This window comes from Arachis hypogaea, chromosome 15 (assembly GCF_003086295.3).
Source record: "Arachis hypogaea cultivar Tifrunner chromosome 15, arahy.Tifrunner.gnm2.J5K5, whole genome shotgun sequence".
Classification (NCBI taxonomy): Eukaryota; Viridiplantae; Streptophyta; class Magnoliopsida; order Fabales; family Fabaceae; genus Arachis; species Arachis hypogaea.
Genome location: NC_092050.1, coordinates 154835209 through 154979387, shown reverse-complemented (window position 1 = coordinate 154979387; position 144179 = coordinate 154835209). Strand labels below are relative to the sequence as shown.

Here is a 144179-nt window from a genome sequence, read left to right as displayed (position 1 = left end):
TCGGATGAAGACCAATTTTGGACTATTTTCTCCTTCTTCCATACTTGTAAAGACTTTTACAATGAAAAGCTCAATTTTGCCCCTTTTTTACGTCAAAATTGTGGTCCTGCGTGGCTTGAACGCTTACTGTTTCCAAATGATGCTGAAGAAAATGAACTTGCAAATTGAAGTTGGGCAAATTTGCTGGCTGTTCAAGTAATTCCCACAGGGCTACCCCAGCACAAAAAAGAAAGGTTTAAAGTGACTCTGTACGCTCCTCATTTCACAGCCAGACAATTGGGCTTTTCACAAGCCATCCCAATTTTAATCCCTCGAAACAATAAGCCATTTTGCCATATGACTCAGACTTCACAACAGAGAGAGTTTTTTAACTACCTCGTTTATGACCGAAGTTCATATATCACCAAATCTTGCTTCGAATGGTGGACTGTTTACTACTCTAGGTACAATCGTGCCTTAGAAGAAATCAAGCATTTTGTTGTTCGAACAGCCCCTGTTGCTGAGGGTTCTCCTAAAAGAACTCAAAAAAAGAAAATCTGACACCACAGCCTCTGCTCGACAACCGCAACGAAAGAGTCGAAGGACTCCCACAAGAACTTCCAGAAGGGTAAATCACATTTACTGCATAACTCCTAATTTCAATCTTTCATCAGTTACAGTTGCAACCATCGAGTGAGAGCTCTGATGAAAATGAGCAATCTATTCGGAACATCCTTGCTGCTTCCTCATAATCAGAGGATACAGCTGATTCAGATCCGGGTCCTCAATTAATTCGAAGGACAAGATCCATTCCGGTAACATTATATCATTTCTACAAATATTTCAGTTAAGTTAGAATAAATCTTAACTTATAACTGTGTACCTTGCATGTCAGCCTACTACTGCTGCTCAATCAATCACCTCACCATTGACACTTGATCAGCCACCTCAACAACAACAACAAGACACAAGACAATCCACATCTCGCTCATCAATCAAGGTTACAGGATCTGTTCATCCTCTCCAAATCGCGTTTCCACATTCCACTGGGACACAAGTGGTTGATTTAACGACAGAGCATACCTAATACTCACCAACGCGAACTTTGAGTGCTGAATATACCTCTCCAATCATTCATTCTGCACCTTCATTCGAATTTCAAGCGGCCCTCAATTTTGACTCCCTATCTCGAGTTGCTGAGACTACTGGGCCTGATTCGGATTCTCCATCGAGATTCCAAGAAACATTTCCTTCTCCTCAAAGAGCCTCCAGTCCTTCCCCAACAAGCTGAATTTTAAACTCTCCCTAGTCAAGGATATGGAAATCTGTGTGTTTCTACCGAACCTACAAGCACCACCTTGGCCAACCTGGTTTCCCTCCTAAACCAAGCTATCGAAGAAGACAAAGTGCTTGTTCCTGCCCTTATACTCCTTGATCCTTCTACATCTGGTCCTACATTCGAGCTGAATGTCAACGCTCGAGAACAACATCTATCACTCCTCAAACTCTTGGACCATTCACCTACTGACTGGATTAATGATGCAGCCCTCAACAGGCTTTCGTCCGATCTTTTAAACTCTGCTTTTGAACTTCCAGCTCCTACTCCACATTCCACCATAGTCCATCAATTCAAACAAATTGCCAACAACAGCGTAGCTACCTAGAACAAGCTTCAAGAAATTGAAAACGAAGAAGCTTAGATCAAAACTGCGATAGAAGGCCATACTGCAACCCTTCAACCAATCAAAGCTTCCTGTGAAGAATTCGATTTGAGAATCTCTTAGGCTATTTCTGTTCAAGCTCATTATGATAGGGAAGAGATAAAACTTGAAGCAGAATTGGCCCAGATAATGAAAATCTTGCCAAATTTCGCAAGAGAAGAGCTGATATAGCCACACCTTTGGCCACTGCCCAGCGAGAACAACAACAACTCATCCAAGAAATTGTTTCTATTGAGACCAAACAAGAATAATGTGGGAGACAACTTGAAAAGGCCCAATACGAAAAATTTAGGCATGCTGAGGCGCTTTCAGTTCTGAACAATGAAAGGGTAAAGCTACGCTCGGACTTGGCAAAACTCATGGAGCCTCATATTTCTTCTCCTTAGACTTTGGTATTTGTAATGGTTTCCCTTTCTTTCGGACTTATGCATTTTGATTTTAATTCAACAAACAATGATATTGCTTTAAGTACTTACCATTAATCGAGTTGATTATATTTCCTAATAAAATATCCTTGATTTGATATGCATTCCGCGAATACAATCCTATCACTTGGAAAGGGCCTTCCCAAGTTTGGGATCATTTACCAAGAATTCTCGATTTCTTTTCCATTGGCAAAATAACTTTCAAAACCAGCTCACCTATACTGAAACACTTCTCCTTTATTCGACAATTGTAATTTCGAGCAACACTTTCTTTTTGTCGAATCATATTCTCAAGTGCCAATCTTCATTCTGAATCTAATTCATTCAACTCATCAAACATTGTATTCCAGTAATCATCGACTGGAAAATTGTTCTGCTTTGACACTCTCAAAGTATTCAGATTAATTTCTAATGGAAGCACAGCATCATGACCACACACCAATTTATAAGGCGACGTACCTGTTGACCCTCTTGGTAAATTCCGATAAGCCCATAGTAATTGACTTAACGTTTCATGCCAAGTTCGAGGTCTATTTTCGATTTTTTTTTAATCAAATCTATCAGAATTTTATTTGCTGCCTCAACTTGCCCATTAGCCTATGCATAATAAGGGGTTGAGGTAACCATATTGATATTCCTCGATGCTGTAAACTTTTTAATTTGCTGACCAGTAAACATAGTCCCTTGATCAGTGCTCAATGTTTGAGGGATCCCAAATCGATGGATTATATGTTCCTCAATAAAGTCTATAATTTCATCTTGACCAACTTTTATTAGAGGAACTGCTTTAACCCACTTTGTGAAATAATCTATTGCAACCAAGATAAATTTATGATGTTTCGATGAAGGAGGGTGAATCAAACCAATTAGATCCAAAGCCCAACCTCTAAATGGCCATGGCTTTATGATCGAATGCAACTTAGATGCTGGGATCTGTTGTATCTAGGGGTGTGCATGGTTCAGTTTTTCCATAAACTGAACTGAAATTGCACTAAACCATTTTAAATGGTTTAGAAACTGAACCACACTGCTTTGTCACATAAGAAACTGGTTTTAAACCAATTTACAATACAGTGCATCAGTTTAAACCAGCTTATAAAAATAAAATCATTTTTAATTAAAAAAACCAATTTAAACTGGTTCATAAGCTAAAACTAGTATTAATATATAAAACAATAGTTTTTACATTCTCTCCCCTCCCCCTCCCCCTCTCCCTCTCTCCTATCTCCTCATCCTCTTTCTCTTTCTCTCCTCTCTCTCTCTCGCTCTCTCCCTTCTCTCTCTCTCTCTCTCGCTCTCTCCTCTCTCTCTCTCTCTCTCTCTCTCTCTCTCTCTCTCTCCCCTTTTTCCCTCCCCGCTTCTCTCTTCTTCCCCTATTCCTCTCCCTCTCTCTCTCCCTCCTCTCTCTCTCTCTCCACCCTCCTCTCTCTCACTCTCCTTTCCCTCTTTCTCCCTCTCCCCTCTCTTTGTCTTCCCCCTCTCTTTCCTCCTCTCTCCCTTTTCTCCCTCTCCCCTTCCCTTCTTTCTCCCCCTCCCCTTTATTTCTCTCTCCCTTCTCTCTCTATCCTTCTCTCCACATGCTCTCTCTCCCTTCTCCCTATCTCTCCTTCCCCTCTTCCCTCCCCTCTCTCTCTCTCTTGCCCCTCCCTCTCTTTCTCTCTTCCTCTCTCTCCTTTCTCTCTCTATCCTTCTCTCTCTCTTTTCCCATGCTCTCTCTCCTTCTTTCCCTATTCCCTTTCCACTTCTCTCTCCTTTCCCTATTCCTCTATCACTTCTCTCATTCTCTCTCCCTCCTTTCTCTCTCTCACTCTCCTTTTCCTCTTTCTCCCCCTCCCCTCTCTTCGTCTTCTTCTCTCTCCCCCTCTCTCCCCTTCCCCTTTATTTCTCTCTCCCTTCTCTCTCTATCCTTCTCTCCCTCTCTCTCCCCATGCTCTCTCTCTATTCTCTCTCTCTCCTTCCCCTCTTTCTCTCTCTCTCTCTTTATCTCTCTCTCTCCTTCTCTATATCTGTCTTTTTCTCCTTCTCTCCCTCTCTCTCCCCCTCCTCTCTCTTCCTCTCTCTCTCTTCCTCTCTCTCTTTACCTTCTTTCTTCTTCTCCCTTCTCTTTTTTCCTCTCTCTCCTCATCTCTTTCTTTCTCTCTCTTCCTCCCTCTTCTTTATTTCCTCATCTCTCCCCTTCCTCTCTCCCTCCTCTTCTCCCAAAGTCTTTGCTTCTACTTTAAATCCCTTTATTCCCAAAACTTTTGTCATATATACCATCGCCACACTCTATCACAAACACAACTACACTCTCCCACCTTTCTCTCCTCCTCCCCTTCTCTCTCTCCTTCCCCTCTCTCTCCTCCTCTATCTCTTCCTCTCTCTCTCTTTCCTCTCTCTCCTCTCCTTTTCTCTTGCTTTAGAGTGAAGAGGGGGAAAGAGAGAAAGAGAGGAGGAGATAGAGGAGAAGGAGAGAGATGAAAAGAAAGGAGAGAGAAAAAAAAGAGGAGAGATGAGGAGAGAGGGGAAAAGAGAAGATGGAGAGAGGGGAGGGAAGAGAGAAAGAACTAAAGGGGAGAGAGAGGAGGAAAGAGAGAAAGAAGGAAAGGGGAGAGAGAAGAGCAGGAGAGAGAAAGAGAAAAAAGAAAAAAATGAGAGAGAGAGGAGGGAGAGGGAGAGAGACAGAGAGAGAGAAGGGAAAAGAGAGAGATATATGGGGGAGAGAGGGAAAAGAGGGAGAGAGAGAGAGAGAGAGAGAGGAGGGAGAAAAAGAGGGGTAGCAGAGAGAAAGAGAGAGAGAGAAAGGATGGAAGGGAGGGAGAGAGAGAGAGAGAAAGGATGAGGGAGAGAGAGTGGGAGAGAGAGAAAGGGAAAGGAGAGAGAGAAGGGGTAGAGGAGATAGAGAGGAAAAAGAGTGAGAGAGAAGAGAGAGAGAGAGAGAGAAAAAAGAGAGACAGAGAGAGAGAGAGAAAAGAAGAGAAAATGGAAGGAAGGGAGAGAGAAAGAGAGGGAGATAGGAGAGAGAGGGGGAAAGGAAAGAAAGAATGAGGAGAGAGATAAGGAAATGGGAGAGAAAGAGGGGGGAAAGGAGAGAGAAGGAAGGAGAGAAAACGGAGAGAGAGAAGGGGAGAGGAAAGGGAGAGAGGGAGAGGAGGGGGAGAAAGAGGGGAAGGAGAGAGAAATGAGGGAGACAAAATGGGGGGAGAAAGAGGAAAATGAGAGAAAGGGGGGAAAGAGAGAGAGAGAGAGAAGGGGGAGAAAGAGGAAAAGGAGGGAGAGAGAGAGAGAAGGGGGAGAAAGAGAGATAGAAGGGAAAGAGAGAGAGGAGGAGAGAAAGAAGGGAGAGATGAGGGGGAAAAAGAGGAGAGAGAGAGAGAGAGAGAAAGGAAGGGGGAGAGAGAGAGAGAGAAAGAGTATGAAAAAATTAATTTTTGAGTTTGAATAAAACCAGTTTTAATTTAGTTTAAAACTAAACTGAACCATAAAAACTGATTTTTTAATAAACTGGTTTTTATAAAAACTATAGTTTCAGTTCAATTTTTTATTTGAAAAAAAATGGTTTATTTAAAATAGTTTCAGTTCAGTTTCAATTCAGTTCAGTGAAACCAGTTTTTTTGCACACCCCTAGTTGTATCGAACCATGCTTTTGACACTCCTGACACGCCTTTGCATATTTGATACAATGTTTGATCATAGTCGGCCAATACACATGATTACGATATAACTCCCATTTCATCTTCTTCCCAACTTGATGGGCACCACATATCTCTTTATGGACTTCACCCAAAGCAATATTTTTATCGTCTCAGCCTAAACTTCCATCAATTCCTCTCTTATACAACTCGTCAGCCATTAAGACAAAATTTATTGCTCGCAATTTTACATTTCTATCGACTAGAATACTAGGATTCTTTAAATACTCAGCAATAGGCTTTCTCCAATCATCATCTTCCCATTCATCTATACACAAAGCCTCCCTTTCATCTGCGGCGACCAAAATTTGATGGATAGTAGCTAATTTTCTCAAAGTTTTTGGGCCGACTTTATATCTCAAAGTAATTTGGGCTAACTCATTAGCAATCTCATTATGAATCCTTGGAATGTGAACCAAAGACACTTTTCAAAAGGAAGTTAACAATTCCCAAGCCGTTGTTAAATATTTTTGCATCTTCTCATTATTGCATTTAAACTCCTTCGATAACTGCTTTAAAACTAACTGAGAATCGCCTAGGATTTGGACTTACAAATCCTCTTTTTTGATCAATATTTCAAGACCCAAAATTAAAGCTTCTTACTCTGCCATATTATTTGAGCAAGGATACTTCAGCTCGAACAGAAACTCTGATGGAACCCCTTCTGGTGAGATAATAAGAATTCTAACCCCTGCACCATCCTTGTGCTTTTATCCATTAACATATAACTTCCAATAATCGACTTCAATGTCGATTACATTTGCCCCCTAGTCATTCAGATGATTCGAATTATCGACGAGAAAATCTGTAATGACCTTACCTTTTACAGCTTTGGCCGGGACATACTGTAAATCGAATTCTGTCAAAACTAGCATCCATTTCCCTAAACGACCTCGTAACATTGGGAAACTTAACATATATTTGATGAGATCGATTTGTGCTACAAATTTTACTGATTTGGCAACCATATAACACTTTAACTTCATACAAGCATAGCACAAGGATAAACACAACTTCTCTATTGGAGAATACCTCGTTTCAATATCAGTCAGCACTCGACTAAGGTAATAAACTGCTCGTTCATTTCCTTTCTCATCATCTTGGGCTAGCATACACCCAATGGTGTTTACAGATGCTGCAATATACAATTTTAAAGGCTCATGTGGACGAATATTTGCCATAATCAGAGCTTTGGACAAATAAGCTTTTATGGAATCAAATGCCTGTTGATGCTCATTTGTCCATTCGAACTGTGAATCATTCTTTAGTTTTACTAAAGGTGCAAACACTCGAGTTCGATCAGAAAGATTCAAGATGAACCTTCGGAGATAATTTACCTTTCCCAGAAAGGTTGCACTTCTTTTTTCGATTTAAGCGCAGACAATGCTAATATTGCATCGGCCTTGCTCTTGTTGATTGCAATTCCTTTTTTATGAACAACGAAACCTAGGAAATTCCTAGCCGATACACCAAAGGCACATTTTAAAGGGTTCATCTTTAATCCTTTTTTCATCATGGTGACAAATGCTTTTCTTAAGTGATCAATGTGCTGATTCACCAAAATCGATTTGACCATAACGTCATAGATATATACCTCCATAAATCTCCCAATATACTCATGAAATATAGCATTCATTGCTCGCTAGTAAGTTGCACCTGCATTTTTCAAACCAAAAGGCATAACCACCCATTCATACGTGCCTAATGCCCCTGGACAACGGAAGGCAGTTTTGGACACATCATCTTCTGCAATGAAGATTTGGTTATATCCCGAATAACCGTCCATAAAACTCAGAATTTCATTCCCTGCCACAGAATCAATTAACATGTCTGCAATTGGCATAAAATACTCATCCTTTAGAGTAGCAATGTTCAAATCTCGAAAATTGATGCATACCCTTAGTTTTCCATTTTTCTTCATTATAGGCACAATATTCAAAACCCATTCAACATAACGTGTGATTCGAATAAACTTTGCTTTAATCAAACGTTCTATTTCTTCCTTAATCTTTTGATTGATTTCTGGAACAAAACGACGTGGAGTTTACTTCACAGGTCGAGCATTTGGTTTTAATACTAATCGATATTCTACAACAAAACGATCGAGACCAGGTATCTCATGATAATCCCAAGCAAAACAATCTTTAAATTCATGTAAAAGATGGAAAAGTTCAGTTCGAAAAGGATCTACTAATTTTTTACAAATATAAGTAATTCGAACATCATCAAGAGTCCCTAAATTAATCTCTTCCAAGGGATCTTGAGATTCAAACCCTTTGAAATATTCCTCATCTTTTACTGAATGTTTTTCAAAACCCAAAGGTTCTAAATTATAGATGCAATCAAAAGAAAGATCAATAGATTCATTATAAACAGAACAAATTCTATCTTTTGCTAGATTAACAACAGCTTTATTTTCAACACAATGGAGTTCTGCTATCAAATCAGCATTTAGCCCAATAACATCATTTGTATTAAATGAAGAAAAACCTAAACCATGACTAAACTCGACCGAAGACATCGAGTTGTTACAACAAATAGAAAAGCTTGCATCCCTAAATGATTCCACTTCATCAGAGGAACCACCTTTATTTTCTACAAAAGAAAAATTATTTAAATAATTACTTAAAGTTACCAGGTAATCTGACACCTCTTGAGTACGCTCCATCACACAATGCCTCAGATTCCTTATGACGAGCAATCCCAGCCAATTGGGGTCATATTCAACTGAGGATGTCGCAGCTTCACTGTTAAACCTTCTGAAGACAAGTAACAGCCTTCGTAATTATAAGAATTTAATGCCCTGTCAACATTCAAGGGCTTCAGTTTCGGGCTATATACTCTGAAATCAACATGTAGCTGTTCGACATAAAGATTCGAATCTGTCTTAACAATTTCAGGCTTGCCATCCTCAGTCCAAAGAAGGACACTTTGATGCACAGTAGATGGTACAGCTCCAACCCCGTGAATCCAATCTGGCCCCAACAAAGCATTGTAACTCGCCTTCGATGGCACCACCACGAACACAGTGTTCCATTCAGAAGATCCCACCTTCACCCCCAAAGTAACAAGACCTTTTGTTGGGGTCGAAGAGCCACTAAAATTTGTCACAACAATATTAGTGGGAATCAGGTCATCAGGATGCTTTCCTACCTTTATCAGCATCCTCTCTGGCAAGAGACTTATTATTGCTCCACCATCAATCAATACCTTGTTTACTTTAATCCCACTTAAATTAGTGGTGATATGGAATGGCCAAAGATGAGACTTTTGCTTCTGAGTAGGCCTCAGGAAATATCCAAGTTCGTCTTCATACCGGATGAAGGAAAAAGCCTCTTCAACATCCATATCAAAGTCCTCTTCTAGATCACCTTCATACTCTCCCAAGTATTCAGTTGGAATGATCGAAATAGTTCTGATCATCTCATCATCTCCTTCCTTGAAGAACTCTTCATATAAATCAACCTCCTTACCTTTATCAACTCCAGGAGAATGGGCTATTGCCTTACCTTTCTCCACCTTTGTAGGAGATGGAATCCCCTTCGGGCACGTCTCTCCATCAAAAGGAAAGACAATTCGGGAATGCACCGAAGGCGTTATCCCCTTGCTTCTGTCTGTTTGAAGCTTCTTGTTTTGATTAAGATTCCTTCTACCTCTACCCCTTGGGTACCCTCTGTCTCGACCACGGAGATAGGGATATTGGTTTCGTGGAGGTCCTCGATGTCCCCACTGTGGGTTCCGTCGATACAGAGCATCTCGATTCTGGAATTCCTGACAATTCCGAATCCATTGGACACCTATAGCCTGAGACCGGCTCAAAGGTGTAACCACATTTTGTTGAGGGGCTTTAGAACTTTGTACCTCCATACGCCAAATTGGCTGCCTCTGACGAGCTTGCTCCTCTCTATGAGCTAACTCCTTCTTTATCCTCTCTTTCTCAAAAATTACTGCAGCTTCAGCATCGAATACAGCATTACACCGTGGACATAAAGACACGTCCTGATCTTTAATCTTTTGATGTACCAAAAAATCTAGCAGGCCATCTCCTGCTCGAGGATACACTGATCGAACTTGTGACTCGAAATCATCCAGAGCCACATCAAAGTCATAAGACATACCAACCATATTCACTCCAAAATATAGTTCAGTAAAACTAGCTTTGGCATCAAAAGGATCAGTATCCACTTTCATTTCTTTCTTCCCATCGTCGAACTTCAATCGTCCTTCCATTATAGCCCCCTAAATTAAGTCCCTGAAACGAACACAGCTATTAGTTGAATGACTGGTTGCTTGGTAAAATTTACAATAAGGTTTCCCTTTTAAATCTTTCACCGAAAGTAAAGTCCTACCCTCAGGCAGAATTAATTGTTTATCTTTAAGCAACACATCAAAAATCTGATCATATTTCGAAATATCAAAACTATATTTTTCCCACTCTTTAGTTTTGAATCATTTGACTTCTCATTACTAGGGAGTTTTTTTAGTAAGGAACAAACATATGGAGGAACCTTCTTAAGTTCAGCCAAATCGACCTCTGGCTCAAGGTCGAACTCCTCCTCTGATGAATCCATGGTCACATAAGCAACCTTCTCCTTTTGAGTAAAAGATCTACTCTTTAACTTTTGTTCATTCCTATATTTCTCCTTTTCTTTCTTTATTAATTTGACCTGACGAACCCTTTCAGCCAAATGGACCAAGTCAGGGATATGGACATTTAGCAATTTTCGACGCATATAAAATCCTAGCCCCATAACTGCTATTTTCACCATTTCACTCTCAGGCAACGACATATAGCACCCACTTCTAGCATTCTTGAAATGTATCATTTAATCATCAATGGTTTCACCATCCTCACGTTTCAAAGCAACTAGATCGGTAACTGCTACATTCAATTACCCTCGATAAAACTAAGCGTGAAAAGCAGTTTCCAACTGATTCCATGTCGTTATCAAATTCAGTCTGAGATTCGAAAACCAAGTAAACGCATTCTTCGTTAATGAAGAAGGAAAAACTTCATTTTCAAATTCTCATCATTAGCTAAATTTCCAATCTCGAATAAATATCGAGCAACATGTTTAGTAGTTGATTCTCCAACCTCCCCTGCAAATTTTATGATTATCTTTGGATTTTTCACCCCTCTTAGCACTTCATCCATTTGAACAACTTGAGGAAAAGCAGACACAAAATGGGATCCATTCATAAAACCAACATTCAGACCAACTCAATTGAGCACTTCCTCCACAATTCTTGTGACTTGATAACGTTCACCACCATGATTAACACGTAAATCTGGCTAGAACCTCATCTGCATCTTGACCACGGAGAATTATCCGAGGATTTTTTCTATTTAAAATATTGTTTTCATTTTGAAACACATTTTCAAATCCCTCGTTATTCTCCCTGGCATCATGCCTTTCACCTTCCTCATAATCAATGATTCGAACAATTCGTTCGACTTGTCTAGCAAGGCGTTCGAATTTCGATTCGTGATCAGTCATTATAGGGTCTAGAATTGTGGTCATTTGTTGAGTCAACAAATTGACTAAGTCATGATAACTTTCCTCTACTTGTTATCGATATACTGCCATAGAATTAGCAGCATTCGAAGTAGAGTCCACATTATAGTCACGAGAGTACTCGAAATGTTGTTGTGGGTTTTGAGCATTATTCCCTCTATTTACACTCCCAAATTGAACAGGAGGAATAAAACTACTCATCGGTGGAGTATAACCGGGAGGAAGGCCATAAGGGGGCCAACCAGTAATTATTGGAGGCTAGATTGGTGGTAAAGCACCACGCGGAGGAATACTACGTCCCATAGCTCCAGTTTGTACGGTAGTAACCGCTATACTTTCACTTCCAATTACACCTTCCGAACGTGAAGTCATGTCCGCAGATTGCACCATTACTGGTATGCTGTCATTGGTGGACGAACCACCATTCACATTTGACAATTCATCAGTCATGTGAATGATCTTTCCACTTCTCAATCGCATACACCAAATGATACCAAAAACTATTTGACACGCTTCAATTTAAAACTGTTCCACTGGGTGTGCCAATTTGTTTTGTCGATTTTTAGCAAATCGATGGTGGTTCGATATCTAATAGTCTGGGAGCGAAACTTACTCCTCTTTTGCAGGTACCAGTTTTTTATACATGCATCAAAGTGTCTTAAATTAGACGAGTATCAAAATAAAAAGTAAATTAAAATTTGTAAAAGAATGAAGGAAGTGAACAACAAAGCATTCGAAAAGTAAATTGACTGAAATCGAAAAAAGGTTGCATTAAAATTAAAAAAAAAAAGTAGTAAAATACCTTCGATTGGATCAAAGGACTTTTGACATGAAAATTAAAGGTGCTGGAATGTAAATATGGCAAGGAAATTAAATGGTGCTTGAAAGATAAATTGGATGGAAAAAGTAAAGTTTTACAGAAATTATAAATGGAAAAATAAAGACAAGTGGAAGGAACCCTACAGAAATTTGACTCGAAGCAAACTCAGAAAGTCGCTTGGATGTGAGTGTGCGTGAGTAATTTCTGAAGTAAAATTCCAACTCTTATTTCTTAAAACTTCCTAATATTTATAACCCACATCTCTAACCGGCCCCTAATCACACAATACTGCCTTGTGTGCAGATTCTTAGGTAACCGTTCCCGCTCTTCTGCCTATAGACGTTGCCCATAAATTTCTCATTCGGAGAAAGCTTTCAACTTTTCAACTTAGCATAACCGCTCGATTCTCTATTCGAGCAACTATTTGATTTCTTACTCAAATGCTTGCTTGACTATGCTAGGTCAATTTAATAAGGAATTCGAATCGCGAGTTCGTGTCGAGTAACTCTCGATTAGTGCCTGCACGTGCGCCCTTTTTGACCTTTGTTCTCACTCTAACATCTCTTCAATATCTCGAATTAGCTTATCCTAGTGGAAGACATTTTCCGACTAATACTACCTTTTTATATCACTAATTCTTCTCAAAATATCTATATAAACAATAATCTCTCTCTCACCCAAGCATACATATAAATATGAGCGGAGAAGCTCCATTTACACCTCTGTTTTAATAAAAAAGAAATCATTTTTTCTATTGATTATATTTGTATATATTTTAGATTCTTTAGTTGTTGTTGGTTGTATATGTCAATCATTTTTTGTAATTTTTTGTACTTGTATATATGTGTTAACAAGAAAATTTGATTAATTTTTGTGAAGGATGATTTTTTACTATGTTGTTGTTGTGTTGCATATTCTTTTGCCAGAATTCAACGGGTCAATAATAAATAGGGAAGAATAATTTCTTTGGATGGGTAATAAATTTAGAAGGAGTCAAGTGTAGTGCAGGAGGATATTTTTGGAGAAGACGAGGGATTAAGAAAGATGACAGTATTTTTGTCCCAAAATTTTTTGAACGCAAAAAAAATTTTAAGAATAATTTTAATTTTTGGATAAAATTTTAGAGACTAAAATTATACTTCATTTGTTAACTTGTCATGTTTATGGACTTGATAACTTATCTTATTCATCAGTTCAATATGTTGTAAGTTACAAACTTTAATTTGTATGAGTTGTAAGTAAAGTTAAAATACTTGACTATGAATCATCATCTTTGACCGTGTAATAAGTTTTTCAAAATTTTCATCTTTCAATTTAAATTGATTTTAAGGATAAAAGTCAAATTAGTCCCTAAAAAATAAGGCATTTTTTAAATTGTTCTTAAAATATTTTTTTTAATTAAATTAGTCTTTTAAAGATTAAAAATTAATCATATCTGTCGTTCAGTTACTCCATTCACAATTTTTTTTAATGGTTGATGATATAAAATGTTAACTGATAAAATATATGACACATAACATGTTCAATTAAACATTGAATAAATATGTTTATGAAAATCTATCAATTTAGTCACTAAATCATATTAGAAATATAATTTTTGTAATTGAAAAAAATAATTAAATTAATAAATTTTCATAAACATATTTGGTCAATATCAATTAGACAGTATTATATATGTTATCAATTAACGTTTTACAACATCAATTTTTGAAGAAAATTGTTAATGGAATGACTGAAAGACAAATATGATTAATTCGTAATATTTGAAGAATTAATTTAATTAAAAAAATTTTTTTAAAATAAATTTAAAAAATATCTTATCTTTTAAGGACTAATTTAACTACTAACCCTTGATTTTAAATTAATCACAATATATATAATTGTGATTCTTTCTTGAAGCATCCTGTTTTCTCCTAAACCAAATTACTTAATCATCAAAATTTATTTTACTTTCTCACATTTTCGTTAAAAACGAAAACAAATCTTAGAAAGGCATATTGTATCCAAATCAAGTGCATCTAAACAACAACAACAACAACAACAACAACAACAACAACAATAATAATAATAATAATAATAATAATAATAATAATAACCTTAATTAAGAGACGAACATAACTTACATTTTCCCCTTACACTTCCTATTATTATTGACTACTTAATTTCCTCTGTTTTCTTTCTTCTTTGAAGATGGAAACATTGAAAGTTGCCAAAAAAATTTTGAGTACTTGGAATCCTGTTTAGTTTTTGTCTTTTATGAATTCAATATCTTAGTTGGGAGTGAGGATATACATCTTACAAACATGTGAATCTAATTCAGCAGAAATTTCTCCTGAAACTGATGATGTTGTTGAATGCTGCCAAAAAAACAAAAAAATACAAATATATAATCAAAACAATTATGTATCAAAATGTTCTACATTATTGTTGTATGGCCATTTGTTAGTTCAGAGACTGGTACTAAAATTTCTGTCTCTGTCTCTAAAATTTCAGTATTTCAGTACCTCCAAAAAATAGGGACACAAGTGACTGAAATTTTTAGAGATGGAGACTGAAACTTTAATAACATTTTATACCTAAAATACTTTCATTTCAATTAATTAATTCCAATTTTACCCTTTGTGTAAATTAAATTAGAGTTTTATTCTTGTTTCAATTCCTGTCTCTCATTTTGCACCAAACAGAATACTGAGATTTATTTCAATCCCTGTCTCTTAGTCTCTGTCTCTCAGTTTCAGTCTTTTCATCTTTGTCTCTCCACCAAACACTACCTAGGGATTAATTTTTTTTAAATTTATTTTATCAGCAACTAATTTCTCTAATATTATAAAAAGAAATCTAACCTCCCATAAATCTCTTGCATGAACTGAAGTTGCAGATTTTAGGCCTAAATCAGACCATGAAGCTGTTACTTTTGCTTTTGATGAGCTTCGATTCCATAAGATCACTGCCACCTTGTTTCCACTAAGAGGACCTGCCCAAACCTACAACAATTTTCTCTTCTAATAAGGTACTATCATAATTTTGCAATTTCACCTAGAATAATTTTGATGCAATTAATTTAGTATACAGAAATATTGTACAAATAAAATATTTTTGTTATTGACGTCATTACAAAAACAATATAGCAAGTACAAGAAAAAAAAAAGAAAAAAAATTAATAATACTAGAGAGATAATAAAATAATTTAAATTTATTTTATTTAATATTTATTTATTATAAAATACATTAAATAAAGGCTAATTTTTTTTATATGGAAAAAATATTAGTATGTTTGTTAAAAATGAGGTTATTTTGTGTAATTACAGGTGAGTGAATTTTGCAGATAAAAAGTCAACACGCAAGGTGCGTATTGAACACATGTCATCATCTTGTCAACACGCAAGATGCATGTTGAACACTTTTTTTATACATCTACAATCCCAAAAGCTTAAACTGATAAAAAAAATAATACTAATGGTTATATCTCTAATACTGAATTGAACATCTCTAAATCCTCATTATACACATTATACAAATATTCCATTAGCTCTCTATACTACCTCTACTGTAATACACTTCAAATATCCATCTTCAACCCTCTTCATCTCTATATTAAAATAATTTCTATTAAATAAAATACAAAATAATAAATTTTAATAATTTTTTGCTAATATTTTTTTGTTATTAAACATTTTTAAAAAAAATTTACCTCCAAACCATTATTACTTTTCACCTTCTTTCCTTGAACTCCTAGTTTGTCTGCAATATATATGAAAGTAAATAGCTTAAAAGGCATTCATTGTTTAATAAATTTTAATAATAATAATAATTATTATTATTAGATTTGAGCTTTTTCTCTTGCCTTGGTTTACAGCAATAACTTCTGAATTGCTTAGCAGTTCCTTTGTGGTCTTATCAAGGGCTCGAATATCACAACCAATCAACAGAGGAGCCTATAAATTAAAGAAAGAAAAAAAAAAAAAAAAGCAAAATAGTTATAATATATATAACATACATTTTGTCCATAAAATTTTGTGACATATATAGAAATGAAAATACCTTAGCTAATGCCCATATGCTAAAATGGGCACGGTATTCTTCTGTTGTCATGCCTCCATTTCCAATTTCAAGCATGTCAGGATCTGTTCATAGAAATTTATAATATATAGTTATTTTAATTTATTAAATACAAAATTAATGCATTATAAACGTTGAATATAATTTACTCTTCAAAAAAATCACTTTATTTTAAGATCCTTGACAAATGTTCTCCGATAAGTTTCAATCTTAATTTATCTTTTTAGTTAATTTTTTAATATTTAAATAAGTAAAAATTTAAAAATATATATTAATTTTTAGAAACATCAAAAAATTAAGAAAAAAAAATCAAAGTCCTTTTTATTAAAAATTGAAAGAATAAATTAAGACTTTTATTATTTTTAATAACAAATATACTGTAGTAACTAGGGCTAGAAGTGAGTCAAGCCAACTCATGAGCTAGCTCGAGCTCGACTCGTTAATAGTTCGATAAGCTAAACTCATGAGCTAGTGAGCCAAACTTGAGCTTGGAATTAAGCTCATAAATTAAATGAGTCAAGCTTGAGTTTGGATAAGCTTAGTTCATTAGCTCATGAGCTGACTCGATTATATATATATATATAATTATAATTATTAATACACATATCCTATATGCATTTAATCTATACTTTAAATATTATATATATTAATGATCTTAATTATTTAAAATTTTATATTTATTTTTTACATATAATTTTAATGTAGGACATAAATAAAAATTTATAATTTATTGATAGATAACAATATATAAAATTGATCTTTTAAAATATATAAGTTATAATTTATTGATATAGAATTATAGATTATGTATTTATGTTTCTATTATTTGAGCCAGCTCGTGAGTTCGAGCCAACTCGTGAGCTTTCAATGAGTCGAACTTGAGATTTAAGAAATATGCTCGATTATTAATGAGGCGAGCTGTGAGCTAAGCTCAATTTTTGTGAGCCGAGCTTGGGCTTGGTCTAGCTCAACTCAGTTCAGCTCACTTCCGGCCCTAATAACAACGAATAATAATAAAGATAGATAATTACCATTCCATCCTCCAGGTCCAGCATGAGAAGCCCATTTGTCATTTTGATCTGCAAGAGATGTCATGCTGCACAATGTTGAAAAACAAATTCCAACAAGGGAATTAAATTTCTCATAAACCACATTATTATTATTATTATTATTATTATTATTATTATTATTATTATTATTATTATTATTATTGATAGTCACCTGTCCCAGTTATCTTTAATGTCTCCAGTTGTTCTCCAACTATTTCCAACACCTGGGGCCCAAATTGCTGGATCTTCCAATCCCCTGTGTTTGAAAAGAAAATTGCAACGAAGAATGTTAGGGCCAGCAATTTTTGTGATTTGTAGTCATTAAATAATTATTAATGATGATTTTAATGGTGTGAGATTTCATCTAATGACTCACTTTTTTTTGCTGGTTACATGCTGACCAGAATTTAACAAAGTTACTCGCCCCTAAATTTTTTCAATTGGAATTTCTAAACATATAAGTAATCAATGTTCCTAAGAAATAAACATGTTTATGATATTCAACTACTCTATCTCACCATTCACACATAGAGAAGAAGATTGATCTTCCAGAGTTTAATAAAGCTTTACTCATTCTTGGGTACCTGATTCATAAATAAAATCTATAAATTCATTGATTATATATATATATTATTAAATCCCATTAATTAATACCTCTCTTTGGGGCTTATATTATTGTTGTTACAATTATCATACTTCAAGTAGTCAACTCCCTAAAATAACATTGAAAACATAAGTTAATTATACATACATGAATCGAAATAAAAAAATTTTATATAAGTATAAAATGACTTTTAAATGAATATATTACCCAAGAAGCAAATGTTTTTGCATCTTGTACTTCATGTCCCAGTGATCCAGGCATAGTTTTGCTGCATGTCTGATTTCTACAAAGATTTTAATCATTTTATTGTAATTAAAAAATTAAAAATAATAAATTTTTAATATTAATATTGTGTTTAATCTGAGATACATACCCAGCATCGGAATAAATTCCTAACTTTAAACCTTTGCTATGAACATAATCGGCTAGAGCCTTAATTCCTGAAGGGAATGTTGAAGCTTTTGCAACCAAATTGCCCTATCACAAAAAAATAAAAACATTTTTATCATGTGAATTTTCTCGTGATCACTTGATATAATTAATTAACTGTAATTTTTTAGTATTAATTTTTCGATTATTCAGTAACTAATCTCTCTCAATTAATGTTAGCATCAGCATTCTGTATTTTATTTTTATCCTTTTGCTTTTTTTTTTTTTATCATTAACTACATATATAGCTTACTTGCAACTTGCAAGCATAACATTTTTTTTTTAATTTTAATAATAGTAATAAATAATAAATAATATTATTCATTACCTGTGAGTCTCGGTTCAATTCTCCCCAACAATCATCTAAAAAAAGAAAATATTAAGATTTTTCCAATATATAGTAGATGAATTGAATGATAGTTATTGGTAATGATAATAATGTTTACTCCTATATAATAATAATAATAATAATAATTATTATTATTATTATTATAAATTTTTGTCGTACCTATGTTGATATAATGGTATCCCAAAGCAGAAAGACCCGTTGACACCATTGCATCAGCTGCATATTGAAAGATATATAAATAACATATGTTATTAGTTTTTAATTCTATCTATAAAATATTAATATACGTCCAATTGTGTTAGAAATAAAATATTTTGCATTGATTTAATTTAATTTAAAATCATTTGAAATGAAAATAAAACATTATATTTGGAATTAATTATATAAAATAAAAATATTTAATTTAAAAATTGATATAATAACTTAATTTATAATTTTATTATTATTTATTTACTGTACAATCTTCATTCAACCATCAGAAAATCACTTTTTATATTATTATTATTATTATTATTATTATTATTATTATTATTATTATTATTATTATTATTATTATTATTATTTATTTCAAATCATCTTCTTATACATTAATAGTTTAATACTGTTTAAATGGTAAAAATGACTTTTTATACTTTTAGTACTCCAAATAATTTCAATTCTAATTAAATTATATATATGTATAAAAGATTTGAGGCAAGTGTATGTTAAAGCAAATTCGTATGATTTATAAAATCAATTTAATTCTTGGTTTTCAAAACAAAACAAAAAATATTTTAAAATATATTATTGTGTATAAAAATAATTTTTATTAATTGTATTCCAAATACACCCTAAATGATTCTTAAATATATTATCGTATTAAAAATCAAACGTCTGTGATTATAGTTTCATCAAGTTATAACGGCGTTTACCTGTTTGTCGAATCAAGTCTTCGTTAATTTGGCAGTCAAAGTGATTCCAGCTATTCCATCTGATTTATCAATAATTGCTCATTTAATATATGCAAGATATTATATTCGCAATTGATTTTTTTATGGAAAACTGAAAGTAATATAGAACCACTTTTTAATACTAAGGAAATGGATCCTTTCCAGTTTTTTCAACACTTGACAAAATACAGTGCAATCTCTCACTTTTGATTTTAATAGTGGGACCAGAAATAAATAAGAGAGAGAATATGGTGAATGGTTAGATTAAACACTGCACACCATCCAGTTTTTTATTCACTGGAGAGGATCCACTCCCTTAATACTAATACTCCTTATTCTATTAAAAAAACATAAACTATACCAACTAACTAGGATGATTATTGGTCTTCTTAATAGATATAATTACAAATCTAACATCTCTTATATATAAAATTTTTACACAATTTATAAGTGTATATGAGATATCATTTTTTTCATGAACTAATTTTTAAAATTGAGTTCAATTTATCCAATCTCAATCTTAACATAGTATGACTAGAAATGTCAAATAAATCAGGTTAGACGGATTCATTTAAGCTTAATTTGCCTAAATCCGTTTCATAGACTTTAATTTTCAAGCCTAGATCATTAATGACCAGTCTATGTCGAATTAAACCGGCTGCCCTATTAATTTTTAAAAAATTTAATTTTCGGATTAAAAATAATATTTTAACAAAAAATGTTACTTTTAGACAAAAAAAAAATCTTAAACAAACAAAGTTTTTTTAGTGGTTAGAGTCGGATATTTGAGTCGATAAAAAATTATATTTAAAAAAGTATTTTTTTTTTCTTTTATAAAACACAAAAGTTTAAACAGTTACTTTAATCTGTTATTTTTTAGATTAATCGTCGGACTCAATTCATTTAATCTAAAATTTAAATGAATCTGATTTTATTGGCAAAAGTCTACTTGTTTAAACAGATAAACAAGTTGATCCAACGAATTTAATTAACCCATTTTAATGACCATAGTAAGCATCACGGTTTATATATCAATGTTATTGGGCGTAATCTCTCGTCTCATAAACTAATTTTTTAGGTTGAGTTAAACTTACTCAATTTTAATTCTAATAAATATCTTAATCTTTAAACAGAATATTTAGACTTGTCAAGAATTTAATTTAAAAAAAAAAAAAAAACAAATTTCTCACTGAAAAGACTACTTAGTTCTTCATGGAATTTTTGTCATGTGAGCTGGATAACAACGTTAATACTATTTGTAGTAATAAAATCTAAATTATAAAGCTCCGATCCCTAATACTTAAGTTGTCAAATGAAAATGATAAAGCTTGGCTGAAAATGTGAAGATAAATAATCGAAATAATGTTGGTTGTTATTATATATCATTATTGATTGTCCAACCCCAATATATCAATAATGGATACTTACTTATTAGCTTTATATGCATATATAAATTAAAGCTGGTAGGGTAAACACAACAACAAATAATAGCAACTAACTCGAGATAAGATTGGATTATTGTTCCCTATAAATAGTGGCTTAGGTAAATCAATATATAATATATATCTATAAACAAATGCAAGGACACGTAATTAATGGCTCTAGCTTGCACCTAATGTTTTGATGTTGAGGTGTGTTATAAAGTCCACAAATTAAATCATGGTTTATATATATTTAGCACTAACTAATGCGACGATATGCATCATCTTGTGACCAAGCACTATTATGGGTATCCATGTGAGACTTATCCATATGGTTTTGTGCGTATACAAAAATAAAAATCAACTCAGGATTTGACACATTATTGATGGTTATGTTACATATTCTACACCTACCCTATTAAATCAATTGGTTATAACCACTTATTTCTGGATTTTTTTTTTTTTTTTGCCTTATCAATTAAGGAGTTTTTATGATATTAGAAGGAAAAAAGTTACAATAATGAAACCTAATTATTGGTGTAGAAGAGTCTTTGAACGAGAATATATAAGCCTTTTTCAACTAAATTAAGTCTTGTTATAACATACATTAAGAATAATCACACTACAATAAACTTTTGGAATAACGATCCATTTGATTTTTGCGATCGATCAGGTTTTATAATAACCAAAAAATAATTGGTCTTTATCTAGCATCAGTTTAGCCACCAATATCAAAACCGTATTCAATTTGATCGCTGAAAGGATTGTTAATTTAAAATTTAGCTACAAACACTAAAATCATTCTAATTGGTCACTAAAGCTAAATTAGTAACCATTTAGTGACTAAAACAAAAAATTAGGTTTTTGAATCTTTTAAAAACTCTTGGTTGTTAAATTGGTCATTAATTTTTAATTTAGTGGCCAATCAACTATACATACCACAAAAAATTATTAGAATAGTGATTGATTTTAACCATTAACAAAAAAAATATAAAAAAAAAGTATGGTTATATACTTAAATAATGTAAGAAAAATGTTAGAAAATTGACGCTTTTTTTTTCTACATTTGAATTAATATTAACTATTTTTTTTTTCTTGTTGACACTGAAAGTGTTAGCTTCTTAGCATTGTCTATAATAAGATATAAATGATAATAAATGAAAAATAAGATTAAAGAATTAATTAAAGGAGGTAGGCATACCCCATGGGTGGTGTAAGGCCGAGTAAGGACGATCCATTATTATTGTCCAACAATAAACGATGAGATGCTGATGATGATGAAGATGAAGATGTTGAAGTAATAAACAGCAGAAGAAGGAGCCACAACCACAACGCAACCCCTTTCTTCCATGCCATATTCATGGAATCACCACCTGATATATGTATATATTATTTTGTTCTGGTGGGAAATATCGAAAGACTGAAGAATAAGAATAAATAAAAGAAGAGATCGGAATTCAAGAGAAGGAAGAGACAATAATGATAATAATAATAATAATAATAATAATGTTCAACTTGCTTGGAAGACACTGCAATTCAGTGTTCAAGCAATAATGATGGAAAGCACAGAGCTAAAGGCCTAAAGCCCATATATCTATATATATACATACATGGGTAAAGTTTACCATGCTTATGGCTACAATGATAATGGTGGGTAAACAGTTTTAGCTACATTCAAAAAATATTAAAATTATACTATTTAACGTTTTCGCAATATTTTTATTCTTTCAATTAAAAAACATTGTTAAATAATAAAAAATATTATTTTAATTTTAATTAATAAATACACTTTTAAGTAAAAGTGTGGTTAAAAGTATATAGTTATCGTAATCAATGTAACAAAATTAGATCAGATCGGATATGACTAAATTTTTTATCCGATTCGTACTAAAATCATTAGATTAGATCGGATCTAATAATATTAGTATTTTTTTAGAAATCGGATCTACAATTTGCGGATCGGGTCAGCTATCAAATATCGGATATACTCATCGAAAAAAAAAACAAATAATAGAAAAACATTTCTAATAATTAGGGGGTGAATGCGGATCGGATATGACTAAAATATTGATCCGATTTGCACTAAAATCATCGAATCGGATTCAATATCTACCGTTTTTACTTTTTAAACTTGAATCCGATCCACACATTTGTGGATTGGATCAAATCGGATATCTGATATATTCGCAAAGTATAAAAATATTTTAAGAAGCTTATTTTTATTAAAAAAATCAATAAAATTCTTTTTTTTTCATTCTTTTAAACATGTTTACTCTGATCTTAAAATATTATTAAACCTACTTTTTTTAAATAATAAAAATAAAATAATACAACATATATATATATATATATATGATAATTATTAGTTGAAATAAAAAAAATTACTTATTTATTTATTTATTTTTGCGAATCTACGGATATACGAATATCTACCTAAAATCCACAATCCGATTCTATTAGTGTATGAATCGGATCAATTTTCGCAATTTTTTGATCGGATTCGGATAAACACCGCGGATATGCAGATCGAATTCGATCCACGGACACCCCTACTATATAATAATCCAAAAAATAAAATATTCAAAAAATTTATTTTCCCTTTCTTTTACACTCACTTACTTCAAAAATACTATTAAAATATTTTTTAAAAGTAAAGTATCATTTTTTTCTCAAATATTTGGGATGAATAAGTCTCAAAATTGTCCATAATATATTTAAATCGTCCTTCTAACGTTTCAAAATCATCTCAATGTTGTCCTGTCATTAGTGATCTGTTAACATAATTGATGGTAGGACAATATTGAGACGATTTTGAAACATTAGGAATTTAAATAGGACGAAAATGTTGGGGACAAAAACGATGCATTAATTTAATTTTTTACTAAACATGATTATTCAATTATCTTTTAATCACATCTAAGTAAATTACTTTTATTCACATTACTTTTGTTCTAAGTGAATTTATTTTTACTTGATTAGATAATTTTTCTAAGAGTCATATATTATTTTTGTTCCAAATGTTTTCATCCTACCAAAGTCCCCAGCATTTCATAATCGTCTCAATATTGTCCAATCGTCAACTTTGTTAATAGATCATTAACGAAAGAATAATATTGAGACAATTTTAAAATGTCAGGAACTTAAATAAGACAATTTAAACGTTAGAAATAACTTCAAAACTTACCCCAAACGTTAATAAAAATAATATTTTACTCTTAAATAATAAAAATAATACAACTAAATTATATATAAATAATAATAAAAATATCAACTGGCCAATCAAATTTAATTATCCGACATTCTCACCACAACAATAAATAAATAATAATACAAATTTTAATATTCTAATATTCTAAAAGTGCAACATAAATTAAAAACTAAACCAAATAAAAAATTCTTAAACATAACATATATAATTTTTTAATTTATTTTGTAGATCTACAAATCCGTAGATACATAGATATAAAATTTACAGCCCAATTCTATTTAACTGCGAATCGAATCAAATATTACAAATTAGATTATATCCATAAATTATAAATCAAATGTAAATAAATAGATCGAATCTAATCCATAAACATCCCTATTCAATTTTGTCTCTACATATACACCATATGTATTGTACTATGTATGAAATCAAAGCTAAGTCAAAAGGACCTATATAAGTATTAGTAAAGACATCATCTAAGTTTAAATAATTATAAATATAATTATGATGATTTGAAAATATAGACAGGTTATATTAATTATTATATATTAGTCTTGCTAGCTCATGCATTATTGTCCAAAAGGATGCTGCAAAATAATTGTTAAATAATTTTAACTTTGTAGTTTGCACTACCAAAGAGTCAAAGACCAAGTTGCCTCGATTAAATCGGTCTTCGTATTTTAATAAGTGTAATTAGAGCTTTATATTAAATAAAAGTTTTCACTTTTCAGTTAGTTAAATTCACACTAGCCATTGGTTTTAAGAAAACAAATTATTCTTAAAGTATTTGCTTTTATGTTTAGGTTATTTAGGATAGAATAAATAATTTAAAATATTTTGATTTTTTTTTTCGAATGACAACGGTTAGTAGAGTATTTAAAAGAATTTGTTTAAGACAGAAATTTAATCATAAAATTTTAAATGATAAAAAATTTAGTTAAAAATTTAGTGAAATTGTTGAAATCTAAGTTGTTGTGAAACAAAAAGCAAACATTTTTAATACAATTGACGATGATGTATAAGTTTTGACAATATGACTTTTCTTGCAACGTTTCGATGATTTTTTTTTTTTTGAGTAGTACTAGGGAGCTAATGGCCTAAGCATACAATGTGTATAATGGGCTAAATTTTTTGTTTATGAATAAAATGAAATGAATAAAATGAACATCACCTATACTATCCAGAATAACCATCTCCGGATACCAGGGATAATAAACATCTCATGTTATAAAAAGCTAATTTTGGGTTCACCAAGGTTCAAACTTTTGACCTTCCGGATCTGGAACTCTAATACCATATCCTGAAACCACTCATCCCAAAAACATAACTTGACAGGATAATGTAACACTAATAATCATATCTCTAATACTTTCTAAACCTTCATTGTGCACATTGTACGCTTAGGTCATTGACTCCCTATACTTTCTCTTTTTTTTTTTTACTTTTCGATGATATATATATAGGGGACGAGTGGAGGCTTCGGTTCCCAACTTTTTAAAAGAAAGATTATAGTAATACGTTATTAAGTACGATCTAATTTTTTAAAAAATTTATTTAATATTTAGTTTAATATAAATAAAAATCTAATCTAATAACTTAAATATTAATGATTTCTAATATCTAAAAAATAAGTAACAATATTAAAAAAATCTGAAAATATATTATTACTAATATTTTTAAATTAAATAAAATTTTTTAAATCTCATAAAGTGAATTTTTTTTCTTCTTGTGAGCGTCCTTCTTGATTCATTTGGTATTAATTCTCTATGTTTCAGCTACTACAACTGAGAGATCTTTTTCAACTATGAATGTTGTGAAGAATAACTCAGAAACAAAATGAAAGATGAATTTCTTGCTAATTGTCTTTTAATTATATTAAAAAGAAAATTATTAAAAAATTTAACACAGATTCTATTATTGATAAATTTTATGATACAAAAAATCGACCACTTCGTTAATAAAAAATACATACATATTTTTTGTATTTTAAAATATATTATCTATCAATATATTTTTGTAATACATTTTACATTATATAATTTTTTGTATAATTTTTTAATATTATATATGTTATTAGCTAATATTTCTGAATCTGTCCCCGTATAAATATATATAGGATAAGTATATATAAGTATAGATTAGGGTAAAAAACCTAAACAAGCCAAAGGGAGATCAATTTGACACAAATAAGCCAAAGCAAATTCTGTTTCAGCAATCCACCAAGTGGCATTTCTATATAGTTCGAACCAAATAGGTTCGAACTCACCTTCCACATAATTCGAACCAAATAGGTTCGAATTACAGCTATACACCAAGCCTAAATAAATCGAACCAAATTGGTTCGAACCATAACTTAATAATTCGAACCTAATAGGTTCGAATTACAATGAGCATAACTTTACCAAGTAATTTGAAATAGGATGGTTCGAATTACTATGAATTCGTCACAGGAAGGAACTTAAGTTACAAACATAGTTTCCGCATCATCTCTTAATAAGAGTCCTACATTTTTTTTGCCGGTGTGCCTTAGAGAAACATTTCGTTTAAAACTGCGGTGGCAGAACATATTCATTAAGTAAAAATCCATTTGAGGTACATCGCAGTGACGTTAACAAATTTTATGCATCACCAACCACAAGTAAGAAAACCGATAATTGCGGAATCTAAAAGCTAAATTGAAATAACAAAAGAACCAAAGCCGCAAATACAGTTAATCATGTCCCCGTGTGTGCTCTGCGCCTCCGAGCTGTGGGCAACTCCGACGTGTGTGGCCGGGCTGCCGACAAAGCCCACATCTCTTTGGCCAGTTCGGATCAGCCTCGTCCATATTGGTCCGTATCCGAGTGGACCTGGGACGACCCTCTCTCGCACGCCTCTTATTGGGGTCAGGGATGACAGTCGGCCTGTCATATGGTGGCCAGAAACCCTCCGGAATGGGATGTGTAAAACCCATCTGATAGACACTGAAGACCGAACTAAGACGATACACCTGGTGGACATAAGGCTCCCATGTAAGCCGTGAGTAGGCACAGCATGCCAGTGCGTGGAGACACGGGAAATGAAGTGCCTGGAAGTATTCGCAGTCACATGTACGAGATGCAAGCGAGACTCTGTAGGTACCCAGTGAGAAAGAACCAGTCGGAGTTGTCTCTGCAACGGTGAACTCGGAGTTATCCCTGTCGTACACGGTAATCGTGAAGCACCTAGCCGTCTTCAAGTTGGCCTCTATACACTTCACCAAGTGCTGACTAAATTGTTGTCCGGTTCCCATCTGCGCCTCAGCCTCCCTCCCTTTGCGAACAAATAACTCGGCCAACCTTCCGTATGTTGCCTTCACTAGGGAGCACACAGGAAGGTTTCTGACGCCCTTGAGAATCGAGTTCACACACTCAGATATATTCGTCGTCATGTGTCCGAATCTACGCCCCTCATCACAATGCTGGGTCCACAAGGAATACTCAATCCGGTTAGCCCAGTCACACATCGCCGGGTCTTCGGACTTAAGAATATCAAACTAGTACTGGAACTCAACCTCGGTCTTAGCGTATGCCGCATTCACGAGTAGCCTCCTTGCGTCTTTGCCCTTGAAGGTGAGGGCAAAATTTGCCGCAACATGTCGAATACAAAATGCCCGGTATGCAGATGGAGGTAACCAGCCTCCTTCAGGAGCCTCAAGGGCGGCCTTGATGCCGTTATGCCTGTCCGAGATAACCAGCAGACCCGGCTGTGGTGTCACATGCTCACGCAGGTGGGAGAGAAAGAAAGACCACGACTCAGCATTCTCACCCTCGACTAACGCAAACGCGACGGGGAGTATGTTGGAGTTCCCGTCCTGTGCAATCGCGACAAGCAACGTTCCCCCATACTTGCCATACAGATGGGTTTCGTCAATACTAACTAGGGGCTTGCAATGACAGAATGCCTCGATGCATGGGGGAAAGGTCCAGAATAGTCTGTGAAAATAAGCTCGAGACTCGTCCACCTGTCCACTGACACGAACAGGGCTCGTCCTCAGCACAGCAACAGTACCAGGCATCGTCAACCGGACTCCTAACACCCACCTTGGGAGCTCGTTGTACGACTCATCCCAGTCACCATAGATGAGGGAAACAGCCTTCTGCTTCGCCAACCAGACCCTCCTGTAAGTCGGCATAAACCCAAAGTGTGCGGCGGTGGCATTTAGGAGCACCTTGATGCTGACGGATGCATCAGCCCTAACTATTGGCATAACGAATGCCGATATCACATGGTAATCCAAACTCCTGTGGTCGCTGGAGATCGAGGTGGCGAGACAAGTATGCGGTCCGTTGTAACGTTTGACCTCCCAAATCCCCTTGCGCTGTCGGAGACTGAGCCGAATCAACCATGTGCACCCATTGCCGAACTCAGAACACTTGCCCACATACCGGCGATAGTCGGACTCCACCACCTTGTACTGTACCCCTCGCCGTATGCTGTAAGTCTTGACACTTAACAGGGCCTGTTCTTTATCCGGAAATTGCTGACCAACCTGAAACTCTATTAGACCTGCATACCCTTCAGCATCTCTAGCGCCAAATCCAGCCGGCTGCCCAGCAACCCCCTCCTGCCTCATGGCATCCAAGTCCAAAGAGGAAAAATGCGGAGGGTACTGCTGCGTGCCGGAGCTAGAACCACCGACCACCCCAGCAGGTTCACTTGCTCCAACATCATCCCCACTGTCATCAGCAATCATATCCGGCTTGACGTCATCGTCCTCTGGATCATCCAAGAATCCATCTCCAACCCCAGCCGGTGCAGCACACTGTAAAGATGTCGGCAGATACCCACCTTCACCGACCTCGTCGCCTACACTGCCGATGAGGTCAACAGCGAACGAAGGGGAGGCGACAGGTTGGACGGGTGGCTCGTACGCAGGGACGGAGGAAGATGCAACGCCAGGCCTGGAGCTAGAACCGGCTACCGTGGCTAAAGTGGTGGTATTCTGGTTCGAACCCCCCGACCTGGACACCGCGTCAACCAACTTTGCCAACAGTTCTGGTGTCCTAACCTCTGGAAACTGCCGGCGACAATGAAACATGACCTGCAAGTCCTCATCATTCCCGATCGTGAAACAATCGTACGTTACGGTGTTCTGGAGCACCGTGATTGGAAATCGATAAAAAAACTTCTTAACCCATTTCACATCTTCCAGCCCGAGTTTCTGCAGTACAGAGCTAACAAGGTCCTCATACCTTGTCGTAGGCGTTACGATAATGCAGAGAGGATCCTTATCAGTGAACTTCACACCAGAACAAGTTTTCTTCTTAATGGTTCCTCTGTGGTGAACCAACACTGCAAAACTCTCCTCACTAGCCATCTAAACCACCTCTAATGATAGTAACTCACGCTCAGACCATATATATAGAGTTCTCATCCTCACTGATTCGAACCGCTATGGTTCGAAATATGCTCATTGTAATTCGAACCTATTAGGTTCGAATTATTAAGTTATGGTTCGAACCAATTTGGTTCGATTTATTTAGGCTTGACGTATAGCTGTAATTCGAACCTATTTGGTTCGAATTATGTGGAAGGTGAGTTCGAACCTATTTGGTTCGAACTACATAGAAATGCCATTTGGTTGATTGCTGAAACAGAATTTGTTTTGGCTTATTTGTGTCAAATTGAAATCCCTTTAACTTGTTTAGGTTTTTTACCCTATAGATTAAGTAGCTTTAAAATCACATAATAATATACTCATAATAAACAGGAAAGTCACGCTCGGAGAGGATTCATATGCTAAACATATATTATAATAAATAATTAGGATTACATGATATTACACGTCGTTTTTTTAGGGTTAAGTACTGAAATTGTCCCTAAGGTCTGGGGTGAAAATTAAAATCGTCCCCGACCTTTTTTTGTTATTAAAATCATCATCAACGTTACAAAACATTATAAAATTGTCATTTTCTTTTTTTTGACCAAATTACCCTTAACTATTAATAAAAATAATATTAAAAAAAATAAAACTCCACCCCACCCACACCCAGCATCTCTTCGTCTCTCACTCGCCTCCTAGCATTCCTTTTCAAACCACTAAGGCAGCCACGCGTGATTGCAGAAATTGTGGGTGGAATATTGCTTGGTCCATCAGTTCTAGAACGCAGCTCTGCCTTTCTGAATGCTGTGTTCCCATCCAAGAGCCTAACGGTCTTGGACACTTTGGCCAACATTGGTTTACTTTTCTTCATGTTCTTGATAGGACTGGAACTCGACCCCAAGTCTCTCCTTAGCAAAACAGGAAAGAAAGCTCTTGCCATTGCCCTTGCCGGGATCACATTCCCCTTTGTCTTGGGAATCGGGACATCTTTTGCACTTCGAACAACAATCTCGCAGGGAGTCGATAAAGTACCTTTCTTTGTGTTCATGGGAGTCGCTCTCTCCATCACCGCCTTCCCCGTCCTGGCACGCATCTTGGCTGAGTTGAGGCTGCTTACCACTGAGGTTGGACGGATGGCCATGTCAGCAGCGGCTGTTAATGACGTGGCAGCGTGGGTTCTTCTCGCCCTTGTGATTGCGCTCTCTGGCTTTGACTCTTCTCCACTTGTCTCCGTTTGGGTCTTCTTGTCCGGATGCGACTTTGTAATCTGTTGCGCACTTGTTCTTCCTCCCATTTTCAGATGGATGTCTCGGCGCTGCTCTGAAGGCGAAGCCATCAACGAGTCCTACGTCTGTGCCACGTTGGCAACGGTCTTGGCAGCTGGTTTTGTCACCGACACCATTGGAATCCATGCTCTGTTTGGGGCATTTGTTGTTGGAGTGGTTCTTCCCAAGGAAGGCCCTTTTGCGGCTGCTCTTGTTGAGAAGGTTGAGGATCTTGTCTCTGGGGGTGGGTTTGGGGTGGAAGGAGAGACGAAGAGATGCTGGGTGTGGGTGGGGTGGGGTGGGGTTTTATTTTTTTAATATTATTTTTATTAATAGTTAAGGGTAATTTGGTCCAAAAAATAGAAAAGGACGATTTTATAACGTTTTGTAACGTTGAGGATGATTTTAATAACAAAAAAAAGTTGGAGACGATTTTGATTTTCACCCCAGACCTTAGGGACGATTTCAGTACTTAACCCTTTTTTATTTTAAATTTGTGTAAATATACATTATTATTGCATGTGAGGCTTTTTTATTTAATTTTTTTGAATGATGACCTGCTATATATACAAATTTTTTTGGCATACAAGTTTATACAAGTTAATCTTAACTCAACAAAATTTATTTACATAACGCGCACGTAAAATCACGTCGTTCTTCCTCCAATATTTATATCCCGTGTTCCTCCTCCTCCTCCTCCTCCTCCTCCTCCTCTTTCTTCTCCTTTTTCTTTGTGTTTCTCCTCCTTTTTCATACTTTGTGTTCTTTTTTTTTTCTTAATCTATTTCATCATCTTTGTCGTTCTTTTTATTGCCGCTGTTGTTATTGCATTTTTTCTCATCCTCTTTTTATTGATTCTATAACATTATGTATTTTTTTAGAAGGTAAAATAAGAAGAAAAAAATGAATAAGAAAAAAAAGAAGAATATGATGATTATGATGTAAAAGAAGAACAAGAAGCAGTAGAGATGAGAAGGAAAAAGAAGAAGAGTTTTGAATTATGCAGAACTTATTCGTACAAATACACCAAAATTTTTTAATAATACACAAAAATATCTTAGTTTTACACCAAAATTTGCTACAAATACATGAAATATTTTCTTTAATACTGCATTTTTTCTTCTTCTTTTTTTCTTATTTCTTTCTTTCTTTTAGCTGAATAAATGTAGGTTCATCCTCTTTCAAGTAATTTTGCATAATTTTGCAGCATTATGTATTTTTTCTTCTTTGTTTAATTTTTTTTTTATTTTTATTCTTATTAAGAGAGTAAAACAAGAAGGAACTTGAAAAAATTTTTTAACAAAAATTTTGGATCAGACAACGTAATCAATATGGCAAAATTTTTACAATAACAATAACAATAACAATAATAACGATAATGACGATACATATAATAAGAAGACGATGATGACCATATATAGATGAGGAGGTAGAGGAGGATAACAAAAAAGAAAAATAACAAAAAAAAAAGACAAAAACAAAGTTTTAAAATGATAAAAAAAGAAAAAAAATACAAAAATATATGAATATAAATGACTTATTAAATTTATTTGTATAAATAATTTATAGGTGAAAAATATTTATTAAATTTATATAACTCGTAAGTTTTAATACAGACTATTAGATCGAACACCCTTCTAGATAAATATTGCATTGCGTACTTTTACATATAGACCAAGTGCTCAAATATTTATCACAAACAGAAGATTTTAAAATATTTTATACTCTTAAAAATTGTAAAGCAAATTAAATCAATTTAAATAATTTTTTTAATTCCTAAACAATGAACCAAATCAACTGTAATTAAAAATAATATCACATGATGATATTTTTTAACGAAAAAAAAATCACACGTTTTTTTTAATTTGTTCTCTTGAAATATAAATTAGATAGATCAGTAATACTAGAAAAATTAAAAAAAAAAAGTCAGAATTTGTTTTATTTGACATTTATTAATTATCACAATAATTAATAAATGTTAAATAAAATAAATTTTAATTATTTTTTGTTAATATTTTTTTATTATTGTAAGATTTGGTTAATTAGTGAATAATTAACTCGTAAATTAAAATATATTATAGAAAATTTAAAATGAGATTTTTATGGTTTAATATGGTAGAGAAAATTAAAACGAGAATTTCGACACTAATTTTAAAGAATTTAGCCTAAAATTGAGCCAACGGACCAAACTGGTCAAAATGGATCCAAATCGGACCCGGAAGCCAACCCAACTCAGCCCAAATAAATAAAACAACACTCTTCTTCCTCCTTTGCACTCAAAACACGCTGAAATGAAGTGAGGAAGGGGAAGAACACTCTTCCAAAGTTCTAACCCTAAGTTGATTTTCAAATCACCGTAACTTTTGATCCGGAGCTCCGATTGTTGTACTGTTTGCAGCCACGCATTCACCGCGTCGACCTATACAAAGCTCATAACTTTGTTCTTGAAGTAAGCCACGATTTCCTCTCTGAAATTCCAGCCTTAATTTCAAAATTTTGGGTGAGAAATATTGAGATTTGTGAGCTCTTGATGTTATAGGGCCCAACTAGTTTGAAGGAGAGGCTCAATCTTGTCGTCTTGATCTTTGGGTGTGGTAAGATTCTTAACTCTAGTGAAATTTATTGGTTTATGATGTTTGGGTATTAAGTGGGTATGTTTGAATGTGGTATTGTGGTTTAGGAAGTGTATATATGTGTGTTGGAGCTTGATTGAAGTTCTGGAAAGTTTGGAAAAGGACTTTTGTGTGCTAAAAATCTGTTCTTGGAGGTGTTGAAGCCTTGGGAGCTTGTTAAAAAGTGATTTGGAGGTGTTCCGGGTTGAGCGGGGAAGCGGCCAAGGTATGGTTAATGTGGTGTGAAAACTTAGGCTAGAGACCCTAAGATAGGATTTGGACTATTGATGTTGTTGATTGGTTGAGATGAATTGTGTTGTTATGTATGTGATTAGTGGACGTTGGATGTTTTGATGGTATGATGTATGAGAGACATGCATGTTTTGATATATGCTTAATAATTGGTTGAGATTGAATTGTGGGTGAAATCATATTGATGGTGAGGATGATATTGATTGTATGAATTAATGGTTGATGGAATTGGTATGGTTGAAAATTGGGATGAAGAAAGATATATGATATGATATCTTGTTTGAAATTGAGTTATTTGATTGAGATTGGTTAAAATGGTGGATTGGTGGATTGTGAATTTAATGAAAATGCTAACATATGAGTTGAGGAGGCTTGAGGTTGATTTTTGGTAAGTTTTGTTTGGTTTTGAAAAGGGTTGAAATTGGTTTGTTTTGAAAATGGAATTTTGTGGGTTTGTATAAAAATGTGGTTTTTGGGTCTATTTTAATGGAGCATATCTTGGTCTCCAGATCTCCAATTTGTATCAAACTTATTTAGAAATAAAATTGAATCCGAGATGTTTATGCCGTTCAAAGAACGGATGAAAAATGATTTGAAACGAAAAAGTTATGCCCGTCGGAAGTTTGGGGTTTGAAACTGGAATTCTGCAGCTTTTTAACTTAGTAAAATTTTTAGCAAGTCGTGCTTCTACGCGCACGCGTCACTCTCAATTTTTACTCCCCCACGTGTGCACCTGGCCGACGTGTACATTTCGCTGTGTTGACGCAAGTGTCCAGTAGTGAATCCAGAGAGTTGTGCTAGTACTGTGCTGGTTTTGTGCGAGGAGCACAAAACGCACCCACGCGTACGCGTGGCTGACGCGCACGCGTCACTCCACCTCTCTGCTTCCCATGCGTGCGCATGGGCGATGTGCACGCGTCACTCTAACTTTTCCGCCTTCCATGCGTGCGCATGGGTGACACGTACGCGTGACCCCATTTTCATCAAGAACTGATTTTTGAGTTTTCAAAACCGAATTTCAGACTTCTAAGCCTCCATTCTCACCCTTTATGTCCTAAATCCTTATAGTATGCCTAGCGATGGAAAAAAGTTAGAAAATGTGGTAACTTGTGAGTGAAGTAAGGGGAGAATTAATGATGAATTATGATTAAAGGTAATCGTATGGGGTGTTGATGATGATGGTGGAAGTGCTTTATATGCCAAGAGCCAAAGGGTTGTAATTGTTAATAAATTGTGACTGGTTATTGATTGTATTATGAGTCGAATGGCTGAGTTATTGCTGAATTATGGCTGAGTTATTATTGAATTATGGCTGAGTTATTATTGAATTATGGCTGAGTATGATTGCATATCTGCTTATTGAATGAAATGTGAATGTTGCACTTCCACTATTTGAGATACGAGTTTTCCTAGGTGAAAGCAATGGCTAGCCACCACGTGCTCCAGGTGGAGACTCGATACTCTGCTGACCCTATGTCGTAAGTGTGGCCGGACACTGTGAAAGTTCCGGATGAACTCGCCCTCGTGGATAAACACCAGTATGGGTGTTGTGAATATGTATTGATGACTATGATTGAGAATAACTCGAGTTGGGAATGCACGACAGAGGGACAGTCCAATGGTTAGCTACCAGGACTAGTCGAGTTGGTTTTATAACCAACAGATGAGACTCATCAGCTACTAGGACAGGCATACATCATATGCATTATATGTGAATTGCTTGGAATGCCTAATTGACTGCATATTACTTTGTCTAAATGCCGTATCTGCCTCCTATTTGTGCATTTTCTTATTTGATATAATTGTGTTTGCGATATCAAATTACTGATGGCGGTTGGGAGGTCCAAAAGATTTGGAAAGGGGAGTGTTAGTTAGACTAAAGATCTTTAACTAGTTGCCTATTTCATTTATGGTTTAGTCTGTTTATAAGCTTTGATTATCTGTTGGAAGTTCTAGGATTGCCTTCGTCTTTTCCAGGACATTACATGTTAGATATGTGGGCGCTGTTACCATACTGAGAACCTCTGATTTTCACCCATGCGAATTTTGTGGTTTTCAGATGCATGATGTGAGGCTCCTCGCTGAGGCATGCTGGAGACTTTTGAATTAGCGAAGATTCTTATCTCTCGGGACTTTATTTTGGTTTTATGCACTTACTTAGATACTTCAAAATAACCTCTAAGAGGAGTTAATACAGTGTATATATATATATACACTGTATTAACTCCTCTTAGAGGTTATTTTGGAGAAACAGGTTCTGTAACTTCTCTTTTGGATTTTCCTTACTTTATATATATGTATATATACTTCTATGCTCGGATCAGTTATCTTTGCAAATCGAGTCTTGAGTTTTGATATTGGTATCTTTGGCACTCTCTTGTTTATATACTCGCGTTACCTTATCCTTTATCTGCTTTGCTATGTTATCGATCGGAGTGTTGGGTTTTTCCATTTAACGGTTTTGATTTATCCCTTTTTTCTTCAAAGGCTCCTAGTTACAAATATTTTTCGTACTACTATATATACTAAATTTTATTTTTAGAGGTTATAATATCTCGCTACCTCTATCTTATGACTTAAATATATGACTATGTGTGGTAGGGTGTTACAATTACCAAATATTTGAAAGATAGATATAGTCATATAAGTAAGCATCATTTCATGAAGGAGGAGAGAAGGAGGAAAATATAAGTTACTTAAGATGTAAGTAGTCTAATAATAATGACAATATGTAGCAAAAGAGGGGGTGGAATGTAACACTCCAATTTTTTTATTACTACCCTACCCTCAAATTTTATCAAAATCCCTAAACTATCCTTATCCCTCTTTTTCCAACCTTAACCCAAATCCAAAATCCCCAATCTTACCCTAATTTCATTACAACACATACACCCACAAACAGGAGAAAGAAAGAGAGAAAGGGAAGAGAACAGAAACCAAAGAGGGAAACCCTAACCCTTATTTCATCCGCCACTCTCACTCACGGACAACACTCAGACGCAAAAGTGGGGAAGAAGGGAAAGAAAGTGCCACTGTCACGCTCGTTGACGCCAAGCTACTGCCCCATCGCCGTTCCGTCAACAATGCACCCCACCGCGTATGTCACTGCCATTTCCAAGCGTCGCTGTCGTGCCTTGCTTTTGTCACCGCCGTCCATGGACCTTTGAGTAGCGCCGCTGCCGTTGATCGAGACCGTCGCCGTCCCAGCTGAGGTCATCGTTGTCGCCAAACAAGGCAGAAAAGGAGGGCACGAACGGGAGAGAAAAAGGGGAGCTCTGTTGGAGCTCGTAGCCGAAATGCTGCTGCCTTCCACCACCGCGACACAGAGCCATCTGTCTGTTCTTTCACTGTCATTGCAGTTGCCTCTGTCGCAGGGGGAAGAGGTCACCGGAGAAGGAATTGTCCTGTTCTGCTTCTGCTTTTAATTTTCTATTGGTTGTCGGAGTCTATAGGGCCATGAATGTGTTGCTGCTGGAGTCGTCGAAATTGTTGCCACCAAGAGCCACCATTGTTATACCTTTACCTTGAAGTGGTAGCGATGCTGCTGTTGTTGTCGAGATGACATCCGAGATGTAGTCGTTGGTGCTGTTTGAATTGAAGTTGCTGCCACTGGCTCGGTCCAAATTCTGTGTTCTTTCATTCCATTCTATTCCAACTTTCTCAGCTTTTAATTCGGCATTTCGGGTTTGGTTTCTTCGGTCTTAGGACCAAGTTGTGAGTAGGCTTTACATTTATAATTGTTTGGCTTTACGTCTATAATTATTTGGATATATGGTGCTTGAACTTAGTTATACTTATAAAGATTATTATCAAATGATTTTAAAATTGGTTTTACTAATTGATTTATTAGAACTAAATGCTTATCCTTGTTAAACTCATTTTAATATGCACATGAGACTATATATTTTTATGAGACTATATGTATGTTGAAGAAGTTTTATATTATTTTAAAGTATTTGATTCTATTCGAATATGTAATTTTGAAGTATTGAAATTTTGTTAGTACTCACTTGTTTTGGAATTGTGAAATATTTTGAAATGCCTTAAGATTGAGAAAATATGATTGAATATGATTTGGATGAAAAAGTATTATCTGATTTGATTTGATTCGATACCTTATATATTTGTAAGATCAAAGATTTGTTGTGTTTGAAATTATATGTTTTGAATTAGTTTGGGAGGCTCGTATTAGAAAACCGTAGTTAACGGCGGTTATGACGTTAACCTAGATGCATTTGGCTCAGACCTCAGCTAGCAGGGGCGTTGCTAGCCTAACGTGTAGGCCACACGTTGGATCTGTTATTCCGTACGGACACACTAGAGGAAAGGGCTACCCTTAGAGGTGGAACCGCCCAAGTGTGGACTATTTGATTTGATTTCTGTATGAGAACTCCCTTATTGATTCACTTATTCATATAAATTATTATTTTCTAACTAAAATTATTTTCATAATAATGTTTAGATAGTCTCATGTGAATTATAAATGTACTGTCTAGTCACTGAGTTGCAAAACTCACCCTTTTCTTTTTAAAAATATTTTCAAGAATAAGTATTTGATTATGTGAGCTTGTCTATTCAAGAGTAATGACATGCAATGGGTTCTATTCCTTGTTGAGTTTTTAGGCGTCATCTGCTCCATATGTCACAGGCAGGATCCATCTATATTTATTTATTTTATTTTTGTTCAATTATGTAATTATTCATTCTAGAAAGTGTAATTTTATCAAAAATTATTTGTAACATTTTTATTTATCTTATATTCGAATCTGTTAGGCTTACTAGGAAACTCTTTTTCCTGAGCGCCAGTCATGGCTCATTTTGGGCTGTGACAGAGTGGTATCAGAGCTTAGGTTTAATCTGTGTAATATGGAGCAAGTGTCCTATGGTAGGATCACAATTGTATAAATAGAAGCGCGCCTATTTGTACAAATTGTGGCACTATCAGAGGCCTATAGGAATGTCATCCTTCTCTTTTTGTCATTCTTATCTTTTGGTTCTTGTCATCATGAGTCATCTGTGGATTCTTGCCACCTCTTTTCTCTTCTTTATACCCATCCTTGAGTTATTATTTGGTAGCTTTTCTTGAACTTGCTTTTGCAATGACTTTAGTTTCGGTTCCGGTTCGCGATTCCTGCCTTATAGCTAGTTCTACTCTTTCTCGCTTTTGTGAATATTTGCTTTAATCTTCTTCATCTTCATATTGTTTTCTATGGTTTCTGATTTTAAGATTTCATCCATAATCTAGAAGATTCGATATGTTTTTGCTGTGAATTATTATCTTATTCCTCTCATAGAACAGTATTTGGACTTGTGGATTGTGGATTCAATTAGCTGCAGATTGAGATGCGTTGTTTTGGATATCGATAAAACAAGTTTGTTTTTCTTATGTTGATGATCTTTGAACCACTCGTGATTCTTTCTTTCAAATCAATAATTTTAAAAACTGTTATTCGATTGCTCAGGTAAAGAACTACATGACGAATATATGCATGGAGTGTTATTCTTGTTTGCTAGATTGGAATTATAATTTTCTCCGTTTAGGTGTGACAATTTTTTTATGATCTGTTAGTTGAATTAAAGATCTTTTTCGATTTGAAAGTTTGTTTGAACTTTTTTTGTTTGATAATCTATTCTGCTATGGTTTTGTTTGTTGAACGTGGCTTTTCTTTCAAGGGCACTATTTCTTCTGGGAACCTTCAAGTTCTTCCCTTTTCAATCTTAGGGTTCCTTTGATTCTGAAATATTTAGATTTTCATTTTTGACTCATTTTGTTTCTGCTCAGTTACTGACATCACTTTATATTTTTCATGGTAAAATGACTCAAAATAGCATGCAAATTAGGGGGCATGAATTTTTTTGAATAGAAATTTCTATGTAGTAATCACTTTTTCAAAACCCATGCTTTCTTTTTTCTTTTCCTTTTTCGTTTTCCTACTGGTTGATGCCGCTTGGATTAATACCCTTACCTTATTGTAAAAAAACAACTCAAACCAATTTAGTTTATTGTGTACTGAATATTGTATTGAATTCTGAAGAAGGGTCTTTTTTCCTCCTTCATTTGTTTTTCAATCATGTTCTGAAATCTAAAATTCCTTGTTGTTTTTCAACACCCGAGTTGAGCATTGTTTTCAATACCTTTCAAAAGTTTTGAATTTATACTTGTTGCTTAGTTCTCTCTTTTTGTGCATTTTATTTGTTTGATTTTTTTAATACTGTAACATTATTTATTTTATGCGAAAGTGCTTTGAATGTTCAAGCTTCCTTCCTTTATAAACCTTTGTTTTAAACTTTTAATCAATGCAAGTTTTACCCTCGCACTTTTGCAATGCTTTGCTTGTTTGGATTTTCATTGAAGACCCTTTACTCACAAGTTCCTGATCCGTTTATTGATTTTCAGCTGTTTTCTAGTTCCAAATTTATGATCCGAAAAAGCATTTTGCTTGAAGTTACTTTACCTTGTGCAAGTTAACCATGTTTTGGTTTAAACCTTGAATTGTTGCATATGTAGGGGCGCTTTCCGAAAACTATATTTTATATTGGAATTATTACATATGGATACTGATGTGAGACAATGTACATTTGGTGATTGTATAAGCCTTATGTGATGTTGATTGTCTTGGATGAATGTAACTATATGTTTGAATGGATTATTATTTGGTTTTGATGAATGGATTGTTGTGTGGCTTTGTGAAACGAAATGCTTTTGAAGTTGATTCTTTTAAAGCTTTGAATTCGAGTTTGATCCGTTGAGAATTGATTTGAGTTAATTTTCTTGGGGATGTGAAAAATAGAATACACTCTTGAATTTAGCTTGGTTTGCTTTAAATGATCTGGTTTGATAAATGATGGTTGTTGACCGTTTCTTTAAAGCTTTAGAAATGAGTTTATTCGTCTGATAATGATTTGATTTTGAAACGGTTTCCTTGAAATATGGAATTGAGATGACTGTTGGATTTGGCTTGCCTTGAACTGATTTTGGATTTTTGGCTGTTGAAAAGGATTGTGGACTGTTTTGTTGGGACCCGAACCGGGTGGCAAAGTTCAAGTTTTAGGGGAGGTGTTGCCGAAATTCCGGTAGAATCCGGGACTTTACAGAAATGTTATTCGGAAACTTATGAGTTAACGGCTTCTACTATTTTATCTGAATTATTAAGAAATGAATGACTTATGCTTTTGAAATGAATTATTAAAAAGAAAATTGTGATTTAGTCTTGTTTCTTAAGAAAAGTATTATATTTCTCTTGTGAACAAGTTATTTAGATGGAACTTATGCTTTAAGGCTATTTTAAATGTGAAAAGGGTTTATGCCTTTGAATTTGGCTTGAGGATTTGAATAAGAGAATTTTCAGTGACTTTGAAAGAACCTGAACGTCTATTGACAGGTTTCATTCTAAAATGTTTTGGGAAAAATCTTAAGTAAGTACTCTTGAGTTCTGAGTTTTTGCAAGACTAAAACAATTTTTGAGCCGTTGAAACGCTTTAGAATTTCCCATGGGGTTGAAGCTGTTTTTTTGTTTAAGTAAAGGAAACGGCTTTGAAAAGAGTAATTGATTACGTGACTCGATTTGGCTTAGATCCTTTTTTGTTACTCAAATCAGGAAGCCAAGATTTTAATGATTTTAAGTGAATTTGAGGAAATGAGTTATGTTAATCTCCCCTAAAGACTTGAGACTCTGCCGAGGACTCTGTTATAAAATCCCGTTGTTGGATGGATGATTTTGAATATTTCAAAATAAACCTTTAACTTGCCATGGTTATGGAAGTTTTGGAAAGAGGATGCCGGGAGTGGCATTGTTTTAGAAAGGAAAACTTACCTTGAGTAAAAGTGGCTTATGAGCCTGAGATGATTTGAGAACTTTCCGTTAAGTTTATGATTTATGGTGAGTTTTTGAATTGTGGATGTCAAATTTGATTTTTCTGCAGAATGCTTAACATAACAATAACTTGTTTCCTCTATTGAAAATTCTCCAGTTTGAATTTTGAAATAAAACCAGTTTTAAATAAAACTCTAGTCTTATTACTTTAATTTCATAAGATTCTTTTTCTATGTGCTTGAATTATATTGAAAGCTAAATTACGTTTAAAGATTTAGACAAAATAAAAAGTAGCAGTTATTATAACTAATGTTAGCTTAAGTTAATTGCAATCACGTCAAATTTTAGTTTTATTTTCATTATCTTATATGTGCTTCATTTATAAATTAAGTCATAACTGTATGATCATATGAAAATATTTGCGTGTATTTTACAATGATAATAAGTTAGATGTACATGTAAATGTTGGCTTAGAGGATAACGAGATGATTGCTTATATTCTTCCGTCATGTTTTACATAACCTATCTATTAATGACATAGTTACTTAATATCCAAGGTCATGATAATAATCTAAAGGCACTTCGTTGAAGGTTTCTATAGAACGGGAAAGGAAGCATACTGATTTTTGTGACACTGTTTTCAATTTTTATGACTGTCAAGTTGGCTATTCTAAATTGTGTTGTCATATTTTTAATTTATGTTGAACTTTGCTTTTTCTGTTGTTGATTTTGTCCTCTTGCTTATGCATATCCCTGCTTGATTGTGTTCCTAATCATTCTCTTAAACCTTCGTGAACATTGCCATCGACTTTAGTGGTCATCTCGTCTGAGCTAGTTGCTTTTTTTTATTCAGCTTGAATTTGTTTCGATTTAATATTCCATCTTTCTTTTATTGTTTCCATCGAAGTTCCTCGATTCAAATTTCCTTGTTAAGATGTGGTTTGACTCTCTTTTGGCACGTTTCATTGTTTCTATACATCCTTGTTTAATTGTGATCCTACACATCCTTTTGAATTCTTGTGAATCTCATCTGTGATACTTGTTCTTCTCTTCCTAAACTTTGTATTCCTTTGAGTAAACTTAAGATTCTATTGGTTAACGTGTAATCCCTAGATATAACAAGCGATATGCTAGTTTTAGGACATGGTTCGTAGATCGGAAGGTAAAACTTGTAAATGTGCAACGTCAAGAAGATTATGAAGTAGGAGTATTCTGAGGAGCAAGTTAAGGGGATTTTGGTACAAGTGAAAAAGTTAGTCCTGATGTTTGATTTTCGGATGTACTTTGGGAGTGAAGAACAAAGTGAAAAGCGCCATATGTGGTTGACTTATTAAGGGAACAAGAGAGTGTGAATGTTAACCACCTCTTTTTAACACAAACCTATATTGTAACCATTTGTGCCCGATTATATTTCTTTCTCATGTTTGGCAAAATGCTAAAACCATTTAACGTTTTTCATATTGTATCAATTTTCGAGGACGAAAATTTTTGTAAGGAGGGTAGAATGTAACACTCCAATTTTTTTATTACTACCCTACCCTCAAATTTTATCAAAATCCCTAAACTATCCTTATCCCTCTTTTTCCAACCTTAACCCAAATCCAAAATCCCCAATCTTACCCTAATTTCATTACAATACATACACCCACAAACAGGAGAAAGAAAGAGAGAAAGGGAAGAGAACAGAAACCAAAGAGGGAAACCCTAACCCTTATTTCATCCGCCACTCTCACTCACGGACAACACTCAGATGCAAAAGTGGGGAAGAAGGGAAAGAAAGTGCCACTGTCACGCTCGTTGACGCCAAGCTACTGCCCCATCGCCGTTCCGTCAACAATGCACCCCACCGCGTATGTCACTGCCATTTCCAAGCGTCGCTGTCGTGCCTTGCTTCTGTCACCGCCGTCCATGGACCTTCGAGTAGCGCCGCTGCCGTTGATCGAGACCGTCGCCGTCCCAGCTGAGGTCATCGTTGTCGCCAAACAAGGCAGAAAAGGAGGGCACGAACGGGAGAGAAAAAGGGGAGCTCTGTTGGAGCTCGTAGCCGAAATGCTGCTGCCTTCCACCATCGCGACACAGAGCCATCTGTCTGTTCTTTCACTGTCATTGCAGTTGCTTCTGTCGCAGGGGGAAGAGGTCACCGGAGAAGGAATTGTCCTGTTCTGCTTCTGCTTTTAATTTTCTATTGGTTGTCGGAGTCTATAGGGCCATGAATGTGTTGCTGCTGGAGTCGTCGAAATTGTTGCCACCAAGAGCCACCATTGTTATACCTTTACCTTGAAGTGGTAGCGATGCTGCTGTTGTTGTCGAGATGACATCCGAGATGTAGTCGTTGGTGCTGTTTGAATTGAAGTTGCTGCCACTGGCTCGGTCCAAATTCTGTGTTCTTTCATTCCATTCTATTCCAACTTTCTCAGCTTTTAATTCGGCATTTCGGGTTTGGTTTCTTCGGTCTTAGGACCAAGTTGTGAGTAGGCTTTACATTTATAATTGTTTGGCTTTACGTCTATAATTATTTGGATATATGGTGCTTGAACTTAGTTATACTTATAAAGATTATTATCAAATGATTTTAAAATTGGTTTTACTAATTGATTTATTAGAACTAAATGCTTATCCTTGTTAAACTCATTTTAATATGCACATGAGACTATATATTTTTATGAGACTATATGTATGTTGAAGAAGTTTTATATTATTTTAAAGTATTTGATTCTATTCGAATATGTAATTTTGAAGTATTGAAATTTTGTTAGTACTCACTTGTTTTGGAATTGTGAAATATTTTGAAATGCCTTAAGATTGAGAAAATATGATTGAATATGATTTGGATGAAAAAGTATTATCTGATTTGATTTGATTCGATACCTTATATATTTGTAAGATCAAAGATTTGTTGTGTTTGAAATTATATGTTTTGAATTAGTTTGGGAGGCTCGTATTAGAAAACCGTAGTTAACGGCGGTTATGACGTTAACCTAGATGCATTTGGCTCAGACCTCAGCTAGCAGGGGCGTTGCTAGCCTAACGTGTAGGCCACACGTTGGATCTGTTATTCCGTACGGACACACTAGAGGAAAGGGCTACCCTTAGAGGTGGAGCCGCCCAAGTGTGGACTATTTGATTTGATTTCTGTATGAGAACTCCCTTATTGATTCACTTATTCATATAAATTATTATTTTCTAACTAAAATTATTTTCATAATAATGTTTAGATAGTCTCATGTGAATTATAAATGTACTGTCTAGTCACTGAGTTGCAAAACTCACCCTTTTCTTTTTAAAAATATTTTCAGGAATAAGTATTTGATTATGTGAGCTTGTCTATTCAAGAGTAATGACATGCAATGGGTTCTATTCCTTGTTGAGTTTTTAGGCGTCATCTGCTCCATATGTCACAGGCAGGATCCATCTATATTTATTTATTTTATTTTTGTTCAATTATGTAATTATTCATTCTAGAAAGTGTAATTTTATCAAAAATTATTTGTAACATTTTTATTTATCTTATATTCGAATCTGTTAGGCTTACTAGGAAACTCTTTTTCCTGAGCGCCAGTCATGGCTCATTTTGGGCTGTGACATGGAATCAGGAAATTTTATAAGAAGAGGACGAAATTACATATAAAATAGTTAAAATATAATATAAAAATTAATAAAATATAATTTACGGTATAATATTAAATCAATAATTATATTATATAAAAATTAATATTTAATTAGATATTTTAAAATTTTGATATTTTAAATTTATGATATTTTATAGAACTAAAATCATCAAGTATAATTTTATTTTGCTTGGATCACCTTAATCTATAAATAGACTAGCTTATTATTTTTGTTTTAGTCAAACCCATATATATCAATGACAAATTTATTACATATTCAATATTCATATATTTATACTCTTTTATTTATTTATTTATTTATTTATTTTTAAAAACACTACTTGCTACTACTATATTACAATAATTCACATATAAATTTTTATGTGTCTAATATAGTAAGTTATTAACATATATATATTCAATCCATAATACACATATATTATATATATAATACTACTACTAGTCAGATCAACTACTAAATTATTTAAAAAAAAAATAGGGAAATTATGGCCACCTTAGACTCCATGAACCCGCAATGAACATGACAATCTATTTCATATAGCTCTGATCTCCATGGCAACTCCATTGATGGAACTTTTCAAAATAACTAAATTTTATCCTAAATTATCTTTTATTATTAGTAAATTTACTACATTATATAGGATTGTATATGATCTTGTCCGATTCAGTTCCGAATATTTTAAAAGTTAATTTGGTTTGATTTTATTCTATTTAAAATCGAATAAGAATCTTAAAAATAAATTCAATCATCATTTTAGGTCAGATCCAGGTCAATGCAAATTCGGCTTTATCCGATTTATGTGTATTTTAAGGGACTAAAAAAATATATATGTTTTAAATTAATTTTAATATTATGTTATATTAATTATAATTTATAAATTTATTATTTTATTTTTAATCACACTTGTTGAATTAGAAAATAAATCAAAAAAGCATCAAATTAGAATCTATGGACAAATTCAAGTTCAAATATGAATAACAACTTTTCGGTAACAAGTTTTTTCTTTATAAATTATTGTTAAAGTTTTAAAGACCCGATATAGTTGTGGCCCAAAAATATTTAGGTTTTATTGGGTATAGGGTCGAGTTATGGTCTAAAAAATAGATCTGGTGTATATTTAGGGTCGGGTTTGGGTCAGGAGAAACCCAGTTTCACCCGGCCCATGAACGCCCCTAACTCTAGGGGTGTATATGGCACAGCCCGGTCCTAAGACCCCGAATATTTTAGGGGCTAATTTGGTATGATTTTACCGGGTTTAAGGTCGGGTAAAGGTCTCAAAAATAGACTCGGTCATTATTTCGGGTCGGGTCCGAGTCAAGACGAACCCGGCTTCACCCGATCCATGTGCACCCTAAGAAAACTAAAAAAGATATGTATATGTTTTAAATTAATTTCAATATTATGTTATATTAATTATAAGCTTATTGTTTTATCTCACACTTGTTGAATTAGAAAAATAGATCAAAGAAGCATCAAATTAGAATTTATAAACAAATTCAAGTTCAAATATGGATATCAATTTTTCGGTAACAAGTTTTTTCTTTATAAATAAGTGCATCATAAATAAGTTTTTTTATAAATAAGTTTCTTTATAAATTATTGTTAAAATTTTAAAGACCCAATTTTTATCCGATTTGGACTCGGTATAGTTGTGACCCAAAAATATTTAGGTTTTATCGAGTTTAAAATCGAATTAGACTCTAAAAAATAGACCCAGTGTATATTTAAAATTGAATCTAAGTCAGAACAAACCCAATTTCATCCAACTCATGAACACTTCTACCTAACATCATACATTTTATTTTTACTTTTTCTATTTTCATTTATTCACCAATATGGTTCCTCAAATTAAAAGTTCTCTCATCCCTAAACTATAAATATTGTCTAAAAAATGTTTGATAGTTTTTATAAATATATATAATATATAAGACAATTTTTACCTTTAAAGCAAATTTTCAGAATGAATTAGATTCACTTAAATTTTTCATTGATAATTTTTTAGATAAACTATTATAATTTTAAAATGATTGCTCAGTTTAGCAACTGGAAATTTTAAATTTGAACAATCATTGTTATAATAAATCAAAATGGAAAAAAATAAATTTTATTAAGTAGAGAATAACTTTTGTAAATAATATGAATAATGGGTTTTAAAATTGACCCAATAAAGTGAAAAAAATACTCAATCCTAAATTACCTCATAAACCTTAACATTAGGATAATCATCTGTACATTTGGTAAATTGAATATCCAGTCATTGTTAATTGTGCATAAATAAATCGAATCAAAAGAAATAACCATCCAATTAAAAATAATGAACATAATTATCTGCATACCTATTAAATTGAACATCCGACATATCTATTATTCATATTGTTTAGTATTCTCATTATCTATTTATACTTTTTCAAAAAAATCAATAAACATGCTATGGTAAATTTACAAATAACAAAAAATCATTTGATGACATTATAACAACAATTTAATTATTCTAAAGTAGTCCATCAATAATGGAATAAAATAATTTATCAAGAATTATATATACATACGGCAATTCAAACATATACGAAAGAGTTTAGTGCATGGAGTGATTAGAAGTGGTACTTTTCAAGCTGAAAAATTGGACCTAATTGACACCTATATATATACGTATTATTATTGTATAATGCAAGTATAGCATCAATTGAGTTCGTACGCATTAAACCGAATACCCCTTGTCCTATTTTAAATTTGTTATGTCATTCATTAAGTTACTATCATTCACTTGTTTTCCATTATGTTCTTGCTTTAAAACAATTAGTATCAAGTATTGACTAATAGCTAACCAATCTAATTTAGTTTATTCGATAGCTTAAATAAATATTATTAATTTAAATTATATTTTATATATAATAATTTATTAATCATAAATAATTTTAAATTAAGTTTAGATATACAACATATTAATTCTTGAAAAAATAAAAGTATTAGCTAATAGTCTAATTAATTTGACATAAAAATTAGAAGAATAATTAAATAATTGTTTAGCAAATAATTATTTTTAGTAGATTTTTAATTAAAAAAATAAAATATTTTAAAATGATAAAATTAATTTTATTTATTTATTATACATTTTATTATGATATGTATTATTTATTTCTTTATCTTTTAATAGTTTTTCTAATTGTTTTTTTTAAATGAATAAAATATGACAGCAGCTGCAGCAACTAGAATGAAAAAAAAAAAAAAAAAAAAAAAAAAAACTGAACAAACTAACGAACAAGGGAGTTAATTTTAGGGTTGTTTGCAGCTAATTTCCTTATTCAACTCACAATCACATTTTTGAGTGACCCTTCAGCAATTTAGCATCAAGTTGAGTTCTTTTTCGATTTTCCAATCTGAATATTCTACAAATTCGTTTGCTTGACCGGGTTCAGGTCCCCAGATCTTTCTCTGCGTCTAACACGTTTTTTTTTTTTTTTATTAGATCGAACTCCTATGTATTACTTCAAGTTGCAAAATTTGAACCCAATTATGCTGTTAGAAGCTAATTATCAACAACCCTTTTCCCATTTGACTAATATGACAATGTTTTTGTGGTGAATTTGAATCATTGCAGATCAAAGATTGAATTTTTTGGTTTCAGCTTTTTGGGGTGTGCTCATGGTGGTGAGGTTTAACCCTTCGTGTCTCACACTGTATCAACATCCTCACCACTCTGTTTGTTTCTCCAAACAAGTATCTGTTAAAAGCAGTTATGGGAGACACATGAAAAGGGGTGGAATTTCAAGGCCCCAGATAGAGTTTCCTTCTCCTTTGGGGAACGGTGAGGGTTTGCGTGTGTTTGTTGTGTCTGATTTGCACACTGACTATGCTGAGAACTTGAATTGGGTGAAGTGCCTGAACAATGTGAAGCACAACGTGAATGATATTCTTCTTGTGGCTGGTGATGTTTCTGAGACATATGACTTGTTTGTTGTGACAATGTCTCTCTTGAAAGAAAGATTTGAGCATGTGTTCTATGTGCCTGGAAATCATGACCTTTGGTGCCGTCGCGAGGGACAAAAATATGTAAGGTCATTGCATTATATGCTGAACATAGATATGGTCTATGACAGAACCCTATGGTTTTGATTTGGTCCATGTAGCCAATCGCACCTAGCAAGACACAACTTAGTTGTTGTTATTGTTCTGTGTAGCTCAAATACATGTGTTAGTACTAGAATTTACAAGCTATTATTGATGAAGTTATGATATCTATAGCCTAGAGAATTGAGTTTTATGTGACTCAAATTAGGAGAAAAGGGTGGCCTAATAGCTAGAATTTAAATATGCAACCATTGTTTGTCAATATATGCATTGATGTTGTTGGCTTGGCTCCTTTATGTACTATATAATCCTTTTATTCTGATAAAGTTTTCATTGATATGTCATTAGGTTGATTCTGTTGAAAAGCTGGATAAGTTGCTTGAAGCATGTAAGGCACTTGGAGTTGAAACACAACCAATGGTTATAGGTGAATTAGGAATCATTCCCTTGTTCTCTTGGTACCATGAGGTGATTACTTCCATAGTGCCAAATTTTGTTACCTCCTAATTCTTTCATACCATGATATGCCGGATCCAATTTGCTGCTTAAGGGCAGTCTATTTGAATGTTCAATCATCTTCTTTCGCAGAGCTTTGACAGAGAGAAGGACATAACGGGATTTCACATCCCGCCTTTGGAGATGGTGACTATTCTCTTTACTCCTAGTAAGCCATTTTTTCAATTAAGGAGTGCCTGCATAAGAACTTCATGTTATTATCTCTTAGCAATAACTTATATTGATCTCCCCTAAGATTATGTGATATTACGGTAAACACTCCATTGTTCGGTTTCTGTTCCAGACTTCCTGTAAGATCTCCATTAGGGAACTACAATACCTTGTGTCTGTTTAGATCCAGAATACTATGTGCACAGATTATTATAGAAATATCCATTTCTAATAGCAATCTTGTTTTTATTTCTTTATGTTGCTCTGGGATTGCTTTACCATTCTTTATATGGATCTGAAAGTCATGGTTGATTTTGATCTTGATCGGCATAAATGCTGCCAAATAGACTGATCTTGATGTGAATTTGTACCTAAAATGATTTTTTTTTCTTTTTCTATTATATTTTTCGATAGGCATGTAAAGACTTCCATGCGTGTAAGTGGCCACAAGGACTTTCAAATGGAGATATGTCCCTTTCAATGTATTTTGATGCCATTAATGATAAGCAACTGGAGATGATGGAGGAGGTTAAGATGAAATGTGATCACATTATTACCTTTTCCCATTTTGTTCCAAGGTGATAAATCAACCTGTCATTGAAATTGTTGCTTTGATGCTTTGCTTAAATTCTTGGTTATTCTTCTTTGCATATGATATTTATTCTGATTGTGGCTTTATATGATTGACAGGCAGGAACTGTGTCCAGAGAAGAGGATGTTATTTTATCCTAAGCTTCCAAAAATAATTGGTTCAGACTCTCTTGAAGATAGAATAAGGTCTATTCATGGTGCTGAGGGAAGGAAGGATTCATCATCTGCTTGCCATGTGTTTGGCCATACTCACTTTTGTTGGGATGCTGTTGTTGATGGTATCAGGTATTTGTACATTAATGATGATTGTAGAATTTCATCAAATGTTAGAAATATAGGTATTTATGTGATTCTTCCTATCAGTTTAATCTTTTGGAATAAATGGTTCATCACATGGTATCAGAACTTGTATGATCTAAAGTGTTTCTTCCTAATAATTGCATTGCATTGAAGGTATGTGCAAGCACCATTGGCATATCCAAGGGAGAGGAAGAGGAGAATGAATGGAGGTGAAAATTGGCTACCATTTTGCATTTATGCTGAAAACAAATTTTCTGAGAGACTCAATCCTTGCTTTTGGTCTGACTATTATTCTGCCAACCCAAGAACTCCTCATAACACTGAACTTGCTCCTTGGGTTGCCAGATTTTACAGGCAAACACACACACACACACTGTAGATGTGTAATGTTTTTGTTGTTACTTGTAGACACTCATCTTCGTTTGGAATATATATATATAAATGTCTCTCATGAAGCATTCCTCTCTAGAGGATTCATTGTTTTATTTTAATATTGTCATTCTTTCTTTTATATATATATATATAGTATTCGTGTTTTACTATTTTCAATGTAGGCTGTGCATTTCATTGTACATCTCATATTTTAATATACGATTATATTATGTATTTACCAAAATCAACCATCAATATAAAATATATATTAAAAATTAAATTAAATTACACACTAATCTTAATATATAAATAACATTTTTATTTAATATATATTTTATATTAATAAATATAAGAGCTTATAAAAATACTAAAATGACAACAAAGAACTTGAAAGGGTATGCATCATCAAATTTATTAAGGTTACATAGAAGTGTGTTGCTATACAAAATAAGGTTCATATTTTATTCAAAAAGTAAAGACAGACAAAGGACAACAAAGATAAACCCACAAACAACAAAGTCTTTTCTTTTGGGTTTAAATAAAACCCAAAATACACATAATTGGAAGTAAAATGCATACACAAGACACAAAGAGAAACCCCACTACAAAATTAACCCAAAAAAAAAAAAAAAACACAAAGCATACATTAAAATTAAAATATTTCGATACAGTATTATTAGGGCAGAGGTAGAGGTAGCTAGTAATCTTCAGGAGCCAAAGGTTGATGAGTATGAGGAGGCTCAACTGGGATGATAATGTACTCATACATGATTGCTGCAATGGCTGCTCCAATGAGTGGGCCAACCCAATAGATCCAGTGGTAGTGCCATCTCCAGCCCACCAAGGAAGGCCCAAAAGCAAGTGCTGGGTTCATGCAGGCCCCATCAAATGGGCCTCCAACAAGGATGTTTGCTCCAACAACGAGCCCAATTGCCAAAGGTGCAATGGCCCCAATAGAACCCCTTTTGGGATCAATAGCAGTGGCATATACTATATACATAAGCCCAAATGTCATCACTATCTCAAGTATAAGCCCATGTCCTGCTCCAAGCCCTGATGTCACATGGAACCCTCCTGGTCTCTACATTCACCCATTTCAATGCAAAAAAAAAAAAATAGATCAAGAAAAAATTAAAAAATATGAACTTAGTAAAATAATAAAATACAGAATTAATCATTAGACCCTTACCCAAATTTTAAGAGTAACTTGATCCAAAGGATTAAATTCTAATCTAATTTTCTCCTCCTTCTTTTTTTTTTTAATTCTATTCATTTAAAACATTTGTCACTCCAAAAATTTAATCGCTTCAAAATTTAATGTATACTAATATAAATTATATCCAAATACATAAATATTATAAGTTTCTTAATTTATTTTGTGATTGACATAGTTAATAATAATTAAGAAAACCCTAAAACAGGAGACCATACATATAATATAATATTTACATGATGTGATGATTTTGCCTAAACTTTATTTTCAATTGACCTAACTAATAATAGCTTAAAGCTAAAGCTCAATAAAAAATTTGTATATTACCATGTTGTTGGTGACAAGCCTCAACAAGAGGGAAGCCACTATAGAACCTAGAAGTTGAGCAACCCAGTAATAGATGGCACGGACGACGGAGATTCTGCCGCCGATGAGAGCTCCGAAGGTCACCGCCGGGTTGACATGACCACCGGAGACATGCATGCTAGCAGAAACCGCCGCAAATAGTGCAAATGCATGTGCAAGTGCAAGTGACAACAGTTCTCCAGCTGAGAATGCTTCATCCTTGTATATCCTATCTGTAATTATAAAATAAATATATAAAAATCCATCAAGTAATCTAGCATGCATCTATTATTCTTGATTATATGATTAATAAATTAAATTAAATTAAAGTAGTTAGTTTAGATCAACACAATAATACAAAAATATCCAAGCTACCTTAAATTAAATCTCACCTTCAACTTTTTAAGCAATATTTTTAAAGTAAGGGGAAAAATTAATATATATTTGTTCCTAGAAAGCATGAAAAACAATTTTTTTTGTAAAAAAAAAAAAAAAAAGGAAACTACAATTAGACTGAAAATTTTTCATAGAACTAAAAAAGTTATAAGACCATAACTATATTATTTAAGTGTAACCTTACTATATTGTATATAACCTAATCAATACAAATGGACAAGAAGACATTCAAATAAAACCATGAATTTATTGAAATACAGACCTAGAGCAAGGCCAGTGCCTTCTCCAGCAAAGACAAAGATGAAAGTGGATGCAAATTCAGCTAAGGTAGCCCTCATGGAATCAGGGTGTGTTGCCTCATCAACCCTCCCAAAAGCATATCTTCTAGTAGCCATAATATAATGCTACTAATTAAGATTCTTCCTTCAAACACAACAAATATATATATGTATGTTTATGTTCTTATGTTCCTTAAAATGTCAATGTGTATATGTGTTATTGTTGTTCCTTAATTCACAAAAAGAAAGCTTAGAAGAGAAGATATATTCTTGATGTTGTTTTCTTTTCAGCAACAAAATAGTAGTAGTAGTGATGAAAAGAATGGAACTTTGATAAAGGGTGGTGATGATAACGAGAGAGAAAGAAGAAGGGGTCTTTTGCATGGGTGAAAAGTGTTGTGAAAGTGGTGTATAAGAGCAACACTTTGGTGAGACACCTGGTTTCTCCAATGCTAAAAGGTGGCCACGTATTCATATGTGTTGGCATATTCATGTTTCATTCCATACATATCATCAACAAAATCATGTGTGGTTATTTTTTTTATATTTTTATGTTTTTCTGTGATTTGTGTTAGAGTTGATCCTCATTTCTCTTTTTCCACATCACTAAGGACAAAATCCAAAGTGTGTAATCTTATAATATGTGTGTCCCACTCGCGGTTGCGGTTTCCGTGACTTATTGTCTCAATATGTTTATTGAATTTTGTGCTCTGATTTATTTAATTAGTTCTAGATATACTTTAAGAAAGTGACTAAAACCTCAAAGTGATTTCTGAGATTAGACGAATTACTCATATTTGTCTTTGACTTTTAAAATTTACTAACATCATTCCTCACATTTAGTTCCGAGACTCATAATTGCCCTGCAATCCTTTTCGACGCCAAGTCAGCAAATGGAGGGATGATCTGACACCTCTAATACCACGCTGGAGCCAGCAACGGCTAGCTGATGTGGCGAATCTGAATTTTGTACCCAATGTGGTATCTGGTTCCATTAAAACCCTAAAAGCTAAGAATCGTTATTATAACTAGTATCTCTTCTTCTTTCCTTCGTCCCATAATTCTGGTCCACCATTGAAGCTCTGAAGCAATGTTTGGAGGTGAAGGGCAAGCCAGTGGGAACTCGATACGGTCAACAAGCAATGGATACAGGGCAAAGACCCAAAATCGTAGCAGGACTACGCGTGTACCAGAATGGTGTGGTTGCGGCTGCCGACCTATGCTTCGGTGGTTTGGGACATATTCCAACCCAAATAAGCCCTTTTTTGGATGGCCAAATTATAATGTTAGCTATAATTGTTGATTTTTCCTGATTTTTCATTCCTTCCCCAACTTCTAATTTGGTTATTGAAACATTCGTTGATTGCAGACAATTGGTAAAAGATGGTGTGGTTTGTTTGTTTGGGCAGATGTTGGGCAAAAGGCTGTGTCTGCAAAATCAGAAAGTCTTAACTATAATGATGAGCAGAAGATGATAGAAAGTTGGAGGCTGAAAAAATTAGAATCGGATGTTAGGAGTCAAAAATTTATGATCAAATTATTGTTTATGGTTGTTTCTGTAATGCTGTTGTTCTTACTAGTGGTATTTTGCAAACTTTGATCTCAATGTTGAGTAATGATGCGATTGAGTTCATATGTATAATATTTGCATGAATGAAAAAAGGTTGCTCAACATGTAACTGTGTTAGCCAACCTGTTAGAGATACTAACTGTTTTTGTACCACTAAAGAAAATCTGGATATATAGCAATAGCAAAATATAGCAATAGCAAAATATATTTATCATTTTAAATTAACAAAGTCATGATTCATAAGTTTTGACTGCCTTACAAAGCCATAAGAAGGTGATGCTAACAAAATAAACATAACCATATGTCTGGTAACAAAATAAACCTAACCGAACAAGCATGTTATACAAAATTACTTTCAAATTGTCTTATATAAAATAACTCCCAATACAACAAGCAAGAGTCTTCAATTTTTCTTCCTAGGTGCCTTGAATAATCCCGGAGTGGGAATGAACTTGAGGATACTGCCAAGTCTTGCAGCTGTTCCTGAGCTAGCACCTTGCATGGGATTAACTGGCGCATGGGCAGAAGTTGGTGAGATAGATGATTTTCTCTTTGGTGGGAGCTTATCCGGTCTTGACTTAGTGATGGTACAAACTTCAGCAGCCTACAAGAATTGTAGTATATCAGAGGATGCGGTTATAATTACATCCTTTCACCTGACATGTAGCCCTCATCCTCACATTGTCATTCTTCCTGAACCTAATCCGTCTGCCCTCTTGGATTGTGAACTCCCTAACAGCCTCTTTAAAGTTCTATTTTGTGTTGAATTTCATGCCAACTTCCAGTTGCAGTTCTCCAAATCTTATACCTTCTCTGAACACAGAACAAACATCTTCGGACTCCTCATCTGCCCCCTCATCCTCTGAATTCGGGGGAGTCTTCATTTCTTCAGAATGCCATGAATTTGCCCCATCTGAGTCAACCCCTGGATCATATGCATTATATGCATCATTCCCTATTCCACCCACAAAGCATAGGTCCACATCCCCATCTGAGACCTCCTCAACAAATGCATCATCCTCAATAGTAACTTGCTCTTTATCCTTAGCAAACGCAGTAGCAGGAGCATGTTTAAATCTGATGTCTTTTTTAACAGTCTTAGCCTTACAAACATCATTATCATAATCATCATCATCAGACGAAGAACTATCTTCGATCATTGGCTTATACAAACTATCTTCGTCACTATCATATGAATCAGAGGATAGTGCATCACCTCCCTCCTGTCGTGCTTGCAACATCGCCTTTCCCTTAGCAACACTCCTCGTACAAGGCCTAAAATTATGGGTGGTTGTTGTCGTTTTCTTCTTGAATGTGGATTTTAGTGTGGAGTTGGATGTTGCTGTTGACACACTTTTAGGGAGAATAGGCTTCGTAGGAGGCATTGGCTTTTGATTAATAGGAGGCTTCGACTGTGGATTAGTGGGAGATTTTGGCTTTTGATTAGTAGCAGGCTTTACCTGAGATTGATCATTTGGATTGGCAAGAGACTTCTCCTGACTTGGAGGTTTTGGATTCGTGACAGATTCTGGCATAGTTGGAGGTGTTGGAGTAGTAGGAGGAGTCGGATTAATTGGAGGGTTAGGAATGTCAATGATGTTGACAGGCGTTGACTTATTTTGGGGGGATTCACTGCTGGGGTTTCTCGTTTTGTCATTAGGAGTGACCATAGCACCTTCTTCTTCTGCAACAACCACTCCTGTATTGTCCATGCCCGTCTTTTCCTCCTCATCTTGTAAATAATCTGGAGATGACACCCCATGCTCAAAATACACATCCACCAATTCATTATTCTTGTGAGCAAGGAAACACATCTCCCTAAGCTCGTTGTCACTCTTTAGATTCCTTAATCCAGTTTCTAACGTCCTTCCGGGGACTAGCCACCAACAATGAAGGATCTTGTCATAGCCTAACTCCTTGTAATAATTCCTTATGAAGAAAATGTCCAAGGTATCCTCATCCAGATCATCTAGGCAAGTTAAGTTATCAGGGGTATATCTCAAATTTCCTTCATCATCTTTCTCAAAGTTTCCTCCATGATGAAACATTATATCCAACAACACATCCATCTGCACCAACAAATCAAAACCATTAAATTTCACACAATCGTATAAGAGGACTTCAACATCATATTAAAATCCTCTGCATTAATATCACAGTCACCAACATGCATTAACCCACTATTGAAAAAATCTCTGTTTCATTGCCAAAAAACAGAGCATATACACACCAAACCTTTTGTCCTAACAAAAATTCTTAAATACAATCCTTTAAGGTAATGCAGCCATGAAACTCTAGGACAACCCAACACAGTAACAAGGCAATCATACACCTTCATCATATATTGATTCATGAAATAAATTCAAAAATTATTTCAACCAACACATACTTCAACGATGCAGAAGACAGAGAAACCACTTGCCTCCAAAGGAACACCAAACTCTTCAAACGAAGTGTGACAGTGGAAGAGACGGGGAAGACGAGGCTAAGTCGCTACCATTGATGAGAGAATGGGAAGACGAAGACTGAGCGTAGAGGAGAGGAGACGAAGTGTGAGAGTGTTCAAACAAATATGGTGAAGGCAAACCGTTTTCAAGGGCTTCAACTTAAGAACGACGTCGTTTACTTTTTCATTGGGCGCCAAATCAATACTGCGTCGTTTCACTTGGCTCTAGCGTGGTATTGGAGGTGCCAGATCATCCCTCCGTTTACTGACTTGGCACCGAAAAGGGTTGCAGGGCAACTATGGGTCTCGGAGCTGAATGTGAGGGATGCTATTAAGAAATTTTGAAAGTCAAGGACAAGTATGGGTAACTCGCCTAATCTCAGGGACCACTTTAGGGTTTTAGTCTCAAGAAAGTATGTACAATTATTTTTTATTCTTTTCTTTGCAACAGTTTGTATATCCATGGAAAAAACTGTTGATGAATTAGTTTGTGTTTACAGTTTTTAAAAATTAATTTGTATTTATTAAAATAAAAAATTTAATATAATTTTATATATTAATTAATATTTAAATTTAATTTTTATATTAATATTTATTATAATATTTTTAAATTTTTAAAAATTATTTTATTGAACACGTTTGTTGTTACTTATATTTATTAAAATTTATTTTTAATTTAATATATTAAATATAAATATAAATATTATAACTTTTAAAAAATTATTTTTTAAAAATTATTTTTTATAAATTATTTAAAAAGTAAAAAATTTATCAAATTAAACATTATAAAATCTTAACCGTTTGTTGTTTGTAAAATTATAATAAAATCATAATAATGTTTATACCGTTTGTTAGATATCTAGATTACTAGATACATTAATTTTTTAATAAATAAAAAAATGACAGTTATTTTGAAATTAAAAAAAAAAAAGAGTATTAGTTAAAAAGTTTGAACATTGTTATAATTTTTTTTTTTTTATCAATTTTGGCTAATTTACACTAGACATTTAGGACTAACTCTTGGTCACAAATTTCCTAATTCACAAAATTCATGTCCAAGTAAATTTTTATTTAATTAAATCAGATCAAGAATATGTAGCACTCAAATCATTCAACTTAATAGTGGCCAATGCTATCGGATCTCTACCCAATCTATGAGCATATGATATTATATGATGAGATGGTATCCAAGCTTAACTTTGCTTGCATGGTTATTGACTTATTGTCAACATGATAAGCTTGAACTAGCCTATACTCAGAGCTCAGTAGTTCACATTCTCTCTTGGACTTATTTGATTTGTTTGGTCAAGTAAATAAGAATATAAAAAAAAATGCAGAATTAATTTTTCATTAGTTAATATTAATATTTTTATTATAAAATTATTTTTATTAATATTTAAAATTTTAAATTTTGAATTTAAATTTAAAATAATCTGCAGCAATAAATAAAACTGTAATGTTTAGAATAAATATATAAAGAATATTTTAAAAAATTTATATTGACCAAATAATAATTAGTTATCTAATTAGATTGAGATAATAACTTAATTGATATCGAATTTCTAAATTTTCAAATACTTTTTTTTTTAATCTCAAAACTACGAAGAAAAAAAAGTATTTGGGACAAACTCTATCAACTACTCTAATAGAAATAACAATTCCTCAACAGTAAATTAAAAAAAAAACACATACACACTTCTAGAATACTGTATGTGCAATTGTTGCCAAGTAATCTCTGCTTTTGGATGATATGCCATATGATCTGAAGTAATAATAATGCATGGAATTTTGCTTTGAGTGCTTAATTAATGCACTATGCTAAATATACATTAAAATTAATCACTAAAATTAGTTATTAGTATAAAATGTATATTGATATACATTAATTTTAATGTACAAACAATATTTTTGTTAATTAATTATTGGCTCTTGTGATTTTGTTCTATCTCTTGTATTGTCCTTAACACTTGACTCATCTTAGGCCTATTATGTGGTATAACATGAGTGCATTCTAGTGCTAATTCAGTTAACTTCAACATTGCATCATGCCCTTCTTTTTCTGCTAATAACTCTAAATCCAATATATCTGTGGACCAATCATTGTTCACCACAGTTCTCACCCAATCTGAAAGATCACTTACAATATCATCATCATTAGCACTAGTTACTTGGCCAGGAATCTTCCCAGTTATGATCTCAAGCATGATGATACCAAAGCAATAAACATCTGCTTTGTGTGTTAGTTTCTTCCCTTTGACAAATTCTGTTGACTTGCTTATGGCTAGTTTCTCAGCATGGTTTTTCTTCTTTGAGCTTAGAAGTGGAAAGAATCCATAATTTGTGAGCTTGGAATGGTTATAGGCTCCTTGGCCATCTTGTTGGATTAGGACATTGGTTGATTTTAGGTTTGCATGAGGGACCTTTTGATATGGCAAACATTCATGAAGAAATGCAACACCCTTTGCTATGTCTTTGATAATGGACATTCTTGTGCTCCAATCAAGTGACATTCTTCCAATTCCTCTACCCTCTAGCACCAACAGATTATATATGAATCTTTATGTTAGTGTCTTAATTTAGGGTTTAATGTGTGGTTTGTTTGTCTTAAAAAAAATCAGTTTTTATAGAAATAATAAAAATTTAAGAAAAACTTTTGGGCCAGCAATTTTTAGTATTTTTGTTTATCATTTGATTAGTGCAATACTAAATTGTCTTTAACAAATAAATTTTACTAATTCATACGTACAAATTCTGGAAAATGTGGATATAAACATCATTAATTCATGTATGTAAAATTCTGGTAAATATAAGTACAAAGTATATACTTTTTATTACAAAATATCTATAAATATGGGTGCAAATTATTGCTGGCAAAAAAAAAAATTTGTTGACTATATAGTATTGTTCAAAATTTAAAAAGTAAAAAAATTTTGACTTTTTGTAAAAGTAAAAAAAAAAATATTGAGAATTATTTTTTTTTCCAACTAACTATTAACCAATACTTTTTTATCCCTTAACATTTTTCCATCAACTATTTGGATGAAAATAGTGAATGATAAATAAACAATTTTTATGTATGTAAAAAGCATTTCTCACCAATATAAAAGTCAAAAAAAGAATATATAACCAATTAATTGTCATTTAAATTGAAAGTACAAATTTACCTACATAGTAAAAGTTATTGCTCTTTCAATCATAAAGAAAATTTGAGCTGTAAAAACAATGTTAATAATTTTGTGGTTTCTTTAGAATTTAGGAAAGAAAGGAAAGAATTAATGTACTAACCATGTAAGAGCTCAAACAAAGTTCCATCATTCATAAGCTCATAAATGATGAGCTTTTGCTCCTCTGAATAATAGAAAGATATAATCTCTACAAGATTTTCATGCTTGATGCTCCCAAGCAATTGCATCTGCTGAAGAAATTCCTTTTTGCTCAATTCATTCATGCAGCTAAGCTTCTTCACAGCAACAAGAGCACCATTTTCAAGTGTTGCTTTGTATGTAATACCCAATTTGCCCCTCCCTAGAACTTCTGCTGATGCCCTTAACAAATCATCTAAGTCAAATACTGGAAACTTCTTGTTGGAAAATTCCAATCTTCCTAATCTTTCAGAGTCTTCACTGAAGGAATGAGACACCATTTTCTTTGCCCATGCTCCAAATACATACCCTGAAAATAAAAACATTCATTATATTCATCAATATGAGACAACATTTTTCTTCATGACCAATTTTCTAGGCTTTTGAAGACAGGGGAGATTCAAACTATCAAACTAAATGAGAAATCACAAACTTGATCTAAGATCTAAGACAACAAATATGTTCTAAGTAACGCGTACTAATTCGCGTGTACAAATTCACAATTTGTCTGCGTACCGAAACGTCATAAGTACATTTTTCACATAAAATATTTTACTTGTATTGTATCACATACAATTTTTGTACCAGAACGTATTGCATTCTATGTAACTATTATTCGATTGGTCTTTCTGAATTTACACTATTTACTTACTATAAATTTAACTGTTGTTACAACATGCTTGAAAAAAGACATCAACCTTACCTGCTGAATCTTTTGAATCTTTTCTTCTTGTTTCTTCTGCACTAGCCCTTCTTTTACAAAACAACAAAGCAATGATGATCAGAAACGGAAACAGTGCAGAAGAAGAAGCAATCAGAGCAATAATCCAAACTTTGAGTCTCTTATTTTTTCTAACTTCTGGTTCTGGCATAGGAGATGGAGAAGGAGAAGGTTCAGGACATAACTTATCCAATGGCTTCCCACAAAGATCTGTGTTATTGTCAAAGGAACTCACTGGAAACCTTTGAATCACATGAGTCTGAGGAATAGGCCCCACCAAGTGACACAGGATACGTCAATACACAAATTTTAAAATTTTATAAGATACGGAGACATTTATATATATAAAATATAATGTATTTTTTAGATAAATCGAAATGATATTTTGATATTTTATTAATATTAAAAGTTTAAAACATAAATTATTTTTTAATTTTTTTAATATTTTATTTTAATCATATAAAGCATTTAAATATTTTTTATTTTAATAAATAATAATATATAATATTTCTAAATTTATTTTAAGAATACATGTTAAGAATAAGACTAGAGACGCTGACACGTGATGGTATTTAATTAGGTGTGTCCAAACGAATTCAAAGAATAAATTTTTTTATTAAGACATGGTTAGACACAGCAGACACGCGTGTTGAACGAGTGTCTGAAATGTGTCCGACGCGCAGACACAGCAACTCAATGAAGTGTTCGTACTTCGCAGGTCATTTGTCATCCATATTATATACGTATAACTAACAATTAAAGAAGAGTAAAGTGATAATTAGATTCTCAAGAATTTCGACCTCGGACTAATTAGTCCTTGAAGAAAAAAAGTATCCATTAGATTCTCCACGATAATAAACAATGGACATGTATATCCTTCCATCAATAGATACAACGAAACAAAACTAAAGTTGTCTATATATTTCTTTATTTATAGTTGTGTGTATTCCGTTGCTGTTATGTGAGCATAAAACGATGTAATTTTGAACAGTGAGACATCTATTATCTTTTGAATTTTTATATAACATTTATCAACTCTCTCTATTTATTATAAATCCGATCTTACCAAAACAGGCAAAAGTTTAGATCCAAAAGTTGTTATCTATGTGACGATCTTTCATAAAAAAATACTTCATAGTAGGTAACGATACATATAAACACCGTCGTTAAGTTTTACGTGATAAATTAATAGAAGAACATCACATGTTCACGTTTGTTATTGTGGAGGATCAAATTAATTTTTTTTTCAAAGACTAATTAATCCAAATTCAAAATCTTCAAAAACTTAATTGTCAATTTATTCATTAAAGAATAAGGTTAATGGTAAAAACGACCTATGAAAGAATTAATTCAGTTTTTGAAAAATCAGATCTTTTTTTTTTTTTGAAAGTAAGAGCTCAACACAATAACGTTGAGCGATCAGAACTAGTCAAGCAAAAACACATAAAAACCTACTTAAAAATGAAGACACCCAAACACATAAAGGTCCCCTGTCATCTCCGGCATAGCCATCAACAACAAGAGGGAGCAACACCTCTCCACTCATTAACGCTCGTCATGGTCATGTTGATAACTTCTTCAACACCTCTGCTTTGATCGTGGAAGATCCTTCTGTTCCTTTCCATCCATATATTCCAAATGACAGCACAAAAACACCTTAGCCGCTGCTCACGATTCTCCTTACTCCTTGGTTCCTCTGTCCAACTGAGATAGTGCTCTTTCAGCGAACCCGGATAAGACCATTGGTAGCCGAATCCTGATATCCAAGCACTCCACACCTGCCAAGCAAATTCACATCCTAGAAACAAGTGATATATATGTTCCAATTCGTTATTACATAACATGCATACAGTGTCCTCCTGTCTGATAATTCCAAATCGGCTCAGCCTTTCTTTAGTGTTCACTCTGCCTATTAAAACAAACCAAGCAAACAGCTTCACTCTTTGTGGAACCAGACCTTTCCAAATGGTGCTTGTGAAGCTGTAGCTGGTCACCTCCTCTGGAAGCCTTTCAACCTGCATCACCTGCACAAATGAGTAGTTGAATAGACACCTTGCCTATCATATTTCTAAATCACTCTATCCTCTCTGTGGTTTACTAATTTCACCAGTCTCAAAGCCTCATGTAATTGATTCAGAAGCTCCAATTCCCACTGAAAAAGCTCTCACCTCCATTAGAAATTCCAAATCCACTCTATCCCATCCCAAAACCCACAATCCCCAATAACAGATCCACACTGGTTTGAAATAGAGAATAGTCTCGGAAACCGGTCTTTCAGAGAACCACATAGTAGCCATACATCCTACCAAAATCGAGTCTGTCGCCCATCACCAATCTCCATGGACAGCCTTGTAACCATCTTATCTCTTATACGTTTATTCGTGATGTTTAACTGGCATATATCCTTCCAAGGGCCTCCTCTCGTAGGAAGGGCTTGAGTTGACAGTAGCTCATTGGGCTTCATATTATTACATGAACATACAATTTTTTTCACAACGGGCACTCTTCCTTAGCAAACCGCCACCACCACTTGAACAACAATGCTGAGTTTCGAATCATAGCGTCGCCAACTCCCAAGCCACCTAGTTTTTTTGGAGTCTGCACCATTTCCCATCTAACTAATGCCATACCATTCCTACCATCTTTCTTACTCCACATGAATCTTCTCTGCAGTGAAATCAACTTCTTAGCAACAGCTTTTGGCATCTTGAACAAACTCAAATAATACACTGGCAGACTGTTTAATACTGATTTGATAAGCACCAGCTTCCCAGCTTTGTTTAGCATCTTAGCTTTCCACAAGCTGAGTTTCTCCTCCACTTTGTCCATAATAGGTTTCCAAGTTTTCACCAATCTCGGATTCACTCCTAAGGAAATCCCTAGGTATTTAACTGGAAGATTGTCCCCCTTACAACCCAGGAGGTTACACATACGCTGGATCCACTGCTCGTCACAATTAACCGGTATCAAACTTGACTTATCAAAATTAATACAGAGGCCTGACATCAACTCAAAGTATCGCAACAGTCGCTTGTAATTCTTGATAGTCTCCTCATCTGGTGGGCAGAACAGAATAGTATCATCAGCAAACTGAAGGTGCGATAATTCTATTCTATCCCTCTCCACCAACAACGGTGATATACGCCCGTTCCTGATCGCCTCTCCAACCATTCGATGCAGCACATCCACCACCAGTACAAATAAAAAGGGAGAAAGTGGGTCACCTTGTCTCAAACCTCTTTCCATTTTGAAAGGTTTAGATGGCGAGCCATTTAGCAGAACTGACATAGAGGCAGTCGTCACACACTCCATAACCCATGTTCTCCATTTATGCCCGAAACCCATCTTTTTTAACACAATGTCCACAAAGCTCCATTTGACTCTGTCGTATGCTTTCTGAAAATCTAACTTGATTATTGCCGCTTCTCTATTTCTCTGTTTAAGCCAGCTAACCGTTTCACATGCAATAAGTGCCCCATTGTGTATTTTCCTTCCCTTGACAAATGCACTCTGCGTCTCCCCTACTAACCCTGGCATCACTGATCTCATCCTCCTGACTAGCACCTTCGAGATGACCTTGTAAACGCACCCGACCATACTAATAGGTCTCAAGTCTTTGATCTCCTTTGCGCCGACGAACTTTGGAGCCAATGCCACCCAAGTAACATTACTATCAGTCGGTAACCTGGAAGAATTAAAGAATCCCATCACTGCTGCCGTAAATTCAGGACCAATCTCACCCCAACACTTCTTAATGAAGTTCATGTTGTACCCATCACAACCTGGCGCTTTAGAAGACTCACAGTCCCACACAGCCTCCCTGATCTCCTCAGCCAATGGCAGCATCTCTAAGGTCACAGCATCTTCCTCAGCTATCTTCCCCACTAGACCATCTCTAAAGCCCATCAATGGAGTAGCTTCCTGATGATATAATTCCTTGTAGAACTCTTTGATAGCTATCTTAATTCTCGCTTGATTCCTAACTGTTCTGCCATTTATCACCAGAGTATCAATCCTATTGTTTCGTCTTCTTGTTGAAGCCATATTATGAAAGTATCTTGTATTTTTGTCTATGTCCTTCGCGTGCCGAGACCGAGACATCTGTTTCCAATGCATTTCCTTCCTTACGTACCATTTCTCATAGCAAGTAACCAACGCCCTTCTTCTAGCCTCCATCGTGGCATCATATACTCCATTGCTGACCATATCATCAATCCTCTTAATTTCTTCCTCAAACTTTGTGATTTTACTGTCCATCTCACCAAAATTAGCCTTGTGCCAACTCCCTATTGGGATCGTCAATGACTTCAAATTTTCTGTGAACTGTATCTCTCCCAAGCCTCTCCATTGCTCCCTGATCGTACTAAGAAATCCCTCATGTGTAAACCACGAATCTAGACTTCGGAACGGCCTTGGACCTCCCCTCAACTTTTTGTCCTCCACTATTATGGGGCAGTGATCTGACAATCCCCTTGGCTCCCCTCGTAAGCGAGTTTCTGGAAACTCTTCCAGCCACTCCACACAGAGCTCTATCTATACGGCTACAAGATCGACCTCGAAACCATGTAAACTTGTGATTAGTGAGTTCCAAATCTACTAAATGCATATCTTGTATCCAGTTCTTGAAATCTTCCGCTGACCGAGGTATAGTAGTTGCACCTTTTCTTTCCTCTTCATGTACTATTTCATTAAAATCTCCCATAAAACAACAAGGGACCTGACATAACCCAGCTATATAGCTCAGCTCCTCCCAAACCTGAAGCTTTTCATCTCTATTATGAGGGCCATAGACCAGTACGAAAGCGCAATGGAAACTACTCTTTAACATTACTCCTTCAACACACAACCACCTCTCTCCCTTATAGCAGTTAATCATGTTAAATACTGATTCGTCCCACATTAACAGAAGTCCACCAGACGCACCATCAGAGCCTACATACTCCCATCCTAACGCATCTTGTCCCCATATTCTTGCAACATCAAACTTCGTCATAACCTGTCTTTTAGTCTCAATCAATCCTACCAGATTTAAACTATATTTTTTCTTTAAGTCCTTCACCATTCTCAACTTCTCATCACCCCGTAGACCCCTAATATTCCATGCACTAAAATTTATTTAAAATTTTTTGTACACACCTGTTGTATTTTTTGTTAGGCCTGCATCGTCTCATCTTTGCCTTCTGCTTCGGCATTTTTCTCTTACAGTCTATTTCTTCATTTTGTGCCTGAAGGATTGCCATAATATCATCCTCTTCATTTAACAACATAATACCTGACTCTTTGTCCAGCTCCCACATCTTTCTGTTCTCTAGTAACTGTTCCTGCAATTCTGATATCTGGCTATCACTGTCCTCTGCTTCGTCAACAGAAACCTCATGCCCAGGAACATTCCTTCTAACATTCCTTCTATAATATATAATAGTAAATGAAATGATTTTTTATTTTGTCGATTAGATAATATTTTATAAAATGATTTATGTGATATATTATTATCTAATTAACAGAATAACTAATTTAACTAATTCAAAGTATCTGACTTTTTTAAAATATCAAATTCATGTTAATTGATTAATTAAAATAACTTATAATATAGTACTAATGGAAAGAGTCAAATATATGTGTATTTATGTTTATAGATGTAAAAATAATATACGAAAAATTAAAACAGTGAATATATAATAAGTTTATGCTTTATGTGTATTAAAATTGATTCCTTATGCTTAGATGTGGTGACTTCGTGGGAAGCAAGGAATGTCAATGCTTAGTGCTGGAAACAAAACTGTTTACTTATTTCATCTCTCTGAAAATGCGCATATTCTTGATGGTTGGCATAATGTAAATTATTAACATGATAATTAATTAATTATATTTACACCAACATAATTTTCAAGGCATAAATGTATTTACATGCTTTATATTATCCGAATCAATAATTAAAGAAAGCATGCATATCATCAGATTACAAAGTGTTCCATTTCATTAAATTAATAGAATAAAGAAAAGGTATCAAATCAATAATGGGATTTCTTAGGATTGAATAATTCGTTATGTATATAAGTATTCCTTTGGTTACTTTGTCACGAATTCGTTCATGATCTTATTCAAATTTCTATAATAATAATAATAATAATAATAATATAATTTTTATGTATGTTTAAAAGAGTTTTGCACACTAACAATCACATACCAGCAAAATAACTAATTTTTAAACTCATTATTTAAAAAACCATCCAATATAATTGAGCTAACTAAGTTTTAAACTCACATTCTGTCCTACAATACCTTAAATTAAGCTCGCTTATTATAGTGCAGTTGTGTAGACTTTATGCAATTGATCCCTTTTTTTTTCAATTAAAAAAGGTTTCGTGGAAGATAAACTAAAGCATTATTTTGATTTGATTAGTTAGTCGCCATAGATTTGCGGGCAAGCACTCCATGATAATTAATTTGCTGATGTCGTCACCTCCGCCTATAATTATCTTCGGACTATTTTTATTTAGAGAGTTGTTATACATTTAAGTATATTTTTATTTAAATTTATTTAAGTAGATCTAACATCAATAAAAATTATTTTCATTAAAAGAGCATATTATCACGCTCTTTCTTTATTTTTTTCTTCTTTTTCTCAATCTTGTTTACACGCTAAGCCCCGAACTTGGGACTACATAAAAAAAAAAGAAAATCCCTTCCCATTAGCAGAGTACGAGTCGGGAACATCAAGAAAAACCTAAGCTCGCGCCTTGGAAGACAATAGACTTATTGGTACCTAGATAGCGCCTCCTAACACGGGAAAGAAAAAGCTGCTGGGTTACGGACAAAAAATACTTATTCGAAAAAAAACCAGATTCCGTAGACTCGAACGCGACCAATTAACAACACTCCATTCTAGTCTCAAGATTTGGAACATTACAACCATATTGCCGATAGCGCTCTTTTCGTTTTTCGTCCCATCATCTGGTACGGCGCGTTTTCTTCTTCTTCGTTTTCTTTGCGTTTTTTTTCTTTCTCTTTCTCTTCTTATTTTTTCGTATTCTTTTTTTCACGTGTTTTTTTTATGGTTATTTTTTTGTTATTGTTGTTGCTGTATTTTTTTTCTTTTTCTCTTTTTTTTCTTAGTGAAAAAGCAGTAGACAAGGAAGAGTTTTGAATTGTGCAGAACAGAAATGAATGAACTGAAATTATATTTAGAATGAACTGAAATTGTTAGAAACAAGAGATTAAACTGGAAAAAAGATTTGTGTATTATTGAATGTATTCAAGTTGTCTATTCAAGTTGTCTACTCAAGTTGTCTGGGATGATACAATATAGAAGGGTATTTATAGGTACTAAGAGAATCATAATAATAAAGACGTAATATTCTATAATAAATATTTAGATCTACTAAATAATTCTAACTGATCCTAATTATATTCTAACAGAAACAAAAGTTAAATTCAGAAACAAAAGTTAAATTCAGAATATAAACTCGTTTCAAAACAAGTACAGACTAAATGCATCTTATTTAAATCCAGAATGAATCAAAATTACTTAATGATTGCGATATACAAACTTAATTCGAAAACAAACTCATAAACAAAATTGAATCATGAACAAAAACACATTCAAATTCATCAAGTGATTTTGCAGCATTATATATTTCTTCTTCTTTATTTGATTAGATGAACAAGACAAGAAAAGAAGAATATGATAAGAAGAGAAAGACTAAGATATTAAAATTGAAATAGAAAGACTAAGATTTAATATTGTGTTTAGTGGTGAAATATTAGAACTAAAATTTTAATTTTAAAACACAAAATTATAGTCCCTTCAATATTTTTAAAAAGTAAAGACAGAAGAGACTGAAATTTCTAGAATTAGAGATTGAAATTTGAATAATATTTCTTTTCAAAAAATACTTTTATTTAACATTTTAAATATATCACTTAATTTTTATATTTATCTTAAATTAGACATGATACTTAAACACAACTTAATCCAATACATTTTATATTAGATATAATATAGAGACTTAATTTAGTCTCACTCTCTCAGACTCTTCGTCTCTATATCTGTTTCTTAATTTTTGTCTTTTAATCTCAATCTCTCTTTTAAATAAATACACTAAAAAAATAAACACTTTTTTTTTCTTTTTCCTTTTTGGTATGCATCCTTTTTTTTCGTTTTTTTTTTTGTTACAGGTTTTTTTTCTTTCTAGTTTTTCTTCTTCTCAATTAAAAAAGAGAAATAAAATATATAAAAAAAAGAAGAAAGAGCAACAAGAATAGTAATAAGGCAGACAACGATAAAGAAGAGTAAACTACCATTTCTACTCATAAAAGTTGAAAACGTTGACATATCTACCCATAAAAAACAGAAATTACCATTTGTACCCGTAAAAAATAGTTTTTACAAGCAAAATTATTCAAACCTTAAAAAATTAAATAAAATTCTTAAACTACCCTTCTCTCCACCACTACCACTATCATCTAATCCCCCTCCTCTCTCTCTCTCAATGTTCCGCTAGGGCAAGTCTTGCAGGCTTCGATGGTGCAACCAGCTCTCCCCACCCGTGGAACATCGGGCCTTCACCCCCGAAGAAGACGACACTATAATCAAAGCTCATGCTCGGTTCGGTAACAAGTGGGCCACCATAGCCCGACTCCTTTCTGGCAAAACCGACAATACCATTAAGAACCACTGGAACTCCACCCTCAAACGCAAGTGCGCCTCCATGGGCCCCATCGACGATCCTCACTTCGCGCAGCCACTCAAACGCTCCATCAGCATTAGCGCCGCCGTACCCGTGTCAACGATGGTGGTGAGGTACTTGTTGCCGACGGTGATGGCGACGACGGAGGTGGCAGGCCGTGGCCCAACTCGTCCATGCCCTTCACCACTTTGAGTTTCCTGTTTTTTATTTTCTTCTCGCGCTTTTTCATAACTCAATCTTCAACCTCCTTAGGCAAAGATCCGAACTTTAGCTATCAGCTCCTGCTGTATAACAAAAGCATCAACTATAGTGTTGCTGTTATTACTTATATTAGTAGTAGTAGTAGTAGCGGCAGTTTCGACTGAAAACCCTAATCTCCTGAGATCGTCGATTCTAATATTGGAGTTAGGAATTGGGGTTAGGGTTTGGGGTACACCAGGAGGAAGGGCAAACAGATTATGAGTCAACTCGAAGAGATTTTGCAGGTAAAAGAGGGTGTGGGGGCAAGAAATCTGAAGATGGTTCTGTTGTTGTTGATGATGGTGAAGTCCTTTTTCTGGGTTGAGAATTCGAAGAAGCAGAAGAGAAAGAGAAAAGCAAAACACAGAATGAAAGCAAGAGAAAGAGAAAGAGGAAGGAGTTAGCAGAGTTGACGGATTATGGCGGCGGCGACGAGTTCAGAAAATGGAAGGAGAGAGAGGATGGGTTAGTGGTGGTAGTGACAGTGGTGAGGAAAAGATGAGAACATTAAGAGAGAGAGGAGAGGAGGGAGGGAGGAGATGATAGTGGTAGTGGTTGAGAGAAGAGTAGTTTAGAAATTTTATTTAATTTTATAGGATTTGGATAATTTTACTTGTAAAAACTATTTTTTATAGATACAAATAATAATTTTTATTTTTTATGAGTAAATATGTCAGCGTTTTCAACTTTTATGGATAAAAATGATAATTTACTCAACAAAGAAAGAAGGAACAAGATAAGCGAAAGGCAAAGCAAATGGGAGAGATTAGAGAGCGGATGATAGAAGGTGAAGGACAAAAGAAAGAAGAAAACTAGAAGAAAAAAAAAAGGAAAAAAGAAAGAGGAAAAGAAAGACAGATGATGGAAGGTAGAGAATGGAAGCAGAAAGAAAAAAAATAGAGAAAAAAGTGGAAAAAAAACTGGGATGTAAAAATTTAATAAAGCATAAAATTTAAAAAAAAAAATTATGTCTCATGTCCATAAGCGGTTCAACTTTAAAGTAGTAAATAAATTTTGTGTATTTGCATCAATTTGCGTTTTATTATTTTTTCAATATTTTTTTAACTTAGCAAATTAAAGGTTGAAAATGTGTTTTCATGAATCATGACTATTTTTTTGATGGATATGCACAACAAACCATCGTAGCCTGAACGTTTAGAAAATAAAAGTTAATATTTTAAATTTAGAATTATGGTTAGAAAATGGAATTTGAAGTTAGGGTTTAGACTTAAAATTTAGAAATATAAAATTTAAGATTTAAAATTTAAGTTTTGAATTAAGAATTTTAAAATTTTTTTAGGAGGTTTAAGATTTGGTATAGTATTTAGTATTTTATATTGAATAAAGTTTTATAATTAAATAACATATTTAATTACATTTAATTAAATTATTATAACCGTTTTTTACATTACGTCTTTTGTGTTTTTTTTTTTTCTTTTCATCTCTGATGGTGTTGTTACTTTTTCTTTTTCTTTTCCTTTTTTTTTATATTTCTTTTTTATTATTGTTGTTGTCACTACCACCATGTCATCACCTCTATCTCCTCCTCTTTCTTTTCTCATATGAATCTTTTCGATCTCCTCCTTCATTTTTTTCCTCCTCCTCCATTATCATTATTATCATCGTTATCGTTATTGTCATCATCGTCTTCTTCTTATATGTATAACAGTTCAGATCTAGAATGCACCGAAATTTCTTAATGATGACGACACAAAAACAAACTCATTTCAAAGCAAGTTCAAACTATAATATACCAAAATTACTTAATGATAATTCAAAACTCCTACTCGTCCTTCTTATTCTTCTTCATTGTCATCATCATCATCATCATCTTCTTCTCCTCCTCCTCCTCTTCTTGTTTTATCATCTTTCTATTTCGTTATCGTCGTTGTCATCACCACTACACCACCACTTCTATCTCCTCCTCCTCTTCCTTTTTCTTTTCTCATTTGAATTTCTTTAATTTTCTGCTTCCTTTTCATTCTCTTCCTCCATCATCATTATTATCATCATTGCTATCGTTATTGCCATCATCGTTGTCTTCTTTTTATATGTATAATAGTTCAAATCCAGAATGTACCGAAATTCTTTAATGATAACGACACACAAACAAATTTAGACTAAAAGTGTACCTTATTTAAATCCAAAATGCACCGAAATTACTTAATGATGACTATACACAAACAAATTCAATTAAAAACAAGTTCATACCAAAAGTACACTTTATTTAAATCCATAATGCACCGGAATTCAAATTCAGAATGCACCAAACTCAAAACTCCTCCTCCTCCTCATTTTTCTTCATCATTATCATCATATTCTTCTTGTTTTACCTTCTCATTATTCTTCTGGTTTACTCTCTTAACAAGAATAAAAACAAAAAAAATCAAAAAAGAAGAAGAAAAAACACATAATGCTGCAAAATCACCCGGAAGAGGAGGAGAAAAAGAAAAAAATGCAACAGCAACAACAAAAATAAAAGAACGACTATGAGAAGGAATGCAGAGATAAAGGAGGAGAAATGCGAAGAAATGTGAGAACGTGAGAACGTTCACGTAGTTGGAGTGTGTATTTACACTCTTATTAATGAAACTGATTTTTATTATATTTGGACTAACTTAGTTATAAAAAAAAATATTTAAATATGTAGCATGACTCTTTGAAATTTGTTGTTTATGAAATAAGATTTTGTGTTTAGAGTTTAAGATTTTGGATTAAGATTAAAGGTTAGAAGTTTTGAGATTAAAAGTTGTAGTTAAGAATTTAGAATTTAAAATTTGTTATTTAATTATTTAGAAACAGAGTTGGATATTTAGTATTCACGCTCTCACTAATGTATTTAATAGTTACAAATTTTAATGTATATTTTTGTCCTCTTCAAATTCTTCTATGTGTATTTGTGTTTATTTACTCTAACAAAATTAATACTCAAATTACTCTTTAAAGTTACACTCGCGATTCAATCGATCCTTAAAGTTTTAATTTATTCAAGTTGGTTCTCCAACATAGCATCTCGGATTCATATTAGTCTCTAATTTTATTTCTATCATAAAACAGTTAATGACGTACTGAGATAAGTGGATACCTATCACACTGGACTTATTTCTAACAGCGATCTACTGTGGCAATTGTTTTGTCGTAATTTATTCCCTAACAAGTCTTTCAAACCTTTAGGTTAAATCCGGATTAGGGTTTTAAATGCATCGCAAGGAGCAAATTGAAGTTAAAAAAAAAAAAAAATCTAATTGTCACTTCAGATATTTGTTAAAAAGTCTAATATGATAATTATAAGTTCATCTCAGTTTGTCGTTAACAGTTTTATGATAAAAATAAGATTAGAGACTAATATAAATCATGAATGCTAAGTTAAGAGATTAAATTGAGTAAATTGAAATTTTAAAGACCAAATTGAGATGAGAATGTAATTTCAAATGCAAGTATTAATTCTAATACTAATAATAATGTTTAATTACTTTGTTTGTCTCTATAATTTTACTAAATTTGTAATTAGGTCTCTATATTTTTTTCTTTTAATTGAGTTTTTATATTATTTTTAAATTTATAGTTAGATTATTTTTATGTTAAAAAAGATAAAATTAACAGAATATTCCTTAAAAAATATATTTGATAAAAAATTTAATTAAAATTTTAATTGTGGATACTTTTAATTTGTAAAAAATATTCTGTTAATTTTAATATTTTTTACACTAATAAAAATTTAATTATAAAATTAAAAATAGTGTAAAAAAACCCACTGAAAAAAAAAATAAGAATCTAATTATGAATTTGATAAAATTATAGTATCTAACAGTAATTAAATCTATACTTTTCTTTCCTAATAATAATAATAATAATAATAATAATAATAATAATAAATTAGCCATAGAGAAACGGCGTTTCGGAACCGTCTCTGATTTGAAAAGTTCTGCAGCAGATCGAAACGCTTAAACCCTCCATTTTTCGACTTTGAAAGGTTTTTTGAATCATACAATAGCATAGATCAGCTCCAAAACCCTACCCCTCCCTCTCTCTCTCTCTCTCTCTCTCTCTAAAAGGTTGAAGTGCAGAGCATCACATCACGATGAGGAAGAAGCTTCTGATCGCAGCAGCAGCACGCCTCTCCTTCCGCTCCATTCAGAAACCTCGTAAACTCTCTTTTCATGATTTTCACCTCAGTTTTATGTTTTAGTTTTTTCTTTGGAATAAATTTTCAGTTTTGGATTATTTAGACATAGGGTTTTATTTGCTGTTGTTTTATTAGCTTGACATGGAAATGAAGCTAAGGTTAATAATCTATGAATTGCATGCATCACATTGTTTCAGAGATTGTTTCATCTGGCTGCAATGAATCAGTAATGAAAGCTTGATCAGTGCCAATCATCTTTGGTTTCATCTGCCATGGAATTGAAGTTATAGAAATTGGAATTAGGTGAATGACATTTGAGCACTGAAGCTGCATTTTATACGTTAATTTTTCTTGAAGTGTTAACTTTTTGTAGCTTAGTGCAGTGAGCCAGTGACGTTGAAGGCCAAGTGTGTTTATATCTATTTGGAATGGATTTTTGTGTTATTAGGTTTTGTCTGTTTGTATCAGACTATCTGGTTATAATGCCTTTCTATGAAATTGAGCGTGGAATTTCAAAATGTTTGCTTACTTGGATATTGTTTTGCTGAATTCTTTAACTAACAACCATAGATCTAATGCATGTCTTGTGTGTGTGTGACAGCATCCTTCGACGTAAGCAATTCTGTTGGTCCATTGTATGTCCAGTCGTGCGGATGGTCATATGCTGCTTCTGTCTCTTCTGACATGCCAAATGCCCGAAAAGGCCGGAAGAAGATTCGTCAATGTGAACGTAGAGCGATGGTTGAGTCTTACGTGAACAAGTAATTTTTCATTTCTTTTGAAGTTGAAGCTTTATTCAACATCTTTTGAGGTTTCTTGCATTTTGCTTTGTCTATGCAATACTGACGCTTAGTTTGGTAAAGCATTTTGAAGAGCAGCTTATACTTTTCAAAAACCCAAGCACCTCGTTTTGTGTTTTGGTAAATAAAACAGAAAATGTGTTTGTTCAAAATTTAGGGGGTGTTTTTTTAAGCACCTAAAGAGGAGCTTTTCAAAGTTGACTTATGCTTATCAAAATTAAAAATTCTAATATAATTGTATATATTAATAACTATCTAAATTTACTGTTATATTTATATCTATTGTGGTCCTTTTAGATTTTAAAAGTTATTTTACCAAACACGTTGTTGCGTGGGCTTACCAAATATAGGTGTTGCAGCTTTTAAAAAGATGTCTTTCAAAAGACAACTTTGGTAAGCTACTTTTGAAAAGTAAAAGTTTTACCAAACCAAGCTTGAGTATTTCAAGAAGGTTGAGGTGCATCCATCATAGTTTTTATTAGAAACCTACTTTTCAGGACTAGAAAACACACCCATATGGTATTCTGAGTCTCTGGTCATTTTTTGGTTGAGTTCATTGATCTCTTGACTTAGTCCCACATTTGTTACTAGTTTATGCCTTAAAATGTGACAAAGGGTTTTTAAAAGACGGAAAACAATGCCCATGACCCTGTATATAATGATCTACTAGTTTGTGGTGAAGAAAAAGTTTCCTATATGTATAATATATGAAGGAAAAAGTTTCACTTTCTTAAGTATTCCCTTCTTTCTTCTCTAGAAACAATTCAACATCACAAATGCTGTCTTTATTATTTGTTTTCCTTAACAAGAAAACGATCCATGTGGGCTCTTGTTATGCCACAATGGTGCACTTATTTCTTATTAGCCATTTAGAAATGGCTGAATATTACTTGTTTTTTCTTTCCACAGATATAGAACAATAAATGCAGGGAAGTTCCCGACAACAAAGGATGTTCAAAGGCAAGTTGGTGGTGGTTTTTATTTTGTACGGGAAATCATACAGGAACTGGAATACAAATCTAGAACGAATTCTTCCAAAGAAATGGATGAGAATCTGTTGGAACAGAAGAAATTCAATGAGAGTAAACTCCAAATCACTGTAGCCCGGAAGGTTTCATCAGATAATACTGGGAGTGCAAAAGAAAGGACAGCCCAAGATGATTCTCAGTCAATAGGTTTAGATGAACGGGAGATTATTAATGCTGGTTGTGATCATCTTAAAGTAAATAGACAGTCACGGACATCATATGAAGCTGAAATTATCCATGCACCAGTAAGCATTGAACTTTATTGTGTAGGTGTAAATGTGATGAAAAATGATAAGCCAAAAAGGAAAATTGGCATTACAATTCATAGTTTTTCTTTTTTTCACCATCCACCCTCCCCCCAAAATAATAACTGTATGCCTTGCTTTGATGTCTAATTGCTGAACTGTACCTTTTTGTTATCTTTTTGGTTCTAGTGTATATTATAAATTGTCAAGGCTTCAAAGAACGACACTGCATTATCTGTGTAACTTTTGTCCTTGTCCTGATATTAATATAGATAGTGCATTCTGCATGATTTTGAATAACCTTATTAATAGTAAATCTGTTCTATTATGAACTCAAATTCTTTTAGGTTGTTAGTTACACCTTTTGATGTTTCTGGCTTCCTGTGTTCTTTTCTTGTTTTTTTTTTAAATAATTCATACTATTAATTGAATCAGTGTTTTATTGTTATTTGAAAAAAGAAGGGGGAGGGGGATCTTTTCATATTATTACAAATTTTCCTTCTGCATTGTTTCAGGATGCACCAACAAGCCAGCTGCTACAAGAGAGACGAAAAAGTCCTTCTAGTCCTTCAAGTGATAACAATGGTAATGTGTATGACAAAGCTGAAGGCCATGTATCTGAATTTGTTGAAACGGAAAATCATCAAGTAGTGGAGGAAAGATGCATTGGGAAAGAAGGTTATGAGAAAAGGGGGAAAGCTCCCTCGGGAGACATTTATGGAGAGACTTCCCATTCAACCCTCCAGGTACCAAAAGATGTAAGGTCTGGGAATGATATGCCTAGTTATTCTTCTGCTTCTGTTACACCAGAGAGGCACCAGCTAAATGAAGAAACAGAAGATGTTTCTGCCTCATCTGTTAAAAAATCTAGCAGTAGTCACAGCAAAGCTCGGAGCCATGATTCTGAGTTTGTTGATATGGAAAAGCATCCAATCCTTGAAGAGAAAAGCTTTAGGAAAGCAGGTTATGAAACAAAAGAGCAAAGTGCTGTAAAAGATGACCTTGGCATTCCAAATCATAAATTGGAGCAATCTCAAGGGTCTTCAGAATTTAATGAGTCGAAAATGTAAGTTTTCTTATTTTGTTGGATATATAGAATTTTTTGTTGCAGCTAGGACAATATTATTTTTACTTGCTAATATGTCTTGTGAAGTACCAGTACCAATGCATGTCATTGGTATGATATAGAACTAGGTGGTGTGGATATGTAGTTCAACAAAGTTAAATGTTCCAAGTATATTCTGTGTTGGTGATTAAAAGATAGTGCAGATTCTAAATTGAACAGAAAGTTTAATTAATGATGTGGAGAAGTAATTTGCACAAATGAACATAAAATTAATGTATATTGAGATAAAATAATACCATGATAGAATACGGCCACTCGTACAAACACTGATATACACATACTGTTTTATATACTTGAAAGAATAATTCTGGGCAGGAGTAACATGACAAAGAAGTATGTTACTTCCTGGTAATATTCTAAAATGATAACATTTTGTGACTTGCAATCAAGTTTACATGAAAGCATTAGTTTATATTTGCAAAAAGGTAAGAGTCCTGAAATATAGAATGGGTAAAAGAGGTAAACAATGTTAGTAGTGCCACTTTGGAATCTGAATATATCTGTAGTATAGTTTTGCACTTTTGCTTTATTTTAGTCTTTGAACAATTGTTTATATTTTACCTGAAATATGCAGTAATGATCCAAAAAACATGCTGTTGCTGTATGAAATTTTGCTACTTTTTCTTCTTTTTGTTAGATCGGTTAATTTTTTTTTCTTTTAATTTCTGTATTCTTTACAAAAGCATTCTATAGGTATTATTAAGTTTGCTTATGTTTTCCATATGGCGAACAGCAACTCTGATAATCGGGAGACCAGTGGTGTATTGGCTTCAAAGAAGCCAACTTTGTGGGGAAACCTGAAGTCTCTTGCAAATGGCATAATAAATATCTGGAAAAAATTCTAAGGTAAAATTGTGCAACTTGCATGAACTTAAATATTTTTGTACACCTATGACAGTATGTTTAGGGTTATAAGATGCATGGCCCATTTTGATCAATGATTATCCGGCACTTGCAAATTCTATTCTCTGTTTTTTGCTATTCATCACCATACCATTTCCATAGGTTTAGCAGCTATCTTTCTTTCAATGTTCCAGCTGGCTGCTCATTTTTTATTGGAAAACATATCCATATGATTCCAATTCTATTATTGCATTGGCTTATCTTCAGGAAGAGAAAAGAGGGAGGGGAGAGACAGCCGGGGGAGAGAAAAAAAAAAGAGGGGGGGGGGGGGGGGGACATTGACTCCCAGTCCAGTAAATTAGTGTTCTTGATGTATATTATTTACACTCAAATTGAAGATGGATTGCAATGTATATGTTTGAATATGAGCAGCAATGAATGGAAAGGTCAACATTTACGTCTTGGAGAGCATTCAAAGAACAAACTGTAGTTTTTTTTTTCATAGAAATCTCACCTGGAAAAATTGAAGAGATTGATAGGATTTTTTTCCTTTTCTTAAATTGCTTTTTTACTTTTAGCATTATATATGCTCATTAGTTGCTACATTCATTTAGTATGAGCATTAGTCATGTAGTTAGAAAGAACTGTTATTTGGAGTTAAATGGAAATGTCAGCACCAAGCTGATATTCTGCATATATTCATCACTTTTAGCATTCACATTGTCACATTGAAACTTCTTGCATAACTTGCTTCCAATTTGCTATTTTTGAGCTATATTTCAACTATTGCCAGATTAGAATATGATATCCAACATTTATTTAGGATCATGTTCCGCTCAGACATATCCTATTGCCGAAGGCAGGAAGTTGTGTGCATAATAACATTGCAACATTAATTCCCTTTCCTCAATATCTGATATAGAACAAACAAGTTATGAATACCATGTGGCATATGGTATTTAAATTGTTATTTGCCATCTCATTCCCATAATGACATTGACAGTTAAATGAAATTAGATTTGCAAGTATACACTCGAATATTATTTATTATTAATTAGCATTGGGATTTGAATATGGATAATATGATGTTTTGAGGTCTGGTATGAGGGGATTCTTGCATTGATATAATATGGCTAGTTACAACTATCTTTCTATTAATACTATTATTATTGAATGAATGCATTTTAGGTATACATTGAGTCAAGGATATACCAGAGTCTCAAGATAACAAATGTAACAAAGGGAATTATTTTGTATCATCACCTTCTAGAAGAATAAAGATTAATAAACTAGATTTGCGAACTTCCAAATCCAACATAAATGAATACAAAATTTGGGGTGGGGATAGTAGCTTGGTTTGAGAGGAAGCATGTGAAGAGTTTCCAATTGGTTCATCATAATGTCATGAATACGGCTTGCAAGTTGCAACGCCTTTTATGGCTTTAATATATGAAACTGGAGCTAACGCAATGCAAAATTGTTCCCACTTTTAAAAACAATATTCATTGCACTAGACGTGGGATAAGTTACCCAAAAAAGAAAGAAAAACGTTGAAGAACATAACTGCCTTTACAAATTGAAGGGAAAGAGGAAAAAACAATGTGTTGTGCCCATCATAATTCATGTATTTAGTTGAATTCAATTGAATAGTATTTTGTTCAGAAACTTGTAGAGGATGCTCCATTGCTGCTACATTTCTTTTGTAGCAATCAAACAAAGAAGCGTGGCCTATGTGACAATTTTGCATCACTGCTTTCATCAGGTTATTGCTAAATCGTTGGAACAGCATAGTTGGTTTGTATAAAATTGAAGAATGACAGCTTTTTGCTTATTCTGTAAGATAACTCTCACTCGTGTATTTTAAAGTGTACTTTTATTATGCAAGAAACGTGCCGTTTCCCCTCCAACTGTTTTCTATAATTAAAGCAACGTCATGGTATCTCAGTTCCATTATATTTTAATAATCAACATATATATCATTATTTGTTCTCTAACACACGAGTATTTTCTTAATGTAAAATCTTCAACAGATCTTTATTATTTTATTAGAAAAATTCTAGGTACATACATGTTGACATGTTATAGATACTGTTGGTAATGTAGATAAATGTTAGCTCTGGTTTGTTGTTTATGATTAATTGTTGGTACTACAATAATGGATAATCTTGCTTATTAAAAATTCAATAAAGATAAGGCCAAGTCAGAATATATGTGAAAATAGGTATTTGATATTGATTGCGTTAAATTGATATTATTCTTGGGCAATAGATATTTTTGAAGAACAATCTCGTTATGCGTACACCTCTTTATAATAGACATTATTTGTTCAAATTAAAGCCATAATTCAAAACATATAAAGATGTTTATATGCAAACTACCAAAAATGTTGTGTATCAATAAATATAAGTTCTAACAAAACATGAATAAGAAAAAGATGCTAATCAAATAAGTCAAATTCCATTGACGTACATTGTAATGGATATACGGAGATAAACAACTAAATTCTTAATTCTTAATTAGAATTGTGAATGACGCTTTAGTGTATCTAACCTATAAGTATAAAATGAGATGAAAGGTTCTCGCTTCTCACTATTTTTGTATTTTCCATTTAAGAAAACTATACTAATTTGATGACATATCTCGCATTGTTTGCTAGGCTGGTTCTTACTGGCATATATAAATTATTATTGATTCTATAATCAATTACCCAATAGGCTTTCAACATTTATATGCTTTAAAATAATTAATTGCATAACTTTAGGGGTGCTGGTTCCTTGAAAGAGGCCTGAAATATGGGATTCAAAGCCTTTTTTCTTCTTTGACTAGTCTATTTAGTGGCTCCATAATAGTCCAAGCCTTCAATTGCAATATATAGGCTCCATATATAGTGTAGTGTGCTAACAAAAGAGAATGTATGTGATTCATTTCATCCTAACTTTAGTTGAGAGAAAAATGGTGTCACAAAAAAAGAATATCTCCTTTTGTGATTAATTATTATAGACTACAGTACACTTGAAATAAATTAATGTAGTTATCAATGAAACAAAAATCAAGAATATACCAAATTGAAGACACATCGCTATGAAACGTTTTATCTATAAATTGATTATTGAAAATTTATTTATTTATTTTTTAAAAACTGTTTAGCACCATAGTTAATTTGTTATGTGGAGCAAGATGTTGTAGGATGTGACACTATGTACCGACAAGTACTAACTGTCCTTTCTAATGGTTTGGAGTAAAGTATGATTAACTTGGTCGTGTATAATGGTTTCACATGACCAACAACAATATTAACCTAACTATTTAACTCAACTAATAAAACACATTTTATGGTACAATGGGGACACACCTATCGTTTAGGGTATTTAGAGACCTTTTTATATAGCATTTTTATTTTATTATAATCGAGTTTTATTAATTATAATTGAGTAAAGCACTCAAAGTTGGTAATTACTTTAAATTTAAAATTCTTTTAAGCTAGGTACCTAAATCTGTTTAAAGTTGATCAAGTTAGTATATTATATATTTATGTCGAAATTAAAATTACACCATTCAGTGTGCATAAAAGAAATAACGAATAAAGAGAATTCCAATTTGTCAAACTGGGATTGGAAGGCTCCATTAGGTAAAATTAAAACAAGTAGGCTATTAGTGTATGTCTCTTAACATTGATACAAGCTTTTTCTAGAGAATAACTTGACCAAAAGGGACAAATCCAAGGTTGCTTGCTAATGTGAGACACTAGTACATAGGTTACTCCATTATAATTTTGTGACACAATTTTTTTTTTTTTAAATATGGGACAAACTTATCTATTTAGTCATGTCTATCCGGCATATTTGTTCCCCTTTGTTAACATTATGGAGGCATTCATGCAGAATTTTTTTGTGTATTCCCAATCGGTTAAGTCGATCATTAGGTCAAAAATTATTCTGTCATAGTTTTATTTAAAGAGAAGTAAAGGGTTAGTAAATTTTATGATTTGTAGTCATTAATTAATTATTATTAATATTTTTAATAGTATAAAATTATATCTAATAGTATAGGATTATTCATTTTTTTTTATTGGTTAAGTAGTGCTGACCAAATTTTAATAAAAATACTGGCGTCCTAAACTTTCTCTTATTTAAATATTCGGTGCTATCAATGAATTGTTGCATATATATTTATGCAGAATTAAAGTTTTTATTTATAATTATCTAAATTAATAGTGATAACTTGTCAAGCATGTGTATGTGTAGATAGATTATTAGGAAACACCAAATTTAGATGTTTCCTACTATATTTATGTCCCACTCTATAATTAGTATATTAAGATAGTGTTCCACTCAAAGATGGAAACTTTTTATTTCCTTTTTTTTTTTTAATTTTAAATATAAATATGTGAAGGTATTTTCATCCCTCAGCTTAAATGTGACTAAATTGATTAATACATGGTTGAATAAGTAGCTAGCATAAAAAAGATAAGTCAAACTCTAGCTAACTTTTTTTGATGATAACCTCTCTAGTCTCTACTACTTTTTATGATAATTCCACCTTATTTTGTGCTCAAGAATTTGAACATTTGAGTTTCTTGTAATAATATTATTATTATTATTAAATTCACATCAAAAAGCTATATTTTGGACAAGTTTATTAGACCCTTCTCTCTCTCTCTATATATATTCCTATTATATATAGTCTATAGTCACTCCAAGAGCACAATTTCCCTCTACCATCAAACAGGTTCTTCATTCAATGCTGTTTATGTTACTCCAACAGAATCACAAGGTGATAAGGTGATTAGGCATAATTACTTGAAAGCCCTTCAAGGTTTTGCTTGTTCTATTTCTTCAAAGGTATATTAATCATTAAACCATAACAATCAAAATTAGTTTCTTATTTATTTTTTGTTTGTGTCTGACAAACAAGATAGATTCATAGTATCTATTATTTGGTCGTTAGGATGTGATATTTTTCCATAAGATTGTGGAAGAGTCAGCAAATCTTCTAGATAGTAAAAATTATTGTATGAATATTGCATGTTAGAAATTTTGGAGTCATACTTATGGATTATTGTTACACATTTGCAAATTCCATATACTTGCTATAAAATATTAGATTCTGGGAATGATTTATTCATGTAAAATACCAAGTTAAATTAACATATGGCCCTACCAGATCTTGTTTGTAAGGTCAACTAAGCATGTTCACAAGTTACAAACTCTGCCTTTTCACATTTTTTATTTTTTTAATAACAACATGTTCATACTTGCATTGGAAATTAAAATTAATAGTTAATCCATATATATTTATATATATTCACTGACTATTAATATCAGAACTGAAATTCTCTCTGGCAGGAAGAGGTTTGGTTATCAACAAAGAAAGAAGAGAAAATGAGAGAAAATACTTCAGAAACATGGTTGGTTTTGATGACTGTGATGATCATATTGGGAAGTGGGATAGTGATGTTTGCAAAAATGGTTCAAGAAAAGTTGAAGAAAGGAGAGAAAAGAAGTAAGTTGAGATTGCCACCGGGGAGAAGAGGATGGCCATTGATTGGTGACAGCATCAATTGGTACAATGCTGTTGCAAGTTCTCATCCTCCTCAGTTTGTTGAAGAAATGGTGAAGAGGTACTTACTTAGTTACTTCCATTACAAGCAAAACTATGTTCTAGCTTTTGAAATGGTCTTAGAGTGCTTAATTTTGGAAATCTAGTTGCAAAAATATGCATGCTAATCAATGATTTGTAGAATCCAACCATAACTCTTTTAGAAGGATCATATTCTTTTGAAATTTTTGATTTATTTGGAAATCGATCTGCATACAAGATATTGAAATATTTAACACAGGATTTGCATTTTATCATCACTTTTTTTTGTTCATTTGAAGGTATGGGAAGATATTTTCTTGCAGCCTATTTGGGAAATGGGCAGTGGTGTCTGCAGATCCAACCTTCAACCGGTTTGTGATGCAGAACGAAGGGAAATTGTTCCGGTCGAGTTATCCGAAGTCATTCAGAGATTTGGTTGGTAAAAATGGTGTGATCACAGTGCAAGGAGAGCAGCAGAGGAAGCTGCATGGAATCGCCTCGAATATGATGCGCCTTGAGAAGCTCAAGTTCCATTTCTTGAATGATATACAAAAGGTCATGCTCCAAACTTTGAGCAATTTTGAGAACAACCAAGTCATTCTTCTCCAAGATGTTTGTAGAAAGGTAATAAATTAATTTTTAATGATTATTTTTTTCATCTGTGAATTAAAGCTTATCCATTATCAATTTATCATCAATGTTTAGCACTAAACTTGTGTTTTAATTTAATGCAGGTAGCAATTAACTTAATGGTTAATCAACTATTAGGGGTTTCAAGTGAGTCTCAAATCAATGAAATGGCTCAGTTGTTCTCTGACTTTGTTGATGGTTGTCTTTCAATTCCAGTCAACACACCAGGATTTGCATACCACACTGCTATGAAGGTAATATGAAGAGAAAATTAAAAAAGCAGCAAAAGGCTTAAAGCAGAATAAAATTGAGAAGATTTGAAACGTTTTCATTCAAGAAGAGCTTCTTTAGCAATGCAATTTTGTTTACTTCAAGTATTAAAACTAAATGACTCTAGTACCTTTTATTCCTCAGATGCATAATACACTCTTTGGAAAAATATTACTATTACTATAATTATGCATATTGAATTAACATTCTTTAGAAATGTATATATATCAGGCAAGGGAGAAAATCATAAACAAGATAAACAAGACCATAGAGGTACACAGAAAAAATGATGCTCCAACTGTAGGGAGTGGTGTGCTTGGAAGGCTGCTAGAGGAAGAAAGTCTACCAGATGATGCTGTAGCAGATTTCATCATCAATCTTCTCTTTGCTGGGAACGAAACCACGACGAAAACAATGCTTTTTGCTGTCTTTTTCCTTACTCAGTGTCCTCAAGCCATGAAGCAACTTCTGGTACATATATGATATATAGAACATGAAAGCTTCCGCATATCTTAGTATTCAAGAAATGGAAGTAAAACTCTGTTGTTAACATTTCAATTATTTTCAAACTGATTTGTTGTAACAGGATGAACAAGATTCTCTGAGGAGTAATTCTGGAGAAGAGTTTCTTACATGGCAGGATTACAAAGCAATGCCTTTCACTCAATGTGTAAGTAATAATTCTCCATTTTTCGTATCAGATAATCTTAAAACTCAACTTTGATGTTAACATATTCAAAGGACAACAAATGGACAAAACATTACACTACTAAGGTTTCATGATTGTCTTCACAAACAGGTTATTGATGAAACACTTAGACTTGGGGGAATTGCAATTTGGTTGATGAGAGAAGCAAAAGAAGACATTCAATACCAAGGTATATACATATATATAAATAAACAATTTTTCTTGTTAATTATCATGCTCAAAAGAGACCATAATGTTACTATATGATAAGCATGTACTAATACTATGTTATTTACATTTTTTGAGTAGATTTTGTTATTCCAAAAGGATGCTTTGTAGTTCCATTTCTTTCAGCAGTCCATTTAGATGAGAATGTGTATAATGGAGCTCTAAACTTCAATCCTTGGAGATGGATGGAACCTGAAAATGAGGTTAGTCCCATCATTGGTTCATATATACTTCAAAAAAACATTCATAATGACATAATAAGACTTCCTTTTCATTTTACTCCATTCCTAAGTCCTAATTACTATATCTGCTTAAAATAATGAAGGAGAAGAGAAACTGGAGAACTAGTCCATTCTATGCACCCTTTGGAGGAGGTGCAAGATTCTGTCCTGGAGCCGAGCTTGCTCGCCTTCAGATTGCGCTTTTTCTTCATTACTTTGTAACTACCTACAGGTAATGCCACCCTTCAGTGCATTGTTAGTTACATGAATTCTGCTATCAAATTGGTGTAAAATTTTTTACACTGTCATCAAGCTATCTCTTTGTTATGTAACTAAAACGGTTGAATTATGTCGAAATTTACATACATAATATTTTTGTAAGTCAATAATGTAAAATATTTCGTGGCGAGTTTTGAGCAGATGGACACAGATGAAGGAAGACAGGATGTCCTTCTTTCCCTCTGCAAGATTAGTGAATGGCTTTGAAATATGCCTAACAAGAAGACAAGATCATGAAGAAACAAGTTGAAAAGATCATGTCACCAATGTTCATATCAAATTCCTTCAAGTTCTCCACTATTTTTGAGTCTTTGTTTTCTCTGGCTACTCTTTTTTGCTGAGTACTCTCTCAGTTTCACCCAGCAATGATGTGTTTTTCAGAGTTTGAATTCTGTTCTCAATGTATCATTAATTGTGTATAGATTTTTTTTTCCTTTTTTTTCCCTCCTTTCTTTATAGTGCAGATATGCACTAGTCATAAAGCTTGTATAGTATACAGCATCCAAGTCTTAAAGGTGTTTCATTTTTCTTGATGTTACTCACTTTTATAGTAATTTTAAAAAAAAAAAAATCTAAAGTAAAAATCATATTTAGTTTGAAAAGAGAAATTGGAATGCCATTTAATAAAATAATTTATGGAAGAGGAAAAATATGATAATTGTTGAAAAAAAATAAACTTTCATCCTTATCAATGAGGCTTAAATTTTTTATTATGGATGAGGCCGGTGTGTATTTATCAGTATTGATTACGTAGGTGTTTTTTTTATGAGGATGTGTAATTAGACTACCTGACTATTTTGTATGAAGATTAAAAAAAAAAATACTAAATTAAAAGATTCGATTTTTTTTTATCGTGATTATTTTTTATTTTAAATTTTAAAAATCGTATAGTCCAATTTTTGTTCTTAAATATTGCTGTTGTTCTCTAAAATTTGAAAGGTCCGATTTTTATACTCTAAATCAAATAAAATTTATTTAAAATTAACATTTTTATAGGCTATGAACATAGAAAAATTACATCCCCATCCAGTATAAAAAATAATTTGCGTATCAAGGACAATACTTCAATATGAAGCATGAATTTTCATCAAACTAAAATTGGTGAGAAAGAAAATGTATCTTCCAAAAAGTCATGTCAAATGAAAGTAAAAGAAAGTAAAAGAGACAAAAGCCAAATTACTAGGAACAACATGATTTTTTGGGATTTTTTTTAAATAACAGCATTTAAAATAGAATTTATGTTTATATAATAATATATATAATTTTTGCTTTTTATCTCACTCTCACGTGTGTATTTTCATTTCTCTCTTAGTTTTTTACATTGTTTCTTAGAAATAATTCCAAAATCATTATTGAATAAATAGAACCTCTTACTTTAATATATTTATCTTTTAGTTAAAATTACATTCTAAAATTAATTATAAAAAACACAACTAAAAGTTTGTATTTAGTGACGGATCCAAAAAATTTTGATAATGGGGCAAAATATATAACATGATAATAATTTTTATAATAAAAATATTAAGTTTACATAAAAAACTAGGTATCAAATTATCTACTATAGATTTATGTATAAATACATATATTATTTAACTTATTTTTAATGTGTATTTTGTATTTCGAAATTTGTATTTTAAAATTTATTTTGTACAAGTGATTATTTTATATATACGTAGCATAATTGTTGTTATAATTATATTTGGTTATTGTAAAATATGATTAGGTTTTAAAATATCTAATTACAAATTAAAATACTAAAATAATAATTTAAATAATAACATATAATTTAAAATTTAATTTTTTATATTTCATATTTTGAAACCTTGATAATATAATCAAAATATTTTTTTTTGTATATGTCATTGAACAATCATTTAAAACTCAACTTTCATACAATTAGCTTTTGATGATATTGATAGTTGAAAAAGTTCATTCAATTAGTGTAGTTATAAAATTTTTTCAATCAAACCAAGAGAAGAGGAGGATGAAGTTAATTGGTGCTGGACAAAATCTGGTATATATGAAGTTGGGTCAGTATACAAAATTGCTTATGGATTCTTTCATTCTCCTACTTCATTGAGGTCCCAGAACATACACAACAGAGTCTGGAATAGCATTTGGGAGTTGAAATTACCACATAAAATTAAGATTTTTCTATGGAAAAGTCTTCATGAAAAGCTTCCGGTGTTGCAACAAGTTCACAGCCGGTTCGCATCCACTCCTGCCACTTGTCCAAGATGCATGTTGAAGGCTGAATCAATTTCTCATGCTTTGTTCCAATGCCCCCTGTCTTCAATAATATGGAGCCTAAACTTAATAACCCCTGACCTATGGATGAGAGAAGAAGAAACTTTTTTCAATTGGTGGTAACGAGTCTTATCCTGGGCAGCGGCTCAATTCGACGGTAGACAAAAGACCCTCCTCATAGCGGCGCTGTGTTGGAGCACTTGGAAAGCGAGGAATCGGTGTGTTTTTGAGAAGGTAATAAGCCCAGCACCAGAGATAGTGAAAGAAGCTAGCAATTTAGTGCGTGAACTCGTGAACCAATTCTTACTTTACTCTTCTTTAAGCTCTTAGTCTTTTAGTCACAGCTGATGATAAATGGGAATACCCAATTCTTTTGTGCTTCCTTATGGAAACACTTTTATTTTATATTAATAAAATAATATTTATCTTTGGAAAAAAAAAGCTAAAGCTAATTTTAAAAGAAGAAACACAAATAGATAGATAATATTATTCTTTCAAGCCTATTTCTAAGAAAGAACACCAATCTTATTTAAATTTAAAAATTGATCATTATAATAGACATCTAATATAAAGTACTCAAGTTAACTATCAAGTGTCAAAAGTTGAATAAAAAATTATTGTGGGGTCAAATTTAATAATTTAGTGGAGATAAATAAATATTATTATTATATACTACTTAATAAAATTTCAAATTGTAATGGGGACGCTTGCCCCCACACCCGTAAAAATAAATCCGCCCTTGTGTTAATTACTGTTAAAATAATGTCAGATTATATTTTTTTAATTATTTTATTTATTTAAAATTTAGATCTTAAATCATAATTTTTTAATATTAAATTTTACATTCTCTAAAAAAATAAAAAAATTTTAAAACTAAAAAAAATTAATTAATATTGACCAATTTTTTTTTCTTCCCAATAGTATCTCTTGCTATTATTATTGTCGTTTATTTTTTCGTTTGTGATAAATAAGTCGGTCATACTCGTATAATATGTTCCAGAATCGTGTTCTTTCTGAGACGAGCTTCGCAATCGAAAATCCAGAGCCTTAACAATTAACACATAACCCCTTTGCCATTGTCACACCAAATCTTTATACGATAACTGTTGTTGAAGATGGCGGGTAGAGAAGTTCGAGAATACACCAATCTCAGCGACCCCAAAGGTGATTTTTTTTTTGAAGATTTTTTTTTTTCAAATTTTCATTATTATTATTGTTATCACAATTTGCGATGGTCGATGCTGTTTTTCGCTTAAAGATTTTATCTTTTTCTAACTCTGGTTACTGGGTATGTGCTGATTTCTGCAGATAAGAAATGGGGCAAAGGGAAGGATAAGATTGACGATGAAGACATTACTTTCCAACGAATGGTTGCAAAGGTTAGCGCATTGATTCACCTTTGCACGTTTTCTTCATATATGTTTGTAATATATAATTGAGTACGCACTTGCATATGATATTTCATATTTTGATCTTGAGGCTAATGTAGAAAGAACCCTAGTTTTTATTTTAATTTTCCTTGAAAAAAAAATGGTAGAAGAATCTGTAATGGGTCATTTGTTTGTGCAAATTTAAGCAAATGGTATTTTATTACCTATGAAAACAGTTTATGTTATAATTTATGGAGGGCTATGTTGTGGTCTTTTATTACAAGTATTTGCCTTTGTCTTTCTGTAATTGTTGAGTAAGCTATGAGATAGCAGCACTGAACAAGCTTAGTTGGTAGCTTCTTTGTAATTCACTTTCCGTGAATAAGGAATGAGTGAAAAGAGGCTGTAGCTAAAATCGAAGTTTTGTTATTCGTTCTAAGTCTAACTGAAGAGGTAGGATTCTGAGTTGTGTTATTTTGTGGTTGTTTTCTCTTGTGACTTGTAAACTCTCTGTCTACGTTGTTCTAAATTTTCAAATAACTTCTTCGGGTGTGGAAATTTTGCTGATAACATGCCCTGGCAGGGATTTTGGCTTCCTGTATTGGGTGGTTGATGCATGCAGATGCAAGAGGTTGCTGGTGAGCGTGGTGGTTACCTTCATGGGCGAGGCGGTACCGCATCTTTTTCCCCTGATTTTGTGTTTTCTATGTTGCTTGTGTTATGTCAGCTGTTACCACTCATTCTTTGGCTGCCGCTGCTCATATATCATGTATAGTTTCTCTGGTTTTTTCTTAAATTTTCAATGTGCAGCCTTGGACAGTGATGATTTGCTCTATCTAAAGGAGCAAATGGAAGCCGAGGAGGATGCAGAACGTCTCCTGCGTCGCACTGAAAAACGGGCATTCGCCGCATTTAAGATATCCTTTTTTACTACAACCCTTTTGGATTTAAATGGATTCTTATGTTCATGGACTATTTGTATCTTAGTTTACCTTCTCATGTAATATAATTTTTTAATGGTGCTGGAAGAATGTGCTTTTGAGTTCTAGTTATGACGGAGTAGGGTCCCTTATATCATGAATGTTCTGTATATTGTTTCCTTGACTGGTAGTTACAGAGCTGCAAGCTTAGCAGATTCTTCACCGGCGTCAGTTCCATTGGCATTTCGTGTCGAGCCAAAGCCAAAGAGTGGGATCAGGTAGATTTTCTTCCTGTCCTACTTAGTACTTCCCACCTAAATTTCGTTCCCCCGCAAACCAATGCCCCACCTAAACACTTCATAGTGTTTATATCTGTATATATAGGCAGCAAGATCTGTTGAAGAAAGTTGTGGAGATTAAACCTAAGCGCCCAAGGACTGATGGCAATCAGTCCCCAGCTTCCAGTAACGTGTCTGTTACAAATCGTAAGCCTGAGCATCATAATGAGAACGAGCGGCCTTCTTCAGGACTGAAGAAAGTAGAGGAGCAATCTTTGTCTGGATTGCAGAAAGTAGAGGAACGTCCGTCATCGGCCTCATGCAAAGCAGAAGAAAAGCCTAAGAATGCTAACACTGCTGGTGGGGGATTACTGGGCTTGGCATATGCTAGTTCTGACGACGATGATGAAGAATGATACTTTTGATGGAAAACCACGTTGTTCAGTCCAAGTTATGTAGTTTTAGTACAGAAAGTTTTATTTCTTTTAGAACATTTTGTTATGATATTGCGTAGTGAAGATGGCATGAATTACTATGAAGGCTGAAAGAGAACAAGATGAAGTGCTACTATTTAAGTGTACAATTAGACGAAAAGTACAATTTTGAATGAATCTTTAAACTTTAATATGCTAGTTGTGTTTCTTGCCATACAATTTTGTAAGCATTTGGTAAAGTGCAATCAGGGCACACTGTTGAATGATTTTTTTTTTTTAATTTCAATGACACTTCTTTTTTTGAAAAATGTATAACTTTAATAAATGTTTACTTTTGAAATCCAGAAATTGTGCATTCCTTTTGTAAAATTCTCATTGTTAACACCTTCGTATTTACTTTAAAGTTTAAACTATATTTAAATCATTGAATCATTTGCTTTGATACCAAAGTTGATATATTATACATTGCATAACCTTCTCAAGGAGATTCTTACTCTGCTGGGTCCAATTTGAAAACAAAAAGCTAACATGGAAGTATCAGTTTCTACACAACATCAAATCCTCAATTCAAATGAAGAACTAAGAGGTTATATTGATATATTCAAACAATTTTCTGCACAAATTCTTGAAAAGCATTCTCTCCTTTGTGCTTAGAGAGGTAATCTACAAGCAATTCCATGGTTCTAGCCTCTGCTGCAAAACCTTTTTCTTTCATAATTTGAAAATATTTTATTGACTTCAGAACATCATTTCGTGGTAGTAATCCTTGGATGAAGACATTATATGTGCAGCTATTTGGCAAGCAGCCATGCTCTTCCATATTCATCAGCAGCTCTTCAGCATCAATCAGAAGTCCTTCCCTGCATAGACCTTGGATCATTATTGTATATGTATATTGATCAGGTTTCAAGCCTTTTGTTGGCATACAAGAGAAGAGTTCACACGCATCATTCAGTTTTCCAGCACGGCACATTCCATCGAGCACCACATTGTAAATTTCAATATTAAGATCCAAATTATTCTTCTCCATTTCTCTAAATAATGATATTGCATCAGAAAACAAATGACATTTGAATAGGCCATCCAATATAGTGGCACAGCTCGATAGATCGGGATATTGACCAAATTTGTGCATTGTAAAAAACAATTCTTTAGCAGCTAACGGTTTACCCACTTTGCAAAATCCATGGATAAGAGTATTCCAAGTCACAACACTCAGATTTAAACCTTTATCGATCATTTCATCCAAGAGATAAATAGCCTTATTAATCCTTTTGATCTTGCACCACCCATGGATTAATGAATTATAAGTGTAGACTTCTGGTACGCATCCCTTGTGAACCATCAAATCAAATACTTTCATGGCCTCCTCCATTTGATCCTGGGAACAATAAGCAGCAATCATCGAGTTATAGGTGACCACATCGGGCTCCTTTCCCATTCGTACCATTTGACCAAGTATGGCTCTAGCACTCGAAATCTTTCCCTCTTTACAAAGAGCATCCATTAAAATATTAAAAGTATGCGTATCCGGCATAATTCCCTTTTGTTTCCTCTCGCTCAGTAAAGACGCAGCCTCCTGCCATCTGCTGAAAGTAAAGAGCCCTTGAATCAAGCGATTGTAAGTGATAGTACTGGGTTGTATACCTTTCGTTGTTATTTCGGAGAATAGACTCAAAGCCTCAGATAGCAGCCCATCCTTGCAAAGACTATCCACAATTGCATTATAACCCGTAACATCAACACTTGGTTTGCAGTTTCTTGTTTCCGTCTTCCTTAGAATGGCAATGGCAGCAGGGGTGTTGCCCATCTTGCACAATCCATTTATAATTGCTCCAAACGTGTGGGCGTCGGGTTGATATCCCATGTTATCCATGTGGTCAACAAACCAAATAGCATAATCCACATTGCCTTCAATACAAAGACCATTAACAATGGTGTTAAATGTGACCACATCGGGCTCCAAGCCGATTTTGAACATCGTCCCAACCACAGAGAAGGCAAAGGGAGTGTGATTCAAACGGCACAGACAATTGACAACAATACTGAGTGTATAGATATCAGATTTGAGTCGTAAGGAGAACAAGTGTTTGATTAACGAAATGGCAGCTGTGTAATGCTTCATCTTAACAATAGAGCTAAACAAAAAGTTAAAGTCATTCACGCATGGCAAAGGGTTCATGGAAAGCATTTTGTCAAACAGATGCAGAGCAGAATCAAGGTTCTGGAGATTCCTAATAGAATTTACGAGATGGGGTCTGTCCTTGATGGCATCAAGAAAGGGTTTGGGACGAGAAAAAGTACCAAATTGAGATTGCTGCGGAAGGAAGCGCAGAGAAGCTCTTGTTGATGAACGCAACATCATTGATGAGTGAAGAACGCAGCAGCTACGCTCGCCGCAAGGGTATGAAATTCATGGCGATAATGAAGGTGGTGATATGGACGGGGATTGCGGGCTTGCGGCAGTGATTGGTGAAGACTGAAGAATCCTCACAAAGTATTCATTAATCAATTGCTGTACGGCTGTTGTACCTAGGGGTGGAAACAGGCCAGGCCAGGCTTTGCTCTTAACAGGCTTGGCCTGTCATACAGTTGATTGGGCTGAGCCTGGCCTGCAGCCTGTTATAGGCTCTTTATAAAGTACTAGGTCTGGTCTGTTATTCAGCCTGGCTTGGCCTGAAGCCTGTTAAAAGGCCTGCTAATTTTTTTTACAAAAATAAAAATAATATTTAAAAAAATTATTTTTTAATAAAAATAGTTATATGTAATATATCATATATTTAATATTTGTAAAAAATTTTAAACTTTTAACATATTTAAAATATACAAAAATATTTATAATAAAATATAATAAATTTAAAATACCTCATAACTTTATTAATAATAAATAATTATTTATATATTTAATTATATTTTAACAGGTCCAGACAGGCCTGACAGGCCTATAAAGCTAATTAGTGAGCCTGGACTTGGTCTATTAATGTATTAAGACTTTTAAAAGAGTCTGGGCCTGTACCTATTTTATAACAGGTCAGGCCAGGTCAGGCCAAACACAGGCCAGGCTGCAGGCCCCTGGCAGGTCGCCTGGCCTTTTTCCACCCCTAGTTGTACCTGCTGAAAATTATAAATTAATTATTAATTAATTGTTTATTAAAATGAAGAATTTGGTATTTGATGAATTTTTTTATTTCATTACTGTAAATAAATTTGATTACAAGGATTGCTACACATACAAGTAATTTTTGTTTACAAGTCTTACAAGTTGGGCCTAACACGCGCGTTACTGAACTATGTTCGCGTGTTTCATCTTTCGTTTTCTTTTTTACAAAAAAAGAAGAAGAAGAGACACAGAGAAAGAATAAGAAGAAGAAGAGGAAGAGGAAGCACGGAGAAAGAAAAAGAAAAAAAAGAGGCACAAAAAAAAGTGAAAACAACATGAATATAAATGACTTGTATGGAAAAGCGTTCTCTCTTTGTCTTCGATCTCCTTCTGTTTATTTTTTTTTTCATGGTTTCTGAAATCAAGCTTTGAAATTGTTTTGAAGATGATGGAACTTCATAAATACATCCGAACGATTACAAAAATACACCCAAACACAGAAATACATCCAAATGATTACAGACCTAAAGAGTTACAGAAATAAACCAAAGGATTACAGAAATACACCTAAAGGATTTAAGAAATACACCCAAAGGATTTAAGAAATACACCAAATATAGGGAGAGACAGTATATTTCTTCTTAAAATCTTTTAATATTTTGCTGGTTAAAGATTAGGCACATGATAGAGACAATCTAGAAAAAAAATCTAGATGGTGTTGATGACGAAGATAACGAAAAAGAAAAATTACGAAAAAAGAGAAAAAGAGGCACAAAAAAAACATAAAACGGCGTGAATATAAATAACTTATATGACTTAGATTAAAAATCACTTGTACGTGGAGAATTACTCTTTGATTATTTATATGTTGTAAGTTTAATTATTCTAATATAGCAGATTTAACTATTCTATTAATTGATTATTTATTAAAAATATATATAATTATATATACATATATATAAATAAATATAAAAAACTGATTTTAATGACTGCTTTTTATTATAATGTAGTATTTTGATAAAGTTAACAGAATAAATTAACATAAAAGAACTTTTTCATATTTCATTGAAGAAAAATAATTAGTAAGTCTAATTTATTTTTTAATTATTTTCTTAATTTTTAAATAAAATTTTTTAAAATTGCTTGCACTTTTAATGTTTTCAAAAAATAATATATATTAATGAACCAATTTTTTTTTTATGAACAACGTGGATTAACGTCCAAAAAAAAACAAGAGTCTAACAAAGTGGAGCTCATTCAAGTCTTGACCGTCACTGCTGAGTCCACTTCAATCTCCACATTCGCATAGTCTAAACAATGTGTCAAATCCAAGCCGAGAAGAACATTCTAAAGTTTTGCTAATATCACATAGCAATATTAAATACTATATTATATTCAAATATTCTTAAAAATTCCCATGAATGAAGCTTAAAACGAAGTAGATGACTAGAATACCGTAACGCATAACTTTCTTATTCTGCTGTGGCCAATTTGAAAAAAAAAAGCAGCATGGAAGTATCAGTTTCTACACTAGAACATCAATGCTTTCTTCATGACTTAAGAAAGTAGAGGAACGTATGATACTTTTGATTGAAAATATGTAATTTTAGTACAGAAAGTTTTATTTCTTATAGAACATTTTGTTATTACATTGCGTAGTGAAAATGGCATGACAAGTTTCTTGTATGAAGCATTAGTATGAAGGCTGAAAGAGAACAAGTAAAATGTTACTATTTAAGTGTAGAATTAGACAACAAATACAATTTTAAATGAATCTTTAAACTTTAATGTGCTAGTTTTATTTCTTGCCATACAATTTTTTAAGCATTTAGTACAGAGCAATCAGGACACACTGCTAGAAGATTTTTCTTTTCTTTCAATGACGTTTCTTTTTTTTTTTTAAATGTATAATTTTAAAGAACTAAGAGGTTATATTGATATTTTCAAATGATTTTAGGCTATATTGATATATTCAAACAATTTTCTGCACAAGTTCTTGAAAAGCATTCTCTCCTTTGTGCGTAGAGAGGTAATCTACAAGCAATTCCATGGTTCTAGCATCTGCTGCATAACCTTTTTCTTTCATAATCCGAAGATATTTTACTGACTTCGGAACATCATTTCTTCTCAGTAATCCTTGAACCAATACATTATATGTGCAGGAATTGGGCAAGCAGCCATCCTCTTCCATACTCATCAGTAACTCTTCAGCATCAATCAGAAGTCCTTCCCTACATAGACCTTGGATCATGATTGTATAAGTATATACATCAGGTTTCAAGCCTTTTGCTGGCAGACAAGAGAAGAGTTCACACACATCATTCAGTTTTCCAGCACGGCACATTCCATCGAGCACCACATTGTAAATTTCAATATTAAGATCCAAATTATTCTTCTCAATTTCTCTAAATAATGATATTGCATCAGAAAACAAATGACATTTGAATAGGCCATCCAATATAGTGGCACAGCTCGATAGATCGGGATATTGACCAAATTTGTGCATTGTAAAAAACAATTCTTTAGCAGCTAACGGTTTACCCACTTTGCAAAATCCATGGATAAGAGTATTCCAAGTCACAACATTCAGATTTAAACCTTTATCGATCATTTCATCCAAGAGATAAATAGCCTTATTAATCCTTTTGATCTTGCACCATCCATGGATTAATGAATTATAAGTGTAGACTTCTGGTACGCATCCCTTGTGAACCATCAAATCAAATACTTTCATGGCCTCCTCCATTTGATTTTGGGAACAATAAGCAGCAATCATTGAGTTATAGGTGACAACATTAGGCTCCTTTCCCATTCGAACCATTTGACCAAGTATGGCTCTAGCACTCAAAACCTTTCCCTCTTTACAAAGAGCATCCATTAAAATATTAAAAGTATGCGTATCCAGCATAATTCCCTTTTGTTTCCTCTCGCTGAGTAAAGACGCAGCCTCCTGCCATCTGCTGAAAGTAAAGAGCCCTTGAATCAAGCCATTGTAAGTGATAGTACTGGGTTGTATACCTTTCGTTGTCATTTCCGAGAATAGACTCAAAGCCTCAGATAGCAGCCCATCCTTGCAAAGACTATCCACAATTGCATTATAACCCGTAACATCAACACTTGGTTTGCACTTTCTTGTTTCTGCCTTCCTTAGAATGGCAATGGCAGCAGGGGTGTTGCCCATCTTGCACAATCCATTTATAATTGCTCCAAAGGTGCGGCTGTTGGGTTGATACCCCAAGTTATCCATGTGGTCAGCTAACCATATAGCAAGATCCACCTTGCCTTCAATACAAAGACCATTAACAATGGTGTTCAATGTGACCACATTGGGCTCCAAGCCGATTTTGAACATCGTCCCCACCACAGAGAAGGCAAAGGGAGTGTGATTCAAACGGCACAGACAATTGACAACAATACTGAGTGTATAGATATTAGATTTGAGTCGTAAGGAGAACAAGTGTTTGATTAACGAAATGGCAGCTGTGTAATGCTTCATCTTAACCATAGAGCTAAACAAAAAGTTAAAGTCCTTGACAGATGGCAAAGGGTTCATGGAAAGCATTTTGTCAAACAGATGCAGAGCAGAATCAAGGTTCTGGAGATTCCTAATAGAATCTACGAGACGGGGTCTATCCTTGATGGCATCAATATCAGTGGTATAAGAGAGAGTAATGGGAATAAGGTAGGGTTTGGGATGAGAAAGAGTACCAAATTGAGATTGAGATTGCTGCCGAAAGAAGCGCAGAGAAGCTTTTGTTGATGAAAGCAACATCATTGATGAGCGAAGAACGCAGCAGCTACTCTCGCCGCAAGGGTATGAAATTCATGGCATTGAAGGTGGTGATAGTGGCTGCTATTGGTGAAGACTCGGTCTTCACAAAGTATTAAACTATTAATTAATTAATTGCTGTAGGTACCTTCTGAAAATTAGAAATTAGCTATGAAGAGGGGTCATAGGGGATGGCAATGCCGCCGGGAGGGCGGGTGTTTGTCTAATTGTCTCTGATTACGTTCTGTTCCATGATAATTGGTATTCAATTTATTTTATTTTAATCCGTAATTAGTAAAAAATTAAATTTTAATTCGTTTTTGCGGGTATTTATTTCATTTCTATTTTATCTGCTTCTATAACTATTAAAATCTAATAAATAAAATAAAATTTTAAAATTTATATAAAATATAACATAAATTAAAATAAAAATATAAATATAATATAATATTATTAATTATTTTATTAATTATTATATATATTATATATTATATATTAAAAGTATATATATTTATCAGGGTGGGTTTCACTAAATAAATTTGAGCAAATTCAGTTTGGGATAAATGATATTCCTTCACTAAATAAAAAATGAACTCATGAATTTTCTCTTCTTAAAGAGCCTTACATTTTTCTTAAAGACAAACTTAATTCTCCATAATTAAAAAAGAGTATGTCTAAAATAAGCATAATAATTATGCGTTTATTAGATATGTCACATTTAAATAAATCATTAGATTATATTTGATGGAAATCAAAAATTAATATAAAAAAAGAGTATTGATAGATTCTAATAAATACAGAATATTTTAGTACATAATTAAATGTTTTAAATAACAATACTTTAATATACAATATTTTAAATGACAACAAAATTTTTTATTTTTAAATAATTAAATATAAAACATATAAATATAAAATATATGAGTATTTTTTATTCATTAAACTTAATTATTATTCAAAAAAATTTTATAATATCAAAAAATTATATTAAATGATATTTTAAACTGTAATGTAAATCCTGTTAAATTAATAGATAATTAGTCAATAAATTAATTCTTAATAAAGAAAATTAGAAATGTGAATATTATATTAAATTAGGATAGAGCTCATCGAAACGAGAATTTTGACACTAATTTTAAAAAATTCGACCCAAGATTGCACCGAACGGGCCGAATTGGTTGAACCAAGCCCAACCGGCCAACACGCTTAAGTGTGTTTGGATTGCAGTTTGCAAACGGGAGTTTGCAAACGGGAGTTTGCATAAAATTGATTTTGTAAAATTGATTTTGATGAAAAGTAAGTTTGGGTTAACGTGATTTATGTTTGACAATCTTTATATCAAAATTGATTATAGTAAAACAAATATTGTTTGGATTATACTACTCAAAATTACTTTTAGATAAAAAATTACTAAAAGAGACATCAATTTAAATAATTTTTTTATATGTATACAAAATCAGAATACTAACAAAAATAATATAAAAAATATTTATCATATAAATAAAATAAATACAATAAAAAAAATGAAAGAGAGTACTATAAATTTTATAATATCAAACAAAAAGAAAATATTCTATAATTTTTCTAGTACTATTAGTACTCTTTAATTTAGTATTATTTTGGACTATAAATTTTCATTATTTATGGCTTTATTGTTACTTATAATTAATTTTTTATTTATTTTGTCCTTTTTTATATGATCATAGATAATTTATATTATACAAAATTTTGATAATAAACGTAGTATATAATAATTATAATTACAAATTTTATAAAGTCATAATAAAAAATAAAAAAATTAATACAAAACAAAAATAAAGTACATCAAAAAATAGAAAAAAATCATACAGATAAGAAATAATAAAAATTCCATAAAATCAACATATATCATATGAACAAAAAAATACAATAAAAAGTAAATAAAATTCGTATGAATAAAATCAAATAAAAAATAAAAAAATTTCATACACAACATAAATATAATGCAGGAAATGATAGAAAAAAAAGAATTCATATGAAAAAAATAATAAAAATATCTTTAAAATAAGGTCAACAACATTTGTCATATGAATAAAAGAAATACAATAAAATAAATAAATAATTATATGAACAAAGCCAAACAAAAATTAAAAAAAGATTTAATAAAAAATATATCTATAAAAAATAGTATAGTAAATAATAAAAAAAACTTATAAAAACATAACATGAGAAATCAGAACACTACATAAATAATATAAAAATATTTATCATATAAATAAAAAAATATAAGTAAAAAATACAATAAAAACATAAAAATTTAAATATGAAAATGAGTATTAAAAATAATAAAAAAATTAAAATATTTAATTTGCTAGTGATTAAAATAAATTTGAACTATTTTAATGAAAAAAAAATTGTAACTAAGAACTATGAAGAAGTAGGAAAAACTATAAAGAATTATTGTGAAGGTAATAGTTAGTGGTATCCTTTTTATAGAAAAAAATGAAGGGTAGGATTGGTAAAAAAGAAATAAAATTTTCACCTAATTTTCCAAAGACAATAAGCAACCATGAACGTGAAACGCAGAAGCTACAAATTTTAGCTTCTCCTGAACGTGCGTTCAGAAGCAGAATCAATTCTGCGTTCAGGAAAATAAAAATGGCCAAACATAAAAGTGAAGCTTTCAAGAAGCTCAAACGTGCTTCTCTCCTCCCCAACGTGTTTGTCAAACACACCCTAAATGAAGCACGGTTTCTTCTTCCCCATTTCAGCAAGAACACTGAAAGCAATACACAGGGGAGAAGAAGAGAAGAAACCCCCAACCCTCTTACGGCAAATTCAAATCACCGTAATTCTTCCGTCCGAGCTCCGATCGCCGTACCGTTTGCGGCCACGTGACCACTGCAACGAGTTCTGCATTTTTACCGGAACAATTTCATAGGTAACCCGCTTATTCACTCTCAGCCTTTTCTTTCCCAATTTTTATTAAATTAAGTGGAGGTATTGAATTTCTTTGCTCTTTGATGTTCTAGGATCCAATTAGCTTGAGGAAAACGTTCATCCTTACTTATATGAAGTTTGGGTAAGGTGAGGATACCATAAATCCTATTTAATTTACTAAATTTATGCCTTGGGTATATATGTGTTACGAATGTGTATTAGGTTGTAAATAAATACTTGGAGTTTGAAATTGTGGATATTGAAACTTGGAGGAAGCTGAACACTAGTATTTTGTTGGGGTTTCTGGGCTTGTGTTGGTTTTAATAAGTTTCCTTGATCACTACGAGGAAACCGGCCAATGTATGATTTAGGTTTCTTGCATTTAATATATAATGTTCTGTGAAAACTTAGGTTAGATGACTATAGGATAGGCTGAAATGTATGTGTATATAATTATTGCTTAGTATCTTGTTAACTAGTTGGTTTTGGTTTGGTGATTGTTAACTAATTAATGAATTGATAAGTTTGTTGATTAAAGATTTGAGGATGTAAATTTATGGTTAATGATGCTTGATGGTTAGTGGTAATTTGATGAATTTGTTGATGATTTGAAATATAATTATTGTGGTGATTGTTATAGTGATGAGGAAGGGTATGTTGTGTTGAATTGGCAGGTTTGGTAGTGAATAGAATGGAACTTTTGAATGAAAAAGAGGTTTGGGGAGTTTTGCAAAACTTGGTTTTGGGCCAAACTTCGGCAAGCTATAATTTGACTTTCGGACCCTCAACTTGTTTCTAACTTATTTTAAATGAAAATTGGATTCATGAAGTTTATGCCATTCGAAGAACGGATGAAAAACGATTTAAAATGATTAATTTATGCTCGACAGAAATTTTGGTTTGAAACAGGCAATTTTGCAGTTTTCAACTGAATCAGGTTTTTCGGAAAACGTACGCCCACGCGTACGCATGGCATGAAATTTTTAACTGTGCGTACGCGAGTAGCCTTATGCATACGCGTAAAGGACTAGCAATGCATGTCCACGCGTACGCATGGCCCACGCGTACGCGTGACATGAAGTATTCAGTTACGCGTATGCATGATAAGGGGATGCGCGCGCGAGCTGCCTTTTTGCACTCCCACGCGTACGCATGAAGTATTCAAGGCTCCTAGTTTATTATATTCTTTTGTTATTACATGTACACTTTTTATTTTAGAGGTCGTAATACCACATCACCTCTGTTTTACGGCTTAAGCATAAAGATGAGTGTGGTAGGGTGTTACATTATGGTATCAGAGCAGTTCGGTTCCTATAGAGCCTGACAGACGGACTGATATGCTTCTGTGCATTCTCTGTATATGATTCTATGTGCTATTAGGATATCTGACTGATATACATAGCATAAACGTTTGTGAGCGTGCATTTGGAACTTAAAGCATTAGACCTGTGATATTGAGACTGATCAACTTAATATCACTTGTTTGCTGTGTATAGGGACCAGATGTCGACTAGCGGACGCGGTCGTGGGCGAGGTAGAGGTAGGATTGGCATCGTTACTCCTGGCCTGGCAGGGAATGATCCAGTAGACTTTATGGCTGCCCTGGAAAATATGGCTGCAGCTATGCAGGCGACAGCCGAGGCACTGGGTAATCAGATAAACCAGAGTAATCACGGGAACAATAATGATGAAGAAGGCCCTATGACACTTGGAACATTTCTGAAAGTTCACCCTCCGACCTTCAGGGGAACCTCAAATCCCACTGATGCAGACAATTGGATTCAGGAAATGGAACGGGCACTGCAGGCTCAACAGGTCCCTGAAGAGCAATGGGTTGAATTTGGAACTTATCAGCTGCAAGGAGAGGCTCAGTATTGGTGGCAGGGAACACGACGTATCCTGCAGCTCGATGGCGCTGCAATTCCTTGGGAGGTCTTTTGAACAGAGTTCTATAAGAAATACTTTTCTAATTTGATCAGAAACGCCAAGGAACTTGAATTGATGCAATTAAAGCAAGGCCAAATGACTGTTACTGAGTATACTAGCAGGTTTGAGGATTTATGTCATTTTTCTCGTATCTGTCAAGGTGCACTTGAATATTTTGCTGAGTGGAAATGTATTAAGTATGAGGGAGGTCTTCAGAGTGATATTCTGAGCTTCGTTGCACTAATGGAGATTAGAGTATTTTCTGAATTGGTGAATAAGAGTAGGGTGGCTGAGGAATGTGTGAGGAAGGCGGCAGCAGAGAAAGGAAGTTTGAGGGTGCCTTTTCAGAGGACTCCAGGGAGAAACTTTGCTCTGAGAGGTAGAAATTTCAAGCGTGGAGGCTTTGTCCCGCAGCAGAATCAAGGCAGAGTAATTACAGAAGGCCGAATACTAATGTTAATCAAGGAAGAAGGTTTGGAAAGCAGGCACAACATGATTTGAGCTATCTGAGGTGTGGAAAGTATCATCCTGGAGTTCCGTGCAGATCAGGACTTGGGGTATGCTATTTTTGTGAACAGCCCGGGCACTTGGTTAGTAATTGTCCGGAGAAGAAGAAATATGAGACTGGTAGGATACAGCAGCCAGGGAGAGTGTACACCACTTCTGCAGTAGGTGCTGAGGGATTTGAGATACTGATTAGAGGTAACTGCGAAATGGCTGGTAAAATCTTAAATGCTTTATTTGATTCAGGAGCAACACATTCATTTATTGCATTTGAAAAGGAAAATGAACTAGGATTGAGAATGGTGGTTTTAGGTTATGATTTAAAAGTGCATAATGCTACTCATGAAGCTATGGTGACTAGGTTAGGATGTCCACAAGTTCCATTTCGAGTACAACAACGTGAATTTGTACATGATTTGATTTGTTTGCCGATGACTGGTCTTGATCTCATCTTGGGATTGGATTTGTTATCTAAGAATCATGTTTTACTTGATTGTTCTGAGAAGTCAGTACAGTTTATGCCGGAAGGGTCGGAAGTGCCAGTTGTGATGAATAGTTACTATTTGAACTCTATGATAGTAAATTGTTCTGGGAATGAATGTCAGGGTATTATGTTATTAACTGCGGGAGTATCAGGTGATGATCAGAGTTTAGAGTAAATTCCGGTTGTATGTGAATTTCCAGACGTATTTCCGGATGATATTAATGAATTTTCACCTAATCGGGAGGTTAAATTCGCAATTGAATTGGTGCTTGGAGCCGGTCTGATTTTGATTACTTCTTAAAGAATGTCACCTTTAGAAATAGCTGAACTGAAAGCTTAGCTGGAAGATCTGTTGGGTAAGAACTTCATTCGACCAAGTATTTCTCCGTGGGGAGCGCCAGTGTTACTGGTAAAGAAGAAGGACGGAAGTATGTGCTTGTGTGTTGATTATCGGCAACTGAATAAAGTTACTGTGAAGAATAAGTATCCATTACCTAGAATCGACGACCTAATGGATCAGTTACAGGGTGCCGGTATATTCTCTAAGATTGATCTGCGATCCGGGTATCATCAGATAAGGGTTAGAGATGAAGATATTCTGAAAAATGCCTTTAGAACAGGATATGGTCATTATGAATATACGATGATGTCTTTCGGATTAACTAATGCTCTAGCAGTATTCATGGATTATATGAACAGGATTTTCTAGCCGTACCTGAACAAGTTTGTTATTGTCTTCATTGATGATATTCTTATTTACTCTAAGACTGAAGAGGAGCATGCTGATCACTTGCGAACTGTGCTGCAAATTCTGAAAGACATGAAGTTATATGCTAAGTTATCTAAATGTGAGTTTTGGAAGAGTGAGGTGAAGTTTTTCGGTCACGTAGTGAGCAAACAGGGAATAGCTATGGATCCTACTAAGGTAGAAGCAGTGATGAAACTGGGAGTTAGGGAAGAATCCGAAATTCTATGTTTGAGTTAGTTGTAAATTTCAAGTGATTTTAAATCAAAACTTCTGAAGGCTCATCAAGATGGTGAAGCATTACGTAAAGTATTGCCAGCGATTAAGTAGGAAAAACAGTGGAGAGTGTGAAAAGATAAGGATGGTTTATGGAGGTTGAAGAACCGAATTATTGTGCCAGACGTCGAAAACCTGCGACAATGTATCTTGAAGGAAGCTCATAAGAGCAGGTTTTCAATCCATCCAGGAAGTACCAAAATGTATCAAGATCTGAAGTCGATGTTCTGGTGGCCAGGAATGAAGAATGATGTGGCATTGCATGTATCTAAATATTTGACATGTCAAAAGGTTAAAAATTTAAAATCGAACATCAGAGACCATCAGGAACCCTTCATCCTTTAGAGATTCCACAATGGTAGTTTAAATTTGGTAGTTTGATGTCTGGTTGACCAAACCGATGCAACTTTTGCTTTTGGGACTTTGATCGAATTATATAGTTTAACCATCAAAATTTAACATATAATATACAAATTTAAAAAAGTTTATCTGCATAAAATTTGAGGATACTCATTGTCAGTTAAAATTCAGCAGGGTAGGGACAAATTGCAATGGGATTTGAACAAATTCAAGCAATATGATACAGCTTCAGGTTACAGAATTGGCTATTTATTTTACCATCCGCCTCTGGAGCTTTGCCCTAATTATATGCAACAGAAAAAGCCGTGGATTGATCTATGGAAGTTGAACTCGCCTCACAAAATTAAGCTATTTATCTGGAAAGCTCTCCATGGCCGACTTCCGGTGCTTGTTCAGATTCATCACCGCATCCCATCTATATCACCAATATGCCCCTGCTGTCATGAAGCAACAGAAACAGTCACTCATTGTTTAATCGATTGCTCTAGAATTAAAGACGTATGGTCTCAGAGTTATCTTCGTGACTGTCTTCCCCCTCAGAGTTCTAACGACTTTTGGACATGGTGGACTGCATCAACAGAGATACTTAACCCGTTGAAGAATGCTGACCGTAATCCTCAATTGCTTGCCATCATTTGCTGGAACTGCTGGAAAGCTCGCAACCAGTTGATTTTTGAAGGTTCTACTTCTATGCCGTCTGCCATTCTAGCAAGCTCTGTCAAGTTGCTCCGTGAAATCCAAAGAACTCTCAGTTTAGGTCGTCATCTCCATGAGACAAGCTCTTAGTTGCATGCAATTGGATTTATCATTCTTTCTTCTTTAAGATTTTTCTTCGTTTTTCGATCACGCACCGTCGGATGAATACCTTCAGTGTAGTGTTTTTGAGAAATCCTCACTTTTTATTATGCTGTCCTGCTTTTGGACATCTTTGTATTTCATTTTTTAATAATTAATGAAATATAACCTATTATCTTTGGAAAAAAAAAAAATAAAATTTGAGGATACCGAAACTTATTAGGAATTTTTTGGTTAAAAATGAATCAAAATGCCCTATTATTAGCCGTAACTTAAATAACTAAATTTTTAAAAGTTTAAATAAGTTTTTACTCCTTATAAAATACATATTTATTTTCTTGTAATATTTTCTACGGCTTTGGTTTTTAATGTTTTTAAATGAAAAAATTAAATGAAAATAATTTATGTTAAATTATAAAGTAATTTTAAATTATTTAATATAATATCTTTTCAAAGAATTATTTAATTTAAATTTAAAAATATATTAATAAATACTATATTAAATATAAATATTCTTATATCATAAAATTTTACCTTGTTCCGTAAAATTCCATATGAATGAAGCTTATAACTGACTAGAGTAACGTAATGCATAACCTTCTCAAGAAGGAAAATTTTGATCTGTGGCCAATTTGAAAACAAAAAGCAGCATGGAAGTATCAGTTTCTGCACAAACATCAAATCCTCGATTCAAATAAAGAACTAAGAGGTTATATTGATATATTCAAACAATTTTCTGCACAAATTCTTGAAAAGCATTCTCTTCTTTGTGCGTAGAGAGGTAATCTACAAGCAATTCCATGGTTGTAGCATTTGCTGCAAAACCTTTGTCTTTCATAATCTGAAAATATTTAATTGACTTCAGAACAGCATTTCGTCGTAGTAATCCTTGGATGAAGACGTTATATGTGCAGCTATCTGGCAAGCAGCCATGCTCTTCCATATTCATCAGCATCTCTTCAGCATCAATCAGAAGTCCTTCCCTACATAGACCTTGGATCATTATTGTATATGTATATTGATCAGGTTTCAAGCCTTTTGCTGGCAGACTAGAGAAGAGTTCTAGTGCATCATTTAGTTTTCGGGCATGGCACATCCCACCGAGCACCACATTATACGTTTCAATATTAAGATCCAAATTATTCTTCTCCATTTCTCTAAATAATGATATTGCATCAGAAGACAAATGACATTTGAATAGGCCATCCAATATAAGGGCACAGCTGAATACATCAGGACATTGACCAAATTTGTGCATTGTAAAAAACAATTCTTTAGCCGCTAACGGTTTACCCACTTTGCAAAATCCATAGATAAGAGTATTCCAAGTCACAACATCCAGATTTAAACCATTATTGATCATTTCATCCAAGAGATAAATAGCCTTATTAATCCTTTTGATCTTGCACCATCCATGGATTAATGTAGTATACGTGTTGACGTCTGGTAGGCATCCCTTGTGAACCATCAAATCAAATACTTTCATGGCCTCCTCCATTTGATTTTGGTAACAATAAGCAGCAATCATTGAGTGATAGGTGACAACATCAGGCTCCTCTCCCATTCGAACCATTTGACCAAGTATGGCTCTACCATTTGAAATCTTTCCCTCTTTACAAAGAGAATCCACTAAAATATTAAAAGTATGAGTATCCGGCATAATTCCCTTTTGTTTCCTCTCGCTGAGTAAAGACGCAGCCTCTTGCCATCTGCTGAAAGTACAGAGTCCTTGAATCAAGCGATTGTAAGTGATAGTATCGGGTTGAAGACCTTTTGTTGTCATTTCGGAGAATAGACTCAAAGCCTCGGATACCAGCCCATCCTTGCAAAGACTATCCACAATTGCGGTATAACCCGCAACAGTAACACTTGATTTGCAGTTTCTTGTTTCCGTCTTCCTTAGAATGGCAATGGCAGCAGGGGTGTTGCCCATCTTGCACAATCCATTTATAATTGCTCCAAACGTGTGGCCGTCGGGTTGATATCCCATGTTATCCATGTGGTCAACAAACAAAATAGCATAATCCACATTGCCTTCAATACAAAGACCATTAACAATGGTGTTCAATGTGACCACATGGGGCTCCAAGCCGATTTTGAACATCGTCCCAACCACAGAGAAGGCAAAGGGAGTGTGATTCAAACGGCACAGACAATTGACAACAATACTGAGTGTATAGATATTAGATTTGAGTCCTAAGGAGAACAAGTGTTTGATTAACGAAATGGCAGCTGTGTAATGCTTCATCTTAACAATAGAGCTAAACAAAAAGTTAAAGTCATTCACGCATGGCAAAGGGTTCATGGAAACCATTTTGTCAAACAGATGCAGAGCAGAATCAAGGTTCTGGAGATTCCTAATAGAATTTACGAGATGGGGTCTGTCCTTGATGGTATCAATATCAGTGGTATAAGAGAGAGTAATGGGAAAAAGGAAGGGTCTGGGATGAGAAAAAGTACCAAATTGAGATTCAGATTGCCGCCGAAAGAAGCGCAGAGAAACTCTTGTTGATGAACGCAACATCATTGATGAGAGAGCATGGCAGCTACGCTCGCCACACGGGTATGCAATTCATGGCGATGAAGGTGGTGATATGGATGGGGATCGCGGCGGTGATAGTGACAGTTATTGGTGAAGAATCTTGGCAAAGGTTAATTAATTGCTGTACGGCTGTTGTACTTTCAGAAAATTCAAAAGGAAAAGTATAGGTAACCAACAAAATTTTTGAACAATGTGTAAACAATAACTTAAACGTACAATGTGTACAATGAAAGTTTAGAAAATATTAGAGATATGATTACGAATTTGTATTTGATGAAAATTTGTTATTATATTAATATAAACAAATTTTATTATTCTTTGAGTTTAATTATTTTAATATAGTATTATTGATTATTTTATTAATTAATTATTTAAATAAAAATATGAAATTAAGAGAAATATATATATATATATATATATATAAAACACTATTTTAATGACTATTTTTATTATAATGTAGTATTTTGATAAATTTAACCCTATAAATTAATATAAAATAACTTTATATTTCATTTAAAAAAATAATCAGTAAATCTAACTTATTATTTTTATTGTTTTCTTAATTTTTAAATAATTTTTTATTTTTTACCCTTTTAATATTTTCAAAAAATAACATATAATAATAAACTTAATTTTTTTATGAACAACGTGGATTAACTGTCCAAGAAAAAAAATTACAGAAAAATAATTTTATAAAGAGTTGAACCAGCCAAATCAGTATCGAAATATAAGAGATGCACAAAAAATAACGTAAAAAAATATGATAATTATATTGTAAATTATGGCTAAGAGAGGTTAATTTATGTGTACAAGTCAGTATCAATATCCTAAGTTGGCACTAAAATACGTAAATCTTCTAGTATGGTTTTTTAGGATACTTCCACAAGCAGTTTTCCTTCTTTGTTAACTAAACCATCCAAATTGAGCTTTTATGAAGGGATGAATTGGAGGATACTATTTGATAAGCATTTTCTCAAAGGTCCCAACTTTTTTCTTTACTCGAATAAATTCAGTTTGAGATAAATGATACTTCTTGACTAAATAAAAAGCAAACTCATGAATTTTCTCTTCTTAAAAAGCCTTAATTCTATCGAAAATGAACTTGTTTCTCCATAACCAAAGAGTACCATAATACATTAATACTAGCAAAGAGAAGAGTTCATGGCCCCTTTCAAGAGGGATTGGAAGGTCAAAATCTCAATCGACCAACGAAAAGGAGGTTTATGGAAAAACTGAAAAAATCTAGGCCAAATTTAGTATTTGTTTTTCCACTTTTGCATCGCAACCACATAGTAAAAAAAGACATAAACATAAAGTATTATTTAAATCTAGAATATTATAATTTAAATAAAATTTTAAATAATTATTTTATCGTATCAATTATATTTTTGTACGAGCATAAATATTATGAAATCATTACATTATTTTATAATATATTTTTTTTGGTGACTTTTTTATAATATATTTAATATGTGTTTAAAAAATAATCTTTTTTAAAATCCGTTTAGAAAGTTTAAAAAAAGTTACATTTTTGAAATTTTAACTTATAAAAAGTAGTAATATTTGTCTGGTACAATTTTCAAAACTAAATTATAATTTTTTTAAAAACTATTTAAGTGCTTATAGAGAAGTTAAAAAAAATTACTTTTCATATAATAAAAAACTTTTTATCATATTCCTTTTAAAATAAATACTTCTAGAACTAAAAAATTAAATACAAAATAACTTATTTATAAGTTACTTTTAATATAAGCATTTATTGTTTAGACTATTTTTTTAAAAGAAGTTTAAATGTTTAATTAAGTTGTTTTCCAAATTGTACCTTAATATATTCGTATTTAAAACGAAGTACATGACTAGAATAATACATTGCATAACCTTCTCAGGAAGGAGATTCTTGCTCTGCTGGGTCCAATTTGAAAACAAAAAGCAGCATGCGAGTATCAGTTTTTAGTTTTTACACAAACATCAAATCCTCAATTCAAAGAAACAATTAAGAGGTTATATTGATATATTCAAACAATTTTCTGCACAAGTTCTTGAAAAGCATTCTCTCCTTTGTGCGTAGAGAGGTAATCTACAAGAAATTCCATGGTTCTAGCATCTGCTGCATAACCTTTTTCTTTCATAATCCGAAGATATTTTACTGACTTCGAAACATCATTTCTTCTCAGTAATCCTTGAACCAATACATTATATGTGCAGGAATTGGGCAAGCAGCCATCCTCTTCCATACTCATCAGTAACTCTTCAGCATCAATCAGAAGTCCTTCCCAACATAGACCTTGGATCATGATTGTATAAGTATATACATCAGGTTTCAAGCCTTTTGCTGGCAGATAAGAGAAGAGTTCACACACATCATTCAGTTTTCCAGCACGGCACATTCCATCGAGCACCACATTGTAAATTTCAATATTAAGATCCAAATTATTCTTCTCAATTTCTCTAAATAATGATATTGCATCAGAAAACAAATGACATTTGAATAGGCCATCCAATATAGTGGCACAGCTCGATAGATCAGGATATTGACCAAATTTGTGCATTGTAAAAAACAATTCTTTAGCAGCTAACGGTTTACCCACTTTGCAAAATCCATGGATAAGAGTATTCCAAGTCACAACATTCAGATTTAAACCTTTATGGACCATTTCATCCAATAGATAAATAGCCTTATCAATGCTTTTGATCTTGCACCACCCATGGATTAATGAAGTATAAGTGTTGCTGTTCGGTAGGCATCCCTTGTGAACCATCAAATCAAATACTTTCATGGCCTCCTCCATTTGACTTTGGAAACAAAAACCAGCAATCATTGAGTTATAGGTGACAACATCAGGCTCCTTTCCCATTCTAACCATTTGACCAAGTATGGCTCTAGCACTTGAAATCTTTCCCTCTTTACAAAGAGCATCCATTAAAATAGTAAAAGTATGCGTATCCGGCATAATTCCCTTTTGTTTTCTCTCGCTCAGTAAAGACGCAGCCTCCTGCCATCTGCTGAAAGTACAGAGTCCTTGAATCAAGCGATTGTAAGTGATGGTATCGGGTTGAAGACCTTTTGTTGTCATTTCCGAGAATAGACTCAAAGCCTCGGATACCATCCCATCCTTGCAAAGACTATCCACAATTGTGGTATAACCGGCAACAGTAACCCTTGCTTTGCAGTTTCTTGTTTCCGTGTTCCTTAGAATGGCAATGGCAGCAGGGGTGTCGCCCATCTTGCACAATCCATTTATAACTGCTCCAATCGTGTGGGCGTCGGGTTGATATCCCATGTTATCCATGTGGTCAACAAACAAAATAGCATAATCCACATTGCCTTCAATACAAAGACCATTAACAATGGTGTTAAATGTGACCACATCGGGCTCCAAGCCGATTTTGAACATCGTCCCAACCACAGAGAAGGCAAAGGGAGTGTGATTCAAATGGCACAGACAATTGACAACAATACTGAGTGTATAGATATTAGATTTGAGTCCTAAGGAGAACAAGTGTTTGATTAACGAAATGGCAGCTGTGTAATGCTTCATCTTAACAATAGAGCTAAACAATAAGGTAAAGTCCCTCACAGATGGCAAAGGGTTCATGGAAACCATCTTGTGAAAGAGATGCAAAGCTGAATCAAGGTTTTGGAGATTCCTAATAGAATATAGGAGAAGGGGTCTGTCCTTGATGGCATCAATATCAGTGGTATAAGAGAGAGTAATGGGAATAAGGTAGGGTTTGGGATGAGAAAGATTACCAAATTGAGATTGAGATTGCTGCCGAAAGAAGCGCAGAGAAGCTTTTGCTGATGAACGCAACATTGATGAGTGAAGAACGCAGCAGCTACTCTCGCCGGAAGGGTATGAAATTCATGGCATTGAAGGTGGTGATATGGATGGGCATTGCGGCAGTGATAGTGGCTGGTGAAGACTCGGTCTTCACAAAGTATTAATTAACTAATTGCTGTAGGTATCTTCTCAAAATTAGAAACAGATAACCATGTAATCAAGTTGGTCTAACACCAAAAAAATTCAGTACCATTAAATGAAACGTGAAATACACGCGCCCAACACACACGAAATCGCTCTTCCCAACCCTCTTTCTCCCCACGCTCTTTCTTCTTTTCCTGCACTTCTTCTTCTTCCTCTTTTCACGCTCATTTACGCACGGAGCGTCTTCTTCTTCGCCTTCTTCTTCGCGTTCCTCCTTCTCCTCCTTCTCTTTCTTTTTCGCGTTCCTTTTTCTTCACGTGTTTTCTCCTTATCGTTGTTCTTTTGTTGTTGTTGCTGCTGTAATTTTTTGTCTTCTCATCATTCTCTCTCTGGTGAAGAAGCAGTAGAAGGTGAGGAAGAAGAGTTTTGAATACTACAGAATGAACCGAACACAGTATTCATGGCGAACCGAACATAGTACTCATGGTGAACTGAATACAATACAATTGTATAGTATTGAGTGAACGAAACATAATCCATTATATAAAATCAAATTCAAATAGCTTTCTGCAGAATGAATCGAACACAGTACTCATGGTGAAACAATTGTATAGTACTGAGTGAACAAAACATAATCCATTAAATCAAATTCAAATAACTCTGCCTATAATTTACATATTATCAATTCAATTCAATTCAATTCAGTACACCTCCGTCCATTTAATTCAATTCAAATTAGCAATTACATTGTATTCAATTCGATTCAAAATTGAATAATCCAAACTTTATCAGTTTGATTCGTTTGAGAAGAGTAATCCAAATCGCTCTCCTGATTTGAAGTTGAGTCATTTATTGTTTCAATTCAGAAGTGCAGATCGAAGAAGAAAACGAAGAAGAATAGGAAGAAGATAAATGCAACCAGATCGAAATAAGAAAACGAGAAGATGAATGCGACCAGAGGAGAACGACGAAGGCAATGCAGATCAATAAAGAAGTACGCGAGCTGATCAATAAGAAGAAGAAGAAGGAGGAGGAGGAGGTTTACGTTGCAATAGAAGGTTTACGTTGAGCAAAACTTTAGGTCGCAGCACGTTATATATAGCGCGTGTATGACAAACGAGTGAGGGATGGGAGACACGCGTGTGGAGGAAATTACTTGGTTAACAACCATGTAAAAAATACATGGATGTAGAGCTTTTCCGAATTAGAAATTAGCTATGAAGAGGGGTTATAGGGGATGGCAATGCCGCCAGAAGGGCGGGTGTTTGTCTCTGATTACGTTCTGTTCTATGATAATTGGTATTGAATTTATTTTATTTTCATCCGTAATTAGTAAAAAATTAAATTTTAATTCATTTTTGCGGGTATTTATTTCATTTCTATTTTATCCGCTTCTATAATTATTAAAATCCAATAAATAAAATTAAATTTTAAAATTTATATAAAACATAACATAAATTAAAATATAAATATAAATATAATATAATATTATTAATTATTTTATTAATTATTATATATTAAAAATATATATATTTATCGGGGTGGGTTTAACTTAAACCCGACTCCGTCTCTGATCCGCACAAGAACCCACCACATTAAAAATCAGCTCCGGTATGAGGGCGGATAATTATCCGTCTCAAACAGATTCGGGTAGTGTTGCCACCCTTAAGAAGGACACTTTTTTGAGTTGTTGTATTCGAGTGTCAGACACATTTCGAACACAACACACTCATTGATATTCGTCTGATATGTGTGTCTTCTGTGTCCAATTATATCTTAATAAAAAATAAAATTTTTTTCTCTAAAAATGCTTAGATATACCTAAATACCATTACGTGTTAACGTGTCTAGCCTTATTCTTAATATATATTCTTGAAACGAGTTCAGAAATAGTATATATTATTAATTATTAAAACAAATTTTTTTTTTTGGAAAAAAGAAGCTCAAACACATGAAGTGGAGCGTACAATAATAAACGAACCAAGTAAATCATAAACTAAGCTATCCAACTCCCAGTAAGACTCCTGTTTATCCTATTGTCATCTCCGACATTGCCATCAACAACAAAAAGGATCTACACCTAACCACTCCTTATAATTCATGAAGGATAAATGGATGACCTCAACAACCCCTTTTCCTTTGTTCTGAAAAATCCTTCTATTCCTTTCTAGCCAGATGTTCTAGATAATCGCACAAAAATCCATCAACCACCTCTTGCGCTCCTCCTTGCTAGCTGATATCTCAGTCCAACTTATAAAATGTTCCTTCAGCATCCCCGAGCATGACCATTGCCTTCCAACAAATGCCAACCAGGCACACCAAACCTGCCAAGAAAAATCACAGCCAAGGAACAAGTGGTGAACATATTCAATACTCTTGTTACAAAACACACATAGAATATCTTCCTGGTGGATGACTCCCAACTGACTCAGCCTCTCCTTCGTATTGACCCTACCAGTCAATACAAACCAGACAAACAGTTCAACTCTTGGTGGGACTAAGCCTTTCCAAAGTGTTCTTGTAAAGTTGTAGCTTGTTATATCCTCTGGAAGGTTGTCATCCTGTATCACCTGCATAAAAGATTTAGTAGAAAAGACCCCTTGTTTATCAAATTTCCATACAACTCGATCCTCACTACCATAAGCCAGTTTGACCAGACTTAATGCCTCATGCAATTGGTTCACTAGATCCAACTCTCATTGGAATAGCTCTCGCCTCCATTGGAAGTTCCATATCCACTCAACCCCATCCCAAAACCCACAATTCCCTATAAAAGATCCTCTTTGGTTTGAAACTGAGAAAAGCCTCGAAAACTGGACTTTCGGAGCACCACCACGCAGCCAAACATCCTCCCAGAACCGAGTCCTTCTTCCATCGCCAGCCTCCATAACCAGCCCAGTGATTATCTTTTGTCTAACTTGCTGGCTCGTGAACTGTATCTGACAGATATCCTTCCAAGGGCCCCCTTGCTAGGTAAAGTCTGAGAGGATAGCAAGACATCTGGGTTCAGGTTATTACAAGCACAAACCACCTTCTTTCACAGCGGGCAATCCTCCTTTGAAAAACGCCACCACCACTTAAAAAGAAGAGCTGTGTTCCGTAGCATGGCATCCCCAACACCCAACCCACCAAATTTTTTGGGCGCCTGCACCACCTCCCACCTTACCAATGCCATACCAGTCCTACCATCCTCCTTACTCCATAAAAATTTTCTCTGTAAGGAAATAAGTTTATCCGCAACAGCCTTTGGCATCCTGTACAGACTTAAATAATATACAGGGAGGCTATTTAGTACCGATTTTATGAGTACTAATTTACCGACTTTATTAAGAACCTTGGCTTTCCATAGGCTGAGTTTTTTCTCCACTTTGTCCACAATCGGCTTCCAAGTTTTCACCAACTTTGGATTAGCTCCTAGCTGGATCCCCAAATATTTTACTGGAAGGGCGACTTCCTGGTATCCCAGCACACAGCACATACGTTGAACCCACTAAGCCTCACAATTTATAGGAATCAAGCTTGATTTATCAAAGTTGATGCTTAACCCCGACATCAATTCAAAACAGCGAAGTATCCTCCTATAGTTCTTCACGGTCTCTTCCTCTTGGGGGCAGAACAGAATGGTGTCATCTGCAAACTGAAGATGCGATAGCTCAATATGATCTCTACCGACCAGTAGCGGAGAAATTCGCCTGTTTCTAACCGCCTCCTCAAGCATTCTATGTAGGACATCAACAACGAGGACGAACAAGAAAGGAGACAGTGGATCACCTTGTCGTAGGCCCCTTTCCATCTTAAACGGCCGAGAGGGCGAACCGTTTATCAATACTGACATAGAGGCAGTACTTACGCACTCCATAACCCACCCCCTCCACCTTCTTCCAAACCCCATTTTCTGTAGAACAAGATCCACGAAGCTCCACTTGACTCTATCATATGCCTTCTGGAAGTCTAACTTTATTATCGCCGCTTTCTTCTTTCTCTATTTTAGCCATTGAACAGTTTCGCATGCAATGAGTGCCCCATCATATATTTTCCGCCCCTTGACAAATGCACTCTGTGTCTCACCTACAAGTCGTGGCATTATTGCTCGCATTCTCCTGACCATCATCTTTGATATGACTTTGTACACACACCCGACCATACTAATGGGTCTGAGATCTTTGATTTCCTTTACTCCAGTAAACTTAGGTGCCAGCGCAACCCATGTGAGATTAGCATCCGCCGGTAATCTGGAAGACTGGAAAAATTCCAATACCGCTCCCGTGAATTCAGGACCAATTCCTTCCCAACACTTCTTTATGAAGTTTATGTTGTAGCCATCACTACCAGGCACCTTAGATGAATCACAATCCCACACTGCTTTTCTAACCTCCTCAGAAGTTGGCTGTATCTCCAGAGCCATAGCATCATCCTCACTGATTCTCTCCACCAGACAGTCTCTAAACCCCACGAATGGCGACTTCTCCTGATGATACAAGTCTTTGTAGAAGTCCCTAATCGCAATCTTGATTCTAGCTTGATTCTTTATCAACCTTCCAATTTATATTTTAATATGAATAAAATATCAAAATACCATTACAATTTATTTAACAAATACTCCTATATCTTATAAGAATTTTAAATTTACGTGTCTGCGTATCCTGTGTCATGTCGTATCCCGTATCTGTATACATCGTAAAAAATTAGTTATTAATTAATTGTTGTTTATAAAAATTACGAATTTGGTATTTGATGGAAAAATTTTATTATATTAATGTAAACAAATTGTGAATTTAATTAAATATAAAGTAATTTTAAATTATTTAATATAATATTTTCACATAAAATTATTTAATCTAATTTTAAAAATATATTATTAAATACTATATTATATACAAATATTCTTAAAAATTCTCATGAATGAAGCTTAAAACGAAGTAGATGACTAGAATTCCGTAATGCATAACTTTCTTATTCTGCTGTGGCCAATTTGAAAAAAAAAGCAGCATGGAAGTATCAGTTTCTACACTAGAACATCAATCTTAAGAACGAGCAGCCTTCTTCATGACTTAAGAAAGTAGAGGAACGTATGATACTTTTGATGGAAAACCACTTTGATCAGTCCAAGTTATGTAGTTTTAGTACAGAGAGTTTTATTTCTTATAGAACATTTTGTTATTACATTGCGTAGTGATAATGGCATGACAAGTTTCTTGTATGAAGCATTAGTATGAAGGCTGAAAGAGAACAAGATAAAATGTTACTATTTAAGTGTAGAATTAGACGACAAATACAATTTTAAATGAATCTTTAAACTTTAATGTGCTAATTTTAGTTCTTGCCATACAATTTTGTAAGCATTTAGTACAGAGCAATCAGGACACACTGCTAGAAGATTTTTTTTTCTTTCAATGACTTTTCTTTTTTTGAAAAATTATAATTTTAAAGAACTAAGGTTATATTGATATGTTCAAACAATTTTCCGCACAAGTTCTTGAAAAGCATTCTCTCCTTTGTGCGTAGAGAGGTAATCTACAAGCAATTCCATGGTTCTAGCATCTGCTGCATAACCTTTTTCTTTCATAATCCGAAGATATTTTACTGACTTCGGAACATCATTTCTTCTCAGTAATCCTTGAACCAATACATTATATGTGCAGGAATTAGGCAAGCAGCCATCCACTTCCATATGCATCAGTAACTCTTCAGCATCAATCAGAAGTCCTTCCCTACATAGACCTTGGATCATGATTGTATATGTATATAGATCAGGTTTCAAGCCTTTTGCTGGCAGACAAGAGAAGAGTTCACGTGCATCATTTAGTTTTCCAGCATGGCACATCCCACAGAGCACCACATTGTAAGTTTCAATATCAAGATCCAAATTATTCTTCTCCATTTCACTAAATAATGATATTGCATCAGAAAACAAATGACATTTGAATAGGCCATCCAATATTATGGCACAGCTCGATAGATCAGGATATTGACCAAATTTGTGCATTGTAAAAAACAATTCTTTAGCAGCTAACGGTTTACCCACTTTGCAAAATCCATGGATAAGAGTATTCCAAGTCACAACATTCAGATTTAAACCTTTATGGACCATTTCATCCAATAGATAAATAGCCTTATCAATGCTTTTGATCTTGCACCACCCATGGATTAATGAAGTATAAGTGCAGACGTTTGGTACGCATCCCTTGTGAACCATCAAATCAAATACTTTCATGGCCTCCTCCATTTGACTTTGGAAACAATAACCAGCAATCATCGAGTTATAGGTGACAACATCAGGCTCCTTTCCCATTCGAACCATTTGACCAAGTATGGCTCTGGCACTTGAAATCTTTCCCTCTTTACAAAGAGCATCCATTAAAATAGTAAAAGTATGCGTATCCGGCATAATTCCCTTTCGTTTTCTCTCGCTCAGTAAAGACGCAGCCTCCTGCCATCTGCTGAAAGTACAGAGTCCTTGAATCAAGCGATTGTAAGTGATGGTATCGGGTTGAAGACCTTTTGTTGTCATTTCCGAGAATAGACTCAAAGCCTCGGATACCATCCCATCCTTGCAAAGACTATCCACAATTGTGGTATAACCGGCAACAGTAACCCTTGCTTTGCAGTTTCTTGTTTCCGTCTTCCTTAGAATGGCAATGGCAGCAGGGGTGTCGCCCATCTTGCACAATCCATTTATAATTGCTCCAATCGTGTGGCCGTCGGGTTGATATCCCATGTTATCCATGTGGTCAACAAACAAAATAGCATAATCCACATTGCCTTCAATACAAAGACCATTAACAATGGTGCTAAATGTGACCACATTGGGCTCCAAGCCGATTTTGAACATCGTCCCCACCACAGAGAAGGCAAAGGGAGTGTGATTCAAACGGCACAGACAATTGACAACAATACTGAGTGTATAGATATCAGATTTGAGTCCTAAAGAGAACAAGTGTTTGATTAACGAAATGGCAGCTGTGTAATGCTTCATCTTAACAATGGAGCTAAACAATAAGTTAAAGTCCTTCACAGATGGCAAAGGCTTCATGGAAACTATCTTGTGAAAGAGATGCAAAGCAGAGTCAAGGTTTTGGAGATTCCTAATAGATTTTACGAGATGATATCTGTCCTTGATGACATCAGTATCAGTGGGAAAAAGGAAGGGTTTGGGATGAGAAAGAGTACCAAATTGAGATTGCTGCCGAAAGAAGCGCAGAGAAGCTTTTGTTGATGAACGCAACATCATTGATGAGTGAGCACAGCAGCTACGCTCGCCGCAAGGGTATGAAATTCATGGCGATGAAGGTGGTAATATCTGATATGGATGGGGATTGCGGCAGTGATCGGTGAAGAGTAATGGTTCAACGGGAACCGACAATAAAAACGATCCGGTCCGATGCCAAAACTGCAAATCTGAAAACCTTTGACGGCCGGTTCTTTAAAAACGACGCAATTTTGCTTTTTTTTTTTTCTTTTTTTAAAAAAAAGGAAAACCCCTTACGCGTGACACACCACACACCACCTTCCCCCGAACTCACCCCTCCTTCGTGAACGCAAAGAATGCAAAGCTTGTAGTTATTAGAACTGAACTAATAATCGAAGCCATTAAATTATTGGTTTATTAATTTATTAGTTCAATCAATGAGTTACTAATTAAATTATTAAAATCGGTTTCACATAAATAAAAAATATAAAATAATTTAAAATATAAAATTAAAATTTAAAAAATATATATATTTTTATTAATATTTTAAAAATAATTAAATTTTAACAAATTATAATAAATAAGTTATAACATAGTTATTATTAAATAAGTATATAAAATTTTAGTATTTTATTATAATTAAAATTTTTTATTTTTATTTTTATATTAAAATAAATAATTTTTATTTTAATAATTAATTAATTAATTTATATTTATTATATTATTATTTATTATATGTTTTTGTTGAAAAAAATATTAATAAATATTATATAATTATAAAAATAATTATATTATAATTAATAAAAATATTTGATATTTTTTATTTATACATATTTAATTACATTTATATTAATAATTATGAATAATAAAAAATATTATTAATTTATATATAAGTGAGTATAAAATTAAAATAATAATTAAAAAAATTATTGTATATTTTTATTATATAATTAATAATTAGCATTTAAAATAATAAAAAACAAAAATAATATAACTTTGTGGCAAAGAGAACATGTAAGCACAAAAAAGATTCATATTTGAACCATATCTTAGAATTTTTTTTTGGAATAATTCGGTTGAACCAACTTATTACTGATTATTATTGTTTTTGGATGGTTTTGACCAGTTTTATCCGATTTTTACTGACTTTGACCGTTCTAAACTTTAACAGTTTGAGAATTAGACCGGATTGATTAGGATTTTGATTTACCGATTTTTTGGTCGGACCGATTCGGTCCAATTCTTACAACTATGCAAAGCAGTGTTTGTAAAAACCGGACCGGACTGGCCGGTTCGACCGGAAAACCGGTGAACCGGATCTTAAACCGGTTCAATCCGCTAATTAGACCGCACAAGGATGAAAACCGGTATGAACCGGTCAAACTCGTAGTAAATCGGTGAAAACCGGTCAAACTCGGTAAATCGGTCCAACCGAACCGCTGGTAATTAAAATTTTGCAAAATGAGTGAAGTGGGGTTTGAACCCCTGTCCTCAATAAAAAAGGGGCATGTGATAACCACCAAACTATCACAGTTCTAATTATAATGTTTACAAATTAATATATATATAGATATCTTTTATCAAATATATTTACTTCTATTTAATTTATTTTAATTTTAGTTATAAACTCATTTATTTTTAAATTGATTATATTTTTATTTAATAATAATTATAATTCACTAATTTTTTCTTTTTATAATTATATAATATCTATTAATATTATTTTTTAATAAATATTTGTAGTATATAATAGTATAATAGATATAAATTTATTAATAAATTATTAAATTTTGAAAATAATTATTATTTTAATATAAAAACAAAATAAAATATTTATGATACATTAAAATTAATAAAATACTTATTATTTCTGTTTCATATTATTTTAGAATAGTTGAATATTCTTAAAATGTTAGTAAAAATATATATTTTAAATTTTAACTTTAAATTTTTTACTATTTTTTATTTTTTATTTACATAGGACCGGGTTAACCGGTTCAACCAGTGACTCACCGATTGAACCAATGACCCAGTAACCCGGTAACTTGACCGGTTCGATCACCGGTTCGGTTCTGACAACTATGATGCAAAGACCTTATTCTCTCTGAAGTTTGAAGAAACAAAACCCAAACCAAACCCTAGCTTTTTCTGCTCGGTTCCGCCATCCGTGGTTGTCGGCGGCTCTCAGCTTCCTCGTTCCACCTGTCTCAAACTCGGACTCTGTTCTAGCTCGGCACGTTGTCCATCCATTGGTGGCTTCTCTATTCGAGGCTTCGAGCTGGTTGCCGTCATCTCGTCGCTCACTGTCGTCTCTTTGTCGTCCTGCTCTCCGTCGAAGGTTAGTGGCACTTACACACATTTTCACTTTTTCCATTTTTGCCCTGTTGATCTGTTTTGAATGCTCTGTTGATCGTTGATTTTGTGTTGTTGAAATTACTGCTAAAATTAGATTTGTTATATTGGTGCTGCTGTTTTAGTGTTTTTTTAATTTTTGAATCTACTGTTTTAGTGTTTTTGAATTTTTGTTGATAGATTTATTGAATTTAAGGTTTATGGTGATTATTTATTGTTGCTAATTGTTCTTAATTTCTGGCTCTGTTTAGTCTGTTGTGTTGTTGGTACTAGTATTTTTGATCGGGTTTATGGGTTTATGAGAGCTGTTGTTTTTCTCTGTAAACTTGGATGCTAGTTTTGAGTTTGGGTTTCTGTTACTAAAAGTTTGTTTGGAGTTAAAGTGATTGCCAATGTTGCACATCAATTTGTATTGTCTTTACCTTATTTCAATTAATAGTTCAACTTTGAATGAATGTTTTGAGTTGTAAATTATGAATTTATGATGTTTCTAAGTGTGTCTTCACATTGGTTTATTCACAGACATTATTTTTTGCGTGAGAATGAAGCCTGGAATAATGAAATGTCGTTTGCTGTGTCGTTGTTTTGTTAGATTATGAATATTCGCTGCGTGAATTGCGGGAGAGAAGTATTGAGAGGGAGATAGTCAAGCATGAAGTTCACCTCCAATCAGCAGAAAACTTTGATACTTGTGTTTTAAGAATGGTGGGATTTATATAAAGCTTGGGTAGCATCTTGGGCAATTGGTGAGGTAAGCATCAAAGTGGTCCTGAAGTTATCCTCGAGGCTCAAAGTAATCCCTGAAATTAAAAATTTGTCTAGATCGTCCCTGAAGTTGATCTCCGGTACTCATAGTGGTTCTTCCGGTGAATTTCGTCCGGCTGGCGCAACCGGAAAGCTGACCTGGCGTCGTTGGTGACACGTTAGCAGCCCAACGGCTAGCTGACGTGACGCAGTAAACATTTTGGACTCAATTTGGTCCCTAATTTTAGGTTAAATAATTTTATCACTTTTTTAATCCAACCCGCGTTTGCACTATATATTACGTATTCTGATGTGAGAAATATTAGTCTATCATATCACGAGTCTGAGTCCAATGGATAATACTATTGTTCTCTTCACACTAAGCTTTCTTCTTGTATCTTCAAATGGCATCATGTCACAGCAGAATTATTCAGGAAACTCAGTACTAAGTTGCAGCAACAACGACGCAGAGGGTCCTTCTTCAGATTTCCTATACACCTGCAATGGATTCCAAAAATCTTGCTTAACCTTTCTCATATTCAAATCCCAAACTCCTCACAACACCATTGCCACAATCTCCAACCTCACTTCCTCAAACCCAGAGGACCTTGCAAGGTTCAACAACGCCACTCATTCCACATTGTTCCGAACCGGCAAAGAAGTCATTGTCCCTCTCAATTGTTCTTGTCCAACCAGAGAACATGATGATGATTATGATGAGTACTATCAAGCCCAAACCACATACATTCTGCCAAAAGATCCAACATATTTTACAACAGCAAATGATGCCTTTCAGGGATTAACCACGTGCGATTCTCTCCAGCGTTACAATCCTTATGGGGTTCTTGATTTGCATCCTGGCATGGTGTTGCACGTGCCCCTCATATGCGCTTGTCCGACGGCGCGTCAAGCCGGTAGCGGCACCAAGTATTTGCTGACCTACTCGGTTAATTGGGGTGATAACGTCTCTAATATCGCAACACAGTTCCATGTCAACGCAAGTAGTATGGTTGATGCCAATGGTTTATCCTCAGAAAATGAAATGCTATATCCATTCACAATTGTCCTCATTCCATTAACAAGTGAACCCAACAGCACAATAACCAAAGTTCAAAATGGTCAACCACCTTCTCCAACTACTCTTTACACTGTAAGAAAGGATAAGACAAAGACAAAAAGAAAAAGAATCATAGTTGCTCTTACTTCCTCTGCGAGCTTCTTGTTTTTTCTGTTTGTCGTTTTATCTCTCGTGTTTGTGCGTAGAAAGAGATTAGAAATTTTCTTCAGGGGAGATAGAAGAGGCAGAACAAAGCAAGTGTTTTCAGAATAAATACGTGAAGGGTTAGCAAGCATTGAGCTTCTTTCCAAAGTGTACAAGTTTGATGAAATTAAAGAAGCACATGAGAATTTCAGTGCAAGCAACAGAATCAAAGGCTCTGTCTACCGTGGGGTATTTGGTAAGGAGAGGGAAATCATGGCGATCAAGAAGATGAATTTGGGTGCCTCTAAGGAAGTGAATTTGTTAGGAAGGATCAATCACTTCAACCTGATAAAGCTGGAAGGTTACTGTGAAAAAGATGGATCCTTCTATCTTGTTTTTGAATACATGGAAAATGGTTGTTGAGAGAATGGCTTGGGAGAAGAAACAGAACCCTAGAACACCAATGTTGGAGAAAGAGGATTCGGATTGCTGTGGATATTGCAAATGGACTTGAGTATCTTCATAACTTCACAGATCCTTGCTATGTTCACAAGGCCATAAACACTGACAATATATTGTTAAATAAAGATCTAAGGGCCAAGATAGCGAATTTCACTTTGGCTAAAGAATCAGATAGAGAAGTAACAAGCTCTTGTTCTTATTACACATCACATGTTGTGGGAACTAGGGGTTATATGGCTCCAGAGTATCTTGATTCAGGGAGAGTCACATCGAAGATGGACGTGTATGCGTTCGGAGTGGTGCTGTTGGAATTGATCACTGGCAAAGATTCTATTATTGTGCAGGATGATGGAAGTGAGACGATGCTTTCATCAATCATATTGAATCTCATTGATAAAGATGATGCAGAAGAGAAACTCGGTTTGTTCATTGATCCTAGTCTCATGGGAAACAGTGAGAAGGTCTGTGCAATTCAGCTAGTTAAGCTAAGCCTAGCATGCTTGGTTGAAGAACCTTCAAGGAGACCAAACATGGCAGAAGTGGTCTCGAGTTTGCTTAGAATATATACAGAAATTGAGACAAGAACGTCACCCTGCCGCATCCATGACAGTGGAAGCACGGAGAGGTTAAATGTATAGAGTGTGACGGAGAAATGAAGAGTGAAGAGTGTGACGGAGAGTAGAGGAGAACAGCTTGTGCGATGGAGAAGAAAGGAGAAGAGAGTCAATTGGGGGTTAGGGTTTTTAACCTAAAATTAGGGACCAAATTGAGTCCAAAATGTTTATTGCGCCACGTCAGCTAGCCGTTGGGCTGCTAACGTGTCACCAACGACGCCAGGTTAGCTTTTCGGTTGCGCCAGCTGGACGAAATTCACCGGAAGGACCACTATGAGTACCGGAGATCAACTTCAGGGACGATCTAGACATTTTTAATTTCAGGGATTACTTTGAGCCTCGAGGATAACTTCAGGGACCACTTTGATGCTTACCTCGGCAATTGGTATACTTCCTTAGTTCCTTTGCCTCTCCTTTTTGTTTGAATAGATAGAAAAAAAGATATGCTGATAACTGACTTTACAAATTGCAATCGTCCTCAGTGATGCACAAAAGGAAATACTCTATTTGTTCTTTTATATGTTTATTTAAGAGGAGTACTTGGTTCCTCAAGAGTATGTTATAACATTGAGATAATCTATGCTAAATAGATGTCCAGTTTCTTTATATGAGTAAATATGTGAAGTATTCAAGAGGAGCTTGGAGACACACCAAAAAATGTATAAATATGAGTTTCCATCTTGCACAATCCATTTCCAATCGTGTGGCCGTTGGGTTGATATCCCATGTAATCCATGTGGTCAAGAAACCAAGTAGCATAATCCACATTGCCTTCAATATAAAGACCATTAACAATGCTGTTAAATGTGACCACATCGGGCTCCAAGCCGATTTTGAACATCATCCCTACCACGGAGAAGGCAAAGGGAGTGTGATTCAGACGGCATAGACAATTGACAACAATATTGAGTGTATAGATATCAAATTTGAGTCGTAAGGAGAACAAGTGTTTGATTAACGAAATGTTGAGTGTATAGATATCAGAGAAGTTCTTGTTGATGAACGCAACATCATTGATGAGTGAAGAACGCAGCAGCCACGCTCGCCGCAAGGGTATGAAATTCATTCGAGTCTTGTGAGCATAGCTTGACAGCCACCGCTGAATCCACTTCAATCTTCACATTCGCAGAGCCTAGACTGTGTATCAGATCCAAGCCGAGAAGAACATCCTATGATCCTATAGGCTACGTTTGCTTACAGAGATAGGGACACGGAAATATGGACAAAGACAATTTATTAAGAAACACTGAATTAGTGTATTTCGTATCTATCCTAACAGGAAAGACATGAAAATTTTGATAAGGAACACAATTTATTTTTTATTTTGTTTATTATTTTTATTAATTTTTTATAATTATATTTTTTATTATTATATTTTTTATCTCAAATTTTTTTAATAAAAAAAATAAATTAAATTTTTATAATTTATTCTAATTTATTATTAAACAGGATACAAAAACACAAAATTTTGTGTTTGTTCTTTATGTTTTGTTCTCAGTGCTTGTTTTATACGCAGCCATAGTTCCGCAAAACTCACAGCAATATCCTAGGTTAGCACTAAATCTTCTCCCTTTTTTGTTGTCAACCATCCGAATTGAATTTTTATGAAGGATGAATCAGAGAATACTATCGAATAGGAATTTTCTCAAAGGTCCCAACTTTTTTCTTTACTCGAGCAAATTCAGATCCGGCTAAGCGCTTGGTCACGTTTTCGAAAAAGATTTTTTTTAAATAATATTTTTTAAATTTTTTTTATAAAAATACAAATAATTTTATATTTAAATATTTTATATAAAAAACTTTTTATTTATTAATTATGTTTAAATAAAAAAAATAAAAATACTTTTTGTTTATTTATTATATAAAAATTTCTTCCTTTTTTTTTAAAAAAAATCTTTTAAAAAAATATAAATTATAGTTTTTTAAAAAAATTATTTTTTTTAGTATTTTTACTTTTACTATTAAAAATTTACTAAACACAATAAAAAAAATTATTAAAAAAAAATCTCTTTTTTATTCATTTAATGGTGTCTAAACAAATTCTAAATCTTGTTTCCATCACCAATGAGTACTCATAATTCTAGCAAAGAGAAGAGTCCACGACACCGCTTTTAAAAGGGATTAGGAGGTCAAAATCTTCATCAACCAATGAAAGAGAGGTTTATGGAACAAGTCTAAGCTAAATTTAGTCTAAGAGGTTTATAAACTTAAAATATTTAAATCGAGAATATTGTAATTTGAATTAAATTTTAAATAATTATTTTATTGTATCAATTATATTTTTATAGGAGCATAAATATTGTGAAATCATTATATAATTTGATAATACATTTAATATGTGCTTAAAAAGTAATCTTTGTTAACATGTTTGTATTTATTTTAAACTATATTTAAATGAATAAATTAATTGCGTGATATCATAATTGATATATTATACTCTTTTAATTTTTGAACTTTTAATTGTTACAAATATAAATACAATTTTATTTCTCTTTTTAGTATTATTTTGATATTTTTATATATATATGAATAACAATATATTGTTTTTAATATTTTTAATATCTCCTGAAAAGCTCTTTTGCAAAGAAAATATATTCTTGCAATTAGAAGAAAACTACAAAATAACATTAGCATAAATAAGTGGTTACATTTATTATTTGTTTTATAAATGGAAACAAAGTAGTTATTATGCCTAATTGAACTTGGCCAAAAATCTATGTTCAAGAAATATTAAAAATTAGATTCAAACTTGGGTAGCACAAAAACATATGATATCAATGAGAATACTTTTTTGTGTATGTGTGTGTTTTTTAGACAAAAATATTTTTTTTAGTGTCCAAATTTAAATCGATTTAAATTAAACCACTCATCCACTTTAATCCAAACAAAAAATTGATTAAAACTGCACTAATTTAAATTTGATTTTGTTCTATTTTTTGCAAAACGCAAGGATTGGATTGAATTTCGAATCTACTTTTCAAAACGGATCTAATCTAATCTAAACTACACAATGTATTATAATATTATTATTTTATTATTATATTTATAATTTTATTTATAATATGTTGATTTTGTTATATATTATTATTATTATTATTATTATTGACGTCCAAAATAAGATTTATTTTTGTAGATGACTAGAATAAAACATTGCATAACCTTCTCAAGAAGGAGATTCTTACTCTGCTGGGTCTAATTTGAAAACAAAAAGCAGCATGGAAGTATCAATTTCTACACAACATCAAATTCTCAATTCAAATAAAGAACTAAGAGGTTATATTGATATATTTAAACAATTTTAGGTTATATTGATATATTCAAACAATTTTCTGCACAAATTCTTGAAAAGCATTCTCTCCTTTGTGCGTAGAGAGGTAATCTACAAGCAACTCCATGGTTGTAGCATTTGCTGCACAACCTTTGTCTTTCATAGTCTGAAAATATTTTAATGACTTCAGAACAGCATTTCGTCGTAGTAATCCTTGGATGAAGACGTTATATGTGCAGCTATCTGGCAAGCAGCCATGCTCTTCCATATTCATCAGCATTTCTTCAGCATCAATCAGAAGTCCTTCCCCACATAGACCTTGGATCATGATTGTATAAGTATATACATCAGGTTTCAAGCCTTTTGCTGGCAGACAAGAGAAGAGTTCTAGTGCATCATTTAGTTTTCCAGCATGGCACATCCCACGGAGCACCACATTATAAGTTTCAATATTAAGATCCAAATTATTCTTCTCCATTTCACTAAATAATGATATTGCATCGGAAATCAAATGACATTTGAATAGGCCATCCAATATTATGGCACAGCTCGATAGATCAGGATATTGACCAAATTTGTGCATTGTAAAAAACAATTCTTTAGCAGCTACCGGTTTACCCGCTTTGCAAAATCCATAGATAAGAGTATTCCAAGTCACAACATCCAGATTTAAACCTTTATTGATCATTTCACCCAAGAGATAAATAGCCTTATTAATCCGTTTCATCTTGCACCACCCATGGATTAATGAAGTATAAGTGTAGACGGTTGGTACGCATCCCTTGTGAACCATCAAATCAAATACTTTCATGGCTTCCTCCATTTGATTTTGGAAACAATAACCAGCAATCATTGAGTTATAGGTGACAACAGTAGGCTCCTCTCCCATTCGAACCATTTGACCAAATATGGCTCTAGCACTTGAAATCTTTCCCTCTTTACAAAGAGCATCCACTAAAATATTAAAAGTATGCGTATCCGGCATAATTCCCTTTTGTTTTCTCTCGCTCAGTAAAGACGCAGCCTCCTGCCATCTGCTGAAAGTACACAGTCCTTGAATCAAGCGATTGTAAGTGATAGTATCGGGTTGTATACCTTTTGTTCTCATTTCGGAGAATAGACTCAAAGCCTCAGATACCAGCCCATCCTTGCAAAGACTATCCACAATTGTGTTATAATCCATAACATCAAAACTTGGTTTGCAGTTTCTTGTTTCCGTGTTCCTTAGAATGGCAATGGCAGCAGGGGTGTTGCCCATCTTGCACAATCCATTTATAATTGCTCCAAACGTGTGGGTGTCGGGTTGATATCCCAAGTAATCCATGTGGTCAAGAAACCAAATAGCATAATCCACGTTGCCTTCAATACAAAGACCATTAACAATGGTGTTCAATGTGACCACATTGGGCTCCAAGCCGATTTTGAACATCATCCCCACGACAGAGAAGGCAAAGGGAGTGTGATTCAAACGGCACAGACAATTGACAACAATATTGAGTGTATAGATATCAGATTTGAGTCGTAAGGAGAACAAGTGTTTGATTAACGAAATGGCAGCTGTGTAATGCTTCATCTTAACAATAGAGCTAAACAAAAAGTTAAAGTCATTCACGCATGGCAAAGGGTTCATGGAAAGCATTTTGTCAAACAGATGCAGAGCAGAATCAAGGTTCTGGAGATTCCTAATAGAATTTACGAGATGGGGTCTGTCCTTGATGGCATCAAGAAAGGGTTTGGGACGAGAAAAAGTACCAAATTGAGATTGCTGCGGAAAGAAGCGCAGAGAAGCTCTAGTTGATGAACGCAACATCATTGGTGAGTGAAGAACGCAGCAGCTACGCTCGCCGCAAGGGTATGAAATTCATGGCGATAATGAAGGTGGTGATATGGATGGGATTGCGGGCTTGCGGCAGTGATTGGTGAAGACTGAAGAATCTTCACAAAGTATTAATTAATCAATTGCTGTACGGCTGTTGTACCTACTGAAAATTATAAATTAGTTATTAATTAATTGTTGTTTATTAAAATGACGAATTTGGCATTTGATGAAATTTTTTTATTTTATTACTGTAAGCAAATTTGATTATTTATACGTTGTAAGTTTAATTATTCTAATATAGCAGATTTAACTATTCTATTAATTGATTATTTATTAAAAAATATATATAATTATATATACAAACATATATAAATAAATATAAAAAACTGATTTTAATGACTGCTTTTTATTATAATGTAGTATTTTGATAAAGTTAACAGAATAAATTAACATAAAAGAACTTTTTCATATTTCATTGAAGAAAAATAATTAGTAAATCTAATTTATTTTTTAATTATTTTCTTAATTTTTAAATAAAAGTTTTTAAAATTGTTTACACTTTTAATGTTTTCAAAAAAAAAAAACATATATTAATGAACCAATTTTTTTTATGAACAACGTGGATTAACGTCCAAAAAAAAACAAGAGTCTAACAAAGTGGAGCTCATTCAAGTCTTGACCGTCACTGCTGAGTCCACTTCAATCTCCACATTCGCATAGTCTAGACAATGTGTCAAATCCAAGCCGAGAAGAACATCTTAAAGTTTCGCAAAAGTTGGTACTAAAACATCTTAAAGTGTCAAATCCAATCTTCTGGCATGGTCTCTTAGAATATTTTCACAAGCGGGTTTTCTTTTTTTTGGTTGACTGAACCATCTGAATTGAGCTTTCATGAAGGATAAATCGAAAGATACCATGGAATTAGCATTTTTTCAAAGGTTTCAACTTTTTTCTTTACTTCACGAATTCAGTTTGGACTAAATGATACTCCTTCACTAAATGTAAAGTAAACTCATGAAGTTTCTCTTCTTAAAGAGCCTTATTAATCTCCTGTAAAGGTCTTTTGCAAAAAGAAAAAAATGTATTTTTGCAATTAGAAGAAAAACTACAAAATAACATTAGCGTAATAAGTGGTTACATTTGTCTTACAAATGGAAACAAATTAAGTCGTTATTATGCCTAATTGAACTTGGCAAAAAATCTATGAACAAGAAATACTAAAAACTAGATTAAAACTTGAGAAGCACAACAAAAATACAATATCAATGAGAATACTCTTTTGTATGTGTGTGTGTTTTTTTTGTTAGACAAGAATACTCTTTTGTGTTAAAATAAATATAAAGTAATTTTAAATTATTTAATATAAAATTTTCACATAAAATTATTTAATCTAATTTTAAAAATATATTAATAAATACTATATTATATACAAATATTATTAAAAATTCACATGAATGAAGCTTAAAACAAAGTACATGACTAGAATAACGTAATGCATAACTTTCTTATTCTGCTGTGGCCAATTTGAAAAAAAAAAAGCAGCATGGAAGTATCAGTTTCTACACTAGAACATCAATCTTAAGAACGAGCAGACTTCTTCATGACTTAAGAAAGTAGAGGAACGTATGATACTTTTGATGGAAAACCACTTTGATCAGTCCAAGTTATGTAATTTTAGTACAGAAAGTTTTATTTCTTATAGAACATTTTGTTATTACATTGCGTAGTGAAAATGGCATGACAAGTTTCTTGTATGAAGCATCAGTATGAAGGCTGAAAGAGAACAAGTAAAATGTTACTATTTAAGTGTAGAATTAGACAACAAATACAATTTTAAATGGATCTTTAAACTTTAATGTGCTAGTTTTATTTCTTGCCATACAATTTTGTAAGCATTTAGTACAGAGCAATCAGGACACACTGTTGGAAGATTTTTTTTCTTTCAATGACTTTTCTTTTTTTGAAAAATGTATAATTTTAAAGAACTAAGAGGTTATATTGGCATTTTCAAATGATTTTGGGCTATATTGATATATTCAAACAATTTTCTACACAAGTTCTTGAAAAGCATTCTCTCCTTTGTGGGTAGAGAGGTAATCTACAAGCAATTCCATGGTTCTAGCATCTGCTGCATAACCTTTTTCTTTCATAATCCGAAGATATTTTACTGACTTCGGAACATCATTTCTTCTCAGTAATCCTTGAACCAATACATTATATGTGCAGGAATTAGGCAAGCAGCCATCCACTTCCATATGCATCAGTAACTCTTCAGCATCAATCAGAAGTCCTTCCCTACATAGACCTTGGATCATGATTGTATATGTATATAGATCAGGTTTCAAGCCTTTTGCTGGCAGACAAGAGAAGAGTTCTCGTGCATCATTTAGTTTTCCAGCATGGCACATCCCAAAGAGCACCACATTGTAAGTTTCAATATTAAGATCCAAATTATTCTTCTCCATTTCACTAAATAATGATATTGCATCAGAAAACAAATGACATTTGAATAGGCCATCCAATATTATGGCACAGCTCGATAGATCAGGATATTGACCAAATTTGTGCATTGTAAAAAACAATTCTTTAGCAGCTAACGGTTTACCCACTTTGCAAAATCCATGGATAAGAGTATTCCAAGTAGGGTGTTCATGGTTTGGTTAATCCAAAAATCAAACCAGTTTTTTGGTTAACCAAAAATATAGTATTGGTTAATTAACTAAATTGGTTTTACATGATGAAACCGGTTATTAACCGGTTAGTGAAATTCAAAACCGGTTTTTAACCGGTTATTAAAACAAAAACCGGTTTTGTACTAAAAAACCAATTTTTATACTAAAAAATTGGTTTTTATATCGTAAAATTGGTTTTTACATGTAAAAATAGATTTTTACACAAAAATTAATATTTTTACATACAAAAACCCAAATTCTTAAACCTTCTTTTAATTGAATTTTTTTAATCTAAATTTTTTTCTTTCTAAATGATACGAGTAACATTTGTAAATAATGAAATCTCTTCCATTGCTTTTGTTCCTTTTTCTTTCTTATCTCTTTTCAGTATTTTCTATAAATAATTTTTCTAATATAAATAATTTTCTTTTTAAATGATACGAGTAAATTTTTCTAATCTCCTTATTTCCATCTCTCTCCTTTTCTCTCCCCCTCCTCTTCTCTCTCTCTCTCTCTTTCTCCCCTTCCCCTCTTTCTCCCCTCCCCTCTCTTTCTCTTCCTCTCTCTCCCCTCTCTCCCATTTCTCTCTCTCCCCCCTCTCTCTCTCTCTTCTTCTCTTCCTTTTCTCTCTCTCTTTCTCTCTCTCCCATTTCTCTCTTTCCTCCTTTCTTTCTTTTCTCTCTCTCCCCCTCCTCTCTCTCTCTCTCTCTCTCTCTCCCCTTCCCCTCTTTCTTTCTCTCTATCCTTCTCTCCCTTTCTCCTCATGCTCTCTATCTCCCCTACCCTCTTTCTCTCTCCCTTCCTCTCCCTCTCTCCTTCTCTCTCCCCTCCTCTATTTTCTCTTTCTCCTTCTCTTTTTCTGTCTCTCTCCCAATCCTCTCTTTCCCCTCTCTTTTTCTCCCTCTTTGTCCTCTTTCTCTTTCTCTCTCTTCTTCTCTATCTCCTATCATTCTTCTCTCTTCTTATCTCTCTCCTTTTTTTTCTTTTTCCTCCTTTATCTTCTCTTCCTCTCTCTCTTCTCTCTCGATTTAGAGAGAAGAGGAGAAAAGAGATAGAAGAGGGATAGAGATTGAGAGAAGCTTGAGAGAAAGAGAAAAGAGAGAGTAAGAAAAGAAAGAGGAGAAGGAGAGAAAAGAAAGAGAGGAAGAAGAGGAGAGAGAGAAAGAAGAAAAGAAAAGAGAGAGGAGCGAGAGAGAGAGAAAGAGAAAAGAGAGAGCGAGAAAGAGAAGGGAGAAAAAGGGGAGAGAGAGAGAGACAGAGGAAGGAGAAGGGAGAAAGGAGAAAGGATAGATATATGGGAGAGAGAGAAGGAGAGGAGAGAGAGAGAGGAGAAGGAGAGATAGAAAAAGGGGAGAGATAATTAGAGAGAGGAAGGGGAGAAGAGAGAGAGAAAGAGAGAGAAGGGAGGGGGAGAAGGAGAGAGATAGAGAGAAAAGGAGAGAAAGAGAGAGGGAGAGAAGGAGAGAGAGAAAGAGGGAAGGGGAGAGAGAGGGAAAGAAGGATAGAGAGATAAGGGAGAGAGAGAGAAAGAAAGACGAGGTGGAGAGAGAGAGAGAGAGTGGGGAGAGAGAGAAAAAGAGGAAGAAAGAGAAAGAGAGAGAGAGAGAGAGGAGAAAGAGGGACAGAGAGAAGCGGAAAGAGAGGGAAAAGAGAGAGAGAATGGGAGAGGAGATAAAGAGGAAAATGAGTGAGAAAGAGGGAGAAGGGAGAGAGAGAGGAGGAAGGAAGGGGGAGAGAGAGAAGGGAGAGAAAGAGGAGAGAGAGAGAGAAGAGAAAGAAGGGAGGGAGAGAGAAAGAGAGAGGAAGGCGAGAGAGAGAGAGAGGAAGGGGGAGAGAGAGAGAAAGTATATAATTTGGTTTTGAAATTAGGTTTTGATTTTAATTTGGTTTTGGTTTTGGTTAACCAGTTAAAAACTGGTTTTTTTTAATTTAGTTTTGGTTAACCAATTCTGAAAAATATGGATATGGTTTTTAAAATTGTTTTATTAAACTGGTTAACCAAAATGTGGTTATGGTTTTTTAACCGGTTAACCACAATTTGGTTTTTTTATGAACACCCCTACAAATGGTTAGAATGGGAAAGGAGCCTGATGTTGTCACCTATAACTCAATGATTGCTGGTTTTTGTTTCCAAAGTCAAATGGAGGAGGGCATGAAAGTATTTGATTTGATGGTTCACAAGGGATGCCTACCGAACAGCAACACTTATACTTCATTAATCCATGGGTGGTGCAAGATCAAAAGGATTAATAAGGCTATTTATCTCTTGGATGAAATGGTCAATAAAGGTATACATCTGAATGTTGTGACTTGGAAGTCCATTTGACCAAGTATGGCTCTAGCACTTGAAATCTTTCCCTCTTTACAAAGAGCATCCATTAAAATAGTAAAAGTATGCGTATCCGGCATAATTCCCTTTCGTTTTCTCTCGCTCAGTAAAGACGCAGCCTCCTGCCATCTGCTGAAAGTACAGAGTCCTTGAATCAAGCGATTGTAAGTGATGGTATCGGGTTGAAGACCTTTTGTTGTCATTTCCGAGAATAGACTCAAAGCCTCCGATACCATCCCATCCTTGCAAAGACTATCCACAATTGTGGTATAACCGGCAACAGTAACCCTTGCTTTGCAGTTTCTTGTTTCCGTCTTCCTTAGAATGGCAATGGCAGCAGGGGTGTCGCCCATCTTGCACAATCCATTTATAACTGCTCCAATCGTGTGGCCGTCGGGTTGATATCCCAAGTAATCCATGTGGTCAACAAACAAAATAGCATAATCCACATTGCCTTCAATACAAAGACCATTAACAATGGTGTTAAATGTGACCACATCGGGCTCCAAGCCGATTTTGAACATCGTCCCAACCACAGAGAAGGCAAAGGGAGTGTGATTCAAACGGCACAGACAATTGACAACAATACTGAGTGTATAGATATTAGATTTGAGTCCTAAGGAGAACAAGTGTTTGATTAACGAAATGGCAGCAGTGTAATGCTTCATCTTAACAATAGAGCTAAACAATAAGGTAAAGTCCCTCGCAGATGGCAAAGGGTTCATGGAAACCATCTTGTGAAAGAGATGCAAAGCTGAATCAAGGTTTTGGAGATTCCTAATAGAATATAGGAGAAGGGGTCTGTCCTTGATGGCATCAATATCAGTGGTATAAGAGAGAGTAATGGGAATAAGGTAGGGTTTGGGATGAGAAAGATTACCAAATTGAGATTCAGATTGCTGCCGAAAGAGCGCAGAGAAGCTTTTGTTGATGAACGCAACATCATTGATGAGTGAAGAACGCAGCAGCTACTCTCGCCGGAAGGGTATGAAATTCATGGCATTGAAGGTGGTGATATGGATGGGGATTGCGGCAGTGATAGTGGCTGGTGAAAACTCGGTCTTCACAAAGTATTAATTAACTAAAGAAAAGTATAGGGTGCCAATAGATTGTCTGCCAACTTATTGTCAATAATAATTAATTATTATATTTTAATATATGTATAAAGAGACACATCCAAAAAATACATTTATAAAGACACTTCTATTAGAAACAGTCATAAAAAAAATATTTTTATTAGACACATCCACAAAGACACTTCCATTAAACACATTTATAAACAAGAGTTGGCAGAAGTTGGCAGAAATGCTGTTGGTAACCTAGCGGGATTGATTAACTAATTGCTGTAGGTATCTTCTCAAAATTAGAAACAGATAACATGTAATCAAGTTGGCCTAACACCAAAAAATATTCAATACCATTAAATAAAACGTGAAATACACGCGCCCAACACACACGAAATCGCTCTTGCCCAACCCTCCTTCTCCCCACGCTCCTTCTTCTTCTCCTACACTTCTTCTTCTTCTTCCTCTTTTCATGATCATTTCCGCACGGAGCGTCTTCTTCTTCGTCTTCTTCTTCGGGTTCCTCCTTCTCCTCCTTCTCCTCCTTTTTCACGTTCCTTCTTCTTCACGTGTTTTCTCCTTATCGTCATTCTTTTGTTGTTGTTGCTGCTGTATTTTTTTGTCTTTTCCTCCTTCTCTCTCTGGTGAAGAAGCAGTAGAAGGTGAGGAAGAAGAGTTTTGAATATTACAGAATGAACCGAACGCAGTACTCATGGCGAACCGAACATAGTACTCATGGTGAACCGAATACAATACAATTGTATAGTATTGAGTGAACGAAACATAATCCATTATATAAAATCAAATTTAAATAGCTTTCTGCAGAATGAACCGAACACAATACTCATGGTGAAACTGAGTGAACAAAACATAATCCATTAAATCAAATTCAAATAACTCTGCCTATAATTTACATATTATCAATTCAATTCAATTCAATTCAGTACACCTCCGTCCATTTAATTCAATTCAAATTAGCAATTACATTGTATTCAATTCGATTCAAAATTGAATAATCTAAACTTTATCAGTTTGATTCGTTTCAGAAGAGTAATCCAAATCGCTCTCCTGATTTGAAGTTGAGTCATTTATTGTTTCGATTCAGAAGTGCAGATCGAAGAAGAAAACGAAGAAGAATAGGAAGAAGATAAATGCAACCAGATCGAAATAAGAAAACGAGAAGATGAACGCGACCAGAGAGCGACGAAGGCAATGCAGATCAATAAGGAAGTACGCGAGCTGATCAATAAGAAGAAGGAGGAGGAGGAGGATGTTTACGTTGCAATAGAAAGTTTACGTTGAGCAAAACTTTAGGTCGCAGCACGTCATATGTAGCGCGTGTATGACAAACGAGTGAGGGATGGGAGACACGCATGTAGAGGAAATTACTTGGTTAACAACCATGTAAAAAATACATGGATGCAGAGCTTTTCCGAATTAGAAATTAGCTATGAAGAGTGGTCATAGGGGATGGCAATGCCGCCGGAAGGGCGGGTGTTTGTCTCTGATTACGTTCTGTTCTATGATAATTGGTATTGAATTTATTTTATTTTCATCCGTAATTAGTAAAAAATTAAATTTTAATTCATTTTTGCGGGTATTTATTTCATTTCTATTTTATCCGCTTCTATAATTATTAAAATCCAATAAATAAAATTAAATTTTAAAATTTATATAAAACATAACATAAATTAAAATATAAATATAATATAATATTATTAATTATTATATATTAAAAATATATATATTTATTGGGGTGGGTTTAACTTAAACCCGACTCCATCTCTGATCCGCACAAGAACCCACCACGTTAAAAATCAGCTCCGGTATGAGGGCGGATAATTATCCGTCTCAAACAGATTCGGGTAGTGTTGCCACCTTTAAGAAGGACACTTTTTTGAGTTGTTGTATTCGAGTGTCAGACACATTTCGAACACAACACACTCATTGATATTCGTCTGATATGTGTGTCTTCTGTGTCCAATTATATCTTAATAAAAAATAAAAATTTTTCTCTAAACACTCTTAGATATACCTAAATACCATTACGTGATAACGTGTCTAGCCTTATTCTTAATATATATTCTTGAAATGAGTTCAGAAATAGTATATATTATTAATTATTAAAACAAAATTATTTTAAATACTTTATATAATTAAAAAATTAATTTATATTTTAATATGAATAAAATATCAAAATACCATTACAATTTATTTAATAAATACTCCTATATCTTATAAGAATTTTAAATTTACGTGTCTGCGTATCCTGTGTCATGTCGTATCCCGTATCTGTATACATCGTAAAAAATTAGTTATTAATTAATTGTTGTTTATAAAAATTACGAATTTGGTATTTGATGGAAAAATTTTATTATATTAATGTAAACAAATTGTGAATTTTTTTTTGGTGAACAAACAAATTGTGAATTTAATTAAATATAAAGTAATTTTAAATTATTTAATATAATATTTTCACATAAAATTATTTAATCTAATTTTAAAAATATATTACTAAATACTATATTATATACAAATATTCTTAAAAATTCCCATGAATGAAGCTTAAAACGAAGTAGATGACTAGAATTCCGTAATGCATAACTTTCTTATTCTGCTGTGGCCAATTTGAAAAAAAAAGCAGCATGGAAGTATCAGTTTCTACACTAGAACATCAATCTTAAGAACGAGCAGCCTTCTTCATGACTTAAGAAAGTAGAGGAACGTATGATACTTTTGATGGAAAACCACTTTGATCAGTCCAAGTTATGTAGTTTTAGTACAGAGAGTTTTATTTCTTATAGAACATTTTGTTATTACATTGCATAGTGAAAATGGCATGACAAATTTCTTGTATGAAGCATTAGTATGAAGGCTGAAAGAGAACAAGATAAAATGTTACTATTTAAGTGTAGAATTAGATGACAAATACAATTTTAAATGAATCTTTAAACTTTAATGTGCTAATTTTAGTTCTTGCCATACAATTTTGTAAGCATTTAGTACAGAGCAATCAGGACACACTGCTAGAAGATTTTTTTTTTCTTTCAATGACTTTTCTTTTTTTGAAAAATGTATAATTTTAAAGAACTAAGAGGTTATATTGATATGTTCAAACAATTTTCCGCACAAGTTCTTGAAAAGCATTCTCTCCTTTGTGCGTAGAGAGGTAATCTACAAGCAATTCCATGGTTCTAGCATCTGCTGCATAACCTTTTTCTTTCATAATCCGAAGATATTTTACTGACTTCGAAACATCATTTCTTCTCAGTAATCCTTGAACCAATACATTATATGTGCAGGAATTAGGCAAGCAGCCATCCACTTCCATATGCATCAGTAACTCTTCAGCATCAATCAGAAGTCCTTCCCTACATAGACCTTGGATCATGATTGTATATGTATATAGATCAGGTTTCAAGCCTTTTGCTGGCAGACAAGAGAAGAGTTCTCGTGCATCATTTAGTTTTCCAGCATGGCACATCCCACAGAGCACCACATTGTAAGTTTCAATATCAAGATCCAAATTATTCTTCTCCATTTCACTAAATAATGATATTGCATCAGAAAACAAATGACATTTGAATAGGCCATCCAATATTATGGCACAGCTCGATAGATCAGGATATTGACCAAATTTGTGCATTGTAAAAAACAATTCTTTAGCAGCTAACGGTTTACCCACTTTGCAAAATCCATGGATAAGAGTATTCCAAGTCACAACATTCAGATTTAAACCTTTATGGACCATTTCATCCAATAGATAAATAGCCTTATCAATGCTTTTGATCTTGCACCACCCATGGATTAATGAAGTATAAGTGCAGACGTTTGGTACGCATCCCTTGTGAACCATCAAATCAAATACTTTCATGGCCTCCTCCATTTGACTTTGGAAACAAAAACCAGCAATCATTGAGTTATAGGTGACAACATCAGGCTCCTCTCCCATTCGAACCATTTGACCAAGTATGGCTCTAGCACTTGAAATCTTTCCCTCTTTACAAAGAGCATCCACTAAAATATTAAAAGTATGCGTATCCGGCATAATTCCCTTTTGTTTCCTCTCGCTGAGTAAAGACGCAGCCTCCTGCCATCTGCTGAAAGTACAGAGTCCTTGAATCAAGCGATTGTAAGTGATAGTATCGGGTTGAAGACCTTTTGTTGTCATTTCCGAGAATAGACTCAAAGCCTCGGATACCATCCCATCCTTGCAAAGACTATCCACAATTGTGGTATAACTGGCAACAGTAACCCTTGCTTTGCAGTTTCTTGTTTCCGTCTTCCTTAGAATGGCAATGGCAGCAGGGGTGTCGCCCATCTTGCACAATCCATTTATAATTGCTCCAATCGTGTGGCCGTCGGGTTGATATCCCATGTTATCCATGTGGTCAACAAACAAAATAGCATAATCCACATTGCCTTCAATACAAAGACCATTAACAATGGTGCTAAATGTGACCACATTGGGCTCCAAGCCGATTTTGAACATCGTCCCCACCACAGAGAAGGCAAAGGGAGTGTGATTCAAACGGCACAGACAATTGACAACAATACTGAGTGTATAGATATTAGATTTGAGTCGTAAGGAGAACAAGTGTTTGATTAACGAGATGGCAGCTGTGTAATGCTTCATCTTAACAATGGAGCTAAACAATAAGTTAAAGTCCTTCACAGATGGCAAAGGGTTCATGGAAACCATCTTGTGAAAGAGATGCAAAGCAGAGTCAAGGTTTTGGAGATTCCTAATAGATTTTACGAGATGATATCTGTCCTTGATGACATCAGTATCAGTGGGAAAAAGGAAGGGTTTGGGATGAGAAAGAGTACCAAATTGAGATTGCTGCCGAAAGAAGCGCAGAGACGCTTTTGTTGATGAACGCAACATCATTGATGAGTGAGCACAGCAGCTACGCTCGCCGCAAGGGTATGAAATTCATGGCGATGAAGGTGGTGATATCTGATATGGATGGGGATTGCGGCAGTGATCGGTGAAGAGTAATGGTTCAAACGGGAACCGACAATAAAAACGATCCGGTCCGATGCCAAAACTGCAAATCTGAAAACCGCTGACGGCCGGTTCTTTAAAAACGACGCAATTTTGCTTTTTTTTTTTTTCTTTTTTTAAAAAAAAGGAAAACCCCTTACGCGTGACACACCACACACCACACACCACACACCACCTTCCCCCGAACTCACCCCTCCTTCGTGAAAGCAAAGAATGCAAAGCTTGTAGTTATTAGAACTGAACTAATAATCGATGAGTTATTAGTTAAATTACTAAAATCGATTTTACATAAATAAAAAATAAAAAATAATTTAAAATATAAAATTAAAATTTAAAAAATATATATATCTTTATCAATATTTTAAAAATAATTAAATTTTAACAAATTATAATAAATAAGTTATAACATAATTATTATTAAATAAATATATAAAATTTTAGTATTTTATTATAATTAAAGTTTTTTAATTTTATTTTTTTATTAAAATAAATATTTTTATTTTAATAATCAATTAATTAATTTATATTTATTATATTATTATTTATTATATATTTTTGTTGAAAAAAATATTAATAAATATTATATAATTATAAAAAATAATTATATTATAATTAATAAAAATATTTGATATTTTTTATTATACATATTTAATTACATTTATATTAATAATTATGAATAATAAAACATATAATTAATTTACATATAAGTGAGTATAAATTTAAAATAATAATTAAAAAAATTATTGTACATTTTTATTATATAATTAATAATTAGCATTTAAAATAATAAAGAACAAAAACAATATAGTTTTGCGGCAAAGAGAATATGTAAGCACAAAGAAGATTCATATTTGAACCATATTTTAGAATTTTTTTTGAAATAATTCGATTGAACCAACTTATTACTGATTATTACTGGTTTTGGATGGTTTTCACCAGTTTTATTCGTTTCTTACTGACTTCGACCGGTTCTAAACTTTTAACAGTTTGAGAATTAGACCGGATTGATTAGGATTTTGATTTGCCGATTTTTTGGTCGGACTGATTCGGTCCAATTCTTATAACTATGCAAAGACCTTATTCTCTCTGAAGTTTGAAGAAACAAAACCTAAACCAAACCCTAGCTTTTTCTGCTCGGTTCCGCCATCCGTGGTTGTCGGCGGCTCTCAGCTTCCTCATTCCACCTGTCTCAAACTCGGACTTTGTTCTAGCTCGGCACGTTGTCCATCCATTGGTGGCTTCTCTATTCGAGGCTTCGAGCTGGTTGCTGTCATCTCGTCGCTCGCTGTCGTCTCTTTGTCGTCCTGCTCTCCGTCGAAGGTTAGTGGCACTTACACACATTTTCACTTTTTCCATTTTTGCCCTGTTGATCTGTTTTGAATGCTCTGTTGATCGTTGATTTTGTGTTGTTGAAATTACTGCTAAAATTAGATTTGTTATGTTGGTGCTGCTGTTTTAGTGTTATTTTAATTTTTGAATCTACTGTTTTAGTGTTTTTGAATTTTTGTTGATAGATTTATTGAATTTAAGGTTTATGGTGATTATTTATTGTTGCTAATTGTTCTTAATTTCTGGCTCTTATTAGTCTGTTGTGTTGTTGGTACTGGTATTTTTGATCGGGTTTATGGGTTTATGAGAGCTGTTGTTTTTCTCTGTAAATTTGGATGCTGGTTTTGAGTTTGGGTTTCTGTTACTAAAAGTTTGTTTGGAGTTAAAGTGATTGACAATGTTGCACATCAATTTGTATTGTCTTTACCTTATTTCAATTAATTGTTCAACTTTGAATGAATGTTTTGAGTTGTAAATTATGAATTTATGATGTTTCTAAGTGTGTCTTCACATTGGTTTATTCACAGACATTATTTTTTGCGTGAGAATGAAGCTTGGAATAATGAAATGTCGTTTGCTGTGTCGTTGTTTTGTTAGATTATGAATATTCGCTGCGTGGATTGCGGTGAGAAGTATTGAGAGGGAGATAGTCAAGCATGAAGTTCACCTCCGATCAGCAGAAAACTTCGATATTTGTGTTTTAAGAATGGTGGGATTTATATAAAGCTTGGGTAGCATCTTGGGCAGTTGGTATACTTCCTTTGCCTCTCCTTTTTATTTGAATAGAAAAAAAGATATGGTGATAGCTGACTTTACAAATTGCAATCATCCTCAGTGATGCACAAAAAAAAATACTCTATTTCTTCTTTTATATGTTTATTTATGAAGAGGAGTACTTGGTTCCTCAAGAGTATGTTATAACATTGAGAGAATCTATGCTAAATAGATGTCCAGTTTCTTTATACGAGTAAATATGTAAAGTATTCAAGAGGAGCTTGGAAACACACCAAAAAATGTATAAATATGAGTTTCCATCTTGCACAATCCATTTATAATTGCTCCGTTCTTGTGGCCGTTGGGTTGATATCCCATGTAATCCATGTGGTCAAGAAAC

The 144179-nt window shown here is 33.7% G+C and overlaps 14 protein-coding genes across 24 annotated transcripts; 6 read left to right on the top strand and 8 right to left on the bottom strand.

Moving 5' to 3' along the window:
• Window positions 1–14203: 14203 nt before the first annotated feature.
• On the bottom strand, window positions 14204–22642 carry LOC112751575 (alpha-galactosidase). The gene is made up of 15 exons (XM_025800763.3): window positions 22174–22642; window positions 19534–19592; window positions 18782–18838; window positions 18602–18636; window positions 18218–18321; window positions 18052–18127; window positions 17895–17953; window positions 17759–17824; window positions 17413–17496; window positions 17223–17287; window positions 16174–16256; window positions 15977–16067; window positions 15824–15873; window positions 14976–15116; window positions 14204–14489 (listed from the first exon to the last, which is right to left on the bottom strand). The coding sequence occupies exons 1-15, from the start codon at window positions 22332–22334 to the stop codon at window positions 14403–14405; spliced, it is 1218 nt and encodes a 405-aa protein (XP_025656548.1). The 5' UTR covers window positions 22335–22642; the 3' UTR covers window positions 14204–14402.
• A 4248-nt stretch (window positions 22643–26890) lies between these two features.
• LOC114925392 (uncharacterized) lies at window positions 26891–27664 on the bottom strand. The gene has a single exon (XM_029293028.1). It carries the CDS (start codon window positions 27662–27664, stop codon window positions 26891–26893), a length of 774 nt encoding a protein of 257 aa, XP_029148861.1.
• Window positions 27665–48270: 20606 nt separating this feature from the next.
• LOC112751573 (uncharacterized) lies at window positions 48271–51207 on the top strand. Of its 3 annotated transcripts, none has more exons than XM_072217298.1 (7): window positions 48271–48448; window positions 48564–49147; window positions 49514–49633; window positions 49754–49807; window positions 50246–50409; window positions 50522–50707; window positions 50876–51207. In XM_072217298.1, the coding sequence occupies exons 2-7, from the start codon at window positions 48740–48742 to the stop codon at window positions 51099–51101; spliced, it is 1158 nt and encodes a 385-aa protein (XP_072073399.1). In that variant the 5' UTR covers window positions 48271–48448; window positions 48564–48739; the 3' UTR covers window positions 51102–51207. The 3 variants fall into 3 exon arrangements, with proteins under 3 accessions (XP_072073399.1, XP_025656544.1, XP_025656545.1); XM_025800759.3 differs by having other exon boundaries at window positions 48275–48513; window positions 48696–49147; XM_025800760.3 differs by having other exon boundaries at window positions 48276–48448; window positions 48696–49147.
• Window positions 51208–51481: 274 nt separating this feature from the next.
• LOC112751574 (probable aquaporin TIP-type alpha) lies at window positions 51482–53786 on the bottom strand. The gene is made up of 3 exons (XM_025800762.3): window positions 53311–53786; window positions 52635–52885; window positions 51482–52175 (listed from the first exon to the last, which is right to left on the bottom strand). The coding sequence occupies exons 1-3, from the start codon at window positions 53441–53443 to the stop codon at window positions 51792–51794; spliced, it is 768 nt and encodes a 255-aa protein (XP_025656547.1). The 5' UTR covers window positions 53444–53786; the 3' UTR covers window positions 51482–51791.
• A 5319-nt stretch (window positions 53787–59105) lies between these two features.
• LOC112749336 (leucine-rich repeat receptor-like protein kinase PXC1) lies at window positions 59106–61703 on the bottom strand. Its single transcript, XM_029292796.2, has 3 exons — window positions 61408–61703; window positions 60628–61014; window positions 59106–59872 (listed from the first exon to the last, which is right to left on the bottom strand). Exons 1-3 carry the CDS (start codon window positions 61574–61576, stop codon window positions 59262–59264), a joined length of 1167 nt encoding a protein of 388 aa, XP_029148629.1. The 5' UTR covers window positions 61577–61703; the 3' UTR covers window positions 59106–59261.
• Window positions 61704–74250: 12547 nt separating this feature from the next.
• Window positions 74251–80476, top strand: LOC112751572 (uncharacterized). Of its 4 annotated transcripts, none has more exons than XM_025800753.3 (6): window positions 74251–74500; window positions 75083–75242; window positions 76191–76554; window positions 77070–77620; window positions 78414–78526; window positions 79712–80476. In XM_025800753.3, exons 1-5 carry the CDS (start codon window positions 74437–74439, stop codon window positions 78523–78525), a joined length of 1251 nt encoding a protein of 416 aa, XP_025656538.1. In that variant the 5' UTR covers window positions 74251–74436; the 3' UTR covers window position 78526; window positions 79712–80476. The 4 variants fall into 4 exon arrangements, with proteins under 4 accessions (XP_025656538.1, XP_025656537.1, XP_025656540.1 ...); XM_025800755.3 differs by having other exon boundaries at window positions 74256–74500; window positions 80286–80476; XM_025800757.3 differs by lacking the exon at window positions 79712–80476 and adding an exon at window positions 74679–74784 and having other exon boundaries at window positions 74265–74500; window positions 78414–78642.
• Window positions 80477–83211: 2735 nt separating this feature from the next.
• On the top strand, window positions 83212–86946 carry LOC112751571 (abietadienol/abietadienal oxidase). Its single transcript, XM_029293195.2, has 10 exons — window positions 83212–83364; window positions 83869–84143; window positions 84403–84727; window positions 84838–84987; window positions 85235–85474; window positions 85590–85673; window positions 85803–85881; window positions 86001–86122; window positions 86245–86372; window positions 86561–86946. Exons 2-10 carry the CDS (start codon window positions 83905–83907, stop codon window positions 86667–86669), a joined length of 1476 nt encoding a protein of 491 aa, XP_029149028.1. The 5' UTR covers window positions 83212–83364; window positions 83869–83904; the 3' UTR covers window positions 86670–86946.
• A 2655-nt stretch (window positions 86947–89601) lies between these two features.
• LOC112751569 (uncharacterized) lies at window positions 89602–91866 on the top strand. 6 transcript variants are annotated; one of them, XM_072217296.1, is made up of 6 exons: window positions 89602–89830; window positions 89975–90045; window positions 90659–90707; window positions 90847–90954; window positions 91153–91234; window positions 91341–91866. In XM_072217296.1, the coding sequence occupies exons 1-6, from the start codon at window positions 89782–89784 to the stop codon at window positions 91648–91650; spliced, it is 669 nt and encodes a 222-aa protein (XP_072073397.1). In that variant the 5' UTR covers window positions 89602–89781; the 3' UTR covers window positions 91651–91866. The 6 variants fall into 6 exon arrangements, with proteins under 6 accessions (XP_072073397.1, XP_072073396.1, XP_072073395.1 ...); XM_072217295.1 differs by having other exon boundaries at window positions 91320–91866; XM_072217297.1 differs by having other exon boundaries at window positions 89627–89830; window positions 90620–90707; window positions 91320–91866.
• A 15369-nt stretch (window positions 91867–107235) lies between these two features.
• LOC114925285 (uncharacterized) lies at window positions 107236–109391 on the bottom strand. Its single transcript, XM_029292664.2, has 2 exons — window positions 109007–109391; window positions 107236–108580 (listed from the first exon to the last, which is right to left on the bottom strand). The coding sequence occupies exons 1-2, from the start codon at window positions 109071–109073 to the stop codon at window positions 107271–107273; spliced, it is 1377 nt and encodes a 458-aa protein (XP_029148497.1). The 5' UTR covers window positions 109074–109391; the 3' UTR covers window positions 107236–107270.
• Window positions 109392–110892: 1501 nt separating this feature from the next.
• LOC112749333 (uncharacterized) lies at window positions 110893–113030 on the bottom strand. The gene is made up of 2 exons (XM_072217291.1): window positions 112840–113030; window positions 110893–112413 (listed from the first exon to the last, which is right to left on the bottom strand). The coding sequence occupies exons 1-2, from the start codon at window positions 112901–112903 to the stop codon at window positions 111104–111106; spliced, it is 1374 nt and encodes a 457-aa protein (XP_072073392.1). The 5' UTR covers window positions 112904–113030; the 3' UTR covers window positions 110893–111103.
• Window positions 113031–123651: 10621 nt separating this feature from the next.
• LOC140179441 (lysM domain receptor-like kinase 4) lies at window positions 123652–124629 on the top strand. The gene has a single exon (XM_072218329.1). The coding sequence runs from the start codon at window positions 123652–123654 to the stop codon at window positions 124627–124629; it is 978 nt and encodes a 325-aa protein (XP_072074430.1).
• A 144-nt stretch (window positions 124630–124773) lies between these two features.
• On the top strand, window positions 124774–125600 carry LOC140179440 (protein LYK5-like). The gene is made up of 2 exons (XM_072218328.1): window positions 124774–124915; window positions 125035–125600. The coding sequence occupies exons 1-2, from the start codon at window positions 124774–124776 to the stop codon at window positions 125598–125600; spliced, it is 708 nt and encodes a 235-aa protein (XP_072074429.1).
• Window positions 125601–128861: 3261 nt separating this feature from the next.
• On the bottom strand, window positions 128862–130770 carry LOC112751567 (uncharacterized). The gene has a single exon (XM_025800739.3). The coding sequence runs from the start codon at window positions 130655–130657 to the stop codon at window positions 128894–128896; it is 1764 nt and encodes a 587-aa protein (XP_025656524.1). The 5' UTR covers window positions 130658–130770; the 3' UTR covers window positions 128862–128893.
• An 8868-nt stretch (window positions 130771–139638) lies between these two features.
• On the bottom strand, window positions 139639–141858 carry LOC112749329 (uncharacterized). Its single transcript, XM_029292662.2, has one exon. It carries the CDS (start codon window positions 141617–141619, stop codon window positions 139841–139843), a length of 1779 nt encoding a protein of 592 aa, XP_029148495.1. The 5' UTR covers window positions 141620–141858; the 3' UTR covers window positions 139639–139840.
• Between the last annotated feature and the right edge of the window lie 2321 nt (window positions 141859–144179).

Excerpts from the sequence above, each read along its gene's own strand:
- LOC112751573 (XM_072217298.1), top strand. The coding sequence starts at position 48,740 with ATGGTGGTGAGGTTTAACCCTTCGTGTCTCACACTGTATCAACATCCT. Across the intron at positions 49,148-49,513 it reads GTCGCGAGGGACAAAAATAT|GTTGATTCTGTTGAAAAGCT; the intron begins GTAAGGTCATTG and ends ATATGTCATTAG. Across the intron at positions 49,634-49,753 it reads TGTTCTCTTGGTACCATGAG|AGCTTTGACAGAGAGAAGGA; the intron begins GTGATTACTTCC and ends CTTCTTTCGCAG.
- LOC114925392 (XM_029293028.1), bottom strand. The coding sequence starts at position 27,664 with ATGTGTGACTGGGCTAACCGGATTGAGTATTCCTTGTGGACCCAGCAT.
- LOC112751575 (XM_025800763.3), bottom strand. The coding sequence starts at position 22,334 with ATGAATATGGCATGGAAGAAAGGGGTTGCGTTGTGGTTGTGGCTCCTT. Across the intron at positions 17,497-17,758 it reads TTCTTCTCTATGTGTGAATG|GGGATTGGAAGATCCAGCAA; the intron begins GTGAGATAGAGT and ends TTTCAAACACAG. Across the intron at positions 16,257-17,222 it reads TGGACCTGGAGGATGGAATG|ATCCTGACATGCTTGAAATT; the intron begins GTAATTATCTAT and ends TTCTATGAACAG.
- LOC112751569 (XM_072217292.1), top strand. The coding sequence starts at position 90,011 with ATGAAGACATTACTTTCCAACGAATGGTTGCAAAG. Across the intron at positions 90,046-90,619 it reads TCCAACGAATGGTTGCAAAG|GGATTTTGGCTTCCTGTATT; the intron begins GTTAGCGCATTG and ends ATGCCCTGGCAG. Across the intron at positions 91,235-91,319 it reads AAGCCAAAGAGTGGGATCAG|TGTTTATATCTGTATATATA; the intron begins GTAGATTTTCTT and ends AACACTTCATAG.
- LOC112751574 (XM_025800762.3), bottom strand. The coding sequence starts at position 53,443 with ATGGCTACTAGAAGATATGCTTTTGGGAGGGTTGATGAGGCAACACAC. Across the intron at positions 52,886-53,310 it reads AGGCACTGGCCTTGCTCTAG|ATAGGATATACAAGGATGAA; the intron begins GTCTGTATTTCA and ends TTATAATTACAG. Across the intron at positions 52,176-52,634 it reads GGCTTGTCACCAACAACATG|AGACCAGGAGGGTTCCATGT; the intron begins GTAATATACAAA and ends GGGTGAATGTAG.
- LOC112751571 (XM_029293195.2), top strand. The coding sequence starts at position 83,905 with ATGAGAGAAAATACTTCAGAAACATGGTTGGTTTTGATGACTGTGATG. Across the intron at positions 84,728-84,837 it reads TCCAAGATGTTTGTAGAAAG|GTAGCAATTAACTTAATGGT; the intron begins GTAATAAATTAA and ends AATTTAATGCAG. Across the intron at positions 85,882-86,000 it reads AGAAGACATTCAATACCAAG|ATTTTGTTATTCCAAAAGGA; the intron begins GTATATACATAT and ends TTTTTTGAGTAG.
- LOC112749333 (XM_072217291.1), bottom strand. The coding sequence starts at position 112,903 with ATGTTGCGTTCATCAGCAAAAGCTTCTCTGCGCTTCTTTCGGCAGCAA. Across the intron at positions 112,414-112,839 it reads GCAATCTCAATCTCAATTTG|GCAATGTGGATTATGCTATT; the intron begins GTAATCTTTCTC and ends TTTGTATTGAAG.
- LOC112751572 (XM_025800753.3), top strand. The coding sequence starts at position 74,437 with ATGAGGAAGAAGCTTCTGATCGCAGCAGCAGCACGCCTCTCCTTCCGC. Across the intron at positions 76,555-77,069 it reads CTGAAATTATCCATGCACCA|GATGCACCAACAAGCCAGCT; the intron begins GTAAGCATTGAA and ends GCATTGTTTCAG. Across the intron at positions 77,621-78,413 it reads GAATTTAATGAGTCGAAAAT|CAACTCTGATAATCGGGAGA; the intron begins GTAAGTTTTCTT and ends TATGGCGAACAG.
- LOC140179440 (XM_072218328.1), top strand. The coding sequence starts at position 124,774 with ATGGCGATCAAGAAGATGAATTTGGGTGCCTCTAAGGAAGTGAATTTG. Across the intron at positions 124,916-125,034 it reads TTTTGAATACATGGAAAATG|ATCCTTGCTATGTTCACAAG; the intron begins GTTGTTGAGAGA and ends ATAACTTCACAG.
- LOC112751567 (XM_025800739.3), bottom strand. The coding sequence starts at position 130,657 with ATGATGTTGCGTTCATCAACTAGAGCTTCTCTGCGCTTCTTTCCGCAG.
- LOC114925285 (XM_029292664.2), bottom strand. The coding sequence starts at position 109,073 with ATGATGTTGCGTTCATCAACAAGAGTTTCTCTGCGCTTCTTTCGGCGG. Across the intron at positions 108,581-109,006 it reads GCAATCTGAATCTCAATTTG|GCAATGTGGATTATGCTATT; the intron begins GTACTTTTTCTC and ends TTTGTATTGAAG.
- LOC112749329 (XM_029292662.2), bottom strand. The coding sequence starts at position 141,619 with ATGATGTTGCGTTCATCAACAAAAGCGTCTCTGCGCTTCTTTCGGCAG.
- LOC112749336 (XM_029292796.2), bottom strand. The coding sequence starts at position 61,576 with ATGCCAGAACCAGAAGTTAGAAAAAATAAGAGACTCAAAGTTTGGATT. Across the intron at positions 61,015-61,407 it reads AGATTCAAAAGATTCAGCAG|GGTATGTATTTGGAGCATGG; the intron begins GTAAGGTTGATG and ends TTTTATTTTCAG. Across the intron at positions 59,873-60,627 it reads TTTGTTTGAGCTCTTACATG|AGGGTAGAGGAATTGGAAGA; the intron begins GTTAGTACATTA and ends TGTTGGTGCTAG.
- LOC140179441 (XM_072218329.1), top strand. The coding sequence starts at position 123,652 with ATGGATAATACTATTGTTCTCTTCACACTAAGCTTTCTTCTTGTATCT.